This window comes from Peromyscus californicus, unplaced genomic scaffold (assembly GCF_007827085.1).
Source record: "Peromyscus californicus insignis strain IS unplaced genomic scaffold, ASM782708v3 Scaffold_17__1_contigs__length_78620276, whole genome shotgun sequence".
Classification (NCBI taxonomy): Eukaryota; Metazoa; Chordata; class Mammalia; order Rodentia; family Cricetidae; genus Peromyscus; species Peromyscus californicus.
In genome coordinates this window covers 68879791-68984749 of record NW_026294469.1, presented here as the reverse complement: position 1 = coordinate 68984749, position 104959 = coordinate 68879791, and the positions used below count along the sequence as shown (strand labels likewise).

Sequence of the window (104959 nt, the reverse complement as noted above, 5' to 3'; positions counted from 1 at the left end):
CTTGCACAGAGTCACATGCATCATACCCTGTTTGGAGTAAGTGGATGACAGCAATGTCACCCCAGCTCCCTGAAGCCTGTGGCTTGTGTGGTGCCTAAAATGAGGCGACCAGAGCTTACTTATTTTCCTACTCGGTTCCTCAGTAAATGTTTCTAAAACATCTTTTCTATTCGCCCCCAAGCAGATGTTTAATGATAGGACAAACCTCCTCTATGAAACAGCGTCATGCAAAGCTGGGGCTGTCCACATCAACACCAGAGGAAGTGTGGGAACGCCTACCCCAGAACCTGCAAGTGTGCTGCTGAGAAGCAGTCCCAGCAGGCCCACATCCCTTCCATCCATTCTTCTCCCAGATAACGCTGGTGGCTACCCTGCCTGAAGGCAGCCACACGCAGATGTATGTGAGCAAGGGCAGAAGAATTCTGAGACAGGGGAACAGACTCAGAGAAAATCTACAGATGAACCAAAGCTGAATACCTTTGGTAACCTCTTTAGTAAGTAGTCACATTGACTGCTCAGAATATCTGTTTCTTCCAGGAGAAAAACGAGAGCCATAGGATTATATGACCTCTGGTCACTAAAATCAAATAACCCAAGAAGCCTTGGGAGCCCACACATGCATACCCACGTGCATGCACATACACTCACATATGCACGCAACATTCCACGGAAAAGGGGAGGCACTGGGGGGGGGGGACAAAGAGGCTTCCCGCTCCTCTTAGTTTTGAAGCAGAATGAAGCTTAGAAAACCCTAAGGGATTCATTAACCCGATTGTCAAGTTTCTGAGAATCTAGCTAAGCCTCACAGATGGCTGTGTAGCCCAAAGATCCTGCATCCCTCCTCCTCTGCTCCTACTGAGCCCCCAGTGACAGCCATAACTCCTAGCTCACATGGATGGGTCCCTAATTCCATAAAGAGCCGCTTCCTGATTGCATTAGCTGCATGATGAAGTTCCATATCATCCTGGGGCGGACCTTCCCCTCGCTTATCTGATGGCACGAAGTAAATCAAAGGCCGCCTGCTTCAGAGGCCCGAGAGAACAGCAAATGAGGTGGAATTATCGCCCCCTTGGTGCTGAAGGATTCTCAAAGATCACATTAGACACTAGTCTCTACCTGTTTCTAGCAACAGAATTCCCACCACACTGAGTTAAGAGGCTTCCGCTGGCCCTCCTGCTTTGTCCACCACCAATACCTGCAACCCCCCAGCCACAGCCTTGTCACTCAAACAACAGTAACGCCAGTCATCATAGCTCCTTTCCCTTACATTCGTTTGTTTTGTTGTTTCGAGACAGTGTCTCACCATGTAACTGTGGCTGGCCCAGGACTCACTATGTAGACCAACCAGCTGGCCTCAAACCCACCAAGGTTCCCCTGCCTCTGCCTCCTGAGCACAGGGATTAAAGGTGTGCATCATCATACCCAGACTCCAGTGTTTAACAGTCTTTTCTTAAAAGGCATATAGTCTCATCCTCCATAAAATAAGTTGCATCACTAGCTAAATATGATTCTTTCTAGCACACATTCAAAAAAATATGCACAATCAGTCAAGCATAATAAACTTGTAATCAAATAAAAACTATGGTTTATACACTCTCTAAAATGCCACCCCAGGGCCAATGGTGTGTTCTGGGAACTTGGGAAGACAAAGCTTGCCTTAGTGTGCTTCCCCACCACGGGACCATAGCCCAATCCACACAGATCACGGGGCTATGGAGAGAGGTCTCCATCTAGCGGCCTCTTTTTTCATTACATCGGAGAGGCACATTCATGCTGTCCCCATGAGGGAGAGGGTGTTTTCCTGGGGTCTTCAATGAAATAAAATAAGGGTGATGTTTTGAGAAACTTGCGGATATGATGAAAGTCGCTGAAGCAAACAGTTTAAGGGGGTATAATATGGAAAATTAATACTTTGAGTTTTAAAAAGAATATTGTGAAAGTGTTTTATGAGCAGAAAGAAATGGTGCACATCTTATGGTAGACTTACACGGCCCAATGAGGCTCTTATCTTCACAGTGTTGTGGGAATGTGAAGTTTGACACCCAGGGACCACAGTTTGGAAAAACAGACGCGGTCATTTCACATGTGTTTGCAAACCATGTCTCAGTTTCTGGGAAGTCCGTCCGCCCAGGACCCCTTCTCTGATATTCACTGAGTTGTTTCTTTTTAAGGACACCTTCCCCCCACTGAGACTCCAGGGTTGCAATTACAGATCTGAGCCGTGCACACAGGCCTTCACTCCTGCTCCACTGGGCTGGTGGGTGTGGTTAAATTATGATGTTTTATTCTAGGGGAGTAAGAAACATCTGCTTCTTGATGGGAGCCATGTGTTATTACAAGACACTACGTCAGGCATTTTAACACGATATATTCCTCGCAATTACACTCACCACACAGAATACCGATGCAGAATTCCCACTAATGTTCTCATCACACACCAACTCAAGGATCTTCCTCTGCACCTCCGTGGGATTGATCAGTGCAATTATTCTGTAAAGGTCTTTGTCAGTGGATTCAAAATAACCAGAAACAGTAATTATTATTATTTAGGATTCAAGTGTTAATTTTCCAGCTGAGATGCAGCCTCAGCCACACACAGCTACAGGTGTAGATAAAAAAGAAAACCAAGTTGTCTGCACACAGCATATCTTCATATCTCTGGAAGGGGTCCTGGGGACACTGTTTCACGGCTCTACAAGAACAAGCTGCCTAGGCAAGCGTTGAAGATGCTGCTACAGGGGTCTCTGAGGACCCAGGATGACCCTCAGGCTTGGCAAGTACATCCTGTGCTCACCCTAACTGCTCTTCCTTCTCCGTCAGATAAGATCTTCTCTGAAGATAAGCAAGCAAACCCGAAGTGCAGGAGGAGGCTGCTATTGCCTCCGGGGCACAAAGCCCCAGCAAGCTGAGCAGGGCTGGAACGCAAGTGTGAGCAGCAGCTGGGGGTGAATTGCAGAGCCATGTCCATGAGGGGCCCCGGCCCAGACTCTAGGATGCTCTGACTGCCTCCCCTCTCACTCCCCTCCTCCCGCTCCCTCTGCTGCCTTGCCTTGCCTTTCACAGCTGTGAACACATTCCACCTAGAAGTCCACCTGCAAGGCAGACCCAACCTAAGATGCACAGAGCAGCCTAGGAGGCAAAGAATCATCCGGTCCAAAACATCCATGCTGCAGAACCTGTGGGAGGCCCTGCGATAGACTGACCGGGGAAAGAGACTGGAAGCAAAGACAGGAAAAGAAGACAGGAGTCATGAGGGACAGGGACATCCCTGCCAACTGCACCCAAAAAAAAAAAAAAAAATAGAATTACTCTGATGGAATACACCAACCACTTAACACGGAATGGGAAAACTAGAAAGATTCAAATTATCAGAAGTGACTCAAGAAGAAATAAAAACCCTGAACAGCCTATAGCAAGCAAACAAATTTAACTGTGACTGAAAATCTATCCACGGAGGAAGGCTCAGGCCCAGATGGTGGTTAGGCCTCTCAAGCCTCTAAAGAAAATGTAACACCAGTCCTTGCACAACCCTTTCAGGAAAGGGATCACGTGGCGCTTCTGAGCTCATCCAATGCAGCAAGTGTCACCCTGATACCCAAGTTCCAGTGGCGTGAAACGGTATTGTGAGTCAGGGCCAACTGCAAGATAATGCAGGCTTGGTTTAACATCTGAAAAGCAATCAATCTATAGAAAATATGGGGAAAGAATAATAAAACTCAACATCTGTTTGTGATTTTTAAACATCTTTCAACAAACAAAGACTGGGAAGAAGGGAGCGTTCTCAGTCTGCAAATGGCGATGGACAGAACCCACAGCTGCCATGGGAAATGGCAGTGAAAGGCTGAAGGCCCCCCTTTAGATGATAAAACAAGAAGTCCGTTCCTATCCTCCCGCTCAGCACTGTGCTGGAAGTTCTAGGCCTCTAGAAGGAAAAAAGGGAAAAAAGAAAATGGATCAGAGCCACAGATACCGAAAGAAAATGGTTAATAATCAACCCGATCTACTAACAAACAGACAAACAAAAAAACCCTAAGAAATTCACAATAGAAAAAGTCTATTCAACAAGATAAACAATGGGATGAGAGGACACAAAGCCCATTACATTTTGTATAAGCAATCTAAACATCCAATGACGAAAACAAGTCCATTAAAAACAGCCCCAATTCACCAAGGGCCTGGGAGAGCTGCCTCCACCCCTCCATCTGAGAGGAGCGGCCCCAGCATCCCGGACTGACCAACTCGGCTGCCACCCAGGCACACATCCAGGGCTTGGAATAGGCACACCCCAACACCTACCCCATCTAAGACCTGCTAGAGTGTGTGAAGGGACTGGTCCTGTGGAACCATAGCAGCAGGATCTCCATGACTCGGGGCAAGAGCAGGATATTAGAGAGGAATGCTGATGAAGGTCCAGTATAGATGGTGTACCAAAGCCAGAGGCCTTGAACCTGACCAGCAACTCATCACACAATGAACATTTGCAAGTAAAGCTGTTTGGGCAAGAGGGTGTAGAGCATGATACCCAGCAGCTCCCAGAGCCACTGAGATGAATGAAGAGGTGATGGAGAGGTGGGAAAGATGAAGGAGGGAAGTGTTTTTCTTTTTTTATTATTATTGTTTGTTTTTATCTTATTTTTATTTTTAGCTTGCCTTCGGGGGTACACTATAGGAGAGAGGGCAGTACAGAGGGACTGAGAGATGAGTATGATTGGGGTGCATGATGTGAAGTTCCCAAAGAATCAATCAACCAACCAACCAACCAACAAATAAATAAATAAATAAAAACAAAAATATCCCCCAAAAGAATAGAGTGCCCTGGCATGTTGGGCAAATGCCTTTAATCTCAGCACTCAGGAATCAGAAGCAAGCAAATCTCTGTGAGATTTGAGGTCAGCTTCATCTGCACCCTGAATTCCAGTCCGGTCAGAGCTACATGATGAGATCCAGCCTAAAAAATAATTTAAAATTAAAAAGCTTTTTATTAAATGTAACAAAAACATGCAACACTTATTCTCTGAAAATTGTGAAAACAGGGAGCTGGGCCTGTAGCTGCTTCACATGCCAAACATAGATCTAAATAAATGAAGATACAATCTACACCCACAGATGAAAAGACTTAATAGTGTTTATATGTCAATTCTTCCCAGATTGCTACAGATTCAATGCAATCACTACCAAAATGCCTACATGCTTTTGTGGAAATCAGTAAGCCAAGCTGTTTATTTATATGGATAAGAAAAGGTCTGGGACAGTCAGAACACTATGAGAAAAAAAGAATTGAGAGAATGCACACTACTGACTCTAAACTCATTAGAAAGCTCTGGTGTCACGGGCATGTGGCATTGCTGTAAGAACAGACCTCAGGATCTTAGAACAGAACTCAGTGTGGTGGGTACTGGTCTAGCTGATGCAGTGTGGTGTTGGAGAGCCACTGCACTGAGGTGTCCTTGGAGAGGACCCTCTCCATCCTGAAGTTTACCCTTGTATCTGCCCTTCACTGTTGGTCTAGGATGCCAGCCCATTCGGTTTTGAATTATGCTACAACGGTCCCTCTTGAGACCTACTGTTTATAAACTCTTTCCAGTGAATGGAAACTCAGAAAGACTGAAATGAGAAGGTAAGGTGTATATAAGTCATAAGTGGATTTATTCAGTGAGACTCTTTCCTCTGACTCAACCTTTAAAATTGTTCATTATGAAAAAAATTCAAACCCATACAAAAGAAAAGAAATGACATTCTTACCCGTCCTTCAGCAGCCGCCAGTGCAAACTCACCTGGCTTCAGCTGCCCAACTGTCCTCTGATCTGTCCAAACCTCACATAGCATCTCACTCCACCTGTAAGAGCTCTGGCAAGCACCTCCTAGTGACAAGGCTTCTTAAATCAAGGTTTAAGCACTGTTAAGCTCCTGCTGGGTTTCTTCATCTACACAGACACCTTCCAAGGGCTGCATGGGTTACCTACACTCAGCCCAGGAAGCCAGAGGTCTCCAACAGGGCCTCTGCAGACCCATGTGAAAGGAGAAAGCAAGTGGGCTTTGTACCACAGTCAAAAAACTGTACCCGTCCCAGCCGGAAAGCACACGGTATCATACGCGGAGGTGGGTGGCCTTTGGCAGCTTACCTGCCAGAAGGAATAGGTTAGGGATAAGCCATGTTAGGACCTGATCGCTTACTTGCCGTGTGTTTCTGGGGTCAGTGACAGAGCTGGAGAAGCTGAAAGCTGCCCACCCACTTCCTTCTAGCCCCACAGGGCTCTTCCTGGAAACCCCGTTCCACACCTGGCAGAGTGAAGTACTAAGTGGAAGTCTGTGGGCTGCAAGTGTGAATCAGAGCCACTCTGAAATTTCTTAATGCCTGACTTATAATAACAATAGGAAATTAAACCCAAGCTGAGTGGAAATAGCCAGAGTGCAACATTTTGATCCACATCCCCCCCCCATCTCTTGTAGTATTAACACACACACACACACACACACACACACACACACACACACACACACACACATACATAGCGATGATTCTGTGGTGAAATCAAACCCCTCACCGAAGTATGACACTAGAATCCCAGTCATGAAAAAATACAACTTAGAGGGTCCAGAGGAGTGTGGGTGAGTTGTGAAACCTGCCCTGTCTGTTGTGATGACTCAGGAGTTGCGGAAATGACTAGAAAGCAACGTGCTCTGCCCTGTGCTCGCATCAACCCTGCACAGCACACCAGCTGCTCTCATGGTGACAGACCCCAACTGTTGTGGCATCCCTCCTGACTCCGCCTTCCCCACAGAGCAGAAGGGAGCCATGCCATCTTCCGCAGATTCGCACAGCGTATACTACTGCATCCTTTAAAAACAAAGAAAATCAGAAAATGTGGTGGATTCCTTTTAGCAAAAATTCATGTTTGCAAGATTCCTCTGTTTCCCAAGAGCCACTTCCCTTGAAAGTTCAGTGCACAACCTACAGGAGAGTGTCAGGGCACAGTGGGCCATGGGCGAATGGAAAGGTCTAGAAGGCCTGTGCTGCGTCTCAGAGCACAGCTGTCCTGAGGTTAATCCACTGACTGACAACACCTGAGACATACCCTGCTGGTGTGCGTGGACACTTACCCCACGGAGCTCTCGCCTCTCTCTGAAGCCCAAGCCAAAAGTATCTCTTCCTCCAGACTTACTTCCACTAGCAGGATCCTTCCCTAGGTCCTCCATCTTCTCCCAACTCATTCCTCAAAATGGTCCTTCAGAGGCTAGGACCATGTCTCAGAATGAGATCAAAAGGGAGGAGAAAAAAACAAAGGCAGAAGAGAAGATGGGGAGAGAGGGGACGTTAGTGTCCCCTTGAATCTTTGCAACCCAGTCCCAAACAGAGCGGAAAGATGAGAGGAAATGTCCGCTCCCAACAAGAAAGCATCCTAGATGCTCTGAAGGTCCTCGCACAGCAGAAAATGTAAACTCCAGCTCAGGATTCGGTTTTCCATGTCAGCATCAGGCCTGAAGGAGTAAAGCGGTGTCTTCAAAACTCCCAACCAAGAAAACCCTTATGAACTGAGAGTCAAGGAGGGAAATGTGAGAATAGGTGGAAGGCAAGCTGCCAGAGAGAACATGCTCTCCTGGAACCACCCAGAAGGCCGCAGGGCACAGCCTGTCCTGAAAGGATGCAAGAACGCTCCCATTTGGCCCATGGCTCTTGCCAGCAGCAAATGCTACCAAGTTTCCACAATAACATCAACCAAAATGCACTCGTCAAGGGCTCCTGGGGATCAGTACTGATGGACACAGACAGGGAACCGACCGGGACCGCAGAAACACCAACTCTTCAGAATGTAAGACGCATGACTTTAAAAACCAAATGTGAATGATTACAGGAAACAGATAAAATCACCAAAACCGGAAATAAAAAGGAGTACAAATGAAGAAGCATATTTTTTAAATATCTAAAAGGAAGTTTTATAAATGAAAATTTCAATTGTTGAATTGAAATCTCAAAATATGGGACAACATGCTGATGGACACAGACTAGTAAACCAGTGTGTGGACCTGGAGAAACCGCACAGAGTGCTTATACTGAAGTCAGGAAAGGAAGAACAGTCCATGAGACTCGGAGGGATGAATTAGAGATTCTGCAGTGTTAACATCTTACTCAGAGCTCCAGAAAGACCACAAGGGAAGGAGAGCTGTCGGTGAGTTCATGCTTAAAGGCTTTCAGGCACAGATGGAATTAATGAACCCACAATATATTCCACTCTGAGAAGATGGAAAAAGAGCCACCCTCGAACACATCATAAATAGAAATGAAGAATAGGTATTAGAGAGATGGCTCAGCATTTAAGAGCATGGGCTGCTCTTCCAGAGGACCCAGGTTCTATTCCCATCACCTACACGGTGCAGCTCACAACTGTCTGTAACTCTAGTACTAGAAAACCCCAAGTCCTTTTGCAGCATGGCACGCAGGGCGCACAGACATACATGTAGGCAAAACATCCATAAACGTAAAATTAAAATTAAAGAAAAATAAATGAAGTGTTGAAAGATTGATGATGAAAAGACTATACCAAAACTTGTGGGATGCCACAGCATGATTCTAAGAAGGACGTTTATTGCACTGTAGTTTCCCTAAACAAAAACAAACTACAATTAAGAACTCAACATTTAATTGGAAATGTAGAAAAGACTAATGATGAAGCCAAGGAAGTTGAAAAATTCCAAGGAAACACATTCTCAAAATATCTTAGAGAGACGTCAGAGTATACCTTCAGGAGAAATTGACTAGTACATTAAAACTTTCACACAAATATCAAGACCAGGAAGGGCATATAAAACATGGTGTTGTGGTAAATATATGTAAGAAAGTTTGCCATTAGAATGTCAATGTTCCTCTCAGAGGTATTAATTACATTCACAATGTTGTATAATCCTCACCATAGGTTTCCAAAAACTTTGCATTATCCCAAACAAAACCCTGTATCCACTAAGCAATGATTTTTAATCCTTCTCAATCCCTAGTAAACCGTGAATTTTCCTGGTCTACGTGTTTCCTGCTGGTGGGATTACATTTATCCTTGGCTTCTAATTTCATTTCACACAATGTATTTGTCTTAGTTACGGTTATCTATTGCTGTGGAGAGAAACCATGACCACAACTACTCTTAGAAAGGAAAAACATTTAATTGGGGTGGCTTACATTTTCAGAGGTTTAGTCCATTAGCATCATAGTGGGACATGGTGGCGTGCAGGCAGACACAGCACTGGAGAAGTAGCTAAGTGCCCTACCTTTCAACTTGCAGGCAACAGGAAATGGTCCGTCTCACTGGGCATGGCTTGAACATATATAAGCCCTCAAAGTCCACCTCCACAGTGACACACTTCCTCCAACAAGACCACACCTACTCCAACAAGGCTAAGCTTCTTAATAGTGTCACTCCCTTTGGGGGGCATTTTTATTTGAACCATTTCAGTATTCAAGGTTCGTTCATGTTGTAGACTGTCCCAGATCTTCATTTCTTTTTAGTGGTCAAATAATATACTAGTATATGCATGAAGAATAGGCCTATATATTCATCGGCTGATGAACATTCAGATTACTCCATCTTCTGGCTACTGTAACATGCTGCATGCTAGATGGGATGGTTGGAGGATGAATGACCTACAAACCACAGGTGACCAGGAAGCTCTGGACAGGAAGTTGACTTGACTGACATCACCTGTGGAAGCTTCAGATCCGGAGCTCCACACACCAACTCCACTGGTATCTACCTCTTCCAGACTGCAGGGGAACCGACCTGCAGACGGAATTGTCCATCCCCCAAAGTCCCCTTTTCCTAAAACCCCCAGGTACCCCATGCCACACAGGCACAGTCTCCACTTCCACAGTGAAACTGTGGCTTCTCTGAGGCCCGTCGGTTGTTCGGATTAAAGGAGCCACGCTGCTTCTGGAGATGCCTGGCTGCTTTCTTTTATTCCCAGGTCACCTCCATCAATCCTGACCTAACAACAGCTGTATTTAAAGATGGAACATCATAGGTGTTGACGAGGCGGTGGGAGAATCAGAATCCTTGTGTAAAGCTGGTAGAAACATAAAAGCGTGGGGCTCCTAAACTACAGTCGACAATTCCTCAAAACACTAAACATAGTGTTTAAAGGCTTATTACATCAAACTTTCAAAACTTACTAAAAAAACTTTCAAAACAGACCCAGAAGCAGAAAAGGAGGAAAATTCCCCCGAACTGTTCCAGGAGGTTAGTGAAGTTCTGATGCCAAATTAAACCTGGATAAGCAAGAGAGGAGACTTTGGGGGTTATCTCACTCATAAACATGTGAGAAACCAGGTAAAATACTATCCAGAATGGAGTGAGGTTATCTCAGGAATGCACAATTTTCTTTAGGTATAAATGGAATCATACATACACGTATACATTCAGGTATGCATATATGCATGTAAGCCATTCTATCAGCTGATGAAGGCTAATGTCTGATAGATAATATTCCAAAATAGCCATAAGAATATTTTAGGAGATGAGAAATGGATTTGTGTTGATTTGAATAAGAATGGGCCCCACCTGAGCAGATGTCTGAATGCTTGATCCTCAGTTGTTGGAACTTTTTGGTAAAGATTAAGAGATGTGACCTTGTTGGAGAAGGTGTGGCCTTGTTGGGGAAGGTGTGGCCTTGTTGGAGAAGCTGTGGCCTTGTTGGAGAATCTGTGTCTATGGGGATATGAGCTTTAAGGTTTCAAAAGTTCACACCATTCCAGTTAGCTCTTTCTCCCTGCCTTGAGCTTATAGACCAGATGAAAGCTCTGAGCTACTGCTCCAGGGCTATACCTGTCTGCCTGCTGCCTTGTTCCACCGTGGTAGTCAAGGATTAATGCTCTCTCTATATAGCCTTGATCATTCTGTCTCTTCACAGCAATAGAAAAGTATCCAAGACAGGATTCTAGTTTCTCTCACTTGATAAATAACCTTTGGGTGGCCCACCTTGCAGCTTTACTACCGATAGCACAGGTGGCCTCCCTTTCCAGCCAGCTTCACTCTGTGCCTGTTGCTTTCCTGGGTGGACGTTTCATGCTCCAGGCATCTCTAACATTATGGGGTCTTCACTCCAATTTAGGCTTCACATTCTGCTTCCCGCAATGGTCTCCCAAGGCCTCTCTGCGGGGACTCTGACCCTGTCAACATTGCCTGTCACCAGTGGCATTGTCAAACCTGGGTGCAAGTCTCCACGGTCCTCTTACTTTTGCATTTTGAATGCCTGCAAACCAGCACCATGTGGATGATCCTGGCAAGTTCTGCCGCCAGCTCAAGGTGTAGCCTGGCACCTTTCTACCACCACTGTGATGCCCTCTGTGTACTTGTGTGGCTGAACCTGGGCAAACACTCCCCTACCCAGTTGTTTTGGAAATAAAACAGTCCTTCAGCAGCACTCCCAGTTCAGGTTCTCTTTCGTCAGATGAATTTGTGTTTGTACAAGTCAGAGCCTTCAGTGGGTGGGCTGATCCAAGCCACCTTTCCTTCGGTCTCAGTACAGGGTCCAGTGTCTCCCCTTTAATGACACTAATGTCTTTAACAATTACAGCTGTTTTCTCCTGGCCTACTTTGTCTGCAATTTCCAACTCTCATGTCCCTTTCCTTGTCAAACTGCCTGTCTTTCATATGCTTTCAATCCTCGTTCTGAACCTTAAGTGCAATGAATGATAACCATTCCACAGCCTTAATGCCGTTCAGCCCCAGATTTTCCTCTGCCAAATGACTTAGTCTATTCCTTTTGAATTCGGCCTCATTCTGATTTTAGGACACAGGCAGAATGCAGCCAGATTTTCCCCCATAAAGTGGTTAATGGTCTCTCACTCAATTCCTAATAGAATCTTTGTTCTCCTGTGAAACTCTGGAGCAGTCTTTATTACTTGCTTTCCGATTGACATTCTGGTCTCTACCTTCTCACCACTAACCATTCTGAGAGCTTCTAGTCCACAGTCCCAAACTCTTCCAAATTCCTCCCACAAACCAGTTCCAGAGTCCTATAAACCATGCAGTCAAGCGGTCATAGCAACAGCCCCACTCCTTAATATCAACTTCCTGTCCTAGTTCATTTTCTTGTCACTGTAAGAAAATATCTGACAGAAGCAGCTTAAAGATTTATTTGGGCTCAGAGTCTAGTGGAGGGATACAGTAAAGCACAGCAGAAAGGCTATGGAGTCCATCAATGACTGTATGCACACTCAAGAGCCTGAGAGCCCAGTGACTGCTCAGTTCCTGGAGCTGGATGCCTCAGGCATCCCAATCTAGTGCTGATGGCCTCTAGGATTCCTGGAACACCTCTGCTGTTCAGTCCAGACTGAAGGTCAAACACGCTGGGATCTGATGTCAGTGAAGTGTGGCTGCAGCAGCAGCACAGACACACACACCATCAAGAAGCAAAGTCAGGCAGACAAGAAGACTGCTTCTTTTGCCTCAGACCCTTTATATTTAGACCATCTACAGGAAGGTGCCACCCACTCTGGGGGAGGGTCTCCTTCATTTAATCTTTCCCAGAAGTGCCCTCTTAGCTGACACCAGATCTCATCAAGTTGGCAATTAAGATTAGTCTCCACATGTTGTGACTAAAACCTAAAGCTATTTATTATTTGGGGGAAGAAACAAATTAAAAGAAATTTAAGAAAGAAGAAAAGTAATCCAGTACAGTGGAAAGTGACATTCATTGTCTTACTTGTATTTTTGTAAATTGAGAAATGATCAAGGATCTAAATGGAATCAGGATTTCTTTATTCTATGTAATTAATTCCCCTTATCTATTTCCATTCTTTCAAGCAATTCTAGTTTACATTATGAAATAAGAAAAATTGCATTATTAGAGTATTTGATTCACAAAACTTATTACTAATTTTAGGGGCTATATCTCAACGGTAGAGTACTCGATTAGCATGTACAGAGCCCTAGTTTCAATTCCCAGTACCACCAAAAAAAATTCTTGCAATATCTATTTTACTATGCCAAAATTAACTAAAAACATGCTGAGTGGTTTTCTAAACAGTCCCCAACTTTTTCCTTTTAAAAATTTAATTGTGGTTATTAAAAAAAACATAGAACTTACCATACATATGGTAAATTACCAAACACTACAGTGCGTAAACCTGCTTATTGAGGTACCATGGATTTCCAGAACTCTGTATCTACTATACCATGTCTACTTCCCTTCTAGCAACCATTAACTGGTCAACTTTTTCTTTAAAAAATTGATTACTTTAGGCACATCATAGGAGGATTTATGCAGCATGTGCCCTTTTGTGAGTGGTTTATTTCACTTAATACATCGTTAACATTCACCATATTATAGTAGAGCCAGGTCTTCACTATTTGGAAGGCTGAACAGCATCCCATAGACTGTATGTGCCTCCTTTTATTTGTCATCCACACAAGCATGGGCGCTTTGGCTGCTTCTGTTTGGCTATTATGGATAATGCTTCTATGAACCTAGACATGAAAAGTGTCTCTTCTACATAGTGACTCTAATTCTCTTGGATAAATATCCTCCCTGGCCCTTTTCTGAGACTGTTGGGGTGCACAGCAATCCCATAGTGATAACATTTTATACACCTGCTAACAGTAGAACAGGCTTTCAATTTATCATATTTTTACCAACTCTGATTTGTTTTTATGGTGGCAATCCTAGTGGGTATGAGGTGATATTCCAATAAAGTATTAGTTTGCATTCCTCTAATTGAGGCTAGCAAGTATAGAGAAAAGTTTGGCTTGAGCTACACACACACACACACACACACACACACACACACACACACACACACACACACACACACCCTTTCTTAACAATACACTTAGAAGCCTAAGACTTCTCCTTCATTGAGCTGCATGCACACTCCTCTCCAAGCAAAAGCAATTGGGACAGTCTGTGGTGTCTTGAATGAGAAATGTATCCCATAGGCTCAGATATTTGAACACTTGGTTTCTGATTGTTGGCACTGTTTGGAGACGTTATGGAACCCTTAGGACGTGGAGCCTTGCTGGAGGATACATGTTACCGCAGGCAGGCTTTCAAAGTTGCCCCATTTCCAGCTCATTCTCTGCTTCCCTTTTGAAGTCAAAGACATGTTCTCTCAGTTTACTGCTCTGGATACCTGCTGCCATATCTTTCCTCCCATTATGGAGTCTTTGTAACTGCAAGACAAGATAAGCTCTTTCTCCCATAAAATGCTTTGGGTCATTGCATTTTATCAAGAAAACAAAAAATAACTAATATGCATTCTGACCCATAGCTCTCTCACCACCTTTAATAACTGCCGTGGAAAAATCCTCTTGTACACTGTAAAGATTTGTCACTCGAATTGGTTTAATAAAACACTGATTGGCCAGTAGCCAGGCAGGAAGTATGGGCGGGGTGACCAAACTAAGAATGCTGGGAAGGAATCGATGCAGCCAGATGCAGAGGGAGCAGGAGATGAATGTGCCATGATAATAAAGGTACCGTCACATGGCAGAGCATAAATAAGGAATATTGGTTAACTTAAAATGTAAGAGCTAGTTAGTAATGAGCCTGAGCTATTGGCTGAGTATTTACAATTAGTATAAGCCTCAGAGTGGTTATTTGGGAATAGGTGGTTGGGACAGGAAATGTCCATTTACAAATAACTCTCTTTCCTATTTGATTTTCTATTGCTATGAAGAGACACCATGAGTAAGGCAACTTATAGAAGAAAGAGTTTATTAGGCTCATAGTTTCTGAGGGTTGAGTCCATGGCCATCATGGGGGAGCATGGCAGCAGGCAGACAAGTATGGCACTGGAGCAGGAGCTGAGAACTTACAGGTTGAGACAACAATCATGAGGCAGAGAGAGATGGAGCTCACTGGGAAATGGTGCTGGCTTTTGAAACCTCAAAGCTTATCTCCAGTGACACACCTCCTCCAACAAGGCCACACCTCCTAATCCTTCCCAAATAGTTCCATCAACTTTGGACCAAGTATTCAAATATATGAGCCTCTGGGGCCATTCTCATTCAAGATCCTACACTCTACTCCCTGGCTCCCATAAGCTTGTGGCCATATCATAGTACAAAATTCATTTGGTCCCCAAAGTCTATCGTTTTTCAGTCTCAAGACTGTCTAAAAGACCAAAGTTTCTTCTGAGATACGAGGCAATTCTTAGTGGTAACACCCTGCAAAATCAAAAAGCAAATTACATACATTCACCATTCAAGGCACAGCATATATATTACCATTCCAAAATGGAGAGATTGGGGCATAGTGAGGAAATACTGGACCAAAGAAAGACTGAAACCCAGCAGGGCAGAATCCAAACCCTGTAACTCCTATGCCTCATGTCAGAGGACCTAGATGGCTCCATCCTTCCAGCTCTGCTGACTGCAACACTTCCCTTGGGCTGGTTCCACTCCTTATGTGTAGCTCTCCTTGGCAGATATCCCATGGTGATGGCATTTCCAACACCTTGGGGTCTCCAACATAATTCAGGCTTCACTTTCACAGGTTCATTCAATGACCTCTCAGGGTCTCTAAGCAGGGCCTCCTCGGCCACATGCCTGGCCTCAGGAGCTTTCCTTAACTGCAAAGGAAGATTCTACAACCCCCTGCTGTGGGATGTTTTTCTGTATGCTGTGAATATGTGTGTCTCCCATTGGATAATAAGTACAGCTGCATTGGCCTATGGCAGGGCAGGATGGAGTCAGGTGGGAAAATCCAAAAGAGACAGTGAGAGAAGAAGGGCAGAGTGGAGGAGATGCAAGCCTGCTTCCAACGGAGCTACAAGATGCCAGCAGACCGGTAACGCCACGGCCACGTGGCAACATATAGATTAATAGGAATGGGTTAATTCAAGAGGAAAAAACTAGTTAGCAAGAAGCTGAAGCCAGAGGCCATACAGTTTATAATTAATATAAGCCCTGTGCAATTATTTTATAAATGGCTGTGGGACCACAGGTGGGAGAGATTTGTCCAGACCTCAGGACCCAACGGGACTGGAGAAACTTCTGGCTACAACTGCCTTTCTCCTTCACCCTTCATGACTCTAAAGCCAGAACCACCACACTCCCTCATCTTGAAACTAAGGGTAGTGGCTAGTCCAGCCTAGACTGGTTTGGGATGTGTGTAAGGCAAACTATACATTCAAAATGAAATTTTTGGGGGAAAATCTTTTACTTACTATCGTATACCTAGGCGCAACTAGGCAATAAATTGGATGCTGGAGATTTGAATTCAAGTATTCATGCATGCATACTAAATGCTCTTACCTAGTGAGCCATCTCCCTAGTCCTACTAAGCATTAATTTGATTAAAATCAGCTGTGTCACAAGAAAGGGACTGCACAGTGTACAGAGACCTCCACAATTTGAGTCTGTCAGTCAAAACAGAAAACCACCTATACTCTACCTCTAGTAACCAACTCCCCCTTTTAGACTCTATAAAAGAAAGGTCCAAACAGTGGCCCAGTATTCTTGAGCACTCACTCTAGTCTAAGTAGCCCACCATTCCCTTACAGTGCATCTGCTCTGTTCCTTTGAATAAAACTTCTTGCTGCTTTCCTATTTGTGTGTGCTTTTGAATAAGATTCCAAGAACCTGGTAACACTCAGTCAGGACAACTTCCTGTGACATTATTAGTAATTGTGAGCATCTTTCCATTTATTATTATCTTGTTTCGTTTTTGTTTTTGTTTGTTTTTGAGACAGGCTCTATGTGTCTGTCTGGCCTTGAACTTGTAATCATTCTGCATCCAGTTGGATTAAGGGATGTGCCACCAGGCCTGGAAAATAATGAATCTTTTTCTTTCTTCTCCCTGTGATGCTGGGAATCAAAGGCAAGGCCTTTAAACATCCTAGTTAAGAAGTCTACAACTCAGCTACATCCCCAGTCCATGTGATTTTTTTGTCATTTTTAAAATATACACTACCTTTAAGAAAATGTCTACTCTGCCTCTTTTGTACCCAGTTCTGGAGAGCAAGCCTACCTGCTCATTTTTAAATTAGGTTGTTTGATTGCCTTTGAGTTGCAGAAATTCTTTGCATATTCTGGATATTAGCCCCTAATCACATACATATATACTTTCAAATATTTTCTCATTTTTTCAAGCTATATTTTCATTGTTGTGTCCTCTGAGAGCAAACATTTTTCAAGCTCAATGTCAGTCTATTTTTACTTTTGTTGCCTGTGGATCTGTGTCATATCAAGAAATCAGTGCTAACTCCCATGTCATGAAGCTCTTCCTGTTCTAGAAATTTTGTGGTATTAGATCTGTGTTCAACCTAGTTTGAGATGATTCCCCCCTACCTTATAAAGATGCATGCTCACAGCCTTTCTGAAAGCCACAAGTTTGTGCATGAAACAAACTTTAGCACAGGCATACAAACGTGCAGACGAAAGTCTGCGAGCCTGAGAACTCTGGCCTCATTGAGGTGTTGTTCTTGCCCTGGCATACCTCTTATCTTTCCTCTTAACTGCCTCTTAGTTTTGACCTCACTAGCATTGACCCGTATCTGTTCATCAGAAAACAGAGTCTGAACGAACCATATCTCAGCCAGGAAAACAGATGAGGTAATGCTCCAGCTTTTGAAAAACAGTCTAGGTAAAGTAAATCAGTCTGGGATTCAAGAGACATGAGGCATATAATTCATCACATATACAATATGTGAGGTCTCAAACTCAGGACAAATGGCTGAGGTGCTGATTAGCATGTCAAAACTGACACTGGCTGCCAGGTCCTTCCAGCATCCCTCAGTCCCTACCTGTTACAAGGTCCTCCTGGCTGACATTCTTAACCCCCAGCTGCTCTTCTCTATATCACTCGGCCATTTTGGCTATACTGGTCCTTTTTCTTGGCCTCTTGCCCTCTTGGCTGCTACTCCTGGTTCCCCCTCTCTTCCTAGCCCCTCCCTCTCTCCTCATATGGACTAGTTCAGTTGGGTGGTCATGTTCAGTCTGGATCCTTCCAGATGTCTCTGGCTATGCTTTCCCTCATATCTACAAAAACCTCCTCCACCATACCTAGGAGCAATCATGTCCTTTTATTTCTTTTTTTTCCATTAGTAGTATTCATGTCTTTCTCTATAGACCCCAAATACAATTTAAAACACAGTAACTTTAGTGTAACTTATTTGATGGCAGAATCTGACATAATTTGACATATAGTTTTCATTTCACTTACAAATTCTGTAGCATTTCATGAAGATGCTGTCTCTACTTGCAGATGATACATGCACACATCTATTTCTTAAAATCTGAAAAATTATGGACTCAGAAACCCATCTATCCCTAAGATTTTAGCTTAGAGGGTTGTAGTGTGTGATAAACTTTCCTGGCTATGGCCTCACCTTCGGCAAACTAGTTACTTTATTTCTAATGAGTAACAATTGTTACAATCTGTCATGATTTGTCTCAAATTTGTACAAAGTAACTGTATAGTGGATTTGGGCTATAATACAGAAGTCATGTTCCCACCCACCCACGCCCCACACCCCCCCACACATCTCAAGTCTCTTACACTATTTCAATTTGTTTCCTTATACATTTCCTGCTGGACTAGTAAAAAGTAACTTGGAGAACCTTTTGCTTCTGCACACTCCAATCCTTACCTGGTGTCTTAGGGATGCTACTGCTATGAGGAAACATTGTGTCTATTTTGCTTAGACTTCCACATCATTGTCTTAGTTGGGCTTACTATTGTTACGATAAAAAAAACAAGCAAGATCCAGAGGAAAAGAGTTTATTTGGCTTGCACTCCCACTTCATAGTTCATCATTGAAGGGAGTCAGGCAGGAACTCCAATAGGGCAGGAACTTGGAGACAGGAGCTGATGCAGAGGCCATGGAGGAGTGTTGCTTACTGGCTTGCTCAGCCTGCTTTCTTATAGAACCCGGAACCACCAGCCCAGAGGTGGCCCCATTCACAATGAGCTGAGCCCACCCACATTAATCACTAATTACGAAAATGCCCTACAGACTTGCCTACTGCCCAATTATGGAGGTGTTTTCTCAAACTGAGGCTCCCTCCTCTGATGACTCTAGTGTCAAGTTGACACAAAACTAGCCAGTACACTGTCATCAAAGGAAGGTCCAGGTAGGAACTCAAATCAGGGCAGGAACTGATGCAGAGACCATGGAGGGGTGCTGCTTACTGACTTGCTCCCCATTGCTTGCTCAGCAAGTTTTTTTATACACTCCAGGACTACCTGTCCATGGAGGGACACCACCCACAATGGGCTGGGTCCTTCCACATCGATCACCAATTAGGAAAATTTCTCAATTGAAAAACCCCTCTGAGGTGTTATTGTGTTCCCCAAAATATTGTGCACCCTAATAAACTTATCAGGGTCAGAGACAGAACGGCCACAATATTAAACATAGACGATAGGCAGTGGTAGCACACGCCTTTAATCCTAGCATTCCAGAAGCAGAAATCCATGTGTTCAAGGATACAGCCAAGCATGGTGACTCATGCCTTTAATCCCAGGGAGTGAGGCAGAAAGCAGAAAGATATATAAGGCGTGAGGACCAGAAACTAGAAGCATTTGGCCTGGTTAAGCATTTGGCTGGTTAAGCTTTTAGGCTTTGAGCAACACAGTTCAGCTGAGATTCATTCTGGATGAGGACACAGAAGCTTCCAGTCTGAGGAAACAAGATCAGCTGAGAAGTTGGCCAGTGAGGTTAGCTGTGGCTTGTTCTGCATCTGATCTACCAGCATTTACCCCAATAACTGGCCTCAGGTTTGATTTTATTAAGACCCTTTAAGATTCCTGCTACACCTCTCTTCCCAAATAACTCTAATTTATATCTTCAGTGTAAAATGTTGGTAGAGGACCTATCAATGAACTGCCATCCCTTGAAAACCCATTCAATTAAAGCAAGCAGTTTTGAACAGTATATTTTAATTCTCTTGGTTTTAGAAAAACAGACTCCCCGGACGCTATTCGCTGCACTTTAGGCATTTCGTTGGAACACAGCCCATAGAAACAAAGGCCTATGGCCTGTTTGCATAAGATGCAGTAACAAGTGTAGGCATCTTTGGGACAAGCGTGCTCACAGCCCGGGACACCCACTCAAGCTTTATGGGAATGCTATTTGATAGGATTCAGAAACTGTGACATAGAGATCCTCCCGGCTCCCACTTGTAGGCCTGATGAGTAATGAGCACACGGCAGCCCAGGAGGAGCGAGCAGGCGAAGTGGACACCCTAAACCAACCGCAGCCCCACTCTGAAAAAAAGCGCCAGCTGCTAGCGGCCCCTGCCTACGCTCCTCCGCCGCTCTCCAGACTACGGCAGAACCGGGTGAGTCCAGGTCCTCCGCCACTGAGCCAGCAGGAACTCAGTCTCGCTACTCCAGGATTCGCAGTGCACGACCGGAGAAGTGGGCTAGAAGTAGACTACCGGTCCCGAAGTGTACGGGCAGCACTGCTTAAAGGGACCCGGAGTTTCTCCACCGCAAACCTCGCAGAGCACGACGGGAGTGCGGGGGGGGGGGGGGAACAGGTTCGCGTTGCATGCTGGGGCCGGTAGTTCTCTCTCGACATCAGGACTACAGCGTACTATCAAGCACAGCTGTCCCCGCTGAATGCTAGCAATAAAGTCTCCGGTAGTCGGAACCCGCAGTGTACGACGGGAGTTGGCACAAGACCCGCACTGCATGCCGGAACCGGTAGTCCCGATGCGTCAGGACTTGCAGTGCGTGACAGAAGTCTTGTGACAGCGATCCGCGTGGCATGTCTGCAGTCTCAATACCGCGGACCAGCGCCCGGCGGGTGTGAACCAGCGCCTCCCGGCTTCGCGTGTGCCGACTGTTTACCCGCGGCCCGAGAGCACGCAGTCACGCGGCTGCACGTCGCCGGCCCCGCCCTCGTGACGCAGCACGCCTCCCGGAAGTGAGTGCGCAGCGAGCGGCGGGTGAAGCCGGTGTCGGAGCGGGAATCGCAGTGTCGCCGCCGCCCGCGGTGGGCGCCGCGCCCTGAGCGCCTGTGTTTTCATTTCTCGCCTCCGTTGTTCTGACCGTCCTTGTCGCTCGCTGGGCCGCGATGGAAGCGCCGCCCGCGGCCGGCGTTCCCACCGAGGGCGCTCCGGCGGCGGCCGGGGCAGAGGTGCGCTGCCCGGGCCCCACGCCGTTGCGCCTGCTCGAGTGGAAGGTGGCGGCAGGCGCGGCTGTGCGCATCGGCTCGGTGCTGGCAGTGTGCGAGGCCGCTGCTTCCGCGGAGCCCGCAGGGACAGCCCCGGCTCGCACCACCTCTGGGGGCTGCGTGAAATCTGCGCGGGCCGAGCGCAGGCTCAGGTCGGAGCGCGCCGGCGTGGTCCGTGAACTGTGTGCGCAGCCCGGCCAGGTGGTAGACCCTGGGTGAGTATGCGGGGACCCGGTTCCCAGGGCTCTCGGGATGTCGGGGGTCCCTGGGCTACAGCTGCGTTCGGGCGTGCAGGGCGGCCCGAAGGTGCTGCGTGCGGGGTGAGAGTATAGGAAGAATGGTCGCCGTTTGTGATCTAATCAGACCCGAGATACTTTGAGTTTGAAAAGTTCTCGGTGACCCAAAGTTACCCCTTTGGGAAATGTTTTTGCGTCTGTCCCTCTTCTATAATTGGTGGACTCCACCTTTGTGAGTGAAGGCAACTTGGGTGGCTGTGGCCGCAGGACTACTCAGGCAGGTTCCAGGCTCGTTATTGAAATAGAAGCTGTGGGGCGTGTGTGCTTCTTTAAACGCTTATAAAACTTGGTGAAACGCGGTTATAAAACCTGATGGTTCTGCATCATAGCCACGAAAAGGGTAGACAGAACCCAGGCTGCATCGGGCGCTGGGTACTTGGTCCTCAAGTCATGTGTGGATTCTAGCTGTCACACTTGTGTCCTGATTCTACAGGATCTTGAATTGGTTTGATCTGCCACTGTCTGGCTTTATGTCTGATTTTGCCAGTGTTGTGTGTTGAACCTGAGTTAACACGTGGGCATGTGTGTCACATGGCTGTGATTGTTTTGATTGTAAGGAACAGAAACTACTGGGAGAGGTGACTGTTCTGCCTACAGTGGGTTGGGCTGGGAGCTTCCCTCTGAAAACATTCTTTTGGCTCCTTTTCTGGTGTCCTGTGCTCATCTCTTTGACTGGTACCAATCCTGCCTTTGTTGAGTATTTGCTGCCCACCATTCTCCATAAGGAAAGTTCCCATTTTCCATTGGTCTTGTCACAGACAGAGAACCCTGCCTGGCTGTCTTCCTGGTCACTCCCCTTAGTGCATCTTTGCGGATGTTGCCTGGGCTCTTGGCCTGTGGACCTTGCCCTTACTCCTTCTGACTGGATGCTGGAGGGTGGGGTTGCACAGCCACCAGGAAGACATGCTTCTTTGGGGCTGACCCCCTGAGGGAGCTGTCTGCTTGGCTTCTTCTGGAAGGACAGGGCTGTGGGTTTGGTAGGCACGGTTCTTACATCAGAGAAGCTGCTTTGTCAGCTTCACCTGGGCCCTCACTGGCAGTTTCTCCTGTGGTGATAACCTGCTTTTCAGTTGATTGGTAGAAAGTGCCCACAATGAATGTCTCATTTCCTTCTGGTCCCCTGTGACTGAGGCCCAAACAGGTACCATAATTGTCCTATAACTAGCTAGTATACATACTCAGGCTCAAATCCACCAGTCTGGTGAATCAAATCTACCCAGTTCATTGACCCAAGGAGTCAGTGGAGTGGCTACTATAATGAATTCCCAGCTGGTATTTGCTTCTTCTCTTTGATGTTTGAGATCTTGGTGCTTAGAGCAGTGGCTTGAAGCAGGACTCTGAAACTGATGAGTTATGTCCTTTTCAGATGAAGCATCTAAGTGTCCTGGAAGTGATTCTTGGAATCCTGGATCACTCGTGACACCTGTACCACCACCAGTTCAGTGATGTCAGGTGAATTCCTACTTCTGGGAAAAGCACTAGCAACATTACTTTGATTTAAAATGTTTCCTTCCCTATTCCTATATGTGCACTTGTGGACAACATTTTGTCAGCATTCTGGGGAGTATTGCAGTGAGACAGTATTTCTCACAGTATTTTTCCCATAGTGTTCCTGAATGCCTGCATGTACTGGGTGACCAGTGTGAAAGGACCAGGAAGAAGCAGTTAACAAAGCCTTAGTGTAAAGCTCTCTTTCATTCCCTGTGTCAATCCTAATAGTTTCTTTGAACTTTCATTCCCTGTGTCAATCCTAATAGTTTCTTTGAAATAAATTTCATGGCTGTGGGTTGCCTTTCCCAGTTGAATTCATGGGTGTTAGGCATGGAGCAGGGGCTGATAGTTGTGCAGTACTTTTGGAGCTCCTGCTCTTGGGGACACCAGTTAGGCCTCCCCCCAAATGTATGTCATACTTTTGTGGATTAAGTCACTTTGTACAAAGACCACTCAGTAGAGAATTGTCTTCCTAAGGCATCAACCTGGCAGAAGCAGCATCCACTGAGAATCTGTGCAGAGGATGCTGTGGGTAGCAGTCAACAGACATTTAGAGTCTGTCCAGGCTTTTGTAGCACACAGATTTCAGCTAAGTGGGTCTTCGTCACACAGTTTACTTGTACAGGTTGAGTGTCCTTAATTCTATAATCCAGAGTCTAAAATATTCCAAGATCCAAAACTGGCTCATATTTGCTTTTGTGTTTTCCAGTGCTCAGCATGTGAGGTCTATGCAAACATACAAACTCCAAATGGCCCCCAAAACCGCAGCACTTCTGGTCTCTAGCATCTTTGAAGGTGGGATTCGCATATTAGGAAGTCTTTCTAAAGGGCACATGCATTTCCCTGTTTGAGAAAACAGAGAATAGTAGATATTATTTGATGCTGGTATTGAACGATACTTGCCATGACTCTTAGACCTTGGTCAGCAAAGTGCTGTCTGGCTCACAGCAGGTACCCTGAGCCAGAGCCCTCTGTTTTTAGAAGGATTTCTGTGTGTGGTTTTGGTGCAGCCTCATCCATCAGCAGTTCATCACAGCACTGCTTCACCCCAGGGCGACCCTGAAGGGGTGGGGGGGTCAGGAAGAAGCAGCCATGCCTGATAGCCCTAGCTAGATGCTTGCTTTTTTCTGAGCACATTTCAGAATCACACTTGAGACTACTTTATAATGGGTTTATCAGAGCAGTACTGGAAGTTTGCTCATGACCTCAAGTTCTGGTCTTCCAGCAATACCATCCATTTCTTTCTCAGTGCTGGGATTACAGATATGCACCACTGAGTCTGACTACATATTCTTAAAGTCACGTGGGACAGCCAGCATTTACTGACATTTGCACTTAATCTTTGTAGGGTGATTATTGGATGGTTGTAGATGTAACCAGGGTTAGGGTTAGGGTTAGCACATCAGAAGCCATCGGCCCACTGCCTGTTCAGCTGCCTTCGAAGAAAAGGGCACTGTACCTTTTCCAGATTGCGAAGGCGCCAAATGTAGATGTAACCAACCGTCTTATTAAATAAGAAAGACAGAGCCGATTCAGAGAAGAAAGCCAAGAGGTCAGAGCTAAGAGCCTTACCCTTCCTGCTTCAGCCAAGAGAGCTCTCCGAAAGAGACCTACTTCCTGTGTGTTTGTCTTTAGACTTTCGGTTCTGCCTTCTCATTGGTTGTAAACCTGTGCCTCATCACTGCCTGTCTGTAAAGACTTCCAGGTCTTCTATGGTTGGGATTGAGATTAAAGGAGTGTGTCTCCAATGCTGGCTGTATCCTTTTACACACAGAGGTCTACCTAGCTCTGTCTACCAAGTGCTGGGATTAAAGGCGTGCGCCACCACCGCCACGCTCTTGCTATGGCTCTAATAGCTCTGACCCCCAGGCAACTTTATTTATTAACATACAATTAAAATCACATTTCAGTACAAATAAAATACCACCATAGATGGTGGCCCTTAGAGCCACGCCCCCCCACACACACTTAAGCACGTCCACTTCTATAGAGTTAGGATTGGTGAATTCAGAACTGTTTTGAGAATACTCTTGCCCACCTTCAGCTTGCCTGTTGGCAGAGGAAGCATCTGTTCATGAACTTTTCTCCGCTCTACTTGAATCTCCCCACACCAGTGGAACCTGTGGCTCTAGCGATGACCTGCGCTGGTCCTCATTGGTGTCTCTTCTGAGGTCAGGCCACTCTTAAGCCCTTGTAGGCAGAATGAAGAGGTTCTAAGCCTGACGTCTTTGTGGTTTTCCTGCCCATTACTGTCCTGATTCTCCCAGGGTTGGCTGACACCATACTTTTGAAGAATGAAGGAAAATCCCCCACAGTCTGGGTGCTGTGGCACAGCTGCCCCCAGATGTGTGCACTTGGTGACAGCAGACCTCATTGACAGGTTGTTTGACACTAGCTTGTTTTTGTTGAGACAGAGAAGGTGGCTTGTGTACTTAATAAAGATTGACAAAAATGAGACCCCTGTGGTTGTGGTTGTCACTGTTGTTTTGGTCATTAGCAACATCCGGTCATGCCACATCTGAGTTTGTTCCCAAAGAACTGTGTCTGGTTGAAGGTGAAATAATCACTAGGCTGTCATTTTGAGCTGTGTTAGGACTGTTTCCATAGCACTTCATCCTCTCGGATGAAAGAAGGAGCTCTGCCGAGCAGGGAAAGGGAGGAAGCTGAAGGTGCGCAGTGGCACACTGCTTGATCGTCTGCCATGTGTACGTGTTATCAGTGACTGACCGCTTAGTACGCTCCCTAGACCTTATCATGGTGCCAGAGCCCAGCAGAAAACAGGGAGAATGACAGATACTCTGTAGCAGTTTATAGGAAGAGCGATACTTTGTATCGGTTTGCCTTTTTGTAATGTTTACATGGGTTACAATTACTGTGGTTGAAAACACTGGTCATTCACCATCTGTCAGAAACCTCTGAATTGGTTCGTCATAGTGCTCTGACCTTCTGCGGCACTTTTTTGTTTTTGTTTTTTCTAGACAGGGTTTCTCTGTGTAGCCTTGGCTGCCCTAGAACTTGTTCTGTAGACCAGGCTGGCCTGGAATTTACAGAGATCAGCCTGCCTCTGCCTCCTGAGTGCTGGGATTAAAGGCTGCAGGACTTTTTCAAGTTCCCACAGAGGTTTGAGCATGTAATCACTGGAGGAGTGGAATGGAGAGAGGTGATAAGAACCCTGCATCAAGGAGACTTCACTTTGCAGGAGAGTGAGACCATTACAGAAAAACCACAATCAAACAAAATGCAGAGTTGTGGAGCCCCGTCCCAATAGATACATCTACAACACGACTCCGGTACCTAAGGCTCAGGAATCATTGTGGAAGAGGGTATGGGAGGATTGTAAGGGCAGGAGTTTGCTCTCAGCTTGTACCTCCTAGTAATGTCAGAAGCTACACCCATAAAGTCTTACCAACATGACTGCCTGAATATGAACTGAACATGGACAGCAGTAAACATAGTAACGTGGCTGGTGAAATCCTCAACTCTACACAAAGAGGTACAGGCAACTAAAGGATGCTGACAGTGGGGGCAATGGTCTTCCCCACTACCAAATGGTCAGCCCTGGAAACATACATACAAGTAACATGCATACTAAGCCATTTATACTTAATGTAATTAGGCATATGTATGTAACATATATATAAAACAGTTTCTGAAAAAGCAAGGAAGGATACCTGGGAGGGTTTAGAAGGGAGAAATGATATATTACAATCTCAAAAAAAATTAAAGAAATAAAATTTAAAAATATGTATCTATAAACAAAACCAAAAAACTGCAAACCAGTAGAGGCAGAGACTGTAGATTGCATTTGGGGACAGTCAGTGCCTGTGGGTTGCTGGGAGACGAGCATTTGCCTAGCTAGCCCTGGCTAAAATCAGGAGTTATTCCAGCTGCCTGGAGAACGAAAAAAAATCTTAGAAAGCCTATAATAAAATAACTCAGGGTTGCTCCTAGGATTGGCTCCCTACTTCAGTGTTGGAAAGTTAGATGAGGAGAGGTACCCAAAATCACTGCAGATCCCAGGTGCCACTGAAGCCGTTGCCTACACAGTCTGGCTTTGGGAATAAGATTTCTTTTACACTTCCATACCCAGGATTTTTATGAATGAATATTCTTTGGCTAGTACTCATGACTCTCCCTGTTGGCGTCTGCTTTATCTAAAAAATTACTCAGAAGACATTCTTGAACATTCTGAAGCTAGGGAAATTGTTCCTTTAACTGAACCTGTTGAATACAGATGATCTGTACTTCAGATGGAGCTGTGTTATATTGTGTTGTATTCCTGGTTTTGAAGAAACTCTTCGGGCCTTTTTGGTTCCTGAGTTTTGTGTGCAGGCTTTTAAGTAGCTTGACATAATCATCTAATAGAGGCCTCTGAGATAGGTGGGCTTTGAAGTGTGTCTACACTTCAAAGTAGCACATTGGCTCTAGAACTGTATGTGCATTGTGAAATGTATCGCTAGCCTTGTATCTTCATTTCATTTTAGAAGAGATTAAACAACAGGGTTCAGAGGTTAAGATCACGGACTGCTCCTCAGAGGATCTGGGTTTCATTTCCAGCACCCACATGGTAGCTCACAACCATCTGTGACTACAGTTCTAGGGAATCTGACACCTTCTGCCAGCACCAGGCACATATGTAGTACACAAACATACATGCAAGCAGAATATCCATACACATTAAGTAAATCTTTTTTTGAAAAACATCAAATGAAATCCTCATATTGATGTGGAGGAATAGATAAGTCAATTCCACATTTTTTTAAATTATGCATAAATACTGATGTCATTGCCAAACATAACAAGTGATGTACATCCATTGTCTCAGGAAAAGTGCATGCATGTTAACTGAACTGGTAGGAATGTAAGTCTTGTGCCTGTAGGTTGGTAGGTGCACCCTGCAGCTTTGGCGCTTAACGCGCATCGACGGCTTTGTACAGCTATAAGCATTTAAACCCTTGGCTGATGAAATTCTGAGACAGGTTTGGCTGGAGGTCTGTTTTCCAACAGAGCTAATAGGGTGAGGACAAGTGTATGCCGCTTCCATGCTTTTGAGACTAGCAGCTCTGGACCACAGAGGTGGTGTCTTTGTGTCATCCAAAGTCAGTAGCAATCTCTTGAATCTTAGCTGACCCTCAGTAGATTCCGTAGATGGTTTTGGGAAGTGTCCTTCTCCAAATGTCTTAGACTGTTTTTTATAACTGCTGCCAGAGCCCAACCTATCCAGTTGTTCCAGGCTTTGTCCTGACCCTATGTCTCCTCAGCCCCAGAACAGCTCTGGCTGCAAGTTGGCGGATGAGTGTATATTCCCCATGTGGCACCTCCACCCCACCAAATGGTTATAGAATCGGAAGTGTGTTCTTTCAGCTTTTTTTTTTTTAAAGCTTTTTGTCGTCCCCACCCCTTTTGTGCTATTGCGGTATCTTTTGTTTTAAAATTTTGGCTGTTGTGTTTTGATATGATTATCCCCCACCATAAAGGATTGAAGGCTTGGCCACCCAACTGGTGGTGCTTGGATCATGAAGGTGCTAACCTTCAATGGATTAGCACCATATTGAGTGGGCTATTAGGAGGAGTGGGACCTATTGGAGGAAGTGAGTCCTTGGGAGTGTGCCTTTGAAGAGCCTCTCTTACCACTGGCCCTTCCTGTCTTTATTGCTCTGCTCTGCAGCCCCCATGAGGTGAGCAGCTCTACAGCACTATGCCCTGTTACCCTGCTGGGGCCAAGTAACTCTGTCCTCCCTCAGTTGATAGGCTCAGGTGCAGCCAGAGCTTCCGACTTAGAGGGAAGTTACAGAAGAGCAAAGCGTTCTCACATGAGTGTCACTCAGGGTTCTAAAGTGTCAGCAGCTACCGTGTTTGTGTTCTCTTTCTCTCTTCTTGCCCAAGTCGCTTTTCTCTGAAGAGTTGGAGGGTGAGTTGCCCTGAGGTAGGACATTCTCCTAAATACTTGCTCTCCGCAAACCCAAGGTCCTCTTATGCAAGCAGCACTGTGTAGTCAACGTCTGTGCGGTGTGCTGTCTTGTCCTCTGCGGCCTGCCCTGCTCTCGGCTTGATCATGTCCTCTAGAGTAGACGCAAACTCTGTCCCACTCTGCCAGTTGCATGTGACACGTCAGCTTCTCTGCCTCCTTCCTCTTAGCATTAGTGGTGACTTGTTTATAGACTGTCCTTTGGTTAGACCGTGGTTCTGCGTGTGGCCCGGCTGACAAACAGCGCTGATCCCCTTTCAGATATTAGTTTGTCTCACCTTGTATGGTTGAATGTTGATCACTGGGTAATGGTGGCATCGGGTGGGTTCCTGTTATGGAAAGAGACTTTCTCATGAGTTTCAGTGTCATGATAAAAATTTTATTAATCTATCAAAACTGTATATTCTCATCAGACTCTGACCCTAAAGTAAGCAGGTGTGGCTGCACCTGAGTTTCTTTGAAGCTTGTGTCGGTCGTGTTCTGTCTGGGCCATCAGTGCATATCATACCTGTCTCTGTTCGGACACAGGCAGCAAGAGCAGGGCAGCAGATAGCATGTGGGATTGCCTGTGTTTCAGCGGACATTTGTCCAGAACAGTGGCAGCTTCCAAAGATGCTCCGTTGATAGTGTTCACTTTCCCCCCTTACACTGTGGCTGTGGCAGCTTCCAAAGATGCTCCATTGATAAAGTGTTCACTTTCCCTCCTTACACTGTGGCTGTGGTGTCTTCCAAAGATGCTCCGTTGATAGTGTTCACTTTCCCTCCTTACACTGTGGCTGTGGCAGCTTCCAAAGATGCTCCGTTGATAGTGTTCACTTTCCCTCCTTACACTGTGGCTGTGGCAGCTTCCAAAGATGCTCCGTTGATAGTGTTCACTTTCCCTCCTTACACTGTGGCTGTGGCAGCTTCCAAAGATGCTCCGTTGATAAAGTGTTCACTTTCCCTCCTTACACTGTGGCTGTGGCATCTTCCAAAGATGCTCCGTTGATAAAGTGTTCACTTTCCCTCCTTACACTGTGGCTGTGGCGTCTTCCAAAGATGCTCCGTTGGTAAGGTGTTCACTTTCCCTCCTTACACTGTGACTGTGGCATCAGCATTCTTTTACCATAGGGCAGCGTCCAAATGTGCATTGCGTGGACTTTAAATTTAGTGGGTCACTTTGCTGGATCATTACACTTGTGTTCTGTACCTTGTGTTATTTTACTTCTTCCTGAGGTGCTGCTGGCAAGTCCTGTATGGTCAGCCACATGAGTTTGAAAGGGATGAAGCATTTATTGCCTAAGTGACAGGTATCAGGAAAGTCTGGCTTTGTGGTACACCCTCAAGATACCAGTTTGCGAAGAACAGGAATTCTTAGTCACTTGGAGAGATCAAATTTGAATTTAGTAACTATTTTAATGTTTTCAATGAATGTAATTTGTGTATTCTTAACCATTATAGGTAGAAGGAAGGTCACATGTCAAAACTTAACAGATGGGGTTTAGGTTTGGTTTGGTTTTTTTTTACAGTTTTGGAGATCAAATGCAGGTCTCCAAATATATGCCAACCAGGTGCTGTACCAATGAGCTATATCCCTTACCCACTGAGTTTTTGAAATCCAGGCATGTTATGAGAGATGCAAAGATAGATGAAACCTATGCATGGTCCCAGGTTGTTTGGGTGATGTAAGCTGTCGCATGTATTAGCTCTCCAGGTGGGTTAGCATGTTGGCTGGCAGCGATTCATTAGGGTGGATGTCTCTAGGACACCAGTAAACTGGATGGGCCCAGATAGTGTATACTCTGGTGTGCCGTTGGTCTCATGTCTGTGCCTTGGTTTCCAATCTGATCCCTGAGACATTCTGAGACATACGGTTATTCTGTTGTGTCCTGTGAAATAATTGAGCAGTGACATGTGTAATATGTTTACAGAGTGTCTGTAAACGTGGTCGTGTGTCCCTGGGCAAAAGCTGCCATATAGAATAAGATGGGCAAAGCCTTTTGAGTCCAGTACAAAATCTTACATGATTTGCTCATACAGTGAGGCTGTTAGTTTCCTAGTGCCCGAAGTATAGGGTCAGACTGAACTACTCATCCTGTGCTCTCACTCTCCTTCACAGCCTTCCTATGCATGCTTTTGGTGATATTTTATTTGTATTAAAATGTTATTTGTATGTTAATAAATAAAGTTGCCCGGGGGTCAGAGCTATTAGCAAGCCATAGGAAAGCAGGGCAGTGGTAGCGTATGCTTGTAATTCCAGCACTTAGTAGGCAGAGCTGGGTAAGTCTCTGTGTGTTCAGGGATACAGCCATTATTGGATACACATGCCTTTAATCTTAATACCAATCATGGAAAACCTGGAGGCCTATACAGACAGGCTGTGAGGAGGCGGTCATGTGGTTGGGTTTACAACCAATGAGAAGGCAGGACAGGAACTCTATATAAAGACTTTAACACAGGGGTAGCTCTGGTTCGGAGAGGTAGGACCACTGCAGGAGGAAGGGTAAGGTTTTGGCTCTTGGCTCTGACCTCTTGGCTTTCTTCTTTGCATTGGTTCTGTGTTTATTGTTTGATGGGAAGGTTGGATACATCTACATGCTTTGGTTTTTCCCTGCCTCTCTCCTCGCTTGCCAAGGGTCCACAGAAGCACTCTTCCACTTGCACTAGAATTCACCATCGGTGTTGGTGGGATTCTTCCTTCCAGTGCTTACTGTCTTTATTTAACTCACAGGAATTGGACTGTGAACTTCCTTCTCGTCAAGTCTTTGAGAGCAAGGTTGTGTAACCCACTGCTTAGATTATGGCCGTGTTTCTTCTGTGTATGAAGCTAGCCTATTCCCAGAGGAATTTTTGCCCATGGCTTTGATGCCCATGCTCCAGGGAAGACCAAACTGGACAGGTCACCCACCAAGGTAGTTGGCTTTGTTACCAGCTCTGTCCTCACAGCAGACTTCCTTTTTAACTTTACTCCTGTCCTTGATGGTGGCTCAGTGTTGCCATGTAGAATACCATATAGTTTCCAGACAGGCACAGGAGGTAGAGAACCAGGCTGACTCCGCATGGGTGGGTGGGCAGGGGTACTTAAGGGCTCAAGGGACTTCCCCTTGTCTGAATTAATACTAGTACGGTAAGACTTGTGATCCACTGCTGGTGGGTAGGGAGGGTGTTCCACATCACAGGCTTCCTTGTGCAGCCCCTGTGGCCGTGTGGAAGATGCTGACTTGTTACCCGAGCAGAGTTTAGCAGCTGTGCTTATGGAAAATGCTGAACTGGTCCTGAGGTTTGTATAGAAATACAGGGAACCTCAAACAACCACTTGGAGAAAGAATAGAGTTGAGAAAGATAGAATTTTATTAACTGGTTTGGAGACTTATTTTAGAGCTACAATTATCAGGGTTCCATTCAATTTTACTGTTGAGTTGTGAGGATTCTTCATGCTAGATGGATTCTTCATGCTCCTTGTTAGGACTGTGGTTAACTTCTGGGGCCTCCCTGAACAAAAACTCAGAGAGATCCTGCACCTGACACTGGGCTTTGTGTTTAGTTGTAATTTGTTTTAAGTCAGGTTTGCTATAAGATGTGAGCCTTAAATCAAAGGTCCTTTTGTTTTGCTTTTTCTTGCCTATGGTATCCCACAGTACCAGTGGAAAAGGCTCTCCTGTCTCCACTGGACTGTGGTGTAGACCCTTGGGCATGTGCCCCCTTAAGTCAGTCCCTCTTCTAAACCTCATGCACAAGGAAAGTCGGGATGCACGCGGAGCCCTTGTCCAGTGAGGCTGATCTGGAACTGTGTGTCTTGGGTCTTGGCCTTCTACCTCCTGTGAAGTACCAGGGAAGTCCTTTGGTTGTTCCTACATGGCCAAGACTTGGCTAATCTTTGTCCTGCTTTCCTGCATCTCTTTCAGAGTGCTGTGAGGGGAGCAGTGGATAGGCTTCCCTGGCCAGGTCCCTGGGAGGGCCAAGTGCTCTCACTTACATTACGATAGACAGGTTGGGCCCTGAGAGCTTCTGCTGGGGACAGGCTAGACCAAGAAGCAGAGTACCCTTGAGTGTGGGGCAGAGTAGGTAGGGCCAGTTCTGTTTTCTGGAAGGTGACCCTGCTTCTGGAGACTGTTAATTTCATGCCACTAGGAAATAATTGGAAAGGTCCCAGCAACAAGCATGGGCCTGACAAGCGCCCTACTGAACCATATTAGAGAGGTATGAATCTCTCTCTGCTGGGTTATCTATCAGAGTGCAGCCTCTGCTTTTACAATTTGGAAATTTGTCTATAGTAATCCCTCCCTGAGGCAGTGGTGTGTGTGGACCTAATAAGAAAAATAATTTCTGTTTATTTAAAATAGAAAGTGGGCATGGTGGCATAGCCCAGTACTTGGGAAGCTGAGGCAAGAGGATGGAGAGTTCAAGGTCAGCATGGGCTACATGGTCAAATATTGTTTTCAAAGGAAACAAACAACCAACTAGGGATATTATAGTAATTCTTTCAGGAAAATGTCAGGTAAATATGAACCAGTCTAGACTGGGAGTCATCTGTGGGAGGGAACAGAAATTTATTTTTGAATTATACCAACATGTGCTTACAATAATGTAGGTAAAGCTTGATTTTGGTGCATTCCTTGTTAGAAACATGAGAAGATCGTGTGCACATAGTTATTGAGACCATCTGTATGTCGTCTCCTCTTCTGACTAGACCTCTCTCTGCAGCTCTTTCTTTCTCTTAGGCAGTAGATGGTTGTCCTGGCTAGAGTAATCTGAGAGTCAGATGGAGCCAGCCTGAAGACCCGTTCCCGTTCAGATGCCCTTTCTCCCACCATGTGATACATTGTTACTGTTGGCTTCTGTTTCTGCAGAGCACTCTTGGTGAGATTGGAAGGATGCAGCCATCCTGTCGTCATGAAGGGCCTGTGTGCCGAGTGTGGCCAGGACCTGACCCAGTGAGTACACATGTGGAGTGAGGCTCAAGAGTTTTAGCTCTCAGGTGGGGGACCCTGGGGGTACAGAGGGCAGTGGTGTGTAAGGCACCATACAGGGTCCTGCTGCTTCTGCCCAGAGTCGGGCCCTGGCCCATGGCCAGTTTCCCAAGGAAAGAATCCTTTTTGTTTTCAGCCTTCACTGCCTGACTCCCTAGATTATGCAGGGTACCCTTCTCCAGTATTTCTGGAAGGCATATGCTTTCCTCACAGTGGGGACTACAAATCATCTTCTACGTCTGGAGTGCGCGCGCACGCACACACACACACACACACACACACACACACACACACACACACACACCCCTCCATTCGGGATGTAGCACAGCTTTGACACTGAGCCTGTTTTTCTAATGCTCTATGTAGCTGACCAGTCATGCTAAGTGCTCTCTGATCTCTGTTCATTCAGCAGTGTAGGTGGGGGGTGGCTGTCACTATTTTTGTTTCCATGTAACTGCAGTTGATTTACATGGAGAATTGACTCTTGCACTGAGCATGTGACTGGCATATCTGACTGCAGGTGTGACCTAGAGCTCAGTTTCTCGTGTTTTTCCTATGTTTAAAGACAGGCAGCGTTCACTTTGCTGTCTGCACACAAGTGTGCTAGGATAGAAGTGTTGGTTACCACCTGCGAAGGCATGTCACTCACAGTTAGATGTGCCTTCCATACAGTTAACCAGGTGCTCTTTCCACACTCACAGGTTGCAGAATAAAAATGGAAAGCAGCAGGTGCCACTTTCTACAGCAACTGTTTCCATGGTCCACAGTGTGCCGGAGTTGATGGTGAGCTCTGAGGTAAGAAGAGTAGCAGCTGCTGGATTCTTTAGGGGAACTCGGGAGCATGTCTTGGTAGACATCATTTTATAGGGAACCCTCATCTGGAATACTGCTTTCTAAGACTTGGAAGCTGCCATTTTTCTTTTCTCATTCATTAACAACTGTGTCTGCACAGACACTTTGAAGCCCACAGCTCTTAGTTTTATGTATTGCTGACCTTCTTCGTACTGCCAACACAGCAGCAGGGGTGCCTTCAGTTCCCCTTGAGCCAGACTTTCCTAGAAATGCTGTGGTGCTCTGCCAACATGGAAGCAGTAGTGATGGATGGCTAGGAACTTGTCTGTGTGCTTTTTATTAATAAAATTGAATTTTAGTTTTAATCCAAATATACATACTTTGTCATTTTTCTCTTTCCCTTTTTGACTTTAGCAAGCTGAAAAACTAGGAAGGGAAGATCAGCAACGACTACATCGAAACAGAAAACTGGTCCTTATGGTTGATTTGGACCAGACCCTGATTCATACAACTGAGCAGCACTGTCCCCAGATGTCCAACAAAGTGAGTGACACCGGCTTTCCTATGGTAGCTCTCACAACAGTCTTAGACCCTGTGATTCTATTCCAAAGTACATGATCTTGTTTAAGTGAGTTCCTGTGCTCACCTAGATAGATGTGGGAAACAGGCCCATCACATATCTGTGTCTCGGCTGGTCCAGGCAGCACTGAAAGTGGCCGCTTACTGTTAGCATTGAGCTTTTGTGTGAGGTTCACACTTGCTGGGGTCAACAGAGTTCAGAGACCTGTAAAGACAGTGAGTGGGGACACAAGGAATGCTGTTGGGGGCATGGTCTTGGGAAGAGGTGTTATGTGGAATTCCTCATTTCTGGATGTCTAGAACAAGAGACTATCTGGGTCTGTGTTTAAGAGAACCTACGAGTCACTATGAAGGAGTTGAATTCTCCCAGGTGACGTAGGGAGTGGCCAGGTATGGAATCACATTCAGGTTAAGCCTGAATGGGAAATCAGCCACTTACTGGCAAATTGAGGTTCAGGAGTGAAAAGCTTTTAGTGCCTAGTAGAGAAAGATGACCTAAAGCCTGTAGTCATGCATACTATTAACAAGGAAGGCCTGGCTAGTGTCATCTTGTCGGGTTTTAAAATATTAGCTGCTGGGCAAGTGACACATAGACTGTTACTTTAGATTTTGGGTACATTACAGCTTTGCATGTGTCCTGCTCTTCCTCCAGGTCTAGGGATGAGAAGACACTAGAAGCTAATCACAGCCTAGGCTATGGGTCACCGGAGAGCTAAATTCCTCTGCTTGAGTGAACTGCTGTGGATATAATGGTGATATGAATGGTGACCAAGGAAAATAATTTAATGACAAGAGTGTAGGTAGAGTTTTGTGAAGATTAGCCTAGTGTGACTGGAGTTCTGCCTCCATAGCACAGCTTACACTTGGACTTACATTAGTTGTCTTTGTGTACCATGGGGTGGTGTTACAGGACAGTATGCACTGTCCTGTATGCAGTATTTGGTATGATAGAAGTTCTTACTGAATGTGTATCATTTCAGTCACCTCGCCTGTCTGGGTAGTGAGCATTTGCAAGGGCACGTAGATGGGGGCCTTTGCTCCTGTGCATCTCAATGTGGGTTGCTGTGGTTGTTTCTTTTGTTGTGCACATTTTAAATTAGTTCAGTAAGATAGCTTGAACCAATACTCATTTGTAAGGGATCTGGAGAACTACAGTGTCTGTACCTCTGTGTAGGGCATTGGTTCACAACCCCTTTCACAGGGCTCGCCTAAGACCATCAGAAAACAATATTTACATTATGATTCATAACAGTAGCAAAATTGCAGTTATGAAGTAGCAACAAAAGTACTTTTATGGTTGGGGGTCACCACAGCATGAGGAACTGTATTAAAGGGTCACCACATTAAGAAGGTTGAGAACACTGTTACAGGAAGATTTAGGCAGGACTAGCCTTCTACTGATATCAGTACTGCGAGGATGCCTCTAGTGTACATCTAAGGTCACCTCTGGCCAGGACCTGGGCCACCACTGAAACATAATTGTAGGCCTTGGGGCTCAGCCTCTGAATTCAGTTCCTGATTTCTGGATACTTGGGGAAGGGCTGTTCATTCTTGCTGTGGACATCCATGTCTGTACCATCACGGTGATTGACATCAGCTGTTGAGAAGAGGGAAGAGCTGGCAATAGAACGTTTTACTCTGTGTCTTTGACAGCTCAGTCTCACCATCCTGGTGTTCTTATATTAGAGCTAGTGAGCATCTGGCCTAGGTAGTTTACCTTTTAATTGTTAAAGAAGTCAGTATTTTTGCTGAGAAAATGATGGTAAATAGAATAAATGGATCATAGCTTAGTTTCCTAAGGAAAATATGCTTATCTGCAAAATAATAATGGGAGTATACACATTTCACGTGCCTGCAAGGTGATTCAGAACACTAACTCATCACTCATGTACCTGAGTGAAGCTGTGTGTCAAGCCATTGGCAATTGTACTCTCTTTAGAAGCTCAGGAACCACCATGGCTATGTTCAGAACAGGGCTGCAGCTCTGTCTTTTGACAGTAAGAACATGTGAAGCAGCAAAGAAGTAGACAGTAACAAGATAGATGACGCCACAGGTAACAATACAGGTGGGGTACAGCCTAGCACCAACCCCAAGACATCCTGAGTTGTGACATGACTGGGTAGTCACTAACAGCCATCATCAGGCCATCCTGGTTGTGATTGTCACAGGTAGTTATCATGGTGGCTGATCCTAAATAGTTACAGGTGGTTATAGTGATTGATGGGTACCAGGTAGTTTATAGTAAGTAGTGTCATGGACATTTATAATTATGAGAGGTAGTTATTGCAGCCTGTCATTACAGTGGCTGGTTGGCATAGTTATGATAGTGGCATCCGTCATCATGGACCTTCCCATGCCTCACTCAGGCAGTCTGTGGCTCTCATGTGCCCTGTGCAATCCCTCATCTAACTTGGGTGTCTGCAGACCCTTGCAGGGCCCACAGCTCAGATGCTACCTGGGCAGTTCTCCCTGCATCCCCTTCTCATTCTTGCCTCCTCTTTCCAGGGCATCTTTCACTTCCAGCTGGGCCGGGGAGAGCCGATGCTGCACACCCGCCTGCGGCCTCACTGCAGGGACTTTTTGGAGAAGATCGCCAAGCTGTATGAGTTGCATGTTTTCACCTTTGGCAGCCGTCTATACGCCCACACGATTGCAGGTCAGTCAGGCACGGTATGAGGTCCGCAGTGAATGTACATGGCACGTTCTTTCCTGTTTCCAGGGTCTTTTCTTCAAAACAAGGAATGGTACAGAAACTCAGGGTTAAGACTGGCAGTTGCAGTGGGAAAGTTGACTGGGACCAAAGGTAGCTGACTGAAGATGGCTTTGGAGCTCTGTTGTCCAAGTGTGTGCCAATGCTGTATTGGCCATCATGAGTTACTTGAGGACTGGGTGACCTTTGCTTGTTTTGGTTGGACATGAACTACTGGCAGTCACTTCCATGTGCGCTTAGTGTGCAGTGGCCACCAGGTGGCAGCACTGTCTGGGGAATGAGTTCTGGCTAGAGACAGACAGGAAGTTACCACTGAGCCACTGTACATCAGTCACAGCCTGAGTGATGAGGGAGGACACATTTCATTCCAGCAGGCTCGTGGCACCTGAGTAGCAGTTGCAGAACTTGTTGAAGTGAGCACTTTAAAATCCAGAGTCCTGGGGCTGGGGAGATGGTTCAATAGGTACAGCTCTTCTTGTGCAAGCGTGAGGACCTGCGTGCAGATCCCCAGCCCCCACTACAAATCAAAATGAACAGCCAGTTTCTGAACCAGTAAGATCAGATACCCTGTTTCAAAACAACAGAAAACAACAAAACAAAGCAAAAAAGTGATAGAGGAAGAAGCCCGGTGTTGACCTCTGGCCTTCACACATGTATGCATGGGTGAGTGCACACACACACATACACACACACACACATACACACACACACACACACACACACACACACACACACACACACACACACTCAGAGATACAGATTGACCTCTGTCTTTGTTGGTGGAGTCATAGTTTAGACTCTCCTTTCAGTCTTTAGTTTCTTTGTAGCCTATGTTTTTAAATAGGCTTTGTATTTTAGGTCAACTTTAGGTTCACAACAGAATTACAGAGATTTCCCATACACACTCTCCCTCCACAGACTCTGCCCCCACTACACACCCCCTACCCTTAACACGTCCTGCCTCCCCACTGTCAACAGCTCCCACCAGAATGTGTAGTTAGTCATCTGTGAGTCTACACTGATACTCTGTTTGTCACAAACACTGAAGCCACATGTTGAAGCTGATTCATATTGTCTTCGATTCAGTGTTTTGAGGGTGTGATTCCTGTGTACCTGGGACATAGGATTTGAAGATTTGTGTAATTGTGTAAGAGGAAGGTAAGCCATCTCAGACCAACAAAGAAGAACCCTGTGCTCTGACTGCAGAGTCCAACCTTTAATCAACAAGGTGATTATTAAGAGGTGGCCTTGGGAGGTTATGAAAGTGACCTCAGGGCATTAGCTTGTCCTTTCCACGCTTCGAAGACATAGTGAGATGGTACCATCAACAGAACGCCCACCACCTGTCCCTGGACTGGAGCTGCTGCTGCCTTGATCTTGGGTTTACAGCCACTGGAACTCTGATGTGGAGACCCCTGTTGGCTGTCAATTACCCAGTCTGCAGTAGTTGGCTGTCGCAGCCCCAACAGCTAAGGCATCCCTATATAAAAGTAGATCCACACCCAAGCTTGTGGCTTTCTCGTTGAAACCTTCCTCTCTAGGTGGTAATTAGTGACTCATGGGCTAATAGCAATAATGGTGCAAGCTTTAGACAGGTGACTTGTACAGACATCAGCAGAGTTTAATGAAGAAAACATCCCAGTTCAATGAGCACTTTGGGACTTTAATTTTTAAGTTAAAGCTGTCAGAAAAGTTAAAAATTTGAAACTGTTCATCACTATCATCGTGTCCACATGTATTCCCTCTTCTCTTGCTTGGGGTGTGTGGGTTTGTGTGTGTGTGTGTGTGTGTGAGACGTAGTTTGTCTAAGTGTACATACACATTCGTGCCATGTTCTTCTCAAATAAGAGTCTTCCGTCATTGTGGTTGTTAGTAAATCTGTGTCACATCACTGCATAGAAACCATTTCTTTTTGAACAGTTGCATTCATTTCACTCTTTCTTCATAAGAAAAACGTCCACTGAGCATCCAACATGAACGAACTTCTCGCTTTGGATTGGCTCCTGTGGGTGAGCACCTCAGCACCCGTGCCTCCTGTCCATCTAGTAGTGATGCCAGTATTTCTTATTTGGGGTCTTCTAGATCTTACCCTAGTTGCTTAGGACAGTTGCTGGACAAATCCTAGAGCAGCAGTTCTCAACCTGTAGCTCGAAACCCCTTTGGGGGTGGAAGAACTCTTTCACTTGAGTCACATATTAGATATCCTGGATATCAGATATTTTGTTATGAAGTAGCCATGAAACTAATTCATAGTTAGGGGTCACCACAACCTAAGGGACTGTATTGAAAGGTCACAGCGTTAGGAAGGTTGAGAACCACTGGCCTAGAGTCACTCCTCCTTGTAGATACTGTGTTTTATTGATCTGACCATATAGACCCAGCAAGGACCAGAATGAAGGAGACTTAAGGACTGTGCCAGTACTGAGCAAGAGGACATTTGCTTAAGCAAAATCACATCCTGGGTTTCATCTGGGTCACCTCCTCATTAGTCCTTTTGATGCTCAGCCAATGTGATATTGCATCAGGTCCGTGTCAGTAAGGCCCCAGTGATGAAGATAAGAATGAATGAATGCCAGGCTGCTTTCAGAGCAGCAGCAGGAGAGCGTGGGGTTGCTTGCTGCTTTGATAGTGTCTGTACTGACGGTGCCCACCATTGACAGTGCCACACCATAGGAGCCAGCTAACAACCCTGGCCCTGTGGGGCTGCCAAAAGCAAATCCTGCTGCTGTGAGTCTTCTGTGCTAGGCAAGCACTTGTGGCTTTAGCAAAGACTTCCAGTATCTAGTTCTTCTGAAGCATGTAGGACAGAATCGGACAGCAATATCCAGTAAAACTGGAGACAGTATCTTTAAGAACATAAGTGTGAAATTCTCCCAGGAATACTGCACACCAGAGCCTGAGGACAGCTGTGAATAGGGTGTGAATCCAGTGGTAGATATTCCTGTGGCTTCTGCGTGCAGCACACTTAGCACAGTGCACATCAAGGCGACTGGACACTAGTGGGAGGTAGTTGAGCCTTAGGAAGTTGGCTGTAGCGAGGGCACTAGGGCAGTGTCCTTAAAGGAGGGAATACTGGGACCATGCTCCTCCTCCTCCTCCTCCTCCTCCTCCTCCTCCTCCTCCTCCTGTGCTTCATGCAGCACAGTTCCATATTACAGATTGCTTCAAGTTAATGTTACTGTAGACAGACAGCAAGTGTGGCTTTGTTTTAGAAATTCTGGCATGTATATGAAAAGATCAGACTCAAGTACCGGTCACAGTGGAGTGCTGTGTGCACAGTGTCAGCTTTCCCTTTGTCTTCTTACAGGCTTTTTGGACCCCGAGAAGAAGCTTTTTTCTCATCGAATATTGTCTCGAGATGAATGTATTGACCCATATTCTAAAACAGGAAACCTTAGGTATGTACTTGGCTGAATTACCATGCGGACAGCTTACTATTCAGTTTCCTCTTTAAAATTTGAATTTTGAGCCAGACAGTGGTGGCACACACCTTTAATCCCAGCACTCAGGAGGCTGAGGCAGGCAGATCTCTGAGTTGAGGCCAGCCTGGTCTACAGAGCCAGTTGGAGTACAGCCTGGCCTACACAGAGAAACTCTGTCTTGGGGGGAAAAAAAGAGAGAGATCCAATTTTGAGAATCAGTTTCAGAGGGTTGGTACATGATCATCATTGTGGGGAGCATGACAGCAGGCAGGCATGGCATTGGGGTACTAGCTGAGAGCTCACATCTGGGCCTGGTCTGGGTTTTTGAAACCTCACAGGCCACCCCCAGTGACACACCTCCTACAACAAGGTCACACCTCCCAACCCTCCCCAAACAGTTCACCAGCTAGGATCTAAACTTTCAAATTATAGGAGCCTAGGGGGTCTTCGCATTCATCCACCACAGGCCTTAAGGGTGCCCGGTCCTTTCTGCACCCTCCAATCCTATTCCCTCCTCTGGACCGTACAGTTAACAACTACTCTTAGGTGGTTCTTCATTTCTGTCGGAAGTGGGGTGTTGGTCATCTTTCCCTGCATGGGCTGGATGTTGGCTTGCTCTTCATCGCTCACCCATCTGCTTCCATGTCTCCCTTCACCAGCTGACCTGGGAGAATAGGCCTTGAATTTCAGGCCTATTTAGAGGCCTGGCTAGAACTCACTATTGCGGAGACAGGAAGCAGTGACTTCAGAGGTGGTTTGGGCCTCATAAGGCAAAGTGGCCTAGAGGAGGTGAAGGGCCTATATAGGAACAGCAGCTGTGATCCCAGCAGCTGCCAGAACTTCAGTTTCTTCACATGCTTTCTGAGTTGAAGATGAACAGACCAGTGCCACCATCTCCGAGTTATAATTCCGTAGGAATTTGCCTGGTATCCATTCCACTAATATATAAAACCTGTTAAATAGCCAAAGTGTTACGTCTTTCCTGTTTCCACTTCTTCTATCTTGTTATCTTTTTGCTTATTTCTTGTCATTTCTAAGCTTTTGTGACAGGGCTAGCTCCTACTCAGTCCTACTTGGAAAGCGTTGTTGTATCTGAAAATTTTCACTTTGCACAAGATACTTCCCATTTCTACCAAGAAAGGGCTATGTCTACCATTCTTATTATCAAGTGGCATTTGTTTCTATAGTGTGTTTCTTTCAGAACCTGGTCCATAGCAGTTTTGTATGCCAGGTGAAGGGGGTGTGGCTTGTGCAGGCATCCTCTTCTGGTTTCATTTTTAGATTAAGGGATCCACAGAGACTTGAAAGCTGTGTTATTAACTAGAAGAGAAGAATGCGAGGTGTTTAGTTGAAACACGACCCCACTTTGACCAGCTGATGTAGAGGGGGCAGACTGAAAGCATGGGTTTGTGATTTATCAGCACACAAAGTTGTCTGCAGGGAGGGTGCTAGACTCCAGTGGAATCACCCCAGATAGGCGTACGCTGCCACCTGTGGTGTGGACAGCTGGCCGCCGTCCACTCTAGGATACCAGGTGAGCAGTTGGCTCTTTTACTCTGGCTGTGTTTGTGAATGTGATCTGACCCATTTGTTTACAAGAACTGAATTTTCAGAGTTCTGACCTGTGACTGAAGTATTATCATCTTTAAAAGTTTTCTTAAGGAGAGCCAACAGTGGAGAAAAATATTTTAATATTACTTTCTCTGGACAAAAAAAGTATAAATTGTGAATTAAGTGAAAGTTCCCTGTTATAGCTTGCTTCTTTTTAAGGAGTCTGCTGTTTGCTCTTTATATGTAGTCGAATGTCCTAAACTTTTCTTTTTAGCAGAATAAAAGATTATTGCAAGTGGCAAATCAATGTTTGTGTAAACTGCATGTTTTTGCTTGTAGAAATCTCTTTCCCTGTGGAGATTCAATGGTTTGCATTATTGATGACCGAGAAGATGTCTGGAAGTTTGCCCCTAACCTTATAACTGTGAAGAAGTATGTCTACTTCCCAGGCACAGGTGATGTGAATGCACCTCCTGGGGCCCGGGAATCTCAGACAAGAAAAAAAGGTGGGTGATCCCCTTCTCAATGTGAAATTAGCATTTTGATAAATTTTTATATCTTTTTTTTGTCTCTATAATGACTTATAAATTCAATATTCACTTTATTCTTGTTTGCTTTCTATTTGTATTTTAATTTTCCCAAGGCAATTCAGTTTATGTAATGAAAAATAGGATATTTAAAAGTCATATTAGGGCTAATGATAGTTCCATGGTATACTGCTTACCTACCTTTCACAAGTCCCTGGATTCAGTCCTTAGTACTGGAAGGGCGGGGGCAGCAGCAGATATCATACTGTTCTAAAGTTTGACTGGCTGTAAGATTAAAGATGCTGCCTGAGTATCTAACGATGATGATGATGCATTTCGTCCCAGGTTTTCTTAAGCAATATGACCAGTGGATTATATATCCTATAGAGGAAGTGAGGTATGGGATACAGTTGTTCCCTTTGTCAGAACCAACCCCAAGCAGGGACTCCATCTGTTGCCCGCATGGAGACTGCAGGGAACTGTGTCTGTTGGGCACATGTGAGCCAGAGGGTCTGAAGGAAATTTATATTTTTTTTTCTTCCTCTTTTGTTTTTTTGAGACATAGTCTTTTTATGTAGCTCAGACCCTCTACCTCAACCCGAATACAGGGATTACAGATGTCCCTCACCAAACTCAATTTAAAGTTTTGGTTTTAAGTGTTTGTGGTGAATTTTAGAGTTTTTTTTTTTTGGGGGGGGGGGTGTTTAGAGGCATGCCATTGCTCCTGTAGTCACTGAAGTAGAAAAGGAAGGTAGAACGTTTTGGGGCCTTGTAGACAAGGCATTTGACCTAGAAAGCCATGCCCGCATGGACTGTAAAGGTCTGTGCTTGGCCACAGGCCTGAGCTAGAGGGCAGACAGTTCAGACTGTCCTGGAGATGGGTGCGGTTTAGTTTTGAAAGTATTTACCATTAAGTAACAGTAACTTTTTTTTTAGTAAATCATTCTAAAGGAGCTGACATCTTGGAACAAGCTCTGTCAGTGAAGGATCCTGAGGAAGGCAAGCCTGCTTCTGGGGTGGAGCAGAGCAATGGCCTTGGCAAGGCCTCCCGGGAACTCAATGGTGGTGAGGCTGTACCAGGAGCTCTCCCCAGTAAAACAGATGAGAAGGATACCTGGTCCCTCTCCCGGGCCTCTCCTAGCAGCAGCCCCCGGGACCAAGAGCTGACGGAAGCCTCAGAGCTCCCAGTATCTTGTGAATGGGATAGTCGGACCACAGCAGGGGTGCAGCCCCCTCAGGGCGACTCCACCCAGGATTTGGATTTTGACTTGTCCAGTGACAGCGAGAGCAGTGAGAGCAGCAAGTCGGAAGGGCAGAAGTCTTCCTCTGCTTCCGACGGGGAGAGTGAGGAGAAGAGAGGCCACAAGTCTCCAGCCACCCAGGACAGAACCAAAGTTCCACAGCAGGGGGCACCCCCTGACACAAGTGGGGGGAGACCTACAGCAAGCCCCTTGGGAGAGTCCGGCTCTGGTACCCACCTGCATGACAAAGGATCAGACCTGGATACACAGGAGGAGAGTGAACGGGACAGTCTCTGTGGCCTGGGCAATGGCTGTGTGGACCGGAAGGAGGCTGAAACAGAGTCACAGAACAGTGAGCAGTCGGGTGTCACTGCGGGCGAGTCCCTGGACCAGAGTGTGGGGGAGGAGGAGGAAGAGGACACAGATGATGATGACCATTTGATACACCTCGAGGAGATCCTAGTCCGAGTCCACACCGACTATTACACAAAATATGACAGATACCTCAAGAAGGAGCTTGAGGAAGCTCCAGATATACGGAAAATTGTGCCAGAGCTCAAGAGCAAGGTGCTGGCAGATGTGGCTGTGATCTTCAGTGGGCTGCACCCAACAAACTTCCCTGTGGAGAAGACTCGGGAGCACTATCATGCTACGGCCCTGGGAGCCAAGGTCCTCACTCAGCTGGTGCTGAGCCCTGATGCCCCAGACAGGGCCACTCACCTTATTGCAGCTCGAGCTGGTATGTGCCACCATCTGTGATCCCTCGGGTAGGGACATACAACCAGCTGTACTCCCGGGTATGCATGTACCTTTTGTGCTTCGACTTGGTCTCTTTTTGAAGCTAGATCATAATGGAACACTCTTTATAATCATGACATTTTAAAAACAGGGTGACTGGCTAGGGAGAGACATCAGTTGATAAAGTGTTTGTCCCACAGGTGTACGGACCTGAGTTGGGATCTCCAGAACCCATGTAAGCCAGGCTCAGTGGCTTATGTCTGTGATCTCTGTGTTCGTATATTACGATACAGTGACAGAGACAAGAGAATCCCAGAATTCTGCTCGTGAGCAGGATAGCTGGTGTAAGCAGACACCAAAGACCCTGTCCCAAGGTTGTCTTCTGACCTCCACATTTGTGTGTGGCACCTGCACTCATGCAGACACACGTATACAAACACACACTCAAGCTTGGTAATTGACTTTGAGTGAAGTTTTTTCTGTACACACTTCACTTGTCTTGGGTCCCTAAACAGTCACCTTCCTGTTTTGTGTGACACGGTCCTGGGTGCTGCTGTAAGAAAAGCTCAAAGAAAGCCAATAGCAGCCTGGCTTTTCCTTCATAAAGCTCACGCACACTAGCTAGGCACTGCTTGTCCCCTTGCTGTTTCTCAACAATAGTCACTGGGTTAGAGTTCCTCACACTTCACCTCCAGGCTCTGCACGCCTGTCGAGGTAGCTCATTCCCATAGTCTCCCTGAAGGTTTCAGCTTGTGTGACCCTGGCTTCTGACCATGATGTCATCTGCTCTGTAGAACAGTTAGCACAGATTAGAGGGAAGCTGACAGGCTTTCTGGCCCCAGCAGCATCTTTTGTCTGAGGAGGGAATGTAGCATCAATCTTCCTCGGGAACAAAAGGGGTTGTCCTTCCAAAGCATTGAGAGTACAAGTCAGGTCCCTCCTTGGGTTGTGTCTGGGTGCACCTGCTTATGTAGGGACTGTCCAGTACTTGGTCCATATCTCTATTTTGCCTGGTTCTGAAGCTCTTTTTCCGTGGACACTTTAGCCGTTGGGACGATGTGAGGTGTGACCAGCATGTTCTCATTCAACCATTTCCTTTGAAGAGAATGACTTGCTTGAAGACACAGCCAGGGACTCAGTTGGCCATCTTACAGCATAGGGTCACTGAGCTGTGTACAGACTAGCTATAATAATCAGGACAGGGCAGGATCAGCGGGAGATAGAATGGGGGGTCACTCAGTGGGTGATCAGGAGCCCTCCAGGGAGCTCTTGCCATACATAGGAAGGACAAAAGATGAGGCAGGGGACAGGGACAGGCCAGGTGCCAGGCTGGTTAAGGAAGCCCTGGAATTGCAAAGTGATAGGTTGCCTCAGTGTGGGGAGAATTGACAGGGCCTCCTGATAGATCTCTTGCCATGGGTGGTGCCAGAGCTCAGGTAATAAAAAGCCTGGAGGGCCTCAGGCTGTCGTGGGGATAGCTTGAGGATTAGAAAGTAGTTTAGCTACAGAAATCCTGTTGGCAGAGGTTCTAACCCCCAGTGGTGAGGAGGATGCTTGTCTGTAAACTGCTGTGCAGCTCCAGCCTAAGGAATATATAACTCCCACTCTGGTACACCAGGGCAAGCAGTCTGACATGCTGTCTCTGCAGGTACAGAGAAGGTGCGCCAGGCACAGGAGTGTAAGCACCTACATGTGGTCAGCCCTGACTGGCTGTGGAGCTGCCTGGAGCGCTGGGACAAAGTTGAGGAGCAGCTCTTTCCACTCTTAGACGATGATGCCCGGGCACACAGGTAGGCTCGCTCCCATCCATATCATTCCACGCTGCCTTTCTTCCATGAGGTACCCAGCCACAAGCAGGCATCTCGGTGTGGCCCGCATGATCTTCCCAAGCTGGGTCAGGAGTGTCTGCGGACTCAGTTATACTTCAATCCAGCAGTGTTTTCAGGTGGCTGGATACAGTGAGGAGAGCCTTGTTGTTCAAGGGTGTCCATCCAAGATCCGTGACATATTAATTACTTGTCCTGATGCTGTGACACAGTACCCTGACGAACAGTTTAAAGGGGGAAGGAGTCTGCTCTATCATGGTAGGGATCTGGTCGCAGGAGCTTGAGGCAGCTAGTCATGCTGTTTCAGCATTTTAGGAAGAATGATAAATGTTGGTGCTCAGCTAGCTTTCTCCTTTCTGGGTAGTGTGGGACCCAAGCCCAGAGAATCCAGAGGTGGTTCCCCACATACCTTTAGAGTGAGTCTTCTCTCCTCAGTTAACTTAATCAGAATAATCCTTCACAGGCATGGCCAGAGGCTTCTCCTAGATGGTTGTAGGTCTGCACGGTAGTCTTTATTAACTGTTACAAATGCCACCCGACTCCTAAAGCTGCAGGGCTCCTGACAGGGGGTGTCTGTCCACCCTGGCCTTGACCTCTGCAGGTGAACTTGTAACTCCTCTGTGAACTCAGAGATCCAGAAAAGCATCAGATCTGGATTTTCTCTTAGTACAATTCAGTGTGGGATTCAGTAGTACATTCTAGTTTGCATGTATTTCTTCAGGGTTGATATTATGCAAATTCTATAAAGGAACCAAAGGAAGGGAGGTAGGATGAGGGCCATGGAGCAGGTCTGCAGAATTACTCCAAGAGGGAGATATATGGAAAATGGAACTTCTCATCTTTAGTGTATTTGTGATGAGAAACTTTTGGTTGTGGGGGCAAGTGGCAGTCAGTTTCTGTTGAGAGTAGCTCTGAGCACTGCCAGCTCCAGCAGCTATCCGAGTGTGAAGTACAGAGAGCGGAAGTTGTCCTGCTGAGGTGAAGGCTTCCTCCAAGCAGGGCCTGCTGCACAGCAGGCCTGGCAATGCTGGTGGTTGAGCATCACGTTGTTTTTACACATCGTTATGTTCTAGAATTCCAAGTTGCAAATCTTCCATCTTAAGCTGAATTCAGTCAAGAATTGAAGAAGCTTTTCATCTGGAGCCTAGCCAGTAGTTTGTGGTTGTCCCTGGTACATATTGCCACCTTTCCTGCATCCACATCCTTAACATTGTTGTACATCTCTTTCGTCTTGTGTCCGTGGGCCATGTGTTATTGATAATACGTTCGTTCATGGGCCTTGCTCTCATCCCACAGAGATAACAGTCCTGCAGCCTTTCCAGACAGACAGAGTGTGCTCCCAACAGCCTTGTTCCACCCAACACCCATCCATTCCAAGGCCCACCCTGGCCCCGAGGTTCGGATCTATGACTCCAACACAGGCAAGCTCATCCGGATGGGCATGCAGGGTCCTGCACCAGCTCCCTCCAGCGCCCCACTTATCCATGGGGAGCCTTCCTCCTTCAGGTACGTCGTGGCACTTGGAAGCTTCCTTTGCTGAGATAATAGGCATCTAAAGTGTTAAGTTTTAGCTTTCTGAACCTATTAAGATGGTTGTGTTGGCCCACAGTGTAGACAAGTGGCGTTTGAGGCTCTGTTCAGTCCTGAGTTTGTGTTGGGCTGCCTGCCTGACAGCTGTGATTTCCAGTACATAGAGCACCTCCCAGCTTGCGCTGGGCTCTTTGTTTATTCTGCCGAGTCTCAGGTTACAGAACCAAAAGTAGAGGAATCTTACTTTAGTTCTGCAATATCCTATACAAGTCATGTGTCTCTACAGAGTACTCAGTGCTGGCAGATATTCAAGAGTATCGTGGGGTGCCCAGCAGAGGAGGGTGCTCTGACCTCCCTCGCAGATCTGTCCTCAGGCCAATCTGTCCTACAGGCAGGCAGTCTTGGCCCCCTGGACTCTTCTACATACTGAGAGAAGACACTTTGTCAGAAGGGTATGGGAGAACACTGAGTAGATTAAAAGTCACTTGTTGGTTGGGTTGGTGATACCCCACAAGTGACAGCCCCTTTTACCCCCTACTTTCTCTGTGCAGTCTTAGTCACCCCCATCCCTATGAACCCCTCAGACTGCCCTTATATACCCGAAGCACATCCTGCTTGTTTAAAAAAGGAGCCTAGAGGTTTGGGCAGTAGATACAGTGTTCAGCTTGCAGTGGGCATGTAGTCCCCTGCCCATTCCTCTGTGATCCTCTCTGCAGAAGCACTGAGATCCTTCCTGGTACTCGCCCTATGTGGTCAGCAGCCCAGAACTATAATGGTGTTCGTTCTGCTCCGATTGCAATGCTTTACATGTTTTCAACAGAGCAGTCTTAGGGCTGAGCAAGAACTTAGTCCTGGGTGGCCCAGCCTCCATGACACACAGGCAATAGGAAGTAGGATTGGCGCAAACAGAAAAGCCAAGATCCTCATTCAGGACTGGTGTGAAGCGGCTTTCTGCTTCCTCGGTGCACACTGAAGGCACCTGCTGCTCTGCAATTCAAAACAAAACTTGCTTTCTTCCAATTAGTCACTGACATGCTGGAGCGTGTCCACTTGCTGCTGCTTCTAGTCTGTACCATCATATCACCAAAGTGGGGTCTCTGAGGTCAAGGTTGCAGATATTTTTAACTGTGGTACAGCATAGCAGCTGTGTTGCCAAAGCATGCTGCCCTTCGCCCTGACACCCAGAAGAGTAGACCTGTATGCCCTGGAGAGGTGTGTGTGCGGGACATATCCAGTAGCTGCCCTGGGAAGCTGATGGATAGCAAGAGCTTTGGGAAGACAGCCTAGCCTCTCTGGGTGTGGCTCACTATCGGAGTACACTTCAGCAAACTGCCTTTTTATGTCCTTTCCATCCTTTTTTTCTACGGAGTTCTTCTTTTGAGAGGGGGTGTAAGGGGTAGGTTTGTCCTATGAAGGTTGTCAAGTAAAAAACTTATGAAGCCCCCTACGTGCTTACAGGAGATAGGCCATGGTTAGTACCATGCTGCCACAGCCTCCCTACCTGTACAGGACCGCAGTTTTTGAGTAGTATGGAGTACTAGGTATTTTCCTCCATAGTAGACACACATGACTCAGACATTTATTCCCTAGCTGTGAAATTAAGTTCAGTGTAGACTGGCTATACATTGTTTTTCTTGAAATTTTTACGTTCAGTTTGAGTCTCCTTTCAGATTCTGTTGTGATTAATACCATTTGGCAAATTGTCCATACTCTGAAGTGTTACCTGGTCCCAGAACACAGGGACGGCAGAAGTGTCGGCACCTCCTGCCATAGCCACAGCCAAGCTTGACTGCTGTGCTGAGCCTCGCAGGTGTGAGGTTGCAGTCACACCCATGATCCTAAGTAATTTGTTTGTGTTACAGTATGAGAAGTCTGAGTTTGGTTCAGAGCACTGTATATATTTTACTGTCCTAAGGTGGAACATTTACTCTTTTGCCAAAGTGTTCTTTAAAATGGTGAGGCTATCCTCATTTTTGAGGTCTTGATTAGAAAATAAAGAGGATGAATGTGCACAGCTGGGGTGAGGGTGTGCTGTACCCCTAGAACCCACATAAATGCTGCACAGTGGTGTGCATCTGCTGTCACACTGCTGGGCAGGTGGAAACAAGCAGATACCTGAAGTTCAGTGACGAGCCAGCCTGTCTGAATCAGTTAGAGGCCTTGTCTCAGACATGTAAGGTGGAGGGTGGTTGAGCAGACACATGATGTCAGCCTCTGGCCTGCACACATGCACCTACTTGTACGAACATGTTCATATATCCATCACGTCCAAGTGTAAAAGAGTGCTGTCACCTCAGATGGGCAGCAGTGATACCTCGTTCACCACTCTTGTCTGTCATCTCACGGCTTTCTGCTTCCGTGGCACACATGGCGGTGGAGGAGAGCCACAGGCACAAGGCGTGCCAACAGTGTGGAAGGGTGGAGGTTGGAGGCCAAGGTGGGCTGGGGGGGTTCTAAAGAATCTTCTAGCAAAGCTGCATAGCAGAGTGTGTGCTGTAACAGAAAAAATAAAATCACATGGGTACAAAACAAGCACAAAAAAAGTAAAACCTCATGGAACTTGTTGGCCGTAGGTGTGCACATCCTTCATGTAGGACACAGATGCACCCAGTTGGAAGTCAGGGCAAGTGTGGTCTTAGGACTGACCTAGATACTGGAGCCCAAGTGGTCAGTGCATGTGTAACTAGGTGGTCGGTCTCAAGAGGGAGCTCTTTGGCAGTGGAGAGAGGTTAAGCATTCAGCTTGTAGGAATTGGGGGTGTGTGATGAACATTCGCCCCCACACGTCACTAAGTACAAAGGCTTCATTCCATTGCCGCCTGTTCATTGGAACGTGAAGTGTGCTTGTGTTTCGCTGAGGATGTTTAAGCGGGCTCAGCACTTTCCTGAGCTCTGGCAGTGTTTACTGAGAGTGCGTACCCTTTGACCCAGGTCCTGATTTAGGAGCTGGGCTCTAGAAGTAAAAGCGGTAGCTGAGGGCAGTGGAGTGGGGGACAAGATTTGGAACTCTAATTTCTTTCTTGCTGAAAATAATCATAACACTGTCACACGAAACACTGATAGATAGTGTTGGAAGCAGCCCAGTGACCAGCTGGGCTATGGCCTGTATCCACACTGGTGCTATTCTCTGGGGTGCTATCCTGTGAGGACTGAGCAGCTGTACCCTTCTGAGCTGAAGAGACACAATAGGAAGTTGAAGCCACCACGGCATGCAGGATTTGAGAAACAAAGCTGAGGGAGGCGAGGCCCAGAAGGAGCCTTTTGATTCTGCAGTTGTGAGTCCTTCCAGAGCCTCTCTGCCAACAGTATCTGTGGAGGGAATGTGCCATGGCCAGCCCAGAGAAGCAGATGGGTATGGGAAAGGGTGAAAAGATGGAGAACTCAGGTAGGATTCGAGAAGGTGGGGGCCTTTCCTGGGGTAGTGGAGGCTGGGCACAGGAACCTCAGTCCCTATGAAGCTGGGGCACACCCACTCCAGAGCTCTATGAACTCACCCTCTGGAGGTGGAGGATACTTTACATGGGTATAGTAGGTTAATCCCTGATCCTAATGATTGGCTCTCTGGAGGTCAGAGGTTGGGGTTGGGTTTTGAAGTTCCAGGTCTCAATCTTTGTAGGGACTAGCCCTGTTCTGAAGCCATAGCACACCTCCATGGACACTCCAAGGTTTTGACTTTTGTGTCAGGAACCGGGAACATGCTAAGATTTCCCCTTGGAGCAGAGTCTCAGTGGTCAAGGGGCGCACATTTCTGTTGCTGTCTGTTCTGCAGTGTTATTATAAGCTGATAAGGGGCAGGAAGGAGCTGTGATTGAAGGCTATTTCTGAAATTCAGTTTCTAAATTGCAGTTGGACAGCAGTGCTTCCAGAATTTAAAGCAGCCGCAAAGTCAGTATGTGCTGGTGTGCACCTGCGCAACACCTGTGCAGTCTGCTTTCCACGCTGCGGAAACCAACTCAGCTTCTCATTTATTTTTCCTTAAATAAAAAGCAAAGGCACCTTGTCTTAAGGTGAGTACAGTGTTAGGTACAATATTGTTTTTTTAATTATTTGGCTTTGTTTGAAGTGTGTGTCAGTAGACCAGGGATATCCAAGACGAGTGAAAAGTAATTGTTATCTGAAAAATAATTTGAGTATGGTAGGCTGAGCCTCAATAAAGCTTTTAATATGGCAACAGAGAAAGCAGGTTCTGAAAGGTGAAGCTGCCTCGTGCAGCTGCAGGAACTGGTCTCTGGCAGTGCATACTGGGAGGTGTCTTTTGCTGGTGTTTTCTTCTTTTGCACCTGGAAGTGTCTCGTGCACCCAGGTTCCAACCTATCCTGTACATTAGAGGATAGTAATGAGTCATCAGCTGTATTGGTTGTAGACACTTTATACTTTATTGGAAAGTGGCTTTGTATAGTCACACTGACACGTCATCTCAGCCTAGTCCACTTGGGAGGCTGCCAGGTAACCTGTCGGGACCCATACTCCTGCTGTCCGCACTTGAAAGCACAGGAAACTTGGAAGCACGGCCGCCAGGTCAGCAGGTTTCAGAACTGCTTATCCCTGACCCTGATGTCAAAAACCGATGAACTGACCGGTTTACATCAGGAAACATGGAGTCCCTGTCCCTTCCTCTTCACTGCTTACATGTCTGCACACGAGAGCTGGATGTGTGAGGAGCAAGAGCATCCAAATGCAGCAGAATGTTTTCCTGGTGGCTGGTGTCCACTAAGGAATGTAGCTGAGGGGTTTGATCCCACTCCGATCAGACCCACTCTGCCAGGACCCCTTCTTTGCTGAGTAAGGAAACCTAGCATGTTTTTCCTAACAACACCTTGTAGAATACTACCTTTTGATTTAAATTAGAGACGTTCTTCCCATCCTTGTGGACTTTGCTTCCTTTCTGTTGAGTCTCATGTGCTGAGCCACTGAACAAGCAAGTGTGCTCTGGTTCAGCTCTCCATGCTGATGGTTGGCACCTGGTGACTTTCTTTTTAATAGTCATACCCACCACAGTTCCAGACATCCACAGCAGCCTTTGCAGCCGGTCTACATCTTTGGCTGTAGAGCGTCCTCGGACCCATCCCAGCATAGTGGAATGGACCACTGTTCCAGCCATCTTACAGCCTGTATAGCTCCTGCTTTGTCCGTCACAGGGCTCCTGTGGCAGCTAGCCTCATTCTGGGCCTGGAACTCTGTGCAGACCCATTGTGACAGGGCACTTAGCAACAGCACCAAGCGCTATCCTTGATGACCATTGTCACCCAGGCTGTGAAGTTGTAAGTTTTGTTTGGTACTTGGTGGCTAAGAGTACAGTGGAGTCTCCCAGACTTGTCACTGAGTGAAGTCAGGGACATCTGCAGGCACTCTTTAATGACACTCAAGCGTAGTAAATGTGTAGTTTGAGACAGGCTGTGTCCAGTTGCTAGGTGATGTCCATCTGATCCCACTCTAACTTGGTGTCTGAAGCAGGGTGAGGTACAGATCCCCACTGGCCATGTGTGGAGGCGAACCCCTTGGCCTTCCTGAACTTGCTAAGATGACAGGGTCCCATCTGGAAGCGAGAGCCCAGGGAGAGGCCAAACATGGCTCTCTGAGGGGCACTGGGCTATATGAGCATTCATTGACTATGCTTAGTCTCGGTGGAACGACTGTGTGCCCAGTCTCTAACTGAAATTGTCTGGTTATTACTACCGTTAACGGAAGTCTTTGTGTGCTCTTCACTTAAAGGAGCGTTTTCTCAGTCCACTGCAGTCTGTCTGTCCACCTCTCCATGGGCCTTTGCCAGAGAGATAGGTTTTTAACTTGGTGAAGTTGTGCTTACCAGCTCTTCTTCTTAGGAACTGTGTCTCGTCGTTTATTGCTGATAGCCCAACCCTGTATTTCTCTGGTGTCCTAGTCTCACCATTTGCATATACTGAAATATGATCTGTTTTCAGTCAGGGTTGGGTTTTTTAGGAGGATGGTGTGGGGGGGTTAGGTGTGTGTGTGTGTGTGCGCGCGCGCGCACACACACACACACACACACACACACACACGAATGTATATGGAGGCCAGAGGTCAGTGTCCCATAGCATCCTCATTTGCTCTTAACCTCATAGTTTAAGACAAAAGTCTGTCACTAAACATTAGCTCACCAATTTAGTAAGCAGACTGGCCAATGAATTCCAGACATCTGTCTGTCTGCCTCTCTGGCTCTGGCATTAAAGGAGCATGTGTGACTGTGCCAGGCTTTTACAGGGGTTTTCAGGATCCCAATTCAGGTATTCGTGTTTGCATGACAAACACTTCACTGAGTCTTCTTCCCAGCCTGAGTCACTTTTTATAGAAATTGTGAGAGGTCTTTTTCAATGGTGGGATTGATTGGTTAGCATTTTGAGATAGTCTCACTTTAGCCCAGTGTGACTGGGAACGTGGCTCTCTTCCTGCTGAAGCGTCTCCCCTGGAATTAGAGGTGTTTATCTCCACACCTCACTAAGCTGGGAGGTTTCCTGGCTTCAGTCTTCCTTGTTGAAGACGTCACTTTCTCCCTGACCTTCGTTTACGGCTCTCAGAGACACTCGAGTCCATATGTTTCTGTGGTCTGTTCCGTTGACCCGAGGATGCACCTTTCTTTCAGTCTTGGGTGGAGCACTCTACTGTTGATAAGCTCTTGAGAGCTGTGGGGTTTGGTGCATCCTCCTTGTCACATTGGGGAGGGTCCCTCCTTCTTCCCCTCTTCCTCCTATACAAACTTTCCTTCCTTGTGGCTGTGAATGTTTTGAATGATTGTGTATATTAACTAATATGAACATGTAGTTTTCTTCTTGACCTGCTTCTACATGAGTAGTTAACCTTCTTTGCCCTTTCTTTATTAATTTATGCACTTAGTTCTTAGAGGGAAGGTATGTGGGCTTGTGGGACGTGCCATAAAGCAAGTATGGAAGTCACAAGACAACTTACAGAAGTGGTTCTCTCCTTTCACCATGTAGGTTCTGAGGATCAATCTCAAAACTCAGGTCAGCAAGTTTGGCAGCAAATACCTTCATCCAGAGCATCTCTCTGGCCCATTGTTTGGTTATAAAACAAAAAAAATCCTTGAACTCTTGGAATGGAGCTGTGTTTATGGGTTTGTATATGTTGGCAGGCACACCAGCCATGAGTCTGTGACATCTTTCCGATTCTATGCATTTTCACATGCCAGTGTGACTTGTTAGTGTTCTCTCCCTTCCTTTGCTGAGCCTGTAGAGAGCTGTCTCTGTGTTTCAGTGATACTGACTGACCCTGGGGTGCCCCTTGTTGCCCTGATGCCAGGAATCTTGTCTTTTTGCATGTCAGTCTTGCTGGAGACCTCTTTCTAAAAACCAGTTATTTACAGTTGTGAGGTAGAGAGGCAAGAGGATCAAAAGTTCAAAATCATCCTAAGGCCAGCCTAGACAACATGATACTGTGTCTCAAAAACAAAAGAAACAGCAGTTATTTAATTTATTGACTTGTGGTTGTTTCCTTCTTCTGTTCAGCTCCATGGTTTCTATTCTTTATCATCTTTCTCCTGCTTGCTTGCTTGCTTGTCATTTGTTCCAACAGTTGGATGCAGTCCAGGAGACTCCTTCAGAGCAGGGTCCTCTGTAGTGCCCTCCCCTGCTCTGTCCTGTATGTCCTCCAGACTCCTCTCCACAAGAGAGGTCCATGGTGGGCTCTCTGTTCCCTTTGCCTGCAGTAGTCTCGACTTAGCTCCATTCCTGATAGTTCTGTTCTAGTCTACGGATCCACGCTAATAGTTCTATTTCAATCCCTTGGAAACATCTGGTCCCTCCTGGTCTCTGAAACTGATAGGCAAGCTCTACTGTTGGCTTTCTTTTTCCCTATAGGAACACGTAAGGCATCTTTCCTCACACTGCTTCCAGGACACTTTTTTTTTGGGGGGGGGGAGCTTTAATTGTCTGCTATGTGGGCTGGTGTGGATTTTGAGACTCTGTGGAGTAAAGGATTCACTCAGCCTCTTAGGTCAGAAGGTTTATGTCTTATGCTGGACCAGGGACATTTCAGCCATTGCTGTTTGGGTTCATCTCTGCCTCTCTTGGGAGTCTAAACCTTTGGTTCCCTCTCACCTGAGTTCCAAAGCTGACTCATCTTTTCCTCTCTGGTTGTGTTTTCTCTCTGTCCAGCCAAGGTGATTTCTGAGTTTGCTGACTTCCCCTTTCCAGTTTGCTGTGAAACCTAGCCTGTGTGTGTGGTTTCCTTGTGCTTTTCATCTCTTAGACTTCCCTGCTTTTCATCTTCTCGTCTTTGCCAAGGATTTCTTTTTTTTTTTTCCATCTCTTTCAGATATATTTGTAATTGATGGTTTAAAGTCTTTATTGTGGATGCTTTAAAAATCTTTGAAAGATGAAAGGTCACCTTGGAGTTGACAACCCTCTGTTAACTGTCCTTTCCATCAGGTGGAGGTCTTCATGGTTCCTGCACAAAAAGTCATTCAGATCGAAGCCTGGTTACTTTCCCATCATGATAGACCTGGGTCTGGTTCATCTTCTGTCTTACCTGACAAGTGGTATTGGAGTGGGGGAGGGGTGGCAGTATTCCTAGAAAATGATACCAGTCTCCTCTCTCCTGTCCTCTTCCGGTGCCCAGCATGGAATGGCCTGCTGTAGAGAGGGGTGTTGGACTCCAGGCTTCCTGCCGTCTCCTGTCTTTAAGGCAGCACAAGCAGGATAACACTGGGTCTTTGCTCTCTTTAGCTAGAATAGAAAAGTTATTGTCCAAAGATCGATTTATCAGCTCATTTTAGTAGAACATCAAATTATCATCTATTAGCGCACGTTTTCTGTTAAATGAAGTTACTTCAGATTGAGAAGGAGTATAATGGGAGTGCTCTTCATTTCTGTGACTCTGTCATGTTTTCTCTTTGGGGGGCAGTTCTGGAGTAACTAGCCTTGCCCTGGGGCATTCCTGGAAGAGCATGAGCTCACAGGTACTCCGAGAGGTCCTTGAAAGCTTTGGTATGGGTCTGTATGTGGTCTCTTACAGGTCAGAGAAGGAGTTCTGCATTTTTTCATGCCCCTGGAACCTATCACCCTTTCAGAGCTCTCCTGGCGCCAGCAGACCCAGGATGGCTGTGAGCTGGGCATGGCCTTGGCAGTGTTGACCTTTGAAGATGAGCACTCAGCTTTAGTAGACAGGTCTTTCTTTTTCTTACACTTCAAACTTGGTTGAAACATTAGACAACCTTAAAGAGAAGCATGGTACGCTTAATTTTAGTAAAGGAAAACTTACATGAGTTTTTCCTGTTTCTCTTTGGAGCTGTGGGTGTTGGGAGCACAGTGGTGGCTGTAAATGTCATCAGTCAGTGTCCAGGCTCCTGTTGCTGTCCCTGGGTAGAAAGCATGGCCAGGGAAGGAGAGGCTCTCTTCAGGTGTTTGTTCCTCAGCATTGGGCAGCAGCAACTTGTGGCAGCAGGTGGCGCCCTGGTGTTAACTGTTCTCCAGCAAGCCTCCGGCGTCTGGGCCCTTGGATCTCCAAGTGTTAATCCAGTTTACAAGAGAACAGCTCCCTGTAGGCCTAGGAGATTCAGAATTCCTTAGATGTTGGCACCAGTTGGCATTGAACTTCTGTGCAGTTCTAGATGCCAGTATCCCTGGCCCTTGAAACAGCAGCTGGCATGAGCTGTCCAAGCCTGGGTGGCTTAGACTCTCAGGGCTAAGCAACATTGTAGAAGTCTTCCTGCACAAGGTCCATGGGTTCTAGTCTGCCGTTGGGCATCCTCGCTTCTCCCCTTGTTCTTGTCCGGCTGTTCTGAGCTCTTCAGCTACCAACCTTGGCCCTTTGACAGCCGTGTGCCGACTGTTCATCTGTCACTGCCCCTACTGCCTCTCCCCGACTGTGCTGTGCTGTCGCTGCTTCCTTCACCTCACCACTTAGCCCGTTCCCCCAAGGAAGAAAGATGTAGGAGAAGCCAGTGCTGCAGAACCAGGAGAGGACCACAGCAGGGCATTGCCCATCTAGCTCACCAAGTGAGCCAATCAACCTGTCCCATAGAGAGAGCCGGAGGACAGGGTTTTCATGGTACTCACAGCATTGCCCTTGGGGCCAGTCAAAGGCAAGTCTCTGGTAAGCCCCCAGAGGAAGTGGTGTCCCTTTAGTCTAGGTGGAAATGGTTTTAGGGTCATATAGAGCCTGCCACGGCTTGCGTATGGTAGCAAAAACTCTGGTACAGAGGGCTGAAAACAGGTGCTTACTGGAGGTTGCCATGTAGATTTCCTGCAGTGTCCATGGAGGTTCAAGACTGACCAGTGCTGCATAAAGATAACTCAGCTGTCTGTTCCAGGCAACCAGGACAGCAAGGGAGAGTGCGCTTGCCTCATCCCCAAATCCAGGAGTGGTGACTGTAGCCATACATCAATACTAATTAATAGTGGTGTTTTGTTGTTTTAAGAGTCACCTCATCTGTCTCATAAAGGCAGTATTGGGCCGTGGCCACACACACCCTGATCATACTTTCTGCTGAGCTGTTTGACTGTGATCAAACTGAATTTTGCCAGGGATATGAACATGGAGTCTTGACTTTGGAAAAGCAGAGATTACAGTTTTTAGATTTCTAGGTAGAAAATCTTTTGCCCTCATTAGATATTTGGTTAGCCTAATACAGTTACTTTTTAATTTGTGAACTTTGAGTTAATGCCCTGTTATTCTTTTTATTACATTTTAATCTTTATGTTTGTGTGCATACTTACATGCATGTATTTGTGTGGGGATGTATATGCCATGGCATCCTTGTAGAGGTCAGAGGACTTGTAAGAATCGGTTCTCTCTGTCCACCTTGCGGTCCCAGGGGTCCAATTCAAGTGGTCAGGCTTGGCTGCAAGGACCTCTACCAGCTGTGCCATCTTGCCAGGTCCCACATTTTTCTTCATGTAGTAGGGTCTTGTCACCTTATCTACATGTCAGTGAGGGCCAGCCTGGGACCCAGTGGACAGGGATACTCTTCTTCTCGTCTCACTCCCTTACCTGGGGAAGGACCTGTTAGAGAGACGGCTGTCTTACTCTCTAGCACAGGCTGGCCTCAGACTCACAGCAGTTTTCCTGCTTCAGCCTTTCAAGTCCTAGAATGTGCATGTGAGTCATTGTGCCTGGCATGCCCTAAATTTTGGCACAAACTTAAACATGCATAGAATATATTCAGTGAGGTTTGGCACACCTAGATGCACATTGCACACAGACACTGTTTGCACAGAGCTGCAGTTTTTGCCAGTGAGAATACCAGTTTATGTTGGTTTGTTGGGGTCATAGGTAGGAAGTGTTTTTGAGGCTTGGACTTGGTCCTTGCAGCTGATTGGTTACTGTAGTACTTACTGAGCCTGTGCACAAGGAATCTAATGTTTCTTCCCTGTTCTTTGTAAGCAGATTTATTCTACTCCGTTGATAGCCATCTCTTAATTCACTATCCTGTTTGGGTACTGTTCTGTACTCTGAATAGAATGTAATTGTCACTTTGGTTTCTTTTGTCTTGTGATTCTGTGACTTTATTCGAGGGTAAATGACATTTCCTGGTGATTTCTAGCAAGCCATTGGTCTTTAAGTTTTGTGCTCAGGTCAAGTCAGGTGATACCCTGTGGACAGGGTGTGAAGGAGGTGAGTGTGAGCTTCCACAAGACCCAGGAAGAAACGCTGGGTATGCTGAACAACAGAGATAGCAAATGGACACGGTGGACAGAGCTCCTTATCTTTCCCTGCAAGTGTTCTCCACGCGTGTCACCCAGTCCAGGATTCAGGTGTCTGCTGCAGAGCTGGGAAGGTGCTATGGAACTGCTTTCCTCACGCGGGACTGTAAAATTCCTTTCAGAGCTGTTCAGCCACATCAGCAGCAGATGTTTGGTGAAGAGCTGCCAGAAGCTCAAGATGGAGAGCAGCCTGGCCCTGCTAGAAGAAAGCGACAACCCAGTATGTCAGAGACAATGCCGCTGTACACTCTCTGTAAGGAGGACTTAGAGAGTATGGACAAAGAGGTGAGAATGTGGTGCAGGTCCCAGGTCCTGGAGGCTGGTGTGACCAGCACATCACAGATTCAATGGGGTCTCATGCGGAATAGATACAGGTGTTGCGAGCCAGTGCCTGTTTTCCTCTTTAAGGGATTTGTAACCATGTGAAAGGATGTGCTCGTGTGTTTGGCAACAAGAACCCTTGAGCCCCCACTCCCAGAGCTTCATGATCGTGTCCGCAGACATTCTACATTGTCATAACGTGGGTGCTTCTGCATTTTGTGGTACAGGAGACTTTTCAGGATACCCTGCTAAGGGAACAGTCCAGACAGAAAGTTGATGGGATTCAGGATAAGAAAATGTGAATTAGTTTCCATTCAGTAGAACATAGATTTTAAATACATGAATTCAGACAAATTAACACCAGTTTCTTCTGTCATTTCTACACCACTAAATAGTTTTGGGCACACTAGTGGTTAGCTTTTTCCGATGCTCTGTTTGGGGAATTGAATACCTGGACTACAGATGTTTTGATTACACCCTAAACACAGGGTGCATATCATTTAGAACTAACGCAAAACTGGCTCCTGGGTCAGTAGTCTGTATTCTAGACTCATGTTCTTACACAGCCCTGGCTCAGCCCTGGATAGCCCTGTGTCCCTTGGCCGTACATCTTCCTCTGGGCTCCCAGGTTAGCCCTCTGACAGGAGCCTTTGCTCCAGGGCTTTGGTCGTGTGGTCTACAGTGTCACTGCCCTACAGACTGCTTTCAGAGGACCACTGGAAGAGATGAGCCTCGGGTCCAGTGACCAAGCTGTCTACACTTTCCCTGCAGCCATGGTTGAGCACAGTCCACCTGGCATGCTGTGCTGTGGGGACAGGAATGTCATGTTTCCGTTGATCGTGCAGCAGAGAGTGCTAAGGAAGAAAGCATGGCTTCCATTTATTTTTAGCAAAAGCAAGAAAATGCAAACATTGTTTTCAGGGTGGAACCCCATCAGCAACTCAGATTTTCTCTCAGTCGATACTTTACTTTCTGAGCTCTTTACTATTTCTGTGGTTTTTGAACATTAACTTTCATTTCATGAAAAGGTTTCTCTTGGCCACTTCTTCCTTGTCTTCAAGGTCAGCTGACTATTATCTAGAACAGTGCCCACTCCCTGCAAGCGTAGTTGGCTCTCCATCCTGTGTGGCTGCCATGCACTGTTTCCCTTCTGACTTCCTGGTCTGTCACAGAGGGCTTCCCTTGTCCAGTTTGACACAACTTGGCCACACTAGGCATTTTTTTTACATTTTTTTTTCACACTAGGCTTTTATTCATCTGATGTCAAAAGACCTCAAATTATCATATGAAACAGCAACTTTGACTTACTCCAAAATCTTGCTCTTTCAGCCATAAAAGCCAGCCTTAACCCCCAGCCTCCATTCCTCAGAAGCATGCTCCTAAGGAGGAGGGGCTGGCCCTCTGGCTTCATGCGCATGGGCACTTGCTCCAGTGAGGGGAGAAAACTAGAGGCTTCACAGCCCTCGGTACCTGCACGACTTTGTCAGTCCTGGGTCCTGGGCCAGAGGAGTAGACCTCCCCGTCCTCCGACAGAGATGGCAGCCAGGTTTCCCTACACTTAGGCATAAAGAAAATGTTCCTGCCTTCTGAGTGCCACGGGCCCCAGATCACCATGAACTCTTTTTCCAGTCTCCAGGGGGAGGAAGAGGGCAGGTAGTCTCACAAGATGTAAGCACCAGGCTGTTCTCACATGCCTCTGGCCACTAGGATCTGCCTGAATGGTCCATATCCATTTAGTGTTGTTATGCCACATAGGTGCTTAGGTTTAACTCTCCTCTATGTCAGGGTCTGTCCTTTGACAGTCAGTGGTCACTCTAGGACCACCCTGATCCAGGGGACCTCATCTTACCTAGCACATCTACGAAGACCCTGTCCTCAGTGAAACCATAGACACAAGGACCAGAGCAGAACTTACAGGGCAGGGGCAGTGTTTTGGAACTTGGGGCTCTCTGACAGAAACACACACTCACATCCTTCCCTGTGGCTACCTGGGGTGCTTCCTTGGGTGAGTTGGAGCAGGGTTTTTTCACCTGAGAAATTTAACCTAGTTTATAAAATAGGTATACAGATCAAACATTTACTTGTAGTACATCATGAAGAATTTTATTTTAAAATAATTCTTTGGCCGGGCGGTGGTGGCGCACGCCTTTAATCCCAGCACTTGGGAGGCAGAGGCAGGCGGATCTCTGTGAGTTCGAGGCCAGCCTGGGCTACCAAGTGAGTTCCAGGAAAAGGCGCAAAGCTACACTGAGAAACCCTGTCTCGAAAAACCAAAAAAAAATAAAAAATAAAAAAATAAAATAAAATAATTCTTTGATATACATAGAATCTTGTCATTTACTAAAGATGAACGCAAACTTGTATACTAATAAGCTGAATAGGCTTATTTGAAGAGTGTTCACAAATACGTATATTTCCATGCGTGTGGAGGTCAGAGGACAACCTTGGACATTGTCCCTAAGATACTGTCCACCTTGGTTTTACGACAGGGTCTCTCACCAGCTAGGCTAGGCTGACTGGCCAGCAAGCCCAGTGGGTTTACCATATGCCTGGCTTTTTTGTTAAGTTGGAGGGAATTTCGTTCAGATCTTCAGGTCCTTCCTTGTGCTTGCATAACAAACACTTTCCCAACTGAACTATAGCCCCACCACTGCAAAATATGGAGCATCTTCAACATTTTTCAAGTTAGTGATATTTTTGATTTTTCAGTCATCAATTCTGAGAATACTATTTACCAAACACACACACAAAGGAAAAAAAAATCATGTAAAATAGAAGTAATATGCTTAGGGCCATTTCAAAAATTTTTGGGAAATTATGTACTAATCGCAAACCAAAGTTCTTCTGATGACTTTTTTTAAATGAAATTCAAGTGAACAACTCAAACACCTCACGTTTAAAAATCAACATTCTAATACAATATAATTGAAAGATACACTAGTTTCATATTTATGCTTCCTCATGATAGAAAAATATTCTTGGTTTTCTGTAAACAGTTCTTTGTGTAAGAGCAGAAAAGTTTGTATGTACAGCAACAAGAGTGCAGTTCCGTCTCAAGTCTGAGCTGGGGTATTTCAGGAGGCATTCATCAGTGTTGTGTGTACACAGGCAGGGTACAAAATGTACGTCATATGTATAACTCTGCTAGTAAGTGTTAACTGTCAACTGGGCACAACCCAGAATCACCCGGAAGTGAATCTTAGTGAGGAATGACCTGGTTCAGGTTGGCCTGTGGGCATGTCTGCAGAGGGACCCTGAATGTGGGCAGCACCATTTCATGGACTGGCCCTTGAACTGTGGGAGTGAAGAGAGTTAGCTGAGGATGGTGCAGGCAAGCAGGCAGCATGGTGCACTCGTTTCTACGCCTTGTACTGGATGTCACGTGACTGGCTATTTCACCTTCTGCCACTGTGACTTCCTCAGTCATGGACTGACCTCAATTGTAAGCCAAACAAACCCTCTCGCTCCCTTACGTTGCTTTGGCCAGGGTGTTTTTATCATAGCAACAGAAAGAAACTAGAACAGAAATGGTTACTAGAGAAGTGGGTTTGTTGGCTGCCATGGACTTGACCATGTGCCTTGGACTCTTTTATTGGAGGATTGTGGAGGATTTCGGAACTTTGGGACAGAAAAGCTTTTGAGTGCTTAGAGCTTAATGGGCCTTTCTGGTAGGAGTTGGAAGATAAGATTGCTAAGAATAATGCAGAGTGTGCAGAAATGTTTCAGAGGGGAACCAGAATTTTTGTCTTTAACTCAATTGAGGCTATTTGTGGATATTTTTGCTAAGAATGTATGTGCCTGGGGCTGAGAAATGGCCGTGATTGTCCAAGAGCTCAGCACCACTGAGGTGAAACCTTCCATGCCTCACTGGGACAATAGGAACATGTTTCCTCAAAGTCAGCACACAGAAGCTGCCAAGGGGGCCAGGCTACATCTTGAGCTTCCAGCAGAACTTGGCAATATCTGAGCATCGTCCACATGGTGCTGGTTTTGAAAGCATGAAAGATGCAAGATTGAGAGAGCCATAGAGAGTGCTGAAGCTTGGTGCCTTGTGGTGGGGTCACAGTACCTGTGAAGGGAGAGAGACTCAGAAATAAGCAGACTTCCCCTTCTTCCCCACCACATCTGTCCCCTGAGCTGGTGAGTGAGAGCCCACCCTTGTCTCCCCCTCATTTCTGACTTGCTTCACAGAGCTTTGGATGGCTTGCTGCCCCGAGCCCAAATGCCTGCTGGAGCTCTGTGGGCAGGGAAAGCCAGTGCTCCAGCGCAGTGCTGGTGGTGCCATTCTCTGCCCAGAACCACAGAGTAGTTCCTCATTGCCTAGAAAGCAAATGGGAGATTGGGGTGGGCCACAGAAGGTACAGCAGAAATATGCAGAGTTCATAAAAAGCTGCAACATTGTCTTCGCTGCTTTGTAATCCTGTGTATATTTCTAGACACGTGGAGAAGCCAAAGATGGTTGACAATATAGGGAATCCTGCAGGCTGGCTTTCTATGTAGGAACAAGTGGGCTTGGAGGATGTGGGCTGCTCCATCGCTAGTAACATGGGTAGGTAACTAGGTTAACTAAACTGTCCAGGCCTTATCACTAGTAAACTGCTCTAATAGTTACTTGTTCTGTACAGTACAGAGAATGATCTTTGATAGCCATACTTCTGGTTTTGAATGGGTGAATTTATTACATACACAGCAGTAAAGAAGAAAAATAAATATCTCAGAGCAAGCAGAGAGCATTGATAGATAACCATCTAGCAGAGGTGACTAGAGTAGTCCAGTTGAGAGAGCAAACAAAAGGTAACCTCACTAAACAGGGGCTTACAGAAATCAACTGGGGAGGCCCCAGAGGCAGCCAGGCAGAGGTCCTGGTCCCGAGTCATCAAACCAGGCAGTTCCCATCATCCATCAGCAATGAGCAGGTCAGCTGAAGCAGTCAGCTGGAGTTCTTGATTGGGCTTCTCTATGGGAGAGCTTCCCGTGGCTGAATTTCCAGTTTCCTAGGCCCACTGTAGGTACTTTTATACCATAGGATAAATGATGATAACATCTGTTAGAAATGGGTCGCCTCTAGCTGTTTTCAAGGACATGGTGTTTTAACTCTTGAACTGTTCTCTTCCCTCCGTGTTACAGAGTTGAAGTGGGCTAGCTCTTCTATAGCTAGGAAACCTTGGAGGACACTTGAAGACAGACATGCTTAGGTCTGAGCCAGCTTCTCAGTGAACTTACATAGCACATCTAATGTGCATTACATTATTCAGAACAATTCTGACAAAGGGACTTCTCAGTTCTTTGACAACAACATGAATTTGACAGCTTGGGTGCTTAATTTGCAGAGACAACCTCAGTCTGTCCAGCCCATGGTCAGAATTCACTCATCCTTGAGTGATGAACATGTCTGTGCAGAGCTGAGCAGAGCTGTCCAGGAGTCCTCCCCAGGCTTGGAGGTAGTAGAGGGGACTGGCTTCAGCGTGAAGGCAGGCACACCAAGGCTTACCAGGGAAATGGCCCCCGGGGTTCCAGAACCCATGACTTACCACTTTGCCAAAAGCAGCTCTGGTCCCAAAGTACTACCTACCACTACCCACTGCAGAGTGGGGGCTGAGGGTAATCTCTGAGGAAGACCTGGGGAAGGAATCCCCTCCTGTGTAGATTATGAGCCCATACCAGCCAGTCTCCGGCTCATCCAAAAACACAGGCGTGGGCCAGTGCCGTTAGAACTGACTGAGGATCGAAGCGATCATCTCAGCATCTACCTCAACAGTAGGTAGCATTTCAGAGTCTCTTAGATTCACTTTGGAGCCTTGTTCACAGAGAGCAACACAAATTTCCTCTGCAAAGTCAGTGTGATACAGTGAAAAGCAGGACTGTGACAGTGAAATGATCAGACGGAAACTTTGATGCAGCCTAATGTGGCCAGTGGAAGGTGAGCCATCCTAAAGTTACTGAAGAATTAGAAACTACACAGAAGAACCAGTTTCAGAAATGACACGTACAGGAAGTGTGGCAGAGCCACTAAACCATAGTGGAACCACAGTGGGCAGGGGTACTGTCCTGAGAACTGTCACAGGACCCTTCAACATAGAATTTCAGGAGTGGTTTACCTTGAGGATCACCCAGGAATGGTGGGGGGGACCTGGGAGTGCTGCTGATGGTCTGAATCTGAAGGAGGACGGGCTGGAACAGGAATGTTCCTGAAGAAATGATGACTGAGAGTGTCTGAACTGAGGAGGAGGTAGGTAGCAGCCTCCCGGTGCAAATTGGCTTGGCCAGGTGTGGAGGTGGATGGGTTAAATCCATCCTGTGTCAGTGTCAAGTCCAGACTTTCCTGGTGCTTTTGTTTGGGTCGGAGCGACCATGGGAAGGTGTGTCTGTGTGGGGGTGGGCCTCTGTCCGGTGGTCACCAGCTAGGCTTGTGCGGTCCTCTGCTTCTTAACCTGCTGTGAAGGCTCTGTGGAGAGTAGAACTAGGAATTCCCCCAAGCGCTCTCAGATACCAAGAAAAGTTGGTAGTTCTTTGCCCAGTTTTAAATGCTTGTTTTCACAGTGGCTGAACTTTGGTGTATTATTCCAGACTTCTTTTTGCCGCTTGGTGATTGTGTCCTGTGACTGGAGGAGAGGTGCTCCATATCTTCTCTCTTGTGGCCCTATCTATTGTACACTGCCTTGGGCAGAATGTGTGTGGTCAGCCATGAAAACCAAGAAACTCTCTGGCTTGTGCAAGTTGTAGGCTTCCCAGAGCAATGTTTTAAGAAAAAAAAATGAGTGCTAGAGAATTCTGTGTTTCCCATGTCTTTCATCTTTCCATTTTAGGAAGCAAGTTACTATTGTGGACATTCTGTTTATCCTCAGGTGATTAATAAATACTCTTTAAAAAAAGAAGCCAAGAGCGCTAGCACCTGAGCAGATCGTTTCGTATTGTGATAAGGAAGCAGGGACAGTGGACCATCACATCTCCTGCTTGCCTGCCTCTGTGATCAGTCTTAGAAAGCTATTGCTGAAGAATGTCAGGCCTTGAAAGAAGCGGGGCAGGTGCCTCACCGGCTGTGGAGAGAGCGGAGATCCCAACCGTTGCTCGGGGTCCTCCTTGGCTGAGTGGCCACCTTCAGTCCCACCTCGCTGTCTTTGAAGACCTGCTTCAGGAACCTATGAGGGCATGATGAGTACTTGCTAGGTGGGAGCTGAGTGGGGGGTGCTTTCCTTACACAGTGGAAGAATTATCTCCTGATTCCATGTTTGGCACCATAACCTAAAAACTACGCTTGTTAGAGTGGGTTTGTTCTTCCACTGAATTCAGCACTTGTCTGTCTGCTCCCATTCTCTTTATAACAGTAATTAATCACTCTTACCGTTTAGCCTAAGATCAACTGTGTAACAGTAATTCATGCTGAATTGCTATCTGTCCGGGAAACTGAAAAGACAGCCTGGACTGTGACCATGCACTGCTTGCTCATACATCTGAGGATTAGTTTCACAGAGCACAGCAGACATGGAAAGGTATTTGGGAATACTCTGTTATTGAAGAGCAGTCATTTCTACCTCTTGTCAGCTTGTGACTGGATCTTAGACGACTGTCCTAGTTAGCCAGTCCTGAAGAACACATCCTTCTTGTAATCTGTTTAGTCAGTAGAGGTCATTGAGCCATTTGGTAACAATGTATCCTACACAGAATGTTCTTTGATGGTGATCAAAAACTTCCTGAACAGGTGTTAGATGCTTGATTTTGATTTTTTTTTTTTTTAGTAAAGTGTTTGGAAGAATGGTCCTGTCTCTCTGGCCCTTTGTCTTTTCCTGAAAGTGTTGGTCACTGGAGTTTCAGTGAGATAAGATTCATTGCATGTGAAAATCTATGTTTGAGAAGATTTTGTGGTTGTCTTTTGTGTTCACCTCCCTGGTGTAAAGAACTTTCTGGGGGTTGTGGAGTCATTTGCATAAGTCATTTGCAGAGTATAGGTGCTGCCTACAGCCAGCGTCTGTGAGAGCTTTAAATCCTCTTGAGCTGTTTCAGAACGCCTCAGTTTGTTTTCCAAGTTTGGGGTTTTCACATGTCATTAAAGTTTCTCTTTGGCCTTCCAAGTGTTTTCTGTTCATAAAAATAGCTTCTCAGTTGACATCATCCCCTAAAATACATTCTACCTTGTAGATGTAACCAACCTTCTTATTAAATAAGAAACACAGAACCAATGCAAAGAAGAAAGCCAAGAGGTCAGAGCTATTAGCAAGCCATAGGAAAGCAGGGCAGTGGTGGCGTACGCTTGTAATCCCAGCACTTGGTAGGCAGAGCTGGGTAAGTCTCTGTGTGTTCAGGGATACCGCCAGTATTGGATACACATGCCTTTAATCTCAATACCAATCATAGAAAACCTGGAGGTCTATACAGACAGGCCGTGACGAGGCGGTCATGTGGTTGGGTTTACAACCAATGAGAAGGCAGAACAGGAACTCTATATAAATGTCTCCCGAGATTGGCTGGGGACACATGAGTGTTTGATATGCCATGTGGCCTTTTGTGAAGATTTAGTACTTAAGTCAGTATATGTTGAATTATTTTTCCATGTCACATACTGGCTTTTAAGTTTTTCCTTAACATTTAAAACAACTTTCCTATTTTGTCTTTTCAGTTAAGTTCATTGAAAGGTATCATTGAGATAGTTCTCGTTAAGATAACTAGTTTTCAAAAGGCAGTTGACACATTTGTAGACGAAAGCCTCTGGAACACTTACGGCATTCCCAAGAGAAGTCTGAGTGAAACAAAGCTGGACTTGGTGTCCGCCCACGTTTTTGTTTGACTTTTAAGATGTTTCTGTAAGTCTTTGGCCAGCCAGCAGAGTTAATGCATGTTGAAGTCAGTGTCTGCCACACAAGAGTGCTGGTACGGTATATGAAATGCTTTTCTGATCGGGATAGAGATGCGGTCAGCCACACAGAGACTCTGGTGGCCATAATCTCACCCCGCTGCCCCTTGGCCTGGCAAAGCTGTGCTGTGGGTAGAACCTACCCCATTATATTGCTCAGACTCAGTAAACCACTTGACTGGTGAGCAGCTGAATGCAGACCCACTCTCCCCTGCTTTGCTCATCCCTGCAGTGCAGGAGAAGAGCTAAGAGCTTGACTTCTGGGGCCAGAAGGCCAAAGCCAGGTGCCTTCTCTGCACAGCATTGGCCCCTCCCTACTCTCTGGTACTCAGGTACAAGGTAGTTAGTTCACTGTAGTTTTGGCCCCAAGTGAGGTTCCCCTAACAGCAGCCTGTCACCTGTCTCCTACTTGCTGTGTGTCCCCCCATTCTCTGCCCCACCACCTCACTTCCCTCTGCCCACCCTCAGGAGCAGGAATCCCAGGCAGGCAGGCAGGCAGGCAGGCAGGCAGGCCGGCCTGTTCCTCCTCGCCATCACACAGTTGTAGCATCATCCTCATGTAAGATTCCTAGCTTGAGGTAGGTGGGAAAGAGACAAGCCAGCTAAACAGCTGCCTTGCAGCACAGCTGCACTCTAGACTCCAGTGTGCAGAAGCCACTTCCTCCTGGGAAGTATGTGCTCAGGGTTAGGGTCTCACTGATCTAGAAGATGGTGAGGAAATGGCCAGCTCACAGAAAATCCATCAGTACTATATGTGAGAACTTAAGCCCGTAAATGAAAGCACCATCCCTTCCTCGGGGCTCGTGTGCAGGCTCCATGGGAATTTCTGCTCTCTTGCTGTCATTTAAGCTTAGTTTCAGACCCCAGTATTCAAGTAGAAAGCAGAAGTAAACATCCGGCCCCCTGCAGGATGGTGCTGAGTATGCCCTTATGTAAGGATGATGTAAAACTACTATGGTCCTTTCTGGGTGAGTGCGGATCATGTGACTCTTACAGAAAGCTAACTTGTAAGACCACTGACTCTCCACTTTCGTCAGGTCGATGACATCCTTGGAGAAGGCAGCGACGACAGTGACAGTGAGAAGAAGAAGCCAGAAGACCCAGACACTGAACAGGAACGAGCACCGAGGCCCAGGAAGCCCAGGGCCCCAGGGGTCCGCAGAGAGCAGCCTCCAGGGTTGGCCTCGTCTGGAGAGCGGAGCACCACCGGCGTGCGTGGGCCCAGGTGACGGTGGGCAGGGACCACAGGAGGGACCAGAGTGGGGAGTCCCAGGCCCGCACACTGCCGTCTTTTTCACAGCAGTGGGAAGGGAGCAAAGAACCCTACTTGGCCTGTTTTGGTGACTGTGACTCTTCTGACCATTCATGGTCGGTTCTGGTTCTGATTACATGTGGTTCTGCTCTCTACTGAGCGGTCTGACTGCCACGCCTCAGGTCATTCCTGCGATGGTAAAGGGTGGCAGCTGTGGGGGGGGCACTGGCCTGAGGTGCGCCCTTGGCCTTGCTCCAGGACCCGATCATGGAGCCTGTGCAGCGTCTGCCTGTGCCAGTGGCTCGTGCCAGTGGGTGTGCAGTTGGCTCTGGTGGCACGTTAGAGACCCGTCCTGGGGAAGCTACCTTGCCCTCCCTTCTCCTGTACGGAAGTACAAACACGGATGAGGTGCTGCCATGGGGACTCTTCCTAAATATCAGAGGTCACCGTGACGCTGAGTTCCCAGCTCGGTAGTGGGTGTCCTGTCACTAGTGGGTGGTTAGGTGGTAGAGCAGGACTCCTGCAGCTCCGTCTGCTGCTGTCAGGATGGCTGGCAGTGGCAGGCAGCATGCCCATCGTTCCCCCTTCTCTTCGGGACTGGGCAGTGCTTTTTCATTTGACAGACTTCCTGTCTCTACTGTGTGCTCTTGTGGCTTGTCTGTTGTTGTCTTGATGTCCCATTGCACAGTTGCTAACCAGCCTTTGTGCAGTTACAGAGCCGGGGTTCCTGGCCTCAGGGTCTTCAGTAACACATGTTTCTATCAGATGCTTTAGGCCTTGACTGTCTAACATCCATCTTAGCAAAGATTCACCTATTGTAGTAAAACAAATAAGGGACCTAATAGTTCTGTCACAGTTCATTAAATAACATTCTCCACTAGTTTGAAATTAGTCTCTGGATATATGGTGGGCTTTCTGTTTTTATCTGTTGATCCCTGTGTACTGTTATTAAATAGTGATATAGGGCATTATATCCCCAACAAGCTGACTTGCCTTTAAAATTTTGTTTTACCAAATTGATGGGAATTTATTTAAAATCCCAAAAGCACAAAAAGGCATAGAATAAAAAATAACTAATTCAAGTGTTCGCCCCCCCAGCCCTGCCCTGCCCTGCCCTCCCCTGCCTAGCCCAGCCCTGCCCTCCCCTCCCCTCCCTTGCCCTGCCCTGCCCTTTCCGCCTAGCCCTGCCCTGCCCACCCTTCTGCAGTCTTTGTTGCATTGTTCCTGTTAAAGAGAAAGCCCCTGCTTTCCACGCTTTAACTCTTTCCTTGCCTCTGTCCTGCCTGTGTGATCCTTTCAGGTTTAGATTATAGAATGATGCAGCATTTTTTGTGACTTCAATCATTTCATTAAGTCTAGAAGGCCACATGGTTGTATTTTCTTTCATAATCATCTTTGGTCTTTTCTTGATTTGATAATTATCTCATCTTTTATTTGCTTAGTGTTTGTACCTGGCTGCCTGTGCAGAGGGTAGCTGAGTACAAAGTTACATAACATCTTGGTCCTCTCATATTTCACAATGGTGGGCAAGATGCAGAGCTCAGGAGTAGTGTGTAAGGGCCCTTTTAGAACAAACAACAAAAATCACATGGCTCAGTGTCGGTGTCTACATACAGCCTTATGGCATTCCTGTGGCCTCAGTGTCATGGCAATCTTATTTCATCCATGTAGCCTTAATGGCCTAGCGCTATGGCTATAAAATAACATCCATTGGAAATGTTCGTTATCATCTTAGGGGGGACAAAGGAACTTAAAGTACATAAGACAAAGCCCCACTGCACTTGGCACTCAGCCTTTGGATGTGAGTCCGCTGAGCCCCATGAATACAGCTGCTTCCTGGCAAAGAAAACCCTGCTGTCCTGGGTCCCTGTCCAGGGATTCCATCACAGTTGAGTCCTTTGACTTCCCTGCCCTATCCCTCCCTTCTCTCTAGGCTTTGGAGTCTTGTCTTACCCTTGCTGTTGTTCCTTGTGTGGTCAGCGCTCACAGCTCAGAGTGAGCTGTGGACTGTACCACGTCACAACTGTGCTCTTTCTCTTAAAACCTTGGACAGCTCATCGGAGAAAAAACACTGAGCTCAGCAGTCTGGCAGAGCCTTGGTTTACAGAGAAATGCAAACCAGATCCATCATCTAAGGGTCTCCTTTAGAACTCAGTTTCTGGTGCCCTCTTCCACCCACGGTGTGATATGGGAGAGTTGATCAGCCTCCTGGCATCCAGCCCAGAAACCTGAATGAGGATAGCAGCAGCATGGGTCTCTTCTCATCTAGCCGGGCCCTTTGACTATTCTTTAGTGAAATGCAACAGTTAGAAAGAATGTGTGTTTTCTGAGGTCCTATACATCAGCAGCAAATGGAGATGGTGTCGCTTCTAGTGAGATGGCCCTTATCCCATAGTTAGAGTGGCTCAGGACAGATGGGCTCACAGCTGAACAGGACTCGGGTTTTCATTATGCCGTTAGGAAGGGGTACTTTCCAGGTGCATTGAAGTGCTGCAGAATCATGTGAAATTAAAACGATCTGTAACTTCTCTATAGGGTCATGACAAACCTGTCTTTCCACATGAGTTACATGTTTTGGTGGATGTGTCTTCAGCTCTGGGAAGACACTAGGGTCTACAGGGAAGCTTGGAACTGGTCTTGGGGAGGGAATCATGGAGTGGGGCTCTTAGGATTAGATGCCATGCCCCCTCGAGAGCCTGGATGAAAGAAGGGCTTCATGGTGCTGACTTGCTCTCTGTTGCAGTGTCAGTCAAAAAGAAAGACCGTGGAAGTGCTTCCATGGCTTGCCGGGTGTCACGCTTACCGCCTGTCCTCCCTGCACTTGCCACCTCTGGGTAAAGAGATCGCATCCTGGCCGTGTCTTTGGTCTGTATTATGTGCACAAGTAAACTTCAGGAAGATGCTAAACTCTCAGCGGAGGGTGGGGCCGGCTCTGCTGAGGCTGCAGGAGGCCCTGGAGAGGTCCAGTGGGGTGGGCAAGGTGGTTCTGGTCCCTGCTTTGCTCCTTGCTCATCCCCGTATATCTGTTCTGCACCCCCTTTTTAGCATTACTCAGTGAGAAAGCAAGCTGGCCTCCAGCACAGAAGCTGTGCCATGGTCAGGATGAGTCCTCTAAGCAAATCCACCTGACTTAGCCAGAAGAGTTTGGGTGTAGCTGACCTGGGTGCAGAATGGTGGAGCATTCAAGATGATGTAGCCTGGTATATGCCCACACAGGTTTCTAGGTACCAGGCCTGTCTGTGCTCTAGCTCCTCAGGTAAGAAGTCATGTCTGTAGTTGTTGTTTAGTTTTGACTAATTGTTTTGGAACTTAAGAACAGAAGAACAAAGAGCCCGCAGGCTGAAGGAGGAGAGCCTTGTTAGCAAACACACACACAGTTCTCACCCCAAAGACCCACGTCATCCACAGCAGTTCTTGAAGGTTCCATGGCCTTTCATATCATCATGTATGAGGTGTCTCTGATAGCTGTCAGAGCCGACAGAGCCAGCATGCCTCTGTTGGAGACTGGATAGGAAGGTGACATTCTGGGTGGGCCCAGCTTCATCAACTTTGTGCTCTTAGACTTGGAGGTCTCACATCTCTGCCAAGTTTCTTAGTAATTCTATTCCTATGTGTGATGAAGCATTGCAGCTGAGGTGCAGACTTGGTTTGTCACGTGGTGCTCTGCTTGGCAGCACATTTTGTCAGGTTCACACGGCCAAGCTGTTCAGAATCTTAGCACCACTTGAACTTGAAAATGACTAACAGAAGGAAGGAGGCTGTATTTTGTACTTCCCCACCAAGAAGTGATTCATTTTCCTCTCACAGCAGCACACAGCATTCTGTACACACTCCTTAGATGAGAGATCCAGCCAGGCTTGGAAAGTGTCTGCCACCCAGGTAGAGTGCACAGGTGTGGCATGACCTCTTAGGCTTAGTCCTTCCCTTCCAGCAAGAGCTTTGCAGGGAGGGGAGTATGGATCACAGCCAACAGCCGTCAGCTTTGAAATACAGCATGACCTTAGTCTGTTCCTAGAGTGAGTGGAAAAGTGGAAGCAGCAGTATTTAAATGGCAAAGCCCACAGCAGTTTTGCTGCTACTGTAGCTCTTGGGTGACAGACAGCCTGATGAGGTGTATCTGTCCTTCCCTGACTGCGATGGCACTAGAACCTGTTCTGTATTGATCTCAATGTTGCTTCTACCCCATTGCTACTCCACCCATACTGGCTTGGAGGACCCTCTAAGACGCCAGCCTGAGGATATGCTGGATGGACACAAAGCCCCAGGGCAGGCTCTGCTGCGTATTTAGCACTGGCCTAGGTATGGGGACCTAGAGGGAACAAGGAAAATAGCACTGCTTTATGAAGGAATAGTGTCCTGATACAGCTTCCCTATCCTGGCCCCAGTTCTTTCTGTTCTGTTGGATCTTCTCATGCAGAGTGTGTGGTTACAGGGATGGCCAGGGCAGCTCTGCCCAAGCCTGCCCCTTCCCCTTCTTTCCTGGAGACTTACATTAGTCACAGCTCTCACATCTAGGGACCTCACTAAGTAGAGCTACAGAGATGCTCACACAGAAATTAGGTTTGGCATAATAATTAACTTTAAGAGAGAGAAAGAAAAAATATATTCTAGGGGGAAAAATGGCTAAAAACTTCTGAAATTTGATGACATTGATATTTATGACCCAAAAGTTCAACCCACTCCATGTAAGATAAGAAATCACACCAGACACAGTACAGTAAAACTGTGAACGTGAAAGATGAGAAGAAAACTTAAAAAGACAGCAAGAGAAGCCTGACGTGCTTCCCAAAGCTCTCCAGTGAAGTGAACCTGCTTTCAGGTGGGAAACAGGACAGAGAGGAGGTCATCCAGGTGCTCCCAGAGCACTCACCTGCCGAGACTCCTGTACCAGCAAAACTGCCTCACAGGTGAAGTAGACTCCTTCCAAGGAGCCCTGGCGCTCTCAACAGAATGCGTACTACTGGAACAGCATTGTGAACCCCACAAGCAGTAGGGCGTGTTCAGTCACCATGGAATGAGTGCTCTGTGTATCTCCTCCTTCTGATTGACTTACACCGTGATGCCCAGAGTGGACTGCTGGGCCTGTGACATACTGAAGCAGCGTCGTAGAGGAGGAAGGCAGGAAGAGGCAGTTAGGAGCTCACAGCTGTAGCCTCAGATCTGATGCCGACTTACCCGTGCCAGCCCTTGAAGTAGCGGCTGTGGTCCAGAAGGAAGCTCAGGGTCTGTGGGCAGCTGGTAGTCTATGGAAAAGTCTAGCCTGAATCAGTCTGAGGCTAGCAGGGAGAAGAGCAAGAACAGCTCAGAAATGCTCCTAGCTGAAACTTAGATCACCTGGGTCTGTGTGTGAGCTTGCAGTTTTCAAAAGCTGTCAGGATAAGTGTTGTGAAGACCACATGAGCTGTGTGACCACATTGTATGTCCCAGCTGCATTTTCTGTACTACTGCCTGTTCAGATCTGGACACTAGAATGGACCTCCCAAAGTGTGTGTGTGTGTGTGTGTGTGTGTGTGTGTGTGTGTGTGTGTGTGTGTGTGTGTGTAAGCAGAGGCACAACATTTGTTCTCTATGTAGTTTTATCTGTGTGCAAAGTCACTAGAATGGACCTCCCAAAGTGTGTGTGTGTGTGTGTGTGTGTGTGTGTGTGTGTGTGTGTGTGTAAGCAGAGGCACAACATTTGTTCTCTATGTAGTTTTATCTGTGTGCAAAGTCGCACACTTTAGTATGTGCAAAGCCACACAAACACAAATCTTTTGAGAAGTATTTCTCCATGCTTGTGCACCTTACCCGTCCATGTCCAGTGAAGACAGTGGAATAAAGAAAGCAGGGTTGCCCCATAGAATGCTGGCTTTTCCCTTCCTTTCTGCCGAACAAACCACACAGTTGTAATCAATTGAGCTGATGGCTCCTACTAGATCGGGTGCTGCTGTAAAACAGCACTGTGTTTATTAAAATAGTTCTGCATCTTTGAATAATAAACCCTGGGCAGTGTTCCACGCATGCTGTGACAACAGTGAGTTCAGAAAGCTGAAATATTGGGGAGGAAATTTACATCTATTATTCATATTTATATTCTTCTACCACATTGAATTAGAAATGCTTTTTTAAGCTTTCAGATTTTCCAAAATTAAATCTGCTAATATTTCTCTATGGAGTTGTGCAGCTGGTTGTAAGAACAAAATATAAATACTGCATGTTACACTAAGAGGCAGTGAAACGTATCAGTTGTGGTACTCATCACTATGGCCTACAGCTATCTGTTTCTAATTTTCAAGGTAATTTTTAATTACCTAGATTTATTCATGGTGTATTTTAAACTGTATTGCTGTTAGACATTGTTTTAGCCAAGAGTGGACCCTGTGCATCGTTTTCTGTAAAGCTCTGCCAGGGTCTCTTACAGGCTGAGGCCATAAAGGGCTGGACTAGTCTGGTTGTCTGCAGTAGGACTTGTCTCTTCTCATGTGAACCTGCTAGCCACCTGTCCCCTCCTGCCATAGACCTGCTCTCTTGTCTTTCTCTTTTCCTGTGGTCTTCCTGCCCCATCAGTCTGCTCTCCCGTGGTCTTACCGTCTCTGCAGAGGATATGTGCTCAGCTTCATGTTCCCTTGGAGTTGGCACACGTTCACGTCCATGACACATGCCTGTGCGTTTCAGTAAGAGTCACTTATTCCGAAGGTGATGAGCACATGCAGTCCCTCTGCTCTGTCACACCGTGGGTCAGACACTGCCCTGTTTTAAGGACCTGTGAGGCTCAGCTCCTTGAGATTCAAACAGATAAAACAGCACCCACCAATGGGTTTCCTGTGACCATTGAAGGAAACAGCGCCCAACTAGAGATGCAGTGGTAACTGCTCTCTGTAGTTTGGTGGGGCCAGCAGGATGGGTAGCCTAGCTTAGGCAGCCCCTATGTGCAGCTCAGAGGCTGTGTGGGAAGATTCTGTCAGTCTAAGTATCCTGGAAATATGAAACCTGTTGTAAAATTCAGCTCTGATGGTGTTTATTCTCTCTCTCTCTCTCTCTCTCTCTAAAATATAGTTCGTCATTTGGCTTTCTATCCCAAATGGTATTCTACCTTTATTTTTCCTTTTACTTACGTTATACACATAACTTTAAGTGCTGGTTTAAATTTTTAAAAAATTAAAATGCCAGGGGTTGGGGATTTAGCTCAGTGGTAGAGCGCTTGCCTAGCAAGCACAAGGCCCTGGGTTCAGTCCTCAGCTCCGAGGGGTGGGGGGGGGTGGGGGATTAAAATGCCAAATTGACCTTCAAAGGATTGCTTGAAGACCAGAAAAAGATGGTATTGATACTTTGCATATTGTTTTCAAACAGTCAAAGCTAGGTGTGGCAATACATGTCCATAATTCCAGGAAGACAAAGACAAGAGGATTAGGAGCCCAAAAACAGCCTTGGCTACTTGAGACCCTCTCTCAAGATCCCTCCCCACAAAAAAAGTTAAGTTTGTAGTAAAAATGTGCTTGAGGGAATTCATTCTCCGTAGCGAAGCCAACCATTGTGTGGCTGAGTTCTGCATCCCACCCCAGAGGAAGTGAGAATTTCCAGAATCTCAACCAAGTTTCCCTGCTTTCTGGAGGGTGTCTGGGGAGTAGCAGCCTGGCAATAGAGAAAATGGGAGGCCTAATAGTGCTGACATTTGAACTCATGTGGGAGTCAGTTCCCATCCCAGCACACTTTGTGACTGAAATTTACAGCCCCAGGAGTCATGAAATGTGTATTGCCATTTGAGAATGGAAGTCACCAGGTGACATCAGCATGTGACAGCAGCCAGTTGTACCAGACAGAAGATCTTCCTCCTCCTTCAGTATTGACCACCTGCAGCTGTTTCCTCTCCCCAGCCAGCAGGTACCCAGGACAGGCACATGTGGCTGTGCCATCCCTCCTCTCTGTGTCTTCAGACCCTGGGCTGCAGCTGGAAATAAAGTCAGGTGCCTCTCATATTTGTAACCTTCAGATCATTTTGTCACTGTCTTTGTTGGGGTTTTGTAGGATTCTTACTTGGTTGGTAGGGTTTGGGTTTTGTTGGGTGTTGTGACAGAGGCTTATTATGTAGTCCCAGTTGGGCCTGGAATTCACAGACATCTACCTGTCTCTGTTTTCCAAGTGCTGGACCCATGCCTAGCTTCCTTGATGTTTTTATCTTTAGTTTTTGCTAGTAAAATGTTCAATCTTTTCCTGTAATGATGGTTTCTGGTTAAGCAGAATGGATGTTTGGTTATTGGTAGGAAGTGGTGTCTCCAGAACAGGCTATGGCAGCTTATGAGCAAGTGCATTGAGTGTCAGCACTTGGAAAGGCTTCTGGAGTCATTTTTCAGTCTTAGATGCAAAACTCCTGATAGTTAGAACATCAGCTTCTTACTGTAGACTCCTTCCAAGTCACCCGTGGTTTTCTGAATGCACCTGCTAGCAAGACACTACTGGGTCTGTCAGGCTAAGAGTTGCCACATTGGGGTCCATTCTTGTTCTTCTGGGTGCTCTGCAGGCCACCACTAGAATGCTTGTCTACCATGAGGCATGTTCACTGCTTGGCTTTAGAAGGATGCTGTAAGGACCAGTTCTTGTGCCTTTTGCTATCTTTCTCTGACTTTTTTCCACCTGCTCTTTCCGGGTCCTACTTCTCCCCTCAGTTCCTCAGGAACCTCTCGCACCCAGCTGCAAACCTGTGCCCACTCTGGGCATCGTTGTTAGTCCAGAGCAGGCAGTTGTGCCGCTCAGCTGTCAGTTTTACACCAATGATGTAATCAAATGGAAGGATCTTCAACAGTGGACACACATGTTTCCATGTGCTCCAGAATGCAGCCAGCTTTCCCAGAGCAGAGCTACATGGGTTCCATGTCTGCCCAGAATGTCCTCCTGCCCAACCACTGGGCACTCATTTGTGCTACACCATAACAAATGAGCCCACTTGGAGCCCAGTCCTCAAGGTGGGGAAGCTGGCTGTCCTGTGGTATTCATCCATTGGCCACTCAGCCACAGTTTGGGGCTGCCCCTGTGCTTGGGCTCACTCTGCTTGAAGATGCTGTTGGAGAAAGAAGCATAAGTGGGAGGGGTTTTTGAGGATGGGCGAGACTTATTTAAAGCCCTTTGAGCATGGCTAGCAAGCACTAGTTAAAAATGCATCTCAGTATCTGGTGCAAGTTGCCCCAACTTCTGCTACCTCTGAACCTCAGTACCCTAGTATCTGTCTACCTCCTTCTCTGTTGGCACAAGTTTGAGTGACCCCCTCCTTGGCTTGTTTTCGTGTTCAAGAGCATGCACACATGCATAGGAGATGCATCAGCTTGTGCATACATATCTGGAGGGCAGCACTGGGTGTCTTCCTCTGCCACTGCATCTTATTTTTAGATAAAGTCTCTCACCTAATATGGAGCTTGCTGTTTCAGCTAGGCTAGCCAGCAAGCATGTCCCCAGGATCCACTCTTGTACACCCCCATCCCACCCCTAGCTAGGATTACAGATGTGCACATCATGTCCAGCTTTTACATGAGTGCCAGGGATCCAAACTTAGATCTTCCTTCCTGGACTTTACCCACTGAGCCATCTCCTCTCCCCCTTCAGCCTCCTTGGCTTTCTGGCAGTCATGTTCATCCTGGACCAACATTCTCATCTGTGGATGCTTTTGTTCCTGACATGTGATGTCCTGCAGGTGGGACAAAGCAGATAGATGTGTGTTTCAGTGTTGGCGAACTGTTGAACCTATTTCCTAAAGAGCCTGAGTTCATGCGGCTTCCAGAACTCAAGGCACTGAGTTCCTGCACCCAGCTGTGGGAGGGCAGTCCAGCTGGGGAGTGAGGTGTTCGGTACCCTCGGTACCCTGACGCACATTTCTCAGCACTCTGTGTTTTCTGTCTGCTTGAGTTTTGGTGGTTTTGTTCACTGGAGGAGGATTTCTCTTGTAGGTTATTTGTTGTCCTGCCGCTTTTAGAGCTTTCATACATCACATCACATACATGGCCAAGTGTGCGCCATCTGTCTTGCAAATCCAGTGTTTGCAACTTGGTGATCTGTTTGGCTAAACAAATACTCGCTTTCCTGCAGCCAAGTACACTTTTGGGGAGGTTTCTTCTTTTGCTTCAAAATTCAAAAGGTTTCTTTAAATAATGGGTCTTTATATTCCCTCAGGCAGTTCTTAAATTTTCTTTCCCACAAATGGTACTATAGCAGTGAGCTGTGCAACTGCAAAAGAAAGAAATCTCAACCCATACCTTACACCCAACACAGAAATTAACTCAGAATAGATCCAGACCTAAATAGAACTAAAGCTTTCAGGAGAAGGTCTTTGTAACCATGTGGTACACTGTGAGTTTCTAGCAGCAGTATAGAACGGACTGGCTGCAAATCAAAAGGTAACTGTTGTTTGAAAAGAAACTTAGGAAAATAAGAAGACAGCTACAGATGGAGTGATGCATGGGTGCACACCTAAAGAGACGCCCCCAGACCTGAGCAGTGAGAGACTCTACACACCCTAATAATAGCAGAAATGAAAGATGTGGCCATAGTCACTGGGAGTTCAGTAGAGCCACAGTGAGGCTTGTTATACACTGGTTCGAATGGTCAAGACCAGAAACAAAGCTGTGGCGTTCCCGTAAGGGTGAAAAGGGTCTGTTTGTCAGCAGAACATGCTTAGGCCACAGTAGAGAGTGGTTTGGTGGGTTTTTATAGGGAGCTTCAGGCGGCTTTCTTTTCCCTGCCTATGAAAAGTTTGAGGTATAGCCTGGCAGCCATCGATGCCTGTGTCTGTGCATTGAAACCACCTGAGAGCATGCTGTGTGAGCCTGAAGGCTTGAGGCTGGGAGTGGTGCACTGTGTTCTGGAGCTGTGCCCCATGTACAGAACACGGGCGTCTTCAGCATGGGTTTCCTTGTTTCCAAAGGCCCTGTCCCATCCCTGCCAGTGTCCTGCCCACATGACCAACTTCTCTACTCCTCACTCAGCATCTATTCCATGTACATGGGCTTTCAGTAGCATGGGGCCAGACTACTCAATGTTTGTCACGATTTCTACCCAGACTCCTGTCTGGTCCGGACCCCTTTACACTATCTTCCTGGAGACATCTACTTTTACCTCTTCTGTAGTTCCTCTGCATTTTAATTGTCTTTTCAAGCACTTATTTCTGCAAAATAATGTGTTTCTATATGGGGAGCTCTGCAAAATATAAGTTTTTCTGGAGAAAAAGGACCCAGGCCAAGGGTCTGGATTCTGCCTTTTATATCGGTTTTAAGATCAACCCTTCACTTTTGTATATTTAAAAAAAAAAATCTGTTTTCATAGAGTTCTGGTTGACATTTCAAAAATGATATATGGATTTTGAATTTAGGCTGATAACATACATAGCTTTTGATGGAAAAATCTCACAGCGCAGGGGCCCCAGCATGTAGGGCTGAGGACCTTGGAGGATCCAAGGCTCTCATGGAGGTTTCCAGTGCACTGGACTGTTGTGGTTGTTAGTGTTGTATTCGCTGTAACACTCATGCTATGAGCCACCTGGAATGGGCACTCCTTCACTTGGATACAGTCAAGGAGTATCTTGTCTAATGCTTCTATCCCATCACCTTGTACCTGCCTCACATGAAAACCATGAAGCTTTCCTAATGTTACATCAGTAATTTGAAGTCATTATGCTGCAGTCTAGTGTGTGTTAGTTCCCACTGTGCATTCTGTAGAGTCTGTGCGTGTGTGCGTGCATGAGTGCATGCATGCATGTGTGTTAGCCAAAGAAACTTCTGTTCTGTGGCCATGATTACAATGTGTTTCTCTTTTAGTTGTCCCAGGATTGGAGCTGTTAGATCAGTTAGGGTTCAAGGTCATATAGAGAGAAACTTGAGAGATCAGGGTCATTAGAGCCTGTGGGCTAAGGAAAGGAGCAGGCTGACCAGTGGTCTGCAGATTCCTGGGCAACAGGATTTGGTGATTAGAAGCATGCAGTAGTGTTTGCTGTTTGTACAAAGTGCTGGTGATTGCTTTAGTTTATGTAGGAGAGTGACTGCCTAAGGAAATGGATTTTCAGACAAGTCCCGAGTGCTGCACAGAGTTACCTAAAGAGACTGCGTTTTTTTTTTTTTTTGTTTTCTTTTTTCAGAACTTAGCCTTGAGTGGTTGTTGTAAAAGAATCCCCTTCTGAGTTGTCATTCAGTTGTTCCTCTGTGGATCTTGTCTTTTCTTTATGCCAGTGTCTGGAACTTTGAATAGCAAAAGAAAGGAGTATATGCATGTCATAAGCTCTCCACCACCCCACCACACACACACACACACACACACACACACACACACACACACACACACACACACACACAAACTGACAGCTAAGGTGGTTCACGAGTGACTGAGTCTTTGTAGAATGTGTCGTGGCACCCATAGTAGCACCTCTTGTCACTGTGTGGTGTTCATTCCTGTTGTCCACACTCAGAAGTGACATGCTCTTTCCACTTAGAATCTGGGAGCCAGCCCTGCATGCCTTATTGGGTTAGAACCAGCTCTGGTGAGGTTGAGAGTTCATGGGTGTGTTTGAGTACCTGTATGTCACCCACCTCTTACGCTTCTGTTAAAGATCCGTCACCTACACCTACAGAGTTCGTCCTTGGCATGAACCTCAGGATTGGGATGTTCTCCACCAGTCCACACAGCCCTCTGCCACTCCCTTCCTCTCCAAAGGCAACCAAGTGTGCAGTGTGCCCGAATAGCACGTCTTCCTGAGACAGTGACCACAGGGTTGTTTCTTGCACCAGGATGACCTAGGGGCTGCATGCCTGCCCACTGCCAGTTCTCACAGTGTCTTGCCTGTCTTCTCTCTCCAGAGGCCACAAGAGAAAACTGAACGAAGAGGACGCTGCCAGCGAGTCCAGCGGGGAGTCCAGCAACGATGAGGAGGAGGGCAGCAGTTCAGAAGCGGACGAGATGGCCGCCGCTCTGGAGGCGGAGCTGAATGACCTCATGTGACGCGGGCCTGCCACCAGACCAGCCCCGGGGGCGGCGCCTTTTTCTCTTGCAGAGCTCCACATACAGAAACACATTATTTTGCAGAAATAAGTGTTTGTAAGAAGTTTTACTATAGGAAAGTCTACTTTTTTAAGCGACAAAGTGTTACGAGGAGTTGGTGTGCTATGCCAAAGAGCGCAGCAGGGCCTCTCGTGGCGAGAGTGGACATGTGATGTCTAGTCATGTAGTGAGGGGCCTTGGGGGCTTCCCTTTGAATACAACAGCATATTTAGTGTGAGGACTGGGAACCCAGGAAGACTTAGAGCAATGTAGCGAAAACCTGGCGTCTTGGGCTTTTTTCACAGCTGATGCGATCAGAATTGTGAAGGATTTTTAAGTGAAACGGCAGTGTACATACATGTGTACAGGACACCAAGACTCACAGGCAGGCCTGGGAGCCCCAGCCGCCCTTCCGGCCCTCGGCGGATCTGCAGATGACCTGGTTCCTGTTGCAGGTCCCCTCTGCAGCCTGGGCTGCCTGGGCCACAGCCTGCCACTGTGGGCAGTGTGACGAGAGGTGGCCTACGCTGCCCTAAGAGAGCTGATGTAAAGTTTTTGTATATTTCATACTCCGCCCACCAGATTCTTCTTCCATTTAATAAAGTCCTTTTTGTAAGTTCTCTCTGGTGTGTGACAGCAGCGCGAGCGGCCCTCTTGGGATTCCCTCAGCCAGGCTCCAGCTCCGCAGCCAGGCGCTGTGGGGCCGGGGTGACCACGCCTGAGTCTGTTCCTTGTCAGAGCTTGTAGAACAGCAGACAGCACACTAATGGAGAAGTGACCTCCTGGGACTAGATGATAGAGCTTGCTGTCACCCACCTGCTGCTGCCCCCCAGCTCTTCCTGTTACTTGGGGAATTTTTTCAGAAGATTTTACCAGAACATGAAGAATGCAGAGTCATAATTTCCAGCATGAGATGGACACCTGGGGAATCAGGCAGCTCTGTTCTAGTGCTGGGGCCCGCAGCTAGAGAGAGGGTCCGTCATGAGATGCAGCTACTGTACTTTCCTGCATTGTTGCCAGAGCCAGGCAGTCTGCCACACAGGTGTCCTTGGGAGAAACTGGGGTGGGGGGCAGGGAGGGGTCACAGAGTGGCCTGTCTTCAAAGGTATCTGAACAAAAGAACCAGTTACTCACTCTCTTCTGCTTGTTCTGCTAAGCGGTGGGTAGTGCGGGAAGAAGTCTAGGTGCGTGTTGGGTCCGTGAGGTCACTGCCGGTGCTCCGGACCTGTCCTTCAGATGTTAGTTCTGCCTCTCGCCTGCTCTTTTCTCGCCTTCCGCGAGAACGAAGTGAGCAAATAGCAAAGGTGAACAGGACGAGACTCCGTTAACATGGGGTTGACAGTCCCAACAAGAAACCGCTCACCACACAGGCATGACAACTGAACCGACAGTGAGGGTCACAGTCTCAGCTGTGCAGGATGCAACCAGCTGAGGGCTCGTCAACGCACGTTAGGAGGCGTGAGTTCCAGACTGCAGCCGGAGCGTGGAGTCTTAGAGAATGGAGCGGTGAGAGACCGGGCCAGTTCTCTGCCTAAGGCAAAAACCTCAGGGGTGGTGAGAGCCCGAGCATTCTTCCCTCTCCTCTTACTCCAGGCACATTGTTTGCCTGTCCAGAGCCTGTGCCTCCTGTTATACAGACCCCCGTGCACTGATTGGCTGGCCGTGTGTACGCAAATAAGTATAAAATGAAGACCAGTCCAGGGAGCTTTCCCACCTGGTGGGGGTGGGGAAGTAGGTACTTGATGGTTAAAGAGCACAACAGGACAGTCCATTTCAGGTTACCCTAATTTTTAACTTGAGGCTATCCAGAAGGCGGGTCTTTGCTAGCATGTTGTCAAACAGCCTGTTCGTGGCTGGAATTGGGGCCTGAGATTTTGTTAGTTTCCCAGCAGGTTTTTTCATGCGAGCTAGAGCCCCTTCTATCCCTACGCCAGGACCGAGGGGCAGCCAGGATGAGTTTCGTTCATAAAGACACCAATGCCTTCTGTCCCTCTCCCGGTTAACCACTACATTGGCAGTGAAGTTCCAGAGCAAGTCTGCATCACCTGTGCTCAGCTGCACCTCAGGAGCACACTCCACACTCCACACTCCCGTGGGCTCAGCTTCATGTAGCGACTGGATTTTTCAGAGAAGTTACAGATGGAGCTCCAGGTACTGCTGTATCTAGGTGTGTAGATGCTCGGACGTCATCAGGAACTGGAGCTCCCTCTGTGGTTTACCTCTCCACTCTGCTGGGCTTTCCCCATTGCTTGGCTAAGGGGGTCATACCCTGAATGATGTGGACAAGGAGTGAGGTCATGGAAAGACTGCTGTGGACCCAGAAGTGAATGTTGAGCAGGCAAACACCCAAAAGCCAAGCCTCACAAGTGTCGCTGAGTGCATTCATTTACTCCAGCGGCAGTAAACAAAACCTCTGCCAGTCAGCGCTTCCTGTGAAACGGTAAAGGGGGAAGCCTTGCTGGCAGAGCTGCACTGGGATGGAAGTGAGAACATCATCACGTCATCTTGGAGTATGCCAGACCAGCTCTCCGCCTGGCTTTCTGAGCAGTGATGACCAGCATCAGCGTCTTCTCACAGTATCGTTCTGTCTGGTGCTATGCTTATCTGAGCTGCCAGACCACTCCTCTCCCCAGACCATGTTCCTGGCTGTCAATCACTGATGTTTATATTGCTATTAATTGCATGCCTTTCATCCCATTCCCTGTATGGCCCAGATAAACAAAAGCCTTTCTAACATGGCCCCAACCTCTCCTTACCCCGGAAGGAAAGCTGCTAGGGGTGGTGAGTCCTTAGCTGCAGCTGAGGAGCACGGACTTGCTGCAGATGCTGGCCAGGGCAGTGCCCCTCCCAGGCCACCACCAGCTATCTACACCTGTACCCAGGGCTTTGCTGTCCTGTTGGAGATGGGGCTTAGCCCTAGAGCACCACACACACAGATGCCTAAGATGGACTTTCTTCCCCCACCTCAGTTCTGGCTGCCTTCACACACCAATGCCAGGGCTGGAACAAGCAGAAAAGTGGGTGTTGAAGACCCTACCACAAGGTTTTCCATACTGACTCCCACCCGTCAGAACTAGCCATGTCCTCTGGTAGGCCCTTGACTGTCCACTGAAGACCCTTCTCGAGCTAGCTGCACACCTGAGGGAAAAGGACAGGGAAGGCCTGCACCAAACCCAGGTCCTCCAGACCGATCGTATCTCAACAGTCAAGAGAACACATGTAACAGTTGTACATCTATTTGAAATAAGGTCTTAGTAAAGCTTAATGGCTTGACTTTGCTTCTCAGAGGTTTGTTTTGGTTTTTTGGTTTTTTTTAAATAGAGACAGGGTCTCTGTGTAGCTTTGGCTGTCCTGGAATTCACTGTGTAGACCAGGCTGGCCTCTAACACTCAGAGACCCACCTGCCTTAGCCGCCACCTCCAAGTGCTGGAATTAAAGACGCGCACCACTGTGCCAGGCTGACATCCTTTTTATGATTCAGAGCTTGGCAAGAGGAGTTGGGTGAGGTTGTGCACTCAGGAAGTTGAGTCAGGAGGGCTACTGTGAATTTAGGATCAGCCTGGGCTACATGAGACCCTGTCTCAACAAACAAACCAAGAGAACTCATCAAAACCCAAAAGAAATCTTTATATAACTAGGCAATAAACTGACATACCTTCCAGTATTTGAAAATCTGTAACAACTGGAATTGAATGGTTTTCCCTTGTTTTCTTTTTTCCCAAACTGTCCTACTGTATAATACAGATTCAGCTTCGGCTCATGATCAGGGTACAAATGTTGGAGTTGCAACCGTGCGCTGCCATGCTCAGCCGACTTTCTGATCTTTTTTGAAAAGCAGAATGTTGGCACTTTGAGTGTATTTCATATCCAGAGGTTTTTATCATAAATTTTCAAGGTGGCCATAAAGCACTGACCTCTGAGCACATTTGCTTTATGTTGCAAATGCAGATCTAGCCACAAGGCCTCCCCAACCTTCGTGGCTTCTGAGGCCTTCATGGCTGCATAGCTTATTCTTGTCTCTCTGGGTGAAACACTGTTCATTTAGGCATCCCCTGCCAAAGGACGTTTTGGTGGTAAGTGTGCACAGTGATTAATAGAGCTGTGGGTAAATACTCGAGTGTGGGGTGGCTGGATGCCACTGTAAGAGTATTTAGGTTTGTAAGGATAGGACAAAGTTGTTGCTGCACTGTGACCTGCCAGCTTGGCCTGGGCGTCCTGCCGCAACACACCATTTCTGCTGTGCCTTTTCCCGTGTTTTGTGCACAGTCGTTTATCACTGTTTAGCTGGTTTTCAAAGGCCCTTATTTGGTGCTGGGAAATACCTGATTTTCACATGGATGTGGTATCTGTGTCCCAGGAGTGGCTTGGAGATCTTCCCAGCCCAGTCGTCAGTCTCTTGCGCTTTCACATGTCTTCATGGTGACCTTTCCACTTTAATATCCGGCCGACCAGGCACATGGGCAGAAGCCAGGTGTCAGTTTGTGCTGAGTTAAGGAGACCTTCCCCACGGGTATGAAATGCATCACACTGCAAATGGTATGAACTTGTCTTCTTGTAGTTTGGTTATGTTTGCTTGTTTGTATTTCTGTACTGGCACTCAAACCCAGGGCCTTGTGTGTGCTAGGCAAGTGCTCTGCCCCTGACCTACTCCCCCACAGTACCTCTTTCTCAACCATTTGTGTAGGTGGAGTTAAAAATTCTCATCAATCACACGGTTGCACTTTAAAACTCAGTGCACTCGAAATCACAGCGGGAGGGTTTGAAGCATAATTTCCTCCAGTAGACTCGCAGGTCTCGGAGTGGTTTTCTTAAAAAACAGAACAGAATAAACTGCTCACCTTTAGGGGATGCTATTGTAATGGTTTAATCTTCAATTGTCAGTGTGGCTGTCTCAATAACCCCCCCCCAAAAAAAGAAAGTTATTATTTTAAATGTTGAAACATCTATGGATAAAATGTCTGAGTTTTCATTAAAATACATGGTTCAGGAGTAGTGTTTTAAGATCTGCCATTCTGAAAGAGGGTCATGAGCCAGCCCAGCTTCTACCTATTTTTGTGTTTGAAATGATCTGTAGTAAGAACATAATAGTCGTGAATTCTTAAATACATAAAATTAGGCAAGATCTTTTGTAATCAAAATGACTTAATTGCTCTGTGGAAAGCCAGGTCTTCCTTCAAAGTCTTTGGACGGCACTGAGTAAGTGCTGGAAGCACACAGTGCCCCTTCCAGGTGGACTTCTGGAAAGATCAAGATCCACAGACAGGCTTCTGAGCCTTTGTCAATGCTCAGCACAGATGAGGGTTGGCTCAGCAGTTGCCCGGGCTGTAGGGTTCACAGTTGTTTGCATACTGAGAAGACTCTGGTGGGCCTTTTAATCCACAACTTCCTGGTTCTTGGGACAGGAATTCTGCTTCACCTGAGAGGATGGCCTGGTCTTTGTTCTGAGCCCTTGTGGACTAGACGATGACTGTGATCTCCTCAAAGTCAGTGATTACTGGTCAAGGCTCCACTGTAGCACAAGCGCCATTACTACAAAAGTTCATGTGCCAGATCGTCTAGAACATTTTTAGAATTGTTTTTATCATTTTATTTCAGGATTTCTTTGGATATACTGTCTTTGTGCTGATTTTTGTTTGAGAACGAGCCTGCATACATGAATCCTTTTAGCATAAATTGCCTTTGGTTTTGCTTCCGTTGGGGTTTTCCTGGGCCTTCTGGGAGAAGCGCGGTTCCCACTGTCTGTCACTTCTCACATTTTCATCTCCCTGGCATCTGCATCTGCCCCCGAAGCCTGGGAGGACGTCCCAGGACGTTCTCCACACACTTCATGGGAATGCCATGCATGCTCCTGGCAGGCAGCTCAGCTCTGGGGCTCGACCAGGAGCTTCCTTCCCCAGCCTGAGCCCTCCGTCCTTGTCTTCATGACATGCATACAGCTTCATGCTTCTCTGCGTCCTGCATAGAAGGCGCAACTCTTCTGAAATGTTCTTCAGGTTAGTGACTTTGCAAAACATAATTGCTTTTCTTTCTGCATAGTTTTCAAAGGCCTCCACTTAGATTTTTTTTTTTTTTTAACCTCGGGAAGTAAGGTGTACTCAGCTTCAAAATGGAGTGCTTTGGGGACCGGAGATGTGACTTAGTCATAGAGAACTTGCCTGATGTGCAAAAGGCCCTATATTTGATCCCCAGCATGTGTGTGCGCACACACACACACCCCACATGAGTAATGAAGAGTCACAGCTCTAGCTGTAATCTCTGAGGCAGCTCCTTGCGTAGCACTCTGTCAGCCTCTCAGCTCTGACAGGATGGCCTGTTCCCATCCCAGGGCTTTTACGTGTGCCTTGGGCTTCCCTCCTTGGGCATGACAACTCCCACCAGACAGTATCCACCAAGTGTTGGGAAATACTCCTTTACACTGTGTGAAGATGTGTCCCTGTGGTTGGTTTAGTAAAGAGCTGAATGGCCAATAGCTAGGCAAGAAGTGGTTAGCGGGACTTCTGGGGACAGAAAGGACTCAGAGGAAAAAAGGCAGGGTCAACAGCCAGACCAGAGAAAGCAGCGTGAGCAGTACCGAGAGATGAGGTAAAAAGCCTCACGACAGAACATAGATGAAAAGAAATGTGTTAATTTAAGTTATTAGAGCTAGTAGGCCAAGCCTAGGCTAAAGCCAGGCTTTCAGAATTAATAATAAGTCTCTGTGTCATTATTTGGTGGCTGGCGGTACAGAGAAAGACATTACGCGCGCGTACACACACACACACACACACACACACACACACACACACCCTGCCCCAGCAGAGCTTCCCTTACCCTGTCTCCCCTCATTTAGTCTTTGTTAATGTGTGGTTGGTTTGGGCTCTGTGCCCCCAGCTCCGTTTCTTGCCTGACAGCTCCATGTCATGCTCCTTGGCAGCGGGGAAGCAATTTGACAGGTGTAGCTTCTCCTCCCGGCACAGACCTGGTTTCTGGTACCTGTTCAGTACAAGTTTGTTGTCTGGTGTGGTTCAGGTACCCCACAGCTTTACTTCCCATGTCACGCTGGGGCTCTGAGTTACTTCTCTGCCTCCGGTCACAAACCAAGGTTACACTTGGTAGATGCAATTGTCCATCCAGTGTGAGAACCAGAGGAGCAAGAGCCTGAGGTAAGTGGGTCTCTCAGACCTTGCCACGGGGCGACATTGGTACGCCAGCTTCATTCCTTTGTGTTGTAGTAAGAGTGAGCATGTGAAGTATGAGTGCTCTTTAAACTATGAATGGAACTGGGTAGTTGCTGAAGGAAAAGTCACCCAGATTGTATATATGAAACTGCCTTCCCAAGTAACACTTTTGTATAGGAAAAAATCTGAGTAACTTAAAATGCTGTTGGCTGTAAGTTAGCAAGGTTGCAGGATAGAATATCAGTTCATGAAAGCAGCTTGTAGCAGGCACACATCTGCAATCCCAGCACTCAGGAGGCTGAGGCTGAAGGGCATATTTGAGGCCAGTCTGGACTGTGTGATGAATCCAAGAGCAGCCTGGGCGACAAAGCAAGACCCACTAAGAACAATGTCTTCAACAAATGGTCCTGGGAAAGTTGGATTGCACATGGAAAACAGTGAAGACCCCTCACTCCTCACAATGGAACAAAGGCCTAAATGTAGACCTGAAACAGCAAAACCATTGGAGAGGACATAGATGTAAACCTTCGTGTACTGGATCAATCAAAGATTTCTCAAGTGTGTACTGGATCAATCAAAGATTTCTCAAGTGTGTACTGGATCAATCAAAGATTTCTCACGTATGGTAAATAGAGCACAAGCAGCTAAAGGTGTGGGTAGGTAGGACCTCACCAAAACTACAAGATTTTGTACAAAATATACTATCAAGAAATTAAAATGCAGTCTACAGAAGAGGAAAATGCCAATTATATCTTTGATAAGACTCTAGAATATGTAAACTACAATAAAAAAAAGCAATCCAATGTAAAAACTGTTGAAGGACCTAGACATTTCTCAAAAAATACATGTATACAAATAGCTAATGGACAGATTAAACGAGGCTCAATACCATAGATCCAAGAAGGTTTCAGGGCTAGAGAGATTGCTCAGTGATTAGGGCTGCTTGCTACAAAGTCCTGAGAACAGGTTTGACTCCCACTTAATAAGCCAGGCATCCCACAGACACCTGCATTGGAGGGATCTGACACCATTCCTGGGCTCTATATGCACACAAGTGCATGCACACACACACACACACACATATACACACACAGAGAGAGTAAGCTAAAATCACACTCCCAAGAGTTGACAAATGGGGTACATGAAATCTAAAAGCTGTTCAACCAATGACAACCAGCAGAAAGACAAGTGCCCCCAGAATGGGAGAAAATCTTTGCCACCTTTGACAGGACTAGTATCTATCTACAGTATATGAAGAACTCAAATACCAATGAAGCAGTCCAGTAAACAAGCAGATTAAGTGAATAGACAGCCCTCAAAAGATAGAGTACAGACGGCCAATAAATATATGGAAAAATGTTGAGTACCTTAAGCATCTGGATTAATGCAAGTGAAAACCACACTGAGATCCCATGTCACCCTAATCAGAATGGCTAATGATAAGAAAATGAATATGGGCTGGGACTGTGCCTCAGTGGTTGTTTGCCCAAGGAAAAACAAATTTGAAAAGCATGTGGAGAAAAGGGAACAAGAATCCATTGCTGGTGAAAATGTAAAGGGGTGTGGCAACTATGGAAATCACCGTGGAGGTCCCTCAAAACCCTTACATAGAACTATCCTAGGCTTCAGCTATCCCAGTCCTGGCTGTATACCCGAAGGAATCTAAGCACACCCAAAGAGATATTGACACACATCCATGCTCAATACAGCACTAATTACAATACCAGAGCGGTGAAGTCAACCTCGCTATCCATTAACAGATGCACAGGCCCAGCATGCAGGACGGCCCTAGATTCTACAGCTCCCAGTCAAAAACAAAAAAGAAGAAAAGAAAAAGAAAATGTGAATATGCCCAATAGTGTGTCATTTCGCCATGAGGAAGAATAAAATGTTTAAATGAAAATGGAAACAGATTGGAACTACAAACCATCATATTGAGTGAACTAGACCAGTCTCACAAGTGTCTCCTCCTTGTTTTCCTCATATACATATAACATTACAGTGGATGAGGACCAGTGGCGGTGCAGAGAATGGGACAGGGGAGAGAAACGGGTGGATGTGATCAGTGTTAAATGATGTACCTGAGTGATGATGAAACCGTGACTGTACAATGAACATGTACTAATAAAAATAAAGATGGACAATCACTCATGCTTCAGAGAAATGGAATAAAAATAAAGATGGACAGTCACTCATGCTTCAGAGAAATGGAATAGGCCATTTTAGTTCATTTTAATTAGAGCATTAAGTAGTTACATGTGGCTGGTAACTTGATTCTAGAGACTTTAAAATTTTCTCAATGATGATATTTAAGTAAAATTCTTTTCAAAGTACAATTATTTTTTTTCTTCCAGTTTCCAGCTCCTAGTAACCATCTGCTTCTGTCTCTATTGTTTTGACTTTTCCAGAAAGTCATATAAGTGAAATTATATATGGTGCACTTGAGATTCATTTTTTAAAATGATGGCAGAGAGCAGAGGGTGTGTCATCTCAGCTTGTGTGTCCCAGGCGTGGGTAGCTCTCCCACATCCTGAGCTTCTGCAATAATGTGATCCAGGCACTGGCAGCATTTTAGCTCCAAGATGGTTTTGTTGTTACTAGTTTCTAAAAATTCATAGTTTATGTTTTGCCATGGAAAAAAAATCAGGAAAGCTGGCAGTGGGCACTTGAAGCCCAGAGGCTCTGGATGTCTGCAGCCGGCCAGCATGGCTGGGAAGCTCACAGGAGCCGCAGATCCTCAGGGAAGAAAGGTCTGCAGTCACAAAGGGGCTCCCGGAGCAGTGGTACCAAAGTGGACTACCTGGGCAAAGGCAAACACCCTCAGGGTTACCCTAGCGTCTGCCAAGAACTGCTCACGGCTGCTTTCTCTAAAAGGCTCAGTTCTCCAGAGAATGTCAGATGTTTTACAAGTCAGAGTACGGGAAAGTGATAATTCCCAACCTAAGCCCAAGGCGGGAAGGTGTGGGAACGCTGCCTCAATCTCTGTTCCGAGCAGTTCCCGGAAGACACCTTGATCTTCCACAGCTGCTGTCTCCATGGCAGTCGCCTTGTCACTTCTGTGCAGCCACAGACTGCTGAGGCTTTTCGGCTGCCAGTCCACTCAGAAAGGCTGCCTCAATCCACTCTGCGTTTCCCAGAACAATAACACTCATGCACATGGAGCTCACTGAAGGTCAGCACAGAAGCCTCAGACCTCCACAGAGGATATGCGCTATCCATGCTGGGACCCTGGGTAACGCCCCTGGGCCCTGGGCTGCTGGCTGTCCCAAGAGCCCAGATGTACCCTAAGCACTCGTGTTTGTTCTGGGGCAAGAAAGTTGCCCGTGCAGCCTGAGGACCTCCATCTCTGGGCCAAGTGGAAGACAAAGATGTACCTCCTCCCTCAGCACAGCATGGGTAACGGAGTGCTCCTCCACCCTGTTCCTTATGGCTACCAAACTAGTTTATTTTCCCTCCCTGGTAATGGAGTCTTTGCCTCCCTCTTCCTGGACACCAGAAGTCCTGAAAGCTTCTGAGTCAAGGGTTTCCCTAGGTACTCAAGTGGAACTGGGTACTGAATGACTTAGGCTGGGCATATGGAGAGCAGCATCATGCTGGAGATGCCCGTGTGTCGTCTTCTGCTTTTCCAACGAGTTTTCAGCTTTTCTTGTGGGGGAAAAAAAAATCATGCGACCTTCTCACCAGCATGAGGGAATATGCAATACCAGAAAGAGCAGAGCAGCCTCCTTGGACCCATCTCCCAGGCCTGGTCTGCACGCCTAGTCTCCTATACACGTGGAGGTCTGCAGTTTTTCTATGGTGCAGAGCTGACATGCATAAGAAGTCTACCTTCCCTGGACCTCTCACTGGCTCTTCCACTTCACTTCCAACCACTCCCCGAGAACAGTGAAGTACATTGGCATTTAATAATTGCACCAATAAGCCAATATCCACCAATATGTTTTTGAAAGCATAAACAGGTTGTTAGGAACCTGACAGGCCAGGCAAGTGTGGCATGATGCTCCAAAAGGTGAGTGTGACCTTATGCAGTCAGCATGCTTCCAGGGATGCAAGCAACATCAGGACTGGAGGTTTCCTCCTTCCTCGGCTCAGAGCCCTCAGACACAAAGTCACTCTGAGCATGTACACTTAGCTTCAGTGCACACGTGCTATGGAGCCAGGCAGAGCCACCCTTGATGGTCAGCACTTCAGCATTTTCCAGAGCATTCCAGTCACCACTAATTGGTAACTACTGGGGGAAGTGCGGGGGTGCTGCTACCCCAATGTTGAATGAAGCACAGCTCTGTGGCCCTATCCAGCAGCCATCCCCACAAGCCTGGCCAATGGAGGAGACATATACAACTGAAGTAGATAGGAAACTCCAAGGAGGCCAGAGGGGAGCTGTGGATATACTGCTGGAAGTCTGCTTACAGAGTCAGGTCAGTAATGGTCCCCGTTACTGCCACACCTAGCAAGACACAGCCACCATCACAGCAACATGGTCTACTTTGCAGCAGACTGCAGAGAAACTAGGATCTTCAGACCAGCACCATTGTACAGGCTGGACGAGAGTTACCACATTCTCCAGCCAGGAGTGCCACCTGACCCTGCAACTGTAGTACTTAGGGCAAAGCTGAGAGGCTCGGTCTACCTTGGGCTCCACAGATATTTTCTGTCAGCTGTCACAGTCTGTCATTCATGAACAGTGAGTTACAAGACATCACTTCTCAACCTGTGCATGAATGGATTACCAGGAGGTGAGGTGTCTTTCCATTAGGACCCAGGTGGTCGGGGCTCACACAGAGCATTCTGAAGGAACAGGGTGAGGATTTTGTCTTTGGTCTTCATCACCTGAGCCATGAAGCTAGCGACACAAAATCAGGCGGGCTCCTCCTTTGCTCCTAGAGCCGTTAGGCAGAAGGCATGCAACCATCTGTACCTGTCTTAGGACCCTTGGACACAGTTCCCAGGACAGGATTCAGGGAATCTGGTTTCATACCCAAGTCTCCCTTAGGGATGTCGAGGCTCTGGCTGTCCTGGCTCTAGGCTCAGCTAGACTCGTCTGAGGCTCCATGGGACCTGAGGCATTCTACAGGAACATAAATGACTGCAAGTTGTTGGTCTGTGACTGCAAAAGAAGGCGAGTCTCCATCTCAGAGGAGCTGCAGGCCCTGTAGTCTCTACTGGATGCAAAGCTTGGCTACAGAAGGACACGTGACACCCAGGGAGACCCAGGACACAAAAGACAACAAGTCAAGGCCTGGTTCCAGCCCCAAACCGCAGCATCCTTGGTGTGTGTGGGTCACCAACATCCAGTCTGCAGCTCCTTCCAATACCCTGGCTCACTGAAGTTGACTTCAAATACAAACACAGTCCCTATGCTTTTGTATTATTTTTTAATTTTTTATATCTTGCTTGGAAAATGTCCATCAGGGCAATGTTCTTGGAGTCAACACACAAAATACATATATGCGTATGCCTTGTTACATTTCCCATCTTAGGCTGAGCTCTTGGGGAGTCCAAGTGATTAAAACGTGACATGGAATTGTGTTCGGAGCAGGTATTCACAGAACCTTAGCACCCTGACTCTGAGCCCATTGTACCAGCTGAGTCACAGTGTCCTCAGGTGCCCCCTCAGGAAGGGTATAGGCAGGTGTCACCTCTCTTCCATGTTGGCAGGTTTCGCTTTCACATTGCTCCTAGCTTCTGACCTCAGACCTTCTGGTTGAGCTTTAGCTCTGTGGCCAATGCTGATGGGATATAGGTGGACCAGTGTCCCTCCCCAGGACGCACAGCCTGGAGCTGGCTGGCTCCACGTTCTCTGAATAAGACAGTGACTTTCCTTTAACCCCTGGACTGGAATGCTATGTGTGGAAATGCACATCTTCCTAGGACCAGCGAGCCACAATGTGAGATGACAAGGTGCACCCCATCAGCTTGTCCCTGGGAGACTTGAGAGAATTCTGGTCACTTTCCCAATTCCCTGGAGATGATGGCGTGTTCCAGAAAAGTCAGTCCAGATTTGTTACTAGGGAACGAGAAGACGGTATGACACAGCTTCCTGCTTCCCACAGGCCTAGCTACCTGGAGCTCAAGGTCAGGGCTGGCTAAGGACTAGGCCTGGCCTCATGTCACCTTGGGAAAGGGCCTTGGGGAAGCTTCCTTTACTCCCCTCGAGTGTGGCCCCATGTGCACACTCAGCCTGAAACATCTACAGATGCCCCTGTCCCAAGGTGTCTGGGTATCCGTGAGGCACAACAGAGAGCTCTGAGCAGTCCTTGCTTCCAGAGGCTGCTGGGGGTGGAGACACAGTGGTACAGCTGCCCATGGAACAGTGGGCATTTGCATTCTTTATTATTATTGAGTTTATTTTATTGTGTCTATGAGTGTTTTGCCTGTGTGTATGTATGTGCACAACATGTATGCCTGATGCATGAGGAGGTCAGAAAAAGGCACTGGATCTCTGGGACTGGAGTCAAAGATGGTTGTGAGCCTCCTTATGGTGGGAATGGAACCTTGGTCCTCTGCACGAATAACACGTGCTCTTAACTGCTGAGCCATCTCTCCAGGAAGTCTTAGACCTCGTACATCTTTCCTTGTGCTGCTGGGCCTGTGGGAGCTCAGGCCAATCACTGGCCCCCACCTCTCTTCCTTTGCCGCAGGTGGTCTCATATCTTGAGAGGTGACATCTTATGAGTCATTTACCTAGGACTGAGCCAGGTACATAGAGCTGGGTGGGGATGAAGTCCTCGGGAACCACATGACTAGGAGAGAGAAGGCATCACTGTCCAGGAAAGGAAATGGAAAACTGGCAGCAAATAGCAGCCCCCAGAGACCTCAGGCGGGGACCAGCTGCCTCCTAGCAGCTGCACCCTGCTCACCTGGACATCCAGAGCTCCAAGAGAACACCTAATGCCAGGTGGGTCCTATCCAAGGACTTGCTAGACTGAGCATCACCTCTGCCTATGAAACTGTCTCCAATGACTATCCATACAGATCTGAAAGGCTCCTGGGCCCAAGTCTCTCGGCCTTTGTGGAATTCTCACATTGCTTCAGTCCAGGGGGTTCTGGGAAAGTTGTGAGGTAGAAGAGAGACCCTTCTCAATATGTGTTGGACTGTGGCCTCCTCCCCAGATTGTGCAGTGGACCTCAGCTGAATGTCCCCTGAGCCACTGCAGAAGTACCTTCAAGAGTGCCCAATCCACTCCTCACCGAAGCATCGCCTCTTCTCCATCTCTTCCAGCCTCCCAGATGAGCATCCTTGACCTGCACATCCTCAGTGGCCAGTGTCTCACCCTGGTAGAGTCACCGCCCCCACTGTTTGGACCCTCCCCACACTGTGAGGACCCCACACAGGGTCCTTGGAGTCTCACTGGGGCTTTGACTGGGCATAGTGCCACATCACCAAGAGGCAGTGGCCTCCCTTGGCCAGTGTTCCTCAATGAGTGTCAACACAGATGTTTTGCAGGGCTCCGTGGTCATGTGAACCAGATGTCACTGACCTCCCAACCGTGTCTTCTGAGTAGCCAGTCTGTGGACCCTGAGCCCCACCTGGTAAAATCTCAAAGGAAATGTTGACAAATAGTGACTGAGAAGATGAGGTTGGGAGCAGGAGGGTGAGTGAATCCTTCTGTTGGGGGGGTGGGGGACTCCATCATCTCCACCATCCATTTAGGTTTCCTCTGAGAATGTCTGGTGTCCAATCACCTGTTCTGCACCCTGGACTGTGAGGCTGGCTGCACCCTGACAAGAGGCCCAGCAGCAAAGGCATAATATCTCCCTGGGCCTTACTGCTCTGCTCATGCATCTGAGCAATGGGGGCGTGGGGGTCGGCGTATCCCACAGGGGCAATGTTATAAAGTGATTAACCTCCTGCCTCCCTTCTTTGTGTAGCTAGAGTTTTCTCCAGTCCTGCCTGGCCCACAGTCAGGACAAATCTCTCACCCACCAGTCCTGCAGCCGCTCAGACCCAACCAAATAAACACACAGAGACTTATATTGCTTACAAACTGTATGGCCGCAGCGGGCTTCTTGTTATCTAGTTCTTATATCTTAAATTAACCCATTTCTATTAATCTGTAAGTTGCCACATGGCTCGTGGCTTACCAGTACCTTACATCTCGCTTGTCATGGCAGCGGCTGGCAGTGTCTCTCTGCCTTAGCCTTCCTGTTCCCAGAATTCTCTTCTCTGCTTGTCCTGCCTATACTTCCTGCCTGGCTACTGGCCAATCAGTGTTTTATTTATTAACCAATCAGAGCAACACATTTAACCTACAGAGCATCCCACAGCATCTTTGTGCACAGCAGGGGCCCTTAGAAGGATCTGGGACTCTGCAGCAGTTACAAGCTGGCACCAGAAACAAGTTCCCTCATCCTTGATCCCATCCATGCTAGCTGTCACTGTTGATGGTGTGAGGAGAGGTGTGTGGACCGGAGCACTTGGGGGCCAAGTGCTGAGTGCTCAGGTAGGGGAAGCAGGTCTGTCAAGAGCTCCCCTCACCAGGAAGGGTCACCTGAACCCTGGGGGAGCTGCAGCCCCAGACATACCCAAGCTCCAGAGCCGGCACAGCGGGGGACCAGTGAAGCTCAGTGGGAGCATTCACAGAATAAAATCAAACTAAAACCCTACGTGGCGGTTTGACATCACAAAGGCTAAGTGAGGAGGGTATAGCATAATGGCTATTCTCAGCTTCAGGACCCCTCGGGCCTCATGAAATCACGACCTAAGTATAAGAAACTGGTTTCTGTAGCATCTGTGACTTGTGAGCAAGTGTTCAGAAGGGATCCGTTCAATTAGTGCTGGCATCGGAAGCTACAGATTGTACCATGTGTCAGCCTTGCTCACGGAACACCGTGTGGTGGCATTTGTTCCCTTCCGTGGGCTGCACGAAGAGCTCAATCCGTGGCCCCACCCTGCCGGCTAGCCCTAACGTCCCCAGCGGAGATACGAGTGTGTGTGTCTTTTTACACGTGCTCTCCTGGAATCTCAAACCTGTTGGAACAAATGATAACACAGAAGAAGTCAGCACGGAGGAGTGTGAGCCCACTGTGCGGGCAGGTCGCCTGCAAAGCTGGTGACCGTTTTCAAGTGTGTCACATGGCTCTGAAGGTGCCAGTTCTAATATGGAGCCGTACACAATCCCCAGACGTCAGACCCGTGAGGTAACCTTTCCCAGCTGTGAAGAGGCAGACAGAGAGGGCTTGAGCCCAAGGTTTGCCTCCTTTCTACTCACTGACTGACCTGGTGACAGCAGCCTTGGTCATCTGGGACTGGCTGGCAGCAGCCTAACTTCCCTCCCAGAATCCTCTGCGTTCTGAGCCGTCACTTCACATGGTCAAGAGCTGCTGGCGGCCAGGTGAGATGGCACGGATGCTTAAGACACTGTCTTCTTGAGGACCTGAGTTTAATTCCTGGAACCCACGTGGTGGAAGGAGAGAACAGACCGCCTCAAGTTGTTCTCTGACCGCCACATATGTGCCGCGGCATGTGTGGGTGTGAGCATGCACGTACAGGCGCGCGCGCGCGCGCGCACACACACACACACACACACACTTAATAAATGTAAAATAATAATAATTGTCTTTATTATTATCATTATTATTATTTTGTTTTTCGAGACAGGGTTTCTCTATGTAGCCCTAGCCAACCTGGAACTCACTCTGTAGACCAGGCTGGCCCTCAAACTCAGATTCACCTGCCTCTACATCAAGTTTGATGGTCTCTAAACTTGGGAAGCAAAGGTAACTCCCATTCCTGTGTAGTGGATCCCCAGGCAGAGTCAGCACTGGAGCAAGATGCAGCAAACATGGGCTGTGAGAAACACACCAAGGTCATTCTCCTGCTGTAGCCCCAGGACCTCTCAGCTCTGAAAGTGCTAGGGAGGCTTCGGGGCTCGGTAGTGGCTGTGTCTTCAGCTGAAGCTGACAATAGACGTGACCCTAACGGCCCAACCTCCGGAGAGCTCAGCTCTTCCGGGTCCAGCTGGCTTCTGGAAGCAAGCGTTTGAATGATACCAGTTGTTCTCCACTCTTCCCCTCCCTGCGTGTCTCGCTGGCTCTGTCTTCCTCAGCAGCTGGGTCTCCTCACTGCTCTCCACTCAGCACCCATCTTCCTGCCTGCTTTCCTGTTGAGGCATGGTGGCCTCTCTGGACCTGCACACAGCAGGTACTAGTAGCTGATCCTTGAATGCTCAATCATCGGGGACAGAAGTGGTGTTCTCCCGAATGCAAGAGAGAATGATGGGTACAGCCCTGGGGCTGCAAGGGGCCTCAGTGATTATCCCCCTCAGGCTCAACCCAGTGCAGCTTTCTGCAGCATACTGGACTTCCACCTAGGCTGCTGCTTGCAGAAACAGTTTCCCTGAAAATAAAAGAAATAGTGACAGCAATGATGAAGGTGGTGATTCTTGGAAGGTTGATGGTGCTAAATTTGGCACTTCTGACACCAAAAAAGAAAGTAATCACACACACACACACACACACACACACACACACACACACACACACACACACACACACACACACCACAGATAACCCCTTCCTTGACACACAGAGGAAGCCAATCTGCCTCCGCAGGTGTGCTCTTCTACAGCACACACAGAAACACTTGGGAGCCTTCCTGTAAACAGAGTAACCAAGCTAATCCATTAGCACTCAGGATGTCACAACATGCCTTAATGAATGAGGAAGGAAGCATCCCACGCATTCCCTCAGCCTGAGTCCTAGTAGAACTAGGGAGCCTCTCTATGGGAAGTGAGATAGATGCCTGCCTGGGAGTCTGGATACCACTTGGTGAGGACCAGCCTTTCGGCATGCCTGTTCTTCGGTGTCACAGGGTGAATGTGGGGGTCTTCCCGTACATCTGCATGCAGATTGCTCCAGCCTGCTCCTGCCACCCAGGCACTGGGCTGGGCTGCTGGCCTGATAATGGCCTCTGAGTTGCTTGTTACTTGGTGGCCGTGCAGAGAGGCCGCTGCCAGATGAAACCATGTTCTTTTCTCATGGGTGAGATCAGCAGACATGGGAGTCAGCAGTAGGTTTGTAGATGGAATAAGTATTCCCCCTAATGGCTTCTTTCCCAGGACCAAACCTTCCTCTATCCAAACCTCTGTCACCAGCCTGTGTCTGGTCTTGCTATGACTGTGCCCTTTTATATCTACCTCACAGGATGGTGGCAGGCTTGTAGGCACTCCACCTACTCTACTCTGCTGTGACTTGTCCTCCACAGAGTGGCCAGTGACCTGAAGACCCTCAACAGAAGCATGCCTCAGGTCCAAACTGAGTGGACTCCTCTCTTGGGATCCACAGAACCATGAACCTTGGTCGCATTGTCCTCTCATGGTTTTGTGGGGAGGGGCGCTGGGATAGAAGCCATAACCTCATGGGTGGCAGATGAGCACCCTGCTGCGAAGCTGTGTGCCCAGATGCCCAGCCCCAATACTGCTACCAGGAGCAGTTTCTACTTTGTTCCTCGGGAGCAGCGTGTTTGGTGAGAAAATGTCTAATGGCCTCATTTTTTGTGTGAGGAATACTGCTAGCCCCTGGGGTGCAAGGCAGGGGTGCCATTGAACATCCACATGCACAGAACACCCCCAACAATGAATAGCACATGTCAATGACCACAACTAAAAAGCCCGGCTCAGTTCCAGCCTGGAAATGGTACCCCTAAGACAGACAATGGAAAAACACACACAACCTTCTTCCTCCCAAATCTCTGAGGGTCTGTACTTGGGCAGTATGGATATTCATGTGAGTATGTGCTGGCAGGGATGGGCAGGGTAGGAGAGGCTGTAGAAACAGACAGGAAGTGTCCTCAATTTTAAGGCTGTCTGTAACTGTGAATAGCCTCTCCTGTTGTGCTTGGGAATGTACGATCTGTGGCTTGATCTATACTTGTTCATCTTAAAAAATCCATTGTTACCCACTGGTTGACTTACTCAACAAAACTATAGAACTCCCTCTACAGGAAGGCAGTGTGCTATGCTCTGAAACACCCCCACCCTCCACCCTGACATCATGCACTGGGGGTAGATGGCTTGTCCTGTGGTGTGGATGACCTGTCCTGTGATGCTTTCAGGTCAGATGTCGGTGCAAAACACAGCTGTCACTCAAAGTGAGCAAGATAGCTTATCTCAAATAAGAGTAGCTATGGACAGGAACCTGGATTCAGACTGCATCAAATAACACATTCCAACCTGGAAGTGGTTATGTGTATTTTCATAATACAAAAATCATAAATCAGTGTATTTTCCAAATACATTTGTGGGAACATCAGGTAGGTGGTTACAGACAAGCTGGGAAAACTCTGCTGTAGGTCTCAGATGCCAGCTAAAGACATTTAGCATTTGGGTTAGTGGGAGCTAGGAGTCTGCTAAGTTAACACATTCCAAAAGTTTTACCTGACAGTTGAAAGGATACAGGCCAGACACGGAGATGTGCAACAAATGGTTGTTAAAGGGACTAGAGATAGCCCAAGGTGATTCCAGCTCTCCACAATCATAAAGTTATACTCAATCAGCCCCATGGAATCATTTGTACAGGTGTGCACGCACACGTACGTGCGTACGTGTGTGTGTGTGTGTGTGTGTGTGTGTGTGTGTGTGTGTGTGTGTGTGTGTGTGTTCTGGAAACTTCAGCTCACACAGGAATGCTCACATCTGAAATGCTAGGTAGCTTTCAGCAGAACAGGAGTATAGTGAGACTTTCTTTAGACCACCAGCCTCAAAAAATGACATGGAGACTTTTTATTAATTATGAAAGCTGGGCCTTAACTTAGGCTTGTTCCCAACTAGCTCTTAAAACTTAAATTAACCCATTTATATTAATCTACGCTCTGCCATTTGACTTCCTCTCCATCTGGCTGTTGCATTCCCTGCCTCAGATTTTTTTCCCAGAGTTCCTATCTATGCCTGGAAGTCCTGCCTATCCTCTCCTGCCTAGCTACTGGGCATTCAGCTCTTTATTAAACCAATCAGAAGATGCCTTAAGCAGATGGGGTAAAACAGAGACACCTCTTCACACTGTTTAGAAAAAGATTATCCCAACATCTCCCCCTTTTAGTTCGATAAAAGGCTCTTTCTCTAAGATTAATAAACTATATAAAATAAGAACAATTATCAGATAAGAATTATATTTACAATATCCAGTCCATTTTCATTTGGCAACTTTGATGAAAGTAATCTCTTATCTATCCTATCTTAGTGAGTCCAAAGTTTTGGACCTAAATCACTTTCTATCATAACTTCTATTATCAACCTAGAAATACCTTTTTAGACCTTAAAACATTTTCTTAGATAAACAATTTAAGCTTTTATGTCTCTCAACCTTTATAAATTTTATATGTCTTTTGTGAGTTTCTTTTCTGAATCTGGTAACAAGGAAAACCTGTAAAACTATAACTATCTAGTCTTCAACTCCATCAGAGACCTGAGAAGGATAAAATATTACCTGAGTAAATAGGAAGTGCAAAACAAGCAACTTCCAAAACTATAAAAATGACAGAGACCAATGGCTGGCTAGACAGTCAGTCACCCAAGGTTCCTTTGCAACATTGGGGCATCCATCTTTGGCCTACAGGTCTAGAATATCTGACAGACTTTCCTATGGAGCAGAAAATTTGAAGGACTGTCCCACCTTGTCTTGGCAAAGTTCAGGAGTCGATTTCTTTTGAGTCCTGCTTGTCCAATTTGGACAGCATACTATCAGCAGTAGAGGTAAAGGAAATTTCTCACCCAGTGGCTAGCTTTGCCACATTTGAAGCAAACTCAATATGGAGGTTCTTCAATGCTCATCATCTTCTTTGAAGTAGATTGGTGCTGTCAGGAGCAGATGTGTCTCACTGTTATGAAAAGCACTATGTTATTAAAACATCTTAAATGCTGTATTCTGTAGATCTCTGAAATGTTTGCAGACCACTTATCTATCTAAAAATGTGTGTTTAACCTTGAAAACATACTTAACATGATTACAAGTTTGATTGTTATAGATAACTAACTACTAACCTGTA

At 46.9% G+C, this 104959-nt stretch overlaps 1 protein-coding gene across 3 annotated transcripts; it reads left to right on the top strand.

The window, feature by feature from the left end:
• Positions 1–20821: 20821 nt before the first annotated feature.
• Ctdp1 (CTD phosphatase subunit 1) lies at positions 20822–84438 on the top strand. 3 transcript variants are annotated; one of them, XM_052742657.1, is made up of 13 exons: positions 20845–21324; positions 33694–33777; positions 34515–34608; positions 35020–35148; positions 37691–37841; positions 41203–41293; positions 43208–43374; positions 44332–45375; positions 47023–47164; positions 48497–48706; positions 60530–60692; positions 70614–70801; positions 83638–84438. In XM_052742657.1, the coding sequence occupies exons 1-13, from the start codon at positions 21011–21013 to the stop codon at positions 83777–83779; spliced, it is 2919 nt and encodes a 972-aa protein (XP_052598617.1). In that variant the 5' UTR covers positions 20845–21010; the 3' UTR covers positions 83780–84438. The 3 variants fall into 3 exon arrangements, with proteins under 3 accessions (XP_052598619.1, XP_052598618.1, XP_052598617.1); XM_052742659.1 differs by lacking the exons at positions 70614–70801; positions 83638–84438 and adding an exon at positions 52576–52736 and having other exon boundaries at positions 20822–21324; positions 60530–60642; XM_052742658.1 differs by lacking the exon at positions 60530–60692 and having other exon boundaries at positions 20839–21324; positions 83638–83771.
• Positions 84439–104959: the final 20521 nt, after the last annotated feature.

Excerpts from the sequence above, each read along its gene's own strand:
- Ctdp1 (XM_052742657.1), top strand. The coding sequence starts at position 21,011 with ATGGAAGCGCCGCCCGCGGCCGGCGTTCCCACCGAGGGCGCTCCGGCG. Across the intron at positions 37,842-41,202 it reads ATACGCCCACACGATTGCAG|GCTTTTTGGACCCCGAGAAG; the intron begins GTCAGTCAGGCA and ends GTCTTCTTACAG. Across the intron at positions 60,693-70,613 it reads TAGAGAGTATGGACAAAGAG|GTCGATGACATCCTTGGAGA; the intron begins GTGAGAATGTGG and ends CACTTTCGTCAG.